The sequence below is a fragment of the Phyllobates terribilis genome, unplaced genomic scaffold (assembly GCF_046119375.1).
Source record: "Phyllobates terribilis strain yellow unplaced genomic scaffold, ASM4611937v1 Scaffold_12__6_contigs__length_324123572, whole genome shotgun sequence".
Taxonomy (NCBI): domain Eukaryota; kingdom Metazoa; phylum Chordata; class Amphibia; order Anura; family Dendrobatidae; genus Phyllobates; species Phyllobates terribilis.
Window position 1 is genome coordinate 224856802 of NW_027362772.1, and position 144179 is coordinate 225000980.

The window sequence follows — 144179 nt, forward strand, 5'->3', positions numbered from 1 at the left end:
TTTCAACTTTTTTCAATTTTAACCCTGTGGGATGTTTATTCTACCCACACACATTTGGAACTCTCCTGGGGTACCCTCACACATATTATTCCCTCATTTAGTGGATATTTTCACAAAAAAGTGAAATTTTCAAAAATCCAGAAATTTGGCTGAAAACGACTAAATATCAAGGACTCATTGGGCGAATCGCTCTGGAACTGAAATCGGAAAGCTCACTGACATTTCCCCTATCTGAAAGTCTGATAAACGCCGGAAAAATTACTAAGTACAAAAAAAAAATTTTTTTCAACTTTTTTCAATTTTAACCCTGTGGGATATATATTCTACCCACACACATTTGGAACTCTCCTGGGGTACCCTCACACATATTATTCCCTCATTTAGTGGATATTTTCACAAAAAAGTGAAATTTTCAAAAATCCAGAAAATTGGCTGAAGACGACTAAATATCAAGGACTCATTGAGCGAATCGCTCTGGAACTGAAATCGGAACGCTCACTGACATTTCCCCTATCTGAAAGTCTGATAAACGCCGGAAAAATGACAGTCCAAAAAAAAATTTTTTTCAACTTTTTTCAATTTTAACCCTGTGGGATATATATTCTACCCACACACATGTGGAACTCTCCTGGGGTACCCTCACACATATTATTCCCTCATTTAGTGGATATTTTCACAAAAAAAGTGAAATTTTCAAAAATCCAGAAAATTGGCTGAAAACGACTAAATATCAAGGACTGATTGGGCGAATCGCTCTTTAACTGAAATTGGAACGCTCACTGACATTTCCCCTATCTGAAAGTCTGATAAACGCCGGAAAAATGACTAAGTACAAAAAAAAATTTTTTTTCAACTTTTTTCAATTTTACCCACGTGGGGTATATATTCTACCCACACACATTTGGAACTCTCCTGGGGTACCCTCACACATATTATTCCCTCATTTAGTGGATATTTTCACAAAAAAGTTAAATTTTCAAAAATCCATTAAATTGGCTGAAAACGACTAAATATCAAGGACTCAGTGGGCGAATCGCTTTGGAACTGAAATCGGAACGCTCACTGACATTTCCCCTATCTGAAAGTCTGATAAAAGCTGGAAAAATTACTAAATCCAAAAAAAAAATTTTTAAACTTTTTTCAATTTTACCCCCGTGGGATATATATTCTACCCACACACATTTGGAACTCTCCTGGGGTACCCTCACACATATTATTCCCTCATTTAGTGGATATTTTCACAAAAAAGTGAAATTTTCAAAAATCCAGAAAATTGGCTGAAGACAACTAAATATCAAGGACTCATTGATCGAATCACTCTGGAACTGAAATCGGAACGCTCACTGACATTTCCCCTATCTGAAAGTCTGATAAACGCCGGAAAAATGACTAAGTACAAAAAAAAAATTTTTTTTCAACTTTTTTCAATTTTAACCCTGTGGGATATATATTCTACCCACACACATTTGGAACTCTCCTGGGGTACCTTCACACATATTATTCCCTCATTTAGTGGATATTTTCACAAAAAAGTGAAATTTTCAAAAATCCAGAAAATTGGCTGAAGACGACTAAATATCAAGGACTCATTGAGCGAATCGCTCTGGAACTGAAATCGGAACGCTCACTGACATTTCCCCTATCTGAAAGTCTGATAAACGCTGGAAAAATGACTAAGTCCAAAAAAAATTTTTTTCAACTTTTTTCAATTTTAACCCTGTGGGATATATATTCTACCCACACACATTTGGAACTCTCCTGGGGTACCCTCACACATATTATTCCCTCATTTAGTGGATATTTTCACAAAAAAGTGAAATTTTCAAAAATCCAGAAAATTGGCTGAAAACGACTAAATATGAAGGACTGATTGGGCGAACCGCTCTGGAACTGAAATCGGAGTGCTCACTGACATTTCCCTATCTGAAAGTCTGATAAACGCCGGAAAAATGACTAAGTACAAAAAAAAATTTTTTTTCAACTTTTTTCAATTTTAACCCTGTGGGATATATATTCTACCCACACACATTTGGAACTCTCCTGGGGTACCCTCACACATATTATTCCCTCATTTAGTGGATATTTTCACAAAATAGTGAAATTTTCAAAAATCCAGAAAATTGGCTGAAAACGACTAAATATCAAGGACTCATTGGTTGAATCGCTCTGGAACTGAAATCGGAACGCTCACTGACTTTTCCCCTATCTGAAAGTCTGATAAAAGCTGGAAAAATTACTAAATCCCAAAAAAAAATTTTTAAACTTTTTTCAATTTTACCCCCGTGGGATATATATTCTACCCACACACATTTGGAACTCTCCTGGGGTACCCTCACACATATTATTCCCTCATTTAGTGGATATTTTCACAAAAAAGTGAAATTTTCAAAAATCCAGAAAATTGGCTGAAAACGACTAAAGATCAAGGACTCATTGGGTGAATCGCTCTGGAACTGAAATCGGAAAGCTCACTGACATTTCCCCTATCTGAAAGTCTGATAAACGCCGGAAAAATGACTAAGTCCAAAAAAATTTTTTTTTCAACTTTTTTCAATTTTAACCCTGTGGGATATATATTCTACCCACACACATTTGGAACTCTCCTGGGGTACCCTCACACATATTATTCCCTCATTTAGTGGATATTTTCACAAAAAAGTGAAATTTTCAAAAATCCAGAAAATTGGCTGAAAACGACTAAATATCAAGGACTCATTGGGCGAATCGCTCTGGAACTGAAATCGGAAAGCTCACTGACATTTCCCCTATCTGAAAGTCTGATAAACGCCGGAAAAATGACTAAGTCCAAAAAAAATTTTTTTCAACTTTTTTCAATTTTAACCCTGTGGGATATATATTCTACCCACACAAATTTGGAACTCTCCTGGGTACCCTCACACATATTATTCCCTCATTTAGTGGATATTTTCACAAAAAAGTGAAATTTTCAAAAATCCAGAAAATTGGCTGAAGACGACTAAATATCAAGGACTCATTGAGCGAATCACTCTGGAACTGAAATCGGAACGCTCACTGACATTTCCCCTATCTGAAAGTCTGATAAACGCCGGAAAAATGACTAAGTCCAAAAAAAATTTTTTTCAACTTTTTTCAATTTTAACCCTGTGGGATATATATTCTACCCACACAAATTTGGAACTCTCCTGGGTACCCTCACACATATTATTCCCTCATTTAGTGGATATTTTCACAAAAAAGTGAAATTTTCAAAAATCCAGAAAATTGGCTGAAAACGACTAAATATCAAGGACTCATTGGGCGAATCGCTCTGGAACTGAAATCGGAAAGCTCACTGACATTTCCCCTATCTGAAAGTCTGATAAACGCCGGAAAAATGACTAAGTCCAAAAAAAAATTTTTTTCAACTTTTTTCAATTTTAACCCTGTGGGATATATATTCTACCCACACACATTTGGAACTCTCCAGGGGTACCCTCACACATATTATTCCCTCATTTAGTGGATATTTTCACAAAAAAGTTAAATTTTCAAAAATCCATTAAATTGGCTGAAAACGACTAAATATCAAGGACTCAGTGGGCGAATCGCTTTGGAACTGAAATCGGAACGCTCACTGACATTTCCTCTATCTGAAAGTCTGATAAAAGCTAGAAAAATTACTAAATCCAAAAAAAAAATTTTTAAACTTTTTTCAATTTTACCCCCGTGGGATATATATTCTACCCACACACATTTGGAACTCTCTTGGGGTACCCTCACACATATTATTCCCTCATTTAGTGAATATTTTCACAAAAAAAGTGAAATTTTCAAAAATCCAGAAAATAGGCTGAAAACGACTAAATATCAAGGACTCATTGGGCGAATCGCTCTGGAACTGAAATCGGAGAGCTCACTGACATTTCCCCTATCTGAAAGTCTGATAAACGCCGGAAAAATGTCTAAGTACAAAAAAAAATTTTTTTTCAACTTTTTTCAATTTTAACCCTGTGGGAAATATATTCTACCCAAACAAATTTGGAACTCTCCTGGGGTACCCTCACACATATTATTCCCTCATTTAGTGGATATTTTCACAAAAAAGTGAAATTTTCAAAAATCCAGAAAATTGGCTGAAAACGACTAAATATCAAGGACTCAGTGGGCGAATCGCTTTGGAACTGAAATCGGAACGCTCATTGATATTTCCCCTATCTGAAAGTCTGATAAAAGCTGGAAAAATGACTAAGTCCAAAAAAAAATTTTTTAAACTTTTTTCAATTTTACACCCGTGGGATACATATTCTACCAAACACATTTGGTACTCTCCTGGGGTACACTCACACATATTATTCCCTCATTTAGTGGATATTTTCACAAAAAAGTGAAATTTTCAAAAATCCAGAAAATTGGCTGAAAACGACTAAATATCAAGGACTCATTGGGCGAATCGCTCTGGAACTGAAATCGGAAAGCTCACTGACATTTCCCCTATCTGAAAGTCTGATAAACGCCGGAAAAATGACTAAGTACAAAACAAAAATTTCTTCAACTTTTTTCAATTTTAACCCTGTGGGATATATATTCTACCCACACACATTTGGAACTCTCCTGGGGTACCCTCACACATATTATTCCCTCATTTAGTGGATATTTTCACAAAAAAGTGAAATTTTCAAAAATCCAGAAAATTGGCTGAAAACGACTAAATATCAAGGACTCATTGGGCGAATCGCTCTGGATCTGAAATCGGAACACTCACTGACATTTCCCCTATCTGAAAGTCTGATAAACGCCGGAAAAATGTCTAAGTACAAAAAAAAAATTTTTTTCAACTTTTTTCAATTTTACCCACGTGGGGTATATATTCTACCCACACACATTTGGAACTCTCCTGGGGTACCCTCACACATATTATTCCCTCATTTAGTGGATATTTTCACAAAAAAGTTAAATTTTCAAAAATCCATTAAATTGGCTGAAAACGACTAAATATCAAGGACTCAGTGGGCTAATCGCTTTGGAACTGAAATCGGAACGCTCACTGACATTTCCCCTATCTGAAAGTCTGATAAAAGCTGGAAAAATTACTAAATCCAAAAAAAAAATTTTTTCAACTTTTTTCAATTTTAACCCTGTGGGATATATATTCTACCCACACACATTTGGAACTCTCCTGGGGTACCCTCACACATATTATTCCCTCATTTAGTGGATATTTTCACAAAAAAGTGAAATTTTCAAAAATCCAGAAAATTGGCTGAAAACGACTAAATATGAAGGACTGATTGGGCGAACCGCTCTGGAACTGAAATCGGAGTGCTCACTGACATTTCCCTATCTGAAAGTCTGATAAACGCCGGAAAAATGACTAAGTACAAAAAAAAATTTTTTTTCAACTTTTTTCAATTTTAACCCTGTGGGATATATATTCTACCCACACACATTTGGAACTCTCCTGGGGTACCCTCACACATATTATTCCCTCATTTAGTGGATATTTTCACAAAATAGTGAAATTTTCAAAAATCCAGAAAATTGGCTGAAAACGACTAAATATCAAGGACTCATTGGTTGAATCGCTCTGGAACTGAAATCGGAACGCTCACTGACTTTTCCCCTATCTGAAAGTCTGATAAAAGCTGGAAAAATTACTAAATCCCAAAAAAAAATTTTTAAACTTTTTTCAATTTTACCCCCGTGGGATATATATTCTACCCACACACATTTGGAACTCTCCTGGGGTACCCTCACACATATTATTCCCTCATTTAGTGGATATTTTCACAAAAAAGTGAAATTTTCAAAAATCCAGAAAATTGGCTGAAAACGACTAAAGATCAAGGACTCATTGGGTGAATCGCTCTGGAACTGAAATCGGAAAGCTCACTGACATTTCCCCTATCTGAAAGTCTGATAAACGCCGGAAAAATGACTAAGTCCAAAAAAATTTTTTTTTCAACTTTTTTCAATTTTAACCCTGTGGGATATATATTCTACCCACACACATTTGGAACTCTCCTGGGGTACCCTCACACATATTATTCCCTCATTTAGTGGATATTTTCACAAAAAAGTGAAATTTTCAAAAATCCAGAAAATTGGCTGAAAACGACTAAATATCAAGGACTCATTGGGCGAATCGCTCTGGAACTGAAATCGGAAAGCTCACTGACATTTCCCCTATCTGAAAGTCTGATAAACGCCGGAAAAATGACTAAGTCCAAAAAAAATTTTTTTCAACTTTTTTCAATTTTAACCCTGTGGGATATATATTCTACCCACACAAATTTGGAACTCTCCTGGGTACCCTCACACATATTATTCCCTCATTTAGTGGATATTTTCACAAAAAAGTGAAATTTTCAAAAATCCAGAAAATTGGCTGAAGACGACTAAATATCAAGGACTCATTGAGCGAATCACTCTGGAACTGAAATCGGAACGCTCACTGACATTTCCCCTATCTGAAAGTCTGATAAACGCCGGAAAAATGACTAAGTCCAAAAAAAATTTTTTTCAACTTTTTTCAATTTTAACCCTGTGGGATATATATTCTACCCACACAAATTTGGAACTCTCCTGGGTACCCTCACACATATTATTCCCTCATTTAGTGGATATTTTCACAAAAAAGTGAAATTTTCAAAAATCCAGAAAATTGGCTGAAAACGACTAAATATCAAGGACTCATTGGGCGAATCGCTCTGGAACTGAAATCGGAAAGCTCACTGACATTTCCCCTATCTGAAAGTCTGATAAACGCCGGAAAAATGACTAAGTCCAAAAAAAAATTTTTTTCAACTTTTTTCAATTTTAACCCTGTGGGATATATATTCTACCCACACACATTTGGAACTCTCCAGGGGTACCCTCACACATATTATTCCCTCATTTAGTGGATATTTTCACAAAAAAGTTAAATTTTCAAAAATCCATTAAATTGGCTGAAAACGACTAAATATCAAGGACTCAGTGGGCGAATCGCTTTGGAACTGAAATCGGAACGCTCACTGACATTTCCTCTATCTGAAAGTCTGATAAAAGCTAGAAAAATTACTAAATCCAAAAAAAAAATTTTTAAACTTTTTTCAATTTTACCCCCGTGGGATATATATTCTACCCACACACATTTGGAACTCTCTTGGGGTACCCTCACACATATTATTCCCTCATTTAGTGAATATTTTCACAAAAAAAGTGAAATTTTCAAAAATCCAGAAAATAGGCTGAAAACGACTAAATATCAAGGACTCATTGGGCGAATCGCTCTGGAACTGAAATCGGAGAGCTCACTGACATTTCCCCTATCTGAAAGTCTGATAAACGCCGGAAAAATGTCTAAGTACAAAAAAAAATTTTTTTTCAACTTTTTTCAATTTTAACCCTGTGGGAAATATATTCTACCCAAACAAATTTGGAACTCTCCTGGGGTACCCTCACACATATTATTCCCTCATTTAGTGGATATTTTCACAAAAAAGTGAAATTTTCAAAAATCCAGAAAATTGGCTGAAAACGACTAAATATCAAGGACTCAGTGGGCGAATCGCTTTGGAACTGAAATCGGAACGCTCATTGATATTTCCCCTATCTGAAAGTCTGATAAAAGCTGGAAAAATGACTAAGTCCAAAAAAAAATTTTTTAAACTTTTTTCAATTTTACACCCGTGGGATACATATTCTACCAAACACATTTGGTACTCTCCTGGGGTACACTCACACATATTATTCCCTCATTTAGTGGATATTTTCACAAAAAAGTGAAATTTTCAAAAATCCAGAAAATTGGCTGAAAACGACTAAATATCAAGGACTCATTGGGCGAATCGCTCTGGAACTGAAATCGGAAAGCTCACTGACATTTCCCCTATCTGAAAGTCTGATAAACGCCGGAAAAATGACTAAGTACAAAACAAAAATTTCTTCAACTTTTTTCAATTTTAACCCTGTGGGATATATATTCTACCCACACACATTTGGAACTCTCCTGGGGTACCCTCACACATATTATTCCCTCATTTAGTGGATATTTTCACAAAAAAGTGAAATTTTCAAAAATCCAGAAAATTGGCTGAAAACGACTAAATATCAAGGACTCATTGGGCGAATCGCTCTGGATCTGAAATCGGAACACTCACTGACATTTCCCCTATCTGAAAGTCTGATAAACGCCGGAAAAATGTCTAAGTACAAAAAAAAAATTTTTTTCAACTTTTTTCAATTTTACCCACGTGGGGTATATATTCTACCCACACACATTTGGAACTCTCCTGGGGTACCCTCACACATATTATTCCCTCATTTAGTGGATATTTTCACAAAAAAGTTAAATTTTCAAAAATCCATTAAATTGGCTGAAAACGACTAAATATCAAGGACTCAGTGGGCTAATCGCTTTGGAACTGAAATCGGAACGCTCACTGACATTTCCCCTATCTGAAAGTCTGATAAAAGCTGGAAAAATTACTAAATCCAAAAAAAAAATTTTTTCAACTTTTTTCAATTTTAACCCTGTGGGATATATATTCTATCCACACACATTTGGAACTCTCCTGGGGTACCCTCACACATATTATTCCCTCATTTAGTGGATATTTTCACAAAAAAGTGAAATTTTCAAAAATCCAGAAAATTGGCTGAAAACGACTAAATATCAAGGACTCATTGGGCGAATCGCTCTGGAACTGAAATCATAATGCTCACTGACATTTCCCCTATCTGAAAGTCTGATAAATGCCGGAAAAATGACTAGGTCAAAAAAATTTTTTTTTTCAATTTTACCCCCGTGGGATATATATTCTACCCACACACATTTGGAACTCTCCTGGGGTACCCTCACACATATTATTCCCTCATTTAGTGGATATTTTCACAAAAAAGTTAAATTTTCAAAAATCCATTAAATTTGCTGAAAATGACTAAATATCAAGGACTCAGTTGGCGAATCGCTTTGGAACTGAAATCGGAATGCTCACTGACATTTCCCCTATCTGAAAGTCTGATAAAAGCTGGAAAAATTACTAAGTCCAAAAAAAATTTTTTAAACTTTTTTCAATTTTACCCCCGTGGGATATATATTCTACCCACACACATTTGGAACTCTCCTGGGGTACCCTCACACATATTATTCCCTCATTTAGTGGATATTTTCACAAAAAAGTTAAATTTTCAAAAATCCATTAAATTGGCTGAAAACGACTAAATATCAAGGACTCAGTGGGCTAATCGCTTTGGAACTGAAATCGGAACGCTCACTGACATTTCCCCTATCTGAAAGTCTGATAAAAGCTGGAAAAATTACTAAATCCAAAAAAAAAATTTTTTCAACTTTTTTCAATTTTAACCCTGTGGGATATATATTCTACCCACACACATTTGGAACTCTCCTGGGGTACCCTCACACATATTATTCCCTCATTTAGTGGATATTTTCACAAAAAAGTGAAATTTTCAAAAATCCAGAAAATTGGCTGAAAACGACTAAATATCAAGGACTCATTGGGCGAATCGCTCTGGAACTGAAATCATAATGCTCACTGACATTTCCCCTATCTGAAAGTCTGATAAATGCCGGAAAAATGACTAAGTCAAAAAAAATTTTTTTTTCAATTTTACCCCCGTGGGATATATATTCTACCCACACACATTTGGAACTCTCCTGGGGTACCCTCACACATATTATTCCCTCATTTAGTGGATATTTTCACAAAAAAGTTAAATTTTCAAAAATCCATTAAATTTGCTGAAAATGACTAAATATCAAGGACTCAGTTGGCGAATCGCTTTGGAACTGAAATCGGAATGCTCACTGACATTTCCCCTATCTGAAAGTCTGATAAAAGCTGGAAAAATTACTAAGTCCAAAAAAAATTTTTTAAACTTTTTTCAATTTTACCCCCGTGGGATATATATTCTACCCACACACATTTGGAACTCTCCTAGGGTACCCTCACACATATTATTCCCACATTTAGTGGATATTTTCACAAAAAGTGAAATTTTCAAAAATCCATTAAATTGGCTGAAAACGACTCAATATCAAGGACTCAGTGGGCGAATCGCTTTGGAACTGAAATCGGAACGCTCATTGACATTTCCCCTATCTGAAAGTCTGATAAACGCCGGAAAAATGACTAAGTACAAAAAAAAAATTTCTTCAACTTTTTTCAATTTTAACCCTGTGGTATATATATTCTACCTACACACATTTGGAACTCTCCTGGGGTACCCTCACACATATTATTCCCTCATTTAGTGGATATTTTCACAAAAAAGTTAAATTTTCAAAAATCCATTAAATTGGCTGAAAACGACTAAATATCAAGGACTCAGTTGGCGAATCGCTTTGGAACTGAAATCGGAACGCTCACTGACATTTCCCCTATCTGAAAGTCTGATAAAAGCTGGAAAAATTACTAAGTCCAAAAAAAAATTTTTTAAACTTTTTTCAATTTTACCCCCGTGGGATATATATTCTACTCACACACATTTGGAACTCTCCTGGGGTACCCTCACACATATTATTCCCTCATTTAGTGGATATTTTCACAAAAAAGTGAAATTTTCAAAAATCCAGAAAATTGGCTGAAAACGACTAAATATCAAGGACTGATTGGGCAAATCGCTCTGGAACTGAAATCGGAACGCTCATTGACATTTCCCCTATCTGAAAGTCTGATAAACGCTGGAAAAATGAATCAGTCCAAAAAAATTTTTTTTTCAATTTTACCCCCGTTGGATTAATATTCTACCCACACACATTTGGAACTCTCCTGGGGTACCCTCACACATATTATTCCCTCATTTAGTGGATATTTTCACAAAAAAGTGAAATTTTCAAAAATCCAGAAAATTGGCTGAAAATGACTAAATATCAAAGACTCATTGGGCGAATCGCTCTGGAACTGAAATCGGAACGCTCACTGACATTTCCCCTATCTGAAAGTATGATAAACGCCGGAAAAATGACTAATTAAAAAAAAAATTTTCTTCAACTTTTTTCAATTTTAACCCTGTGGGATATATATTCTACCCACACACATTTGGAACTCTCCTGGGTTACCCTCACACATATTATTCTGTCATTTAGTGGATATTTTTTAAAAAAAGTAAAATTTTCAAAAATCCAGAAAATTGGCTGAAGACGACTAAATATCAAGGACTCATTGAGCGAATCGCTCTGGAACTGAAATCGGAACGCTCACTGACATTTCCCCTATCTGAAAGTCTGATAAACGCCGGAAAAATGACTAAGTACAAAAAAAAAATTTTTTTCAACTTTTTTCAATTTTAACCCTGTGGGATATATATTCTACCCACACACATTTGGAACTCTCCTGGGGTACCCTCACACATATTATTCCCTCATTTAGTGGATATTTTCACAAAAAAGTGAAATTTTCAAAAATCCAGAAAATTGGCTGAAAACGACTAAATATCAAGGACTGATTGGGCAAATGGCTCTGGAACTGAAATCGGAACGCTCATTGACATTTCCCCTATCTGAAAGTCTGATAAACGCTGGAAAAATGAATCAGTCCAAAAAAATTTTTTTTTCAATTTTACCCCCGTTGGATTAATATTCTACCCACACACATTTGGAACTCTCCTGGGGTACCCTCACACATATTATTCCCTCATTTAGTGGATATTTTCACAAAAAAGTGAAATTTTCAAAAATCCAGAAAATTGGCTGAAAATGACTAAATATCAAAGACTCATTGGGCGAATCGCTCTGGAACTGAAATCGGAACGCTCACTGACATTTCCCCTATCTGAAAGTATGATAAACGCCGGAAAAATGACTAATTAAAAAAAAAATTTTCTTCAACTTTTTTCAATTTTAACCCTGTGGGATATATATTCTACCCACACACATTTGGAACTCTCCTGGGTTACCCTCACACATATTATTCTGTCATTTAGTGGATATTTTTTAAAAAAAGTAAAATTTTCAAAAATCCAGAAAATTGGCTGAAGACGACTAAATATCAAGGACTCATTGAGCGAATCGCTCTGGAACTGAAATCGGAACGCTCACTGACATTTCCCCTATCTGAAAGTCTGATAAACGCCGGAAAAATGACTAAGTACAAAAAAAAAATTTTTTTCAACTTTTTTCAATTTTAACCCTGTGGGATATATATTCTACCCACACACATTTGGAACTCTCCTGGGGTACCCTCACACATATTATTCCCTCATTTAGTGGATATTTTCACAAAAAAGTTAAATTTTCAAAAATCCATTAAATTTGCTGAAAACGACTAAATATCAAGGACTCAGTTGGCGAATCGCTTTGGAATTGAAATCGGAGCGCTCACTGACATTTCCCCTATCTGAAAGTCTGATAAAAGCTAGAAAAATTACTAAGTCCAAAAAAAAATTTTTTTAACTTTTTTCAATTTTACCCCCGTGGGATATATATTCTACCCACACACATTTGGAACTCTCCTGGGGTACCCTCACACATATTATTTCCTCATTTAGTGGATATTTTCACAAAAAGTGAAATTTTCAAAAATCCATTAAATTGGCTGAAAACGACTCAATATCAAGGACTCAGTGGGCGAATCGCTTTGGAACTGAAATCGGAACGCTCATTGACATTTCCCCTATCTGAAAGTCTGATAAACGGCGGAAAAATGACTAAGTACAAAAAAAAAATTTCTTCAACTTTTTTCAATTTTAACCCTGTGGGATATATATTCTACCCACACACATTTGGAACTCTCCTGGGGTACCCTCAGACATATTATTCTGTCATTTAGTGGATATTTTTTAAAAAAAGTAAAATTTTCAAAAATCCAGAAAATTGGCTGAAAACGACTAAATATCAAGGACTCATTGGGCGAATCGCTCTGGAACTGAAATCTGAAAGCTCACTGACATTTCCCCTATCCGAAAGTCTGATAAAAGCCGGAAAAATGACTAAATACAAAAAAAAATGTTTTCAACTTTTTTCAATTTTACCCCCGTTGGATATATATTCTACCCACACACATTTGGAACTCTCTTGGGGTACCCTCACACATATTATTCCCTCATTTAGTGAATATTGTCACAAAAAAAGTGAAATTTTCAAAAATCCAGAAAATAGGCTGAAAACAACTAAATATCAAGGACTCATTGGGCGAATCGCTCTGGAACTGAAATCGGAATGCTCACTGACATTTCCCCTATTTGAAAGTCTGATAAACGCTGGAAAAATGAATAAGTCCAAAAAAATTTTTTTTTCAATTTTACCCCCGTGAGATTAATATTCTACCCACACACATTTGGAACTCTCCTGGGGTACCCTCACACATATTATTCCCTCATTTAGTGGATATTTTCACAAAAAAGTGAAATTTTCAAAAATCCAGAAAATTGGCTGAAGACGACTAAATATCAAGGACTCATTGAGCGAATCGCTCTGGAACTGAAATTGAAACGCTCACTGACATTTCCCCTATCTGAAAGTCTGATAAACGCCGGAAAAATGACTAAGTACAAAAAAAAAAAATTTTTCAACTTTTTCAATTTTAACCCTGTGGGATATATATTCTACCCACACACATTTGGAACTCTCATGGGGTACCCTCACACATATTATTCCCTCATTTAGTGGATATTTTCACAAAAAAGTGAAATTTTCAAAAATCCAGAAAATTGGCTGAAAACGACTAAATATCAAGGACTCATTGGGCGAATCGCTCTGGAACTGAAATCGGAAAGCTCACTGACATTTCCCCTATCTGAAAGTCTGATAAACGCCGGAAAAATGACTAAGTCAAAAAAAAAATTTTTTTCAACTTTTTTCTATTTTAACCCTGTGGGATATATATTCTACCCACACACATTTAGAACTCTCCTGGGGTACCGTCACACATATTATTCCCTCATTTAGTGGATATTTTCACAAAAAAGTGAAATTTTCAAAAATCCATTAAATTGGCTGAAAACGACTAAATATCAAGGACTCAGTGGGCGAATCGCTTTGGAACTGAAATCGGAACGCTCATTGACATTTCCCCTATCTGAAAGTCTGATAAAAGCTGGAAAAATGACTAAGTCCAAAAAAAATTTTTTTTAACTTTTTTCAATTTTACACCCGTGGGATACATATTCTACCCAAACACATTTGGAACTCTCCTGGGGTACACTCACACATATTATTCCCTCATTTAGTGGATATTTTCACAAAAAAGTGAAATTTTCAAAAATCCAGAAAATTGGCTGAAGACGACTAAATATCAAGGACTCATTGAGCGAATCGCTCTGGAACTGAAATCGGAACGCTCACTGACATTTCCCCTATCTGAAAGTCTGATAAACGCTGGAAAAATGACTAAGTACAAAAGAAAAATTTTTTTCAACTTATTTCAATTTTAACCCTGTGGGATATATATTCTACCCACACACATTTGGAACTCTCCTGGGGTACCCTCACACATATTATTCCCTCATTTAGTGGATATTTTCACAAAAAAGTGAAATTTTCCAAAATCCAGAAAATTGGCTAAAAACGACTAAATATCAAGGACTCATTGGGCGAATTGCTCTGGAACTGAAATCGGAAAGCTCACTGACATTTTCCCTATCTGAAAGTCTGATAAACGCCAGAAAAATGACTAAGTCCAAAAAAAAAATTTTTATAAATTTTTTCAATTTTAACCCTGTGGGATATATATTCTACCCACACACATTTGGAACTCTCCTGGGGTACCCTCACACATATTATTCCCTCATTTAGTGGATATTTTCACAAAAAAGTGAAATTTTAAAAAATTCTGAAAATTGGCTGAAAACGACTAAATATCAAGGACTCATTGGGCGAATCGCTCTGGAACTGAAATCGGAGAGCTCACTGACATTTCCCCTATCTGAAAGTCTGATAAACGCCGAAAAATGACTAAGTACAAAAAAAAAATTTTTTCAACTTTTTTCAATTTTAACCCTGTGGGAAATATATTCTACCCACACAAATTTGGAACTCTCCTGGGGTACCCTCACACATATTATTCCCTCATTTAGTGGATATTTTCACAAAAAAGTGAAATTTTCAAAAATCCAGAAAATTGGCTGAAAATGACTAAATATCAAGGACTCATTGGGTGAATCGCTCTGGAACTGAAATCTTAAGCTCACTGACATTTCCCCTATCTGAAAGTCTGATAAACGCCGGAAAAATGAGTAAGTCCAAAAAAAAATTTCTTTCAATTTTACCCCCGTGGGATATATATTCTACCCACACACATTTGGAACTCTCCTGGGGTACCCTCACACATTTTATTCCCTCATTTAGTGGATATTTTCACAAAAAAGTGAAATTTTCAAAAATCCAGAAAATTGGCTGAAAACGACTAAATATCAAGGACTCATTGGGCGAATCGCTCTGGAACTGAAATCGGAAAGCTCACTGACATTTCCCCTATCTGAAAGTCTGATAAAAGCCGGAAAAATGAGTAAGTCCAAAAAAAAATTTCTTTCAATTTTACCCCCGTGGGATATATATTCTACCCACACACATTTGGAACTTTCCTGGGGTACCCTCACACATTTTATTCCCTCATTTAGTGGATATTTTCACAAAAAAGTGAAATTTTCAAAAATCCAGAAAATTGGCTGAAAACGACTAAATATCAAGGACTCATTGGGCGAATCGCTCTGGAACTGAAATCGGAAAGCTCACTGACATTTCCCCTATCTGAAAGTCTGATAAACGCCGGAAAAATGACTAAATCCCAAAAAAAATTTTTTTCAACTTTTTTCTATTTTAACCCTGTGGGATATATATTCTACCCACACACATTTGGAACTCTCCTGGGGTACCGTCACACATATTATTCCCTCATTTAGTGGATATTTTCACAAGAAAGTTAAATTTTCAAAAATCCAGAAAATTGGCTGAAAACGACTAAATATCAAGGACTCAGTGGGTGAATCGCTTTGGAACTGAAATCGGAACGCTCATTGACATTTCCCCTATCTGAAAGTCTGATCAACGCCGGAAAAATGACTAAGTCCAAAAAAAATTTTTTTTCAACTTTTTTCAATTTTAACCCTGTGGGATATATATTCTACCCACACACATTTGGAACTCTCCTGGGGTACCCTCACACATATTATTCCCTCATTTAGTGGATATTTTCACAAAAAAGTGAAATTTTCAAAAATCCAGAAAATTGGCTGAAAACGACGAAATATCAAGGACTCATTGGGCAAATCGCTCTGGAACTGAAATCGGAAAGCTCACTGACATTTCCCCTATCTGAAAGTCTGATAAACGTCGGAAAAATGACTAAGTCCAAAAACAATTTTTTTTCAACTTTTTTCAATTTTACCCCCGTGGGATATATATTCTACCCACACACATTTGGAACTCTCCTGGGGTACCCTCACACATATTATTCCCTCATTTAATGGATATTTTCACAAAAAAGTGAAATTTTCAAAAATTCAGAAAATTGGCTGAAAACGACTAAATATCAAGGACTCAACGGGCGAATCGCTCTGGAACTGAAATTGGAACGCTCACTGACATTTCCCCTATCTGAAAGTCTGATAAACATCGGAAAAATGACTGAGTCCAAAAAAAATATTTTTTCAACTTTTTTCAATTTTACCCCCGTGGGATATGTATTCTACCCACACACATTTGGAACTCTCTTGGGGTACCCTCACACATATTATTCCCTCATTTAGTGGATATTTTCACAAAAAAAGTGAAATTTTCAAAAATCCAGAAAATTGGCTGAAAACGACTAAATATCAAGGACTGATTGGGCGAATCGCTCTGGAACTGAAATCGGAACGCTCACTGACTTTTCCCCTATCTGAAAGTCTGATAAACGCCGGAAAAATGACTAAGTCCAAAAAAAAAATTTTGTTCAACTTTTTTCAATTTTACCCACGTGGGGTATTTATTCTACCCACACACATTTGGAACTCTCCTGGGGTACCCTCACACATATTATTCCCTCATTTAGTGGATATTTTCACAAAAAGTGAAATTTTCAAAAATCCAGTAAATTAGCTGAAAACGACTAAATATCAAGGACTCAGTGGGCGAATCGCTTTGGAACTGAAATCGGAACGCTCATTGACATTTCCCCTATCTGAAAGTCTGATAAAAGCTGGAAAAATGACTAAGTCCAAAAAAAATTTTTTTTAACTTTTTTCAATTTTACACCCGTGGGATACATATTCTACCCAAACACATTTGGAACTCTCCTGGGGTACACTCACACATATTATTCCCTCATTTAGTGGATATTTTCACAAAAAAGTGAAATTTTCAAAAATCCAGAAAATTGGCTGAAGACGACTAAATATCAAGGACTCATTGAGCGAATCGCTCTGGAACTGAAATCGGAACGCTCACTGACATTTCCCCTATCTGAAAGTCTGATAAACGCTGGAAAAATGACTAAGTACAAAAGAAAAATTTTTTTCAACTTATTTCAATTTTAACCCTGTGGGATATATATTCTACCCACACACATTTGGAACTCTCCTGGGGTACCCTCACACATATTATTCCCTCATTTAGTGGATATTTTCACAAAAAAGTGAAATTTTCAAAAATCCAGAAAATTGGCTAAAAACGACTAAATATCAAGGACTCATTGGGCGAATTGCTCTGGAACTGAAATCGGAAAGCTCACTGACATTTTCCCTATCTGAAAGTCTGATAAACGCCAGAAAAATGACTAAGTCCAAAAAAAAAATTTTTATAAATTTTTTCAATTTTAACCCTGTGGGATATATATTCTACCCACACACATTTGGAACTCTCCTGGGGTACCCTCACACATATTATTCCCTCATTTAGTGGATATTTTCACAAAAAAGTGAAATTTTAGAAAATTGGCTGAAAACGACTAAATATCAAGGACTCATTGGGCGAATCGCTCTGGAACTGAAATCGGAGAGCTCACTGACATTTCCCCTATCTGAAAGTCTGATAAACGCCGAAAAATGACTAAGTACAAAAAAAAAATTTTTTCAACTTTTTTCAATTTTAACCCTGTGGGAAATATATTCTACCCACACAAATTTGGAACTCTCCTGGGGTACCCTCACACATATTATTCCCTCATTTAGTGGATATTTTCACAAAAAAGTGAAATTTTCAAAAATCCAGAAAATTGGCTGAAAATGACTAAATATCAAGGACTCATTGGGTGAATCGCTCTGGAACTGAAATCTTAAGCTCACTGACATTTCCCTATCTGAAAGTCTGATAAACGCCGGAAAAATGAGTAAGTCCAAAAAAAAATTTCTTTCAATTTTACCCCCGTGGGATATATATTCTACCCACACACATTTGGAACTCTCCTGGGGTACCCTCACACATTTTATTCCCTCATTTAGTGGATATTTTCACAAAAAAGTGAAATTTTCAAAAATCCAGAAAATTGGCTGAAAACGACTAAATATCAAGGACTCATTGGGCGAATCGCTCTGGAACTGAAATCGGAAAGCTCACTGACATTTCCCCTATCTGAAAGTCTGATAAAAGCCGGAAAAATGAGTAAGTCCAAAAAAAAATTTCTTTCAATTTTACCCACGTGGGATATATATTCTACCCACACACATTTGGAACTCTCCTGGGGTACCCTCACACATATTATTCTCTCATTTAGTGGATATTTTCACAAAAAAGTGAAATTTTCAAAAATCCAGAAAATTGGCTGAAAACGACTAAATATCAAGGACTCATTGGGCGAATCGCTCTGGAACTGAAATCGGAAAGCTCACTGACATTTCCCCTATCTGAAAGTCTGATAAACGCCGGAAAAATGACTAAGTCCAAAAAAAATTTTTTTTCAACTTTTTTCAATTTTAACCCTCTGGGATATATATTCTACCCACACACATTTGGAACTCTCCTGGGGAACCCTCACACATATTATTCCCTCATTTAGTGGATATTTTCACAAAAAAGTGAAATTTCAAAAATCCAGAAAATTGGCTGAAAACGACTAAATATCAAGGACTGATTGGGCGAATCGCTCTGGAACTGAAATCGGAATGCTCACTGACTTTTCCCCTATCTGAAAGTCTGATAAAAGCCGGAAAAATGACTAAGTACAAAAAAAAAATTTCTTCAACTTTTTTCAATTTTAACCGTGGGATATATATTCTACCAACACACATTTGGAACTCTCCTGGGGTACCCTCACACATATTATTCCATCATTTAGTGGATATTTTTTAAAAAAAGTGAAATTTTCAAAAATCCAGAAAATTGGCTGAAGACGACTAAATATCAAGGACTCATTGAGCGAATCGCTCTGGAACTGAAATCGGAACGCTCACTGACATTTCCCCTATCTGAAAGTCTGATAAACGCCGGAAAAATGACTAAGTACAAAAAAAAAATTTTTTCAACTTTTTTCAATTTTAACCCTGTGGGATATATATTCTACCCACACACATTTGGAACTCTCCTGGGGTACCCTCACACATATTATTCCCTCATTTAGTGGATATTTTCACAAAAAAAGTGAAATTTCAAAAATCCAGAAAATTGGCTGAAAACGACTAAATATCAAGCACTGATTGGGCGAATCGCTCTGGAACTGAAATCGGAATGCTCACTGACTTTTCCCCTATCTGAAAGTCTGATAAAAGCCGGAAAAATGACTAAGTCCAAAAAAAAATTTTTTTCAACTTTTTTCAATTTTAACCCTGTGGGATATATATTCTACCCACACACATTTGGAACTCTCCTGGGGTACCCTCACACATATTATTCCCTCATTTAGTGGATATTTTCACAAAAAAGTGAAATTTTCAAAAATCCAGAAAATTGGCTGAAAACGACTAAATATCAAGGACTCATTGGGCGAATCGCTCTGGAACTGAAATCGGAAAGCTCACTGACATTTCCCCTATCTGAAAGTCTGATAAACGCCGGAAAAATGAATAAGTCCAAAAAAATTTTTTTTTCAATTTTACCCCCGTAGGATTAATATTCTACCCACACACATTTGGAACTCTCCTGGGGTACCCTCACACATATTATTCCCTCATTTAGTGGATATTTTCACAAAAAAAGTGAAATTTTCAAAAATCCAGAAAATTGGCTGAAAACGACTAAATATCAAGGACTCATTGAGCGAATCGCTCTGGAACTGAAATCGGAACGCTCACTGACATTTCCCCTACCTGAAAGTCTGATAAACGCTGGAAAAATGACTAAGTACAAAAGAAAAATTTTTTTCAACTTATTTCAATTTTAACCCTGTGGGATATATATTCTACCCACACACATTTGGAACTCTCCTGGGGTACCCTCACACATATTATTCCCTCATTTAGTGGATATTTTCACAAAAAAGTGAAATTTTCAAAAATCCAGAAAATTGGCTAAAAACGACTAAATATCAAGGACTCATTGGGCGAAATGCTCTGGAACTGAAATCGGAAAGCTCACTGACATTTTCCCTATCTGAAAGTCTGATAAACGCCAGAAAAATGACTAAGTCCAAAAAAAAAATTTTTATAAATTTTTTCAATTTTAACCCTGTGGGATATATATTCTACCCACACACATTTGGAACTCTCCTGGGGTACCCTCACACATATTATTCCCTCATTTAGTGGATATTTTCACAAAAAAGTGAAATTTTAAAAAATTCTGAAAATTGGCTGAAAACGACTAAATATCAAGGACTCATTGGGCGAATCGCTCTGGAACTGAAATCGGAGAGCTCACTGACATTTCCCCTATCTGAAAGTCTGATAAACGCCGAAAAATGACTAAGTACAAAAAAAAAAATTTTTTAAACTTTTTTCAATTTTAACCCTGTGGGAAATATATTCTACCCACACAAATTTGGAACTCTCCTGGGGTACCCTCACACATATTATTCCCTCATTTAGTGGATATTTTCACAAAAAAGTGAAATTTTCAAAAATCCAGAAAATTGGCTGAAAACGACTAAATATCAAGGACTCATTGGGCGAATCGCTCTGGAACTGAAATCGGAAAGCTCACTGACATTTCCCCTATCTGAAAGTCTGATAAACGCCGGAAAAATGAGTAAGTCCAAAAAAAAATTTCTTTCAATTTTACCCCCGTGGGATATATATTCTACCCACACACATTTGGAACTCTCCTGGGGTACCCTCACACATTTTATTCCCTCATTTAGTGGATATTTTCACAAAAAAGTGAAATTTTCAAAAATCCAGAAAATTGGCTGAAAACGACTAAATATCAAGGACTCATTGGGCGAATCGCTCTGGAACTGAAATCGGAAAGCTCACTGACATTTCCCCTATCTGAAAGTCTGATAAAAGCCGGAAAAATGAGTAAGTCCAAAAAAAAATTTCTTTCAATTTTACCCCCGTGGGATATATATTCTACCCACACACATTTGGAACTCTCCTGCGGTACCCTCACACATATTATTCCCTCATTTAGTGTATATTTTCACAAAAAAAGTGAAATTTTCAAAAATCCAGAAAATTGGCTGAAAACGACTAAATATCAAGGACTGATTGGGCGAATCGCTCTGGAACTGAAATCTGAACGCTCACTGACTTTTCCCCTATCAGAAAGTCTGATAAACGCCGGAAAAATGACTAGGTCCAAAAAAAAAATTTTGTTCAACTTTTTTCAATTTTACCCACGTGGGGTATATATTCTACCCACACACATTTGGAACTCTCCTGGGGTACCCTCACACATATTATTCCCTCATTTAGTGGATATTTTCACAAAAAAGTTAAATTTTCAAAAATCCATTAAATTGTCTGAAAACGACTAAATATCAAGGACTCTGTGGGCGAATCGCTTTGGAACTGAAATCAGAACGCTCACTGACATTTCCCCTATCTGAAAGTCTGATAAAAGCTGGAAAAATTACTAAGTCCAAAAAAAAAATTTTTTTACTTTTTTCAATTTTACCCCCGTTGGATATATATTCTAACCACACACATTTGGAACTCTCTTGGGGTACCCTCACACATATTATTCCCTCATTTAGTGAATATTTTTCAAAAAAAAAGTGAAATTTTCAAAAATCCAGAAAATAGGCTGAAAACAACTAAATATCAAGGACTCATTGGGCGAATCGCTCTGGAACTGAAATCGGAACGCTCACTGACATTTCCCCTATTTGAAAGTCTGATAAACGCTGGAAAAATGAATAAGTCCAAAAAAATTTTTTTTTAAATTTTACCCCCGTTGGATTAATATTCTACCCACACACATTTGGAACTCTCCTGGGGTACCCTCACACATATTATTCCCTCATTTAGTGGATATTTTCACAAAAAAGTGAAATTTTCAAAAATCCAGAAAATTGGCAGAAAATTTACTAAATATCAAGGACTCATTGGGTGAATCGCTCTGGAACTGAAATCTTAAGCTCACTGACATTTCCCCTATCTGAAAGTCTGATAAACGCCGGAAAAATGAGTAAGTACAAAAAAAAATTTCTTTCAATTTTACCCCCGTGGTATATATATTCTACCCACACACATTTGGAACTCTCCTGGGGTACCCTCACACATATTATTCCCTCATTTAGTGGATATTTTCACAAAAAAGTGAAATTTTCAAAAATTCAGAAATTGGCTGAAAACGACTAAATATCAAAGACTCATTGGGCGAATCGCTCTGGAACTGAAATCGGAACGCTCACTGACATTTACCCTATTTGAAAGTCTGATAAACGCCGGAAAAATGTCTAAGTACAAAAAAAAATTTTTTTTCAACTTTTTTCAATTTTAACCCTGTGGGATATATATTCTACCCAAACACATTTGGAGCTCTCCTGGGGTACCCTCACACATATTATTCCCTCATTTAGTGGATATTTTCACAAAAAGTGAAATTTTCAAAAATCCATTAAATTGTCTGAAAACGACTCAATATCAAGGACTCAGTGGGCGAATCGCTTTGGAACTGAAATCGGAACGCTCATTGACATTTCCCCTATCTGAAAGTCTGATAAAAGCTGGAAAAATGACTAAGTCCAAAAAAAAATTTTTTAAACTTTTTTCAATTTTACACCCGTGGGATACATATTCTAACCAAACACATTTTTAGCTCTCCTGGGGTACCCTCACACATATTATTCCCTCATTTAGTGGATATTTTCACAAATAAGTGAAATTTTCAAAAATCCAGAAAATTGGCTGAAAACGACTAAATATCAAGGACTCATTGGGTGAATCGCTCTGGAACTGAAATCGTAATGCTCACTGACATTTCCCCTAATTGAAAGTCTGATAAACGCTGGAAAAATGAATAAGTCCAAAAAAATTTTTTTTGCAATTTTACCCCCGTGGGATTAATATTCTACCCACAAACATTTGGAACTCTCCTCGGGTACCCTCACACATATTATTCTCTCATTTAGTGGATATTTTCACAAAAAAGTGAAATTTTCAAAAATCCAGAAAATTGGCTGAAAACGACTAAATATCAAGGACTCATTGGGCGAATCGCTCTGGAACTGAAATCGGAAAGCTCACTGACATTTCCCCTATCTGAAAGTCTGATAAACGCCGGAAAAATGACTAAGTCCAAAAAAAATTTTTTTTCAACTTTTTTCAATTTTAACCCTGTGGGATATATATTCTACCCACACACATTTGGAACTCTCCTGGGGTACCCTCACACATATTATTCCCTCATTTAGTGGATATTTTCACAAAAAAGTGAAATTTTCAAAAATCCAGAAAATTGGCTGAAAACGACTAAATATCAAGGACTGATTGGGCGAATCGCTCTGGAACTGAAATCGGAATGCTCACTGACTTTTCCCCTATCTGAAAGTCTGATAAAAGCCGGAAAAATGACTAAGTACAAAAAAAAAATTTCTTCAACTTTTTTCAATTTTAACCCTGTGGGATATATATTCTACCAACACACATTTGGAACTCTCCTGGGGTACCCTCACACATATTATTCCGTCATTTAGTGGATATTTTTTAAAAAAAGTGAAATTTTCAAAAATCCAGAAAATTGGCTGAAGACGACTAAATATCAAGGACTCATTGAGCGAATCGCTCTGGAACTGAAATCGGAACGCTCACTGACATTTCCCCTATCTGAAAGTCTGATAAACGCCGGAAAAATGACTAAGTACAAAAAAAAAATTTTTTCAACTTTTTTCAATTTTAACCCTGTGGGATATATATTCTACCCACACACATTTGGAACTCTCCTGGGGTACCCTCACACATATTATTCCCTCATTTAGTGGATATTTTCACAAAAAAAGTGAAATTTCAAAAATCCAGAAAATTGGCTGAAAACGACTAAATATCAAGGACTGATTGGGCGAATCGCTCTGGAACTGAAATCGGAATGCTCACTGACTTTTCCCCTATCTGAAAGTCTGATAAAAGCCGGAAAAATGACTAAGTCCAAAAAAAAATTTTTTTCAACTTTTTTCAATTTTAACCCTGTGGGATATATATTCTACCCACACACATTTGGAACTCTCCTGGGGTACCCTCACACATATTATTCCCTCATTTAGTGGATATTTTCACAAAAAAGTGAAATTTTCAAAAATCCAGAAAATTGGCTGAAAACGACTAAATATCAAGGACTCATTGGGCGAATCGCTCTGGAACTGAAATCGGAAAGCTCACTGACATTTCCCCTATCTGAAAGTCTGATAAACGCCGGAAAAATGAATAAGTCCAAAAAAATTTTTTTTTCAATTTTACCCCCGTGGGATTAATATTCTACCCACACACATTTGGAACTCTCCTGGGGTACCCTCACACATATTATTCCCTCATTTAGTGGATATTTTCACAAAAAAGTTAAATTTTCAAAAATCCAGAAAATTGGCTGAAAACGACTAAATATCAAGGACTCATTGGGCGAATCGCTCTGGAACTGAAATCGGAAAGCTCACTGACATTTCCCCTATCTGAAAGTCTGATAAACGCCGGAAAAATGACTAAGTCCAAAAAAAATTTTTTTTCAACTTTTTTCAATTTTAACCCTGTGGGATATATATTCTACCCACACACATTTGGAACTCTCCTGGGGAACCCTCACACATATTATTCCCTCATTTAGTGGATATTTTCACAAAAAAGTGAAATTTCAAAAATCCAGAAAATTGGCTGAAAACGACTAAATATCAAGGACTGATTGGGCGAATCGCTCTGGAACTGAAATCGGAATGCTCACTGACTTTTCCCCTATCTGAAAGTCTGATAAAAGCCGGAAAAATGATTAAGTACAAAAAAAAAATTTCTTCAACTTTTTTCAATTTTAACCCTGTGGGATATATATTCTACCAACACACATTTGGAACTCTCCTGGGGTACCCTCACACATATTATTCCATCATTTAGTGGATATTTTTTAAAAAAAGTGAAATTTTCAAAAATCCAGAAAATTGGCTGAAGACGACTAAATATCAAGGACTCATTGAGCGAATCGCTCTGGAACTGAAATCGGAACGCTCACTGACATTTCCCCTATCTGAAAGTCTGATAAACGCCGGAAAAATGACTAAGTACAAAAAAAAAATTTTTTCAACTTTTTTCAATTTTAACCCTGTGGGATATATATTCTACCCACACACATTTGGAACTCTCCTGGGGTACCCTCACACATATTATTCCCTCATTTAGTGGATATTTTCACAAAAAAAGTGAAATTTCAAAAATCCAGAAAATTGGCTGAAAACGACTAAATATCAAGGACTCATTGGGCGAATCGCTCTGGAACTGAAATCGGAAAGCTCACTGACATTTCCCCTATCTGAAAGTCTGATAAACGCCGGAAAAATGAATAAGTCCAAAAAAATTTTTTTTTCAATTTTACCCCCGTGGGATTAATATTCTACCCACACACATTTGGAACTCTCCTGGGGTACCCTCACACATATTATTCCCTCATTTAGTGGATATTTTCACAAAAAAAGTGAAATTTTCAAAAATCCAGAAAATTGGCTGAAAACGACTAAATATCAAGGACTGATTGGGCGAATCGCTCTGGAACTGAAATCGAAACGCTCACTGACATTTCCACTATCTGAAAGTCTGATAAACGCCGGAAAAATGACTAAGTCCAAAAAAAAATGTTTTCAACTTTTTTCAATTTTACCCCCGTTAGATATATATTCTAACCACACACATTTGGAACTCTCTTGGGGTACCCTCACACATATTATTCCCTCATTTAGTGAATATTTTCACAAAAAAAATGAAATTTTCAAAAATCCAGAAAATAGGCTGAAAACGAATAAATATCAAGGACTCATTGGGCGAATCGCTCTGGAACTGAAATCGGAATGCTCACTGACATTTCCCCTATTTGAAAGTCTGATAAACGCTGGAAAAATGAATAAGTCCAAAAAAATTTTTTTTTCAATTTTACCCCCGTGGGATTAATATTCTACCCACACACATTTGGAACTCTCCTGGGGTACCCTCACACATATTATTCCCTCATTTAGTGGATATTTTCACAAAAAAAGTGAAATTTTCAAAAATCCAGAAAATTGGCTGAAAACGACTAAATATCAAGGACTGATTGGGCGAATCGCTCTGGAACTGAAATCGGAACGCTCACTGACATTTCCCCTATCTGAAAGTATGATAAACGCCGGAAAAATGACTAAGTACAAAAAAAAAATTTTTTTCAACTTTTTTCAATTTTAAGCCTGTGGGATATATATTCTACCCACACACATTTGGAACTCTCCTGGGGTACCCTCACACATATTATAACCTCATTTAGTGGATATTTTCACAAAAAAGTGAAATTCAAAAATCCAGAAAATTGGCTGAAAACGACTAAATATCAAGGACTCATTGGGCAAATCGCTCTGGAACTGAAATCGGAACGCTCACTGACATTTCCCCTATCTGAAAGTCTGATAAACGGCGGAAAAATGACTAAGTCCAAAATAATTTTTTTTCAACTTTTTTCAATTTTAACCCTGTGGGATATATATTCTACCCACACACATTTGGAACTCTCCTGGGGTACCCTCACACATATGAATCCATCATTTAGTGGATATTTTCAGAAAAAAAGTGAGATTTTCAAAAATCCAGAAAATTGGCTGTAAACGACTAAATATCAAGGACTCATTGGGTGAATCGCTCTGTAACTGAATTCGGAAGGCTCACTGACATTTCCCCTATCTGAAAGTCTGATAAACGCCGGAAAAATGACTAAGTCCAAAAAAAAAATTTTATTCAACTTTTTTAAATTTTACCCCCGTGGGGTATATATTCTACCCACACACATTTGGAACTCTCCTGGGGTACCCTCACACATATTATTCCCTCATTTAGTGGATATTTTCACAAAAAAGTGAAATTTTCAAAAATCCAGAAAATTGGCTAAAAACGACTAAATATCAAGGACTCATTGGGCGAATCGCTCTGGAACTGAAATCGGAACGCTCACTGACATTTCCCCTATTTGAAATTCTGATAAACGCTGGAAAAATGACTAAGTTCAAAAAAAATTTTTTTTCAATTTTACCCCCGTGGGATATGTATTCTACCCACACACATTTGGAACTCTCTTGGGGTACCCTCACACATATTATTCCCTCATTTAGTGGATATTTTCACAAAAAAAGTGAAATTTTCAAAAATCCAGAAAATTGGCTGAAAACGACTAAATATCAAGGACTGATTGGGCGAATCGCTCTGGAACTGAAATCGGAACGCTCACTGACTTTTCCCCTATCTGAAAGTCTGATAAACGCCGGAAAAATGACTAAGTCCAAAAAAAAAATTTTGTTCAACTTTTTTCAATTTTACCCACGTGGGGTATTTATTCTACCCACACACATTTGGAACTCTCCTGGGGTACCCTCACACATATTATTCCCTCATTTAGTGGATATTTTCACAAAAAGTGAAATTTTCAAAAATCCAGTAAATTGGCTGAAAACGACTAAATATCAAGGACTCAGTGGGCGAATCGCTTTGGAACTGAAATCGGAACGCTCATTGACATTTCCCCTATCTGAAAGTCTGATAAAAGCTGGAAAAATGACTAAGTCCAAAAAAAATTTTTTTTAACTTTTTTCAATTTTACACCCGTGGGATACATATTCTACCCAAACACATTTGGAACTCTCCTGGGGTACACTCACACATATTATTCCCTCATTTAGTGGATATTTTCACAAAAAAGTGAAATTTTCAAAAATCCAGAAAATTGGCTAAAAACGACTAAATATCAAGGACTCATTGGGCGAATCGCTCTGGAACTGAAATCGGAGAGCTCACTGACATTTCCCCTATCTGAAAGTCTGATAAACGCCGAAAAATGACTAAGTACAAAAAAAAAATTTTTTCAACTTTTTTCAATTTTAACCCTGTGGGAAATATATTCTACCCACACAAATTTGGAACTCTCCTGGGGTACCCTCACACATATTATGCCCTCATTTAGTGGATATTTTCACAAAAAAGTGAAATTTTCAAAAATCCAGAAAATTGGCTGAAAATGACTAAATATCAAGGACTCATTGGGTGAATCGCTCTGGAACTGAAATCTTAAGCTCACTGACATTTCCCCTATCTGAAAGTCTGATAAACGCCGGAAAAATGAGTAAGTCCAAAAAAAAATTTCTTTCAATTTTACCCCCGTGGGATATATATTCTACCCACACACATTTGGAACTCTCCTGGGGTACCCTCACACATTTTATTCCCTCATTTAGTGGATATTTTCACAAAAAAGTGAAATTTTCAAAAATCCAGAAAATTGGCTGAAAACGACTAAATATCAAGGACTCATTGGGCGAATCGCTCTGGAACTGAAATCGGAAAGCTCACTGACATTTCCCCTATCTGAAAGTCTGATAAAAGCCGGAAAAATGAGTAAGTCCAAAAAAAAATTTCTTTCAATTTTACCCCCGTGGGATATATATTCTACCCACACACATTTGGAACTCTCCTGGGGTACCCTCACAGATTTTATTCCCTCATTTAGTGGATATTTTCACAAAAAAGTGAAATTTTCAAAAATCCAGAAAATTGGCTGAAAACGACTCAATATCAAGGACTCAGTGGGCGAATCGCTTTGGAACTGAAATCGGAACGCTCATTGACATTTCCCCTATCTGAAAGTCTGATAAAAGCTGGAAAAATTACTAAGTCCAAAAAAAATTTTTTTTAACTTTTTTCAATTTTACCCCCGTGGGATATATATTCTACCCACACACATTTGGAACTCTCCTGCGGTACCCTCACACATATTATTCCCTCATTTAGTGTATATTTTCACAAAAAAAGTGAAATTTTCAAAAATCCAGAAAATTGGCTGAAAACGACTAAATATCAAGGACTGATTGGGCGAATCGCTCTGGAACTGAAATCTGAACGCTCACTGACTTTTCCCCTATCAGAAAGTCTGATAAACGCCGGAAAAATGACTAGGTCCAAAAAAAAAATTTTGTTCAACTTTTTTCAATTTTACCCACGTGGGGTACATATTCTACCCACACACATTTGGAACTCTCCTGGGGTACCCTCACACATATTATTCCCTCATTTAGTGGATATTTTCACAAAAAAGTTAAATTTTCAAAAATCCATTAAATTGGCTGAAAACGACTAAATATCAAGGACTCTGTGGGCGAATCGCTTTGGAACTGAAATCAGAACGCTCACTGACATTTCCCCTATCTGAAAGTCTGATAAAAGCTGGAAAAATTACTAAGTCCAAAAAACAAATTTTTTAACTTTTTTCAATTTTACCCCCGTTGGATATATATTCTAACCACACACATTTGGAACTCTCTTGGGGTACCCTCACACATATTATTCCCTCATTTAGTGAATATTTTTCACAAAAAAAGTGAAATTTTCAAAAATCCAGAAAATAGGCTGAAAACAACTAAATATCAAGGACTCATTGGGCGAATCGCTCTGGAACTGAAATCGGAACGCTCACTGACATTTCCCCTATTTGAAAGTCTGATAAACGCTGGAAAAATGAATAAGTCCAAAAAAATTTTTTTTTTAATTTTACCCCCGTTGGATTAATATTCTACCCACACACATTTGGAACTCTCCTGGGGTACCCTCACACATATTATTCCCTCATTTAGTGGATATTTTCACAAAAAAGTGAAATTTTCAAAAATCCAGAAAATTGGCAGAAAATGACTAAATATCAAGGACTCATTGGGTGAATCGCTCTGGAACTGAAATCTTAAGCTCACTGACATTTCCCCTATCTGAAAGTCTGATAAACGCCGGAAAAATGAGTAAGTACAAAAAAAAATTTCTTTCAATTTTACCCCCGTGGTATATATATTCTACCCACACACATTTGGAACTCTCCTGGGGTACCCTCACACATATTATTCCCTCATTTAGTGGATATTTTCACAAAAAAGTGAAATTTTCAAAAATTCAGAAATTGGCTGAAAACGACTAAATATCAAAGACTCATTGGGCGAATCGCTCTGGAACTGAAATCGGAACGCTCACTGACATTTACCCTATTTGAAAGTCTGATAAACGCCGGAAAAATGTCTAAGTACAAAAAAAAATTTTTTTTCAACTTTTTTCAATTTTAACCCTGTGGGATATATATTCTACCCAAACACATTTGGAGCTCTCCTGGGGTACCCTCACACATATTATTCCCTCATTTAGTGGATATTTTCACAAAAAGTGAAATTTTCAAAAATCCATTAAATTGTCTGAAAACGACTCAATATCAAGGACTCAGTGGGCGAATCGCTTTGGAACTGAAATCGGAACGCTCATTGACATTTCCTCTATCTGAAAGTCTGATAAAAGCTGGAAAAATGACTAAGTCCAAAAAAAAATTTTTTAAACTTTTTTCAATTTTACACCCGTGGGATACATATTCTAACCAAACACATTTGGAACTCTCCTGGGGTACACTCACACATATTATTCCCTCATTTAGTGGATATTTTCACAAAAAAGTGAAATTTTCAAAAATCCAGAAAATTGGCTGAAAATGACTAAATATCAAGGACTCATTGGGTGAATCGCTCTGGAACTTAAATCTTAAGCTCACTGACATTTCCCCTATCTGAAAGTCTGATAAACGCCGGAAAAATGAGTAAGTACAAAAAAAAATTTCTTTCAATTTTACCCCCGTGGTATATATATTCTACCCAAACACATTTGGAACTCTCCTGGGGTACCCTCACACATATTATTCCCTCATTTAGTGGATATTTTCACAAAAAAGTGAAATTTTCAAAAATTCAGAAATTGGCTGAAAACGACTAAATATCAAGGACTCATTGGGCGAATCGCTCTGGAACTGAAATCGGAACGCTCACTGACATTTACCCTATTTGAAAGTCTGATAAACGCCGGAAAAATGTCTAAGTACAAAAAAAAATTTTTTTTCAACTTTTTTCAATTTTAACCCTGTGGGATATATATTCTACCCAAACACATTTGGAGCTCTCCTGGGGTACCCTCACACATATTATTCCCTCATTTAGTGGATATTTTCACAAAAAGTGAAATTTTCAAAAATCCATTAAATTGGCTGAAAACGACTCAATATCAAGGACTCAGTGGGCGAATCGCTTTGGAACTGAAATCGGAATGCTCATTGACATTTCCCCTATCTGAAAGTCTGATAAAAGCTGGAAAAATGACTAAGTCCAAAAAAAAATTTTTTAAACTTTTTTAAATTTTACACCCGTGGGATACATATTCTAACCAAACACATTTGGAACTCTCCTGGGGTACACTCACACATATTATTCCCTCATTTAGTGGATATTTTCAGAAAAAAGTGAAATTTTCAAAAATCCAGAAAATTGGCTGAAAACGACTAAATATCAAGGACTTATTGGGCGAATCGCTCTGGAACTGAAATCGGAAAGCTCACTGACATTTCCCCTATCTGAAAGTCTGATAAACGCCGGAAAAATGACTAAGTACAAAAAAAAATTTTTTTTCAACTTTTTTCAATTTTAACCCTGTGGGATATATATTCTACCCAAACACATTTGGAGCTCTCCTGGGGTACCCTCACACATATTATTCCCTCATTTAGTGGATATTTTCACAAAAAGTGAAATTTTCAAAAATCCATTAAATTGGCTGAAAACGACTCAATATCAAGGACTCAGTGGGCGAATCGCTTTGGAACTGAAATCGGAATGCTCATTGACATTTCCCCTTTCTGAAAGTCTGATAAAAGCTGGAAAAATTACTAAGTCCCAAAAAAATTTTTTTTAACTTTTTTCAATTTTACCCCCGTGGGATATATATTCTACCCACACACATTTGGAACTCTCCTGGGATACCCTCACACATATTATTCCCTCATTTAGTGTATATTTTCACAAAAAAAGTGAAATTTTCAAAAATCCAGAAAATTGGCTGAAAACGACTAAATATCAAGGACTGATTGGGCGAATCGCTCTGGAACTGAAATCTGAACGCTCACTGACTTTTCCCCTATCAGAAAGTCTGATAAACGCCGGAAAAATTACTAGGTCCAAAAAAAAAATTTTGTTCAACTTTTTTCAATTTTACCCACGTGGGGTATATATTCTACCCACACACATTTGGAACTCTCCTGGGGTACCCTCACACATATTATTCCCTCATTTAGTGGATATTTTCACAAAAAAGTTAAATTTTCAAAAATCCATTAAATTGGCTGAAAACGACTAAATATCAAGGACTCTGTGGGCGAATCGCTTTGGAACTGAAATCGGAACGCTCACTGACATTTCCCCTATCTGAAAGTCTGATAAACGCCGGAAAAATGACTAAGTACAAAAAAAAAATTTTTTTCAACTTTTTTCAATTTTAACCCTGTGGGATATATATTCTACCCACACACATTTGGAACTCTCCTGGGGTACCCTCACACATATTATTCCCTCATTTAGTGGATATTTTCACAAATAAGTGAAATTTTCAAAAATCCAGAAAATTGGCTGAAAACGACTAAATATCAAGGACTCATTGGGTGAATCGCTCTGGAACTGAAATCGTAATGCTCACTGACATTTCCCCTAATTGAAAGTCTGATAAACGCTGGAAAAATGAATAAGTCCAAAAAAATTTTTTTTGCAATTTTACCCCCGTGGGATTAATATTCTACCCACACACATTTGGAACTCTCCTGGGGTACCCTCACACATATTATTCTCTCATTTAGTGGATATTTTCACAAAAAAGTGAAATTTTCAAAAATCCAGAAAATTGGCTGAAAACGACTAAATATCAAGGACTCATTGGGCGAATCGCTCTGGAACTGAAATCGGAAAGCTCACTGACATTTCCCCTATCTGAAAGTCTGATAAACGCCGGAAAAATGACTAAGTCCAAAAAAAATTTTTTTTCAACTTTTTTCAATTTTAACCCTGTGGGATATATATTCTACCCACACACATTTGGAACTCTCCTGGGGTACCCTCACACATATTATTCCCTCATTTAGTGGATATTTTCACAAAAAAGTTAAATTTTCAAAAATCCAGAAAATTGGCTGAAAACGACTAAATATCAAGGACTCATTGGGCGAATCGCTCTGGAACTGAAATCGGAAAGCTCACTGACATTTCCCCTATCTGAAAGTCTGATAAACGCCGGAAAAATGACTAAGTCCAAAAAAAATTTTTTTTCCACTTTTTTCAATTTTAACCCTGTGGGATATATATTCTACCAACACACATTTGGAACTCTCCTGGGGTACCCTCACACATATTATTCCGTCATTTAGTGGATATTTTTTAAAAAAAGTGAAATTTTCAAAAATCCAGAAAATTGGCTGAAGACGACTAAATATCAAGGACTCATTGAGCGAATCGCTCTGGAACTGAAATCGGAACGCTCACTGACATTTCCCCTATCTGAAAGTCTGATAAACGCCGGAAAAATGACTAAGTACAAAAAAAAAATTTTTTCAACTTTTTTCAATTTTAACCCTGTGGGATATATATTCTACCCACACACATTTGGAACTCTCCTGGGGTACCCTCACACATATTATTCCCTCATTTAGTGGATATTTTCACAAAAAAAGTGAAATTTCAAAAATCCAGAAAATTGGCTGAAAACGACTAAATATCAAGGACTGATTGGGCGAATCGCTCTGGAACTGAAATCGGAATGATCACTGACTTTTCCCCTATCTGAAAGTCTGATAAAAGCCGGAAAAATGACTAAGTCCAAAAAAAAATTTTTTTCAACTTTTTTCAATTTTAACCCTGTGGGATATATATTCTACCCACACACATTTGGAACTCTCCTGGGGTAACCTCACACATATTATTACCTCATTTACTGGATATTTTCACAAAAAAGTGAAATTTTCAAAAATCCAGAAAATTGGCTGAAAACGACTAAATATCAAGGACTCATTGGGCGAATCGCTCTGGAACTGAAATCGGAAAGCTCACTGACATTTCCCCTATCTGAAAGTCTGATAAACGCCGGAAAAATGAATAAGTCCAAAAAAATTTTTTTTTCAATTTTACCCCCGTGGGATTAATATTCTACCCACACACATTTGGAACTCTCCTGGGGTACCCTCACACATATTATTCCCTCATTTAGTGGATATTTTCACAAAAAAAGTGAAATTTTCAAAAATCCAGAAAATTGGCTGAAAACGACTAAATATCAAGGACTGATTGGGCGAATCGCTCTGGAACTGAAATCGGAACGCTCACTGACATTTCCACTATCTGAAAGTCTGATAAACGCCGGAAAAATGACTAAGTCCAAATAAAAATGTTTTCAACTTTTTTCAATTTTACCCCCGTTAGATATATATTCTAACCACACACATTTGGAACTCTCTTGGGGTACCCTCACACATATTATTCCCTCATTTAGTGAATATTTTCACAAAAAAAATGAAATTTTCAAAAATCCAGAAAATAGGCTGAAAACGAATAAATATCAAGGACTCATTGGGCGAATCGCTCTGGAACTGAAATCGGAATGCTCACTGACATTTCCCCTATTTGAAAGTCTGATAAACGCTGGAAAAATGACTAAGTCCAAAAAAAAATTTTTTAAACTTTTTTCAATTTTACCCCCGTTAGATATATATTCTAACCACACACATTTGGAACTCTCTTGGGGTACCCTCACACATATTATTCCCTCATTTAGTGAATATTTTCACAAAAAAGTGAAATTTTCAAAAATCCAGAAAATTGGCTGAAAATGACTAAATATCAAGGACTCATTGGGTGAATCGCTCTGGAACTAAAATCTTAAGCTCACTGACATTTCCCCTATCTGAAAGTCTGATAAACGCCGGAAAAATGAGTAAGTACAAAAAAAAATTTCTTTCAATTTTACCCCCGTGGTATATATATTCTACCCACACACATTTGGAACTCTCCTGGGGTACCCTCACACATATTATTCCCTCATTTAGTGGATATTTTCACAAAAAAGTGAAATTTTCAAAAATTCAGAAATTGGCTGAAAACGACTAAATATCAAGGACTCATTGGGCGAATCGCTCTGGTACTGAAATCGGAACGCTCACTGACATTTCCCCTATCTGAAAGTCTGATAAACGCCGGAAAAATGTCTAAGTACAAAAAAAATTTTTTTTTCAACTTTTTTCAATTTTAACCCTGTGGGATATATATTCTACCCAAACACATTTGGAGCTCTCCTGGGGTACCCTCACACATATTATTCCCTCATTTAGTGGATATTTTCACAAAAAGTGAAATTTTCAAAAATCCATTAAATTGGCTGAAAACGACTCAATATCAAGGACTCAGTGGGCGAATCGCTTTGGAACTGAAATCGGAACGCTCATTGACATTTCCCCTATCTGAAAGTCTGATAAAAGCTGGAAAAATGACTAAGTCCAAAAAAAAATTTTTTAAACTTTTTTAAATTTTACACCCGTGGGATACATATTCTAACCAAACACATTTGGAACTCTCCTGGGGTACACTCACACATATTATTCCCTCATTTAGTGGATATTTTCAGAAAAAAGTGAAATTTTCAAAAATCCAGAAAATTGGCTGAAAACGACTAAATATCAAGGACTTATTGGGCGAATCGCTCTGGAACTGAAATCGGAAAGCTCACTGACATTTCCCCTATCTGAAAGTCTGATAAACGCCGGAAAAATGACTAAGTACAAAAAAAAATTTTTTTTCAACTTTTTTCAATTTTAACCCTGTGGGATATATATTCTACCCAAACACATTTGGAGCTCTCCTGGGGTACCCTCACACATATTATTCCCTCATTTAGTGGATATTTTCACAAAAAGTGAAATTTTCAAAAATCCATTAAATTGGCTGAAAACGACTCAACATCAAGGACTCAGTGGGCGAATCGCTTTGGAACTGAAATCGGAATGCTCATTGACATTTCCCCTATCTGAAAGTCTGATAAAAGCTGGAAAAATTACTAAGTCCCAAAAAAATTTTTTTTAACTTTTTTCAATTTTACCCCCGTGGGATATATATTCTACCCACATACATTTGGAACTCTCCTGGGGTACCCTCACACATATTATTCCCTCATTTAGTGTATATTTTCACAAAAAAAGTGAAATTTTCAAAAATCCAGAAAATTGGCTGAAAACGACTAAATATCAAGGACTGATTGGGCGAATCGCTCTGGAACTGAAATCTGAACGCTCACTGACTTTTCCCCTATCAGAAAGTCTGATAAACGCCGGAAAAATTACTAGGTCCAAAAAAAAAATTTTGTTCAACTTTTTTCAATTTTACCCACGTGGGGTATATATTCTACCCACACACATTTGGAACTCTCCTGGGGTACCCTCACACATATTATTCCCTCATTTAGTGGATATTTTCACAAAAAAGTTAAATTTTCAAAAATCCATTAAATTGGCTGAAAACGACTAAATATCAAGGACTCTGTGGGCGAATCGCTTTGGAACTGAAATCGGAACGCTCACTGACATTTCCCCTATCTGAAAGTCTGATAAACGCCGGAAAAATGACTAAGTACAAAAAAAAAATTTTTTTCAACTTTTTTCAATTTTAACCCTGTGGGATATATATTCTACCCACACACATTTGGAACTCTCCTGGGGTACCCTCACACATATTATTCCCTCATTTAGTGGATATTTTCACAAATAAGTGAAATTTTCAAAAATCCAGAAAATTGGCTGAAAACGACTAAATATCAAGGACTCATTGGGTGAATCGCTCTGGAACTGAAATCGTAATGCTCACTGACATTTCCCCTAATTGAAAGTCTGATAAACGCTGGAAAAATGAATAAGTCCAAAAAATTTTTTTTTGCAATTTTACCCCCGTGGGATTAATATTCTACCCACACACATTTGGAACTCTCCTGGGGTACCCTCACACATATTATTCTCTCATTTAGTGGATATTTTCACAAAAAAGTGAAATTTTCAAAAATCCAGAAAATTGGCTGAAAACGACTAAATATCAAGGACTCATTGGGCGAATCGCTCTGGAACTGAAATCGGAAAGCTCACTGACATTTCCCCTATCTGAAAGTCTGATAAACGCCGGAAAAATGACTAAGTCCAAAAAAAATTTTTTTTCAACTTTTTTCAATTTTAACCCTGTGGGATATATATTCTACCCACACACATTTGGAACTCTCCTGGGGTACCCTCACACATATTATTCCCTCATTTAGTGGATATTTTCACAAAAAAGTTAAATTTTCAAAAATCCAGAAAATTGGCTGAAAACGACTAAATATCAAGGACTCATTGGGCGAATCGCTCTGGAACTGAAATCGGAAAGCTCACTAACATTTCCCCTATCTGAAAGTCTGATAAACGCCGGAAAAATGACTAAGTCCAAAAAAAATTTTTTTTCCACTTTTTTCAATTTTAACCCTGTGGGATATATATTCTACCCACACACATTTGGAACACTCCTGGGGAACCCTCACACATATTATTCCCTCATTTAGTGGATATTTTCACAAAAAAGTGAAATTTCAAAAATCCAGAAAATTGGCTGAAAACGACTAAATATCACGGACTGATTGGGCGAATCGCTCTGGAACTGAAATCGGAATGCTCACTGACTTTTCCCCTATCTGAAAGTCTGATAAAAGCCGGAAAAATGACTAAGTACAAAAAAAAAATTTCTTCAACTTTTTTCAATTTTAACCCTGTGGGATATATATTCTACCAACACACATTTGGAACTCTCCTGGGGTACCCTCACACATATTATTCCGTCATTTAGTGGATATTTTTTAAAAAAAGTGAAATTTTCAAAAATCCAGAAAATTGGCTGAAGACGACTAAATATCAAGGACTCATTGAGCGAATCGCTCTGGAACTGAAATCGGAACGCTCACTGACATTTCCCCTATCTGAAAGTCTGATAAACGCCGGAAAAATTACTAGGTCCAAAAAAAAAATTTTGTTCAACTTTTTTCAATTTTACCCACGTGGGGTATATATTCTACCCACACACATTTGGAACTCTCCTGGGGTACCCTCACACATATTATTCCCTCATTTAGTGGATATTTTCACAAAAAAGTTAAATTTTCAAAAATCCATTAAATTGGCTGAAAACGACTAAATATCAAGGACTCTGTGGGCGAATCGCTTTGGAACTGAAATCGGAACGCTCACTGACATTTCCCCTATCTGAAAGTCTGATAAACGCCGGAAAAATGACTAAGTACAAAAAAAAAATTTTTTTCAACTTTTTTCAATTTTAACCCTGTGGGATATATATTCTACCCACACACATTTGGAACTCTCCTGGGGTACCCTCACACATATTATTCCCTCATTTAGTGGATATTTTCACAAATAAGTGAAATTTTCAAAAATCCAGAAAATTGGCTGAAAACGACTAAATATCAAGGACTCATTGGGTGAATCACTCTGGAACTGAAATCGTAATGCTCACTGACATTTCCCCTAATTGAAAGTCTGATAAACGCTGGAAAAATGAATAAGTCCAAAAAATTTTTTTTTGCAATTTTACCCCCGTGGGATTAATATTCTACCCACACACATTTGGAACTCTCCTGGGGTACCCTCACACATATTATTCTCTCATTTAGTGGATATTTTCACAAAAAAGTGAAATTTTCAAAAATCCAGAAAATTGGCTGAAAACGACTAAATATCAAGGACTCATTGGGCGAATCGCTCTGGAACTGAAATCGGAAAGCTCACTGACATTTCCCCTATCTGAAAGTCTGATAAACGCCGGAAAAATGACTAAGTCCAAAAAAAATTTTTTTTCAACTTTTTTCAATTTTAACCCTGTGGGATATATATTCTACCCACACACATTTGGAACTCTCCTGGGGTACCCTCACACATATTATTCCCTCATTTAGTGGATATTTTCACAAAAAAGTTAAATTTTCAAAAATCCAGAAAATTGGCTGAAAACGACTAAATATCAAGGACTCATTGGGCGAATCGCTCTGGAACTGAAATCGGAAAGCTCACTAACATTTCCCCTATCTGAAAGTCTGATAAACGCCGGAAAAATGACTAAGTCCAAAAAAAATTTTTTTTCCACTTTTTTCAATTTTAACCCTGTGGGATATATATTCTACCCACACACATTTGGAACTCTCCTGGGGAACCCTCACACATATTATTCCCTCATTTAGTGGATATTTTCACAAAAAAGTGAAATTTCAAAAATCCAGAAAGTTGGCTGAAAACGACTAAATATCACGGACTGATTGGGCGAATCGCTCTGGAACTGAAATCGGAATGCTCACTGACTTTTCCCCTATCTGAAAGTCTGATAAAAGCCGGAAAAATGACTAAGTACAAAAAAAAAATTTCTTCAACTTTTTTCAATTTTAACCCTGTGGGATATATATTCTACCAACACACATTTGGAACTCTCCTGGGGTACCCTCACACATATTATTCCGTCATTTAGTGGATATTTTTTAAAAAAAGTGAAATTTTCAAAAATCCAGAAAATTGGCTGAAGACGACTAAATATCAAGGACTCATTGAGCGAATCGCTCTGGAACTGAAATCGGAACGCTCACTGACATTTCCCCTATCTGAAAGTCTGATAAAAGCCGGAAAAATTACTAGGTCCAAAAAAAAAATTTTGTTCAACTTTTTTCAATTTTACCCACGTGGGGTATATATTCTACCCACACACATTTGGAACTCTCCTGGGGTACCCTCACACATATTATTCCCTCATTTAGTGGATATTTTCACAAAAAAGTTAAATTTTCAAAAATCCATTAAATTGGCTGAAAACGACTAAATATCAAGGACTCTGTGGGCGAATCGCTTTGGAACTGAAATCGGAACGCTCACTGACATTTCCCCTATCTGAAAGTCTGATAAACGCCGGAAAAATGACTAAGTACAAAAAAAAAATTTTTTTCAACTTTTTTCAATTTTAACCCTGTGGGATATATATTCTACCCACACACATTTGGAACTCTCCTGGGGTACCCTCACACATATTATTCCCTCATTTAGTGGATATTTTCACAAATAAGTGACATTTTCAAAAATCCAGAAAATTGGCTGAAAACGACTAAATATCAAGGACTCATTGGGTGAATCGCTCTGGAACTGAAATCGTAATGCTCACTGACATTTCCCCTAATTGAAAGTCTGATAAACGCTGGAAAAATGAATAAGTCCAAAAAAATTTTTTTGCAATTTTACCCCCGTGGGATTAATATTCTACCCACACACATTTGGAACTCTCCTGGGGTACCCTCACACATATTATTCTCTCATTTAGTGGATATTTTCACAAAAAAGTGAAATTTTCAAAAATCCAGAAAATTGGCTGAAAACGACTAAATATCAAGGACTCATTGGGCGAATCGCTCTGGAACTGAAATCGGAAAGCTCACTGACATTTCCCCTATCTGAAAGTCTGATAAACGCCGGAAAAATGACTAAGTCCAAAAAAAATTTTTTTTCAACTTTTTTCAATTTTAACCCTGTGGGATATATATTCTACCCACACACATTTGGAACTCTCCTGGGGTACCCTCACACATATTATTACCTCATTTAGTGGATATTTTCACAAAAAAGTTAAATTTTCAAAAATCCAGAAAATTGGCTGAAAACGACTAAATATCAAGGACTCATTGGGCGAATCGCTCTGGAACTGAAATCGGAAAGCTCACTAACATTTCCCCTATCTGAAAGTCTGATAAACGCCGGAAAAATGACTAAGTCCAAAAAAAATTTTTTTTCCACTTTTTTCAATTTTAACCCTGTGGGATATATATTCTACCCACACACATTTGGAACTCTCTTGGGGTACCCTCACACATATTATTCCCTCATTTAGTGAATATTTTCACAAAAAAAATGAAATTTTCAAAAATCCAGAAAATAGGCTGAAAACGAATAAATATCAAGGACTCATTGGGCGAATCGCTCTGGAACTGAAATCGGAATGCTCACTGACATTTCCCCTATTTGAAAGTCTGATAAACGCTGGAAAAATGAATAAGTCCAAAAAAATTTTTTTTTCAATTTTACCCCCGTGGGATTAATATTCTACCCACACACATTTGGAACTCTCCTGGGGTACCCTCACACATATTATTCCCTCATTTAGTGGATATTTTCACAAAAAAAGTGAAATTTTCAAAAATCCAGAAAATTGGCTGAAAACGACTAAATATCAAGGACTGATTGGGCGAATCGCTCTGGAACTGAAATCGGAACGCTCACTGACATTTCCCCTATCTGAATGTATGATAAACGCCGGAAAAATGACTAAGTCCAAAAAAAATTTTTTTAAACTTTTTTCAATTTTACCCACGTGGGGTATATATTCTACCCACACACATTTGGAACTCTTCTGGGGTACCCTCACACATATTATTCCCTCATTTAGAGGATATTTTCACAAAAAAGTTAAATTTTCAAAAATCCATTAAATTGGCTGAAAAAGACTAAATATCAAGGACTCAGTGGGCGAATCGCTTTGGAACTGAAATCGGAACGCTCACTGACATTTCCCCTATCTGAAAGTCTGATAAAAGCTGGAAAAATTACTAAATCCAAAAAAAAATTTTTTCAACTTTTTTCAATTTTAACCCTGTGGGATATATATTCTACCCACACACATTTGGAACTCTCTTGGGGTACCCTCACACATATTATTCCCTCATTTAGTGGATATTTTCACAAAAAAGTGAAATTTTCAAAAATTCAGAAATTGGCTGAAAACGACTAAATATCAAGGACTCATTGGGCGAATCGCTCTGGAACTGAAATCGGAATGCTTACTGACATTTCCCCTATCTGAAAGTCTGATAAACGCCGGAAAAATGTCTAACTACAAAAAAAAAATTTTTTTCAACTTTTTTCAATTTTAACCCTGTGGGATATATATTCTACCCACACACATTTGGAACTCTCCTGGGGTACCCTCACACATATTATTCCCTCATTTAGTGGATATTTTCACAAAAAAAGTGAAATTTCAAAAATCCAGAAAATTGGCTGAAAACGACTAAATATCAAGGACTGATTGGGCGAATCGCTCTGGAACTGAAATCGGAACGCTCACTGCCTTTTCCCCTATCTGAAAGTCTGATAAACGCTGGAAAAATTACTAAGTCCAAAAAAAAATTTTGTTCAACTTTTTTCAATTTTACCCACGTGGGGTATATATTCTACCCACACACATTTGGAACTCTTCTGGGGTACCCTCACACATATTATTCCCTCATTTAGTGGATATTTTCACAAAAAAGTGAAATTTTCAAAAATCCAGAAAATTGGCTGAAAACGACTAAATATCAAGGACTCATTGGGCGAATCGCTCTGGAACTGAAATCGGAAAGCTCACTGACATTTCCCCTATCTGAAAGTCTGATAAACGCCGGAAAAATTACTAAGTCCAAAAAAAAATTTTTTTCAACTTTTTTCAATTTTAACCCCGTGGGATATATATTCTACCCACACACATTTGGAACTCTCCTGGGGTACCCTCACACATATTATTCCCTCATTTAGTGGATATTTTCACAAAAAAGTGAAATTTTCAAAAATTCAGAAATTGGCTGAAAACGACTAAATATCAAGGACTCATTGGGCGAATCGCTCTGGAACTGAAATCGAAATGCTTACTGACATTTCCCCTATCTGAAAGTCTGATAAACGCCGGAAAAATGTCTAACTACAAAAAAAAATTTTTTTTCAACTTTTTTCAATTTTAACCCTGTGGGATATATATTCTACCCAAACACATTTGGAACTCTCCTGGGGTACCCTCACACATATTATTCCCTCATTTAGTGGATATTTTCACAAAAAAGTTACATTTTCAAAAATCCATTAAAATGGCTGAAAACGACTAAATATCAAGGACTCAGTGGGCGAATTGCTTTGGAACTGAAATCGGAACGCTCATTGACATTTCCCCTATCTGAAAGTCTGATAAAAGCTGGAAAAATGACTAAGTCCAAAAAAAATTTTTTACAACTTTTTTCAATTTTAACCCTGTGGGATATATATTCTACCCACACACATTTGGAACTCTCCTGGGGTACCCTCACACATATTTTTCCCTCATTTAGTGGATATTTTCACAAAAAAGTGAAATTTTCAATAATCCCGAAAATTGGCTGAAAACGACTAAATATCAAGGACTCATTGGGCGAATCGCTCTGGAACTGAAATCGGAACGCTCACTGCCTTTTCCCCTATCTGAAAGTCTGATAAACGCCGGAAAAATGACTAAGTCCAAAAAAAAAATTTTGTTCAACTTTTTTCAATTTTACCCACGCGGGGTATATATTCTACCCACACACATTTGGAACTCTTCTGGGGTACCCTCACACATATTATTCCCTCATTTAGAGGATATTTTCACAAAAAAGTTAAATTTTCAAAAATCCATTAAATTGGCTGAAAAAGACTAAATATCAAGGACTCAGTGGGCGAATCGCTTTGGAACTGAAATCGGAACGCTCACTGACATTTCCCCTATCTGAAAGTCTGATAAAAGCTGGAAAAATTACTAAATCCAAAAAAAAAATTTTGTTCAACTTTTTTCAATTTTACCCACGTGGGGTATATATTCTACCCACACACATTTGGAACTCTTCTGGGGTACCCTCACACATATTATTCCCTCATTTAGAGGATATTTTCACAAAAAAGTTAAATTTTCAAAAATCCATTAAATTGGCTGAAAAAGACTAAATATCAAGGACTCAGTGGGCGAATCGCTTTGGAACTGAAATCGGAACGCTCACTGACATTTCACCTATCTGAAAGTCTGATAAAAGCTGGAAAAATTACTAAATCCAAAAAAAAAATTTTTAAACTTTTTTCAATTTTACCCCCGTGGGACATATATTCTACCCACACACATTTGGAACTCTCCTGGGGTACCCTCACACATATTATTCCCTCATTTAGTGGATATTTTCACAAAAAAGTGAAATTTTCAAAAATCCATTAAATTGGCTGAAAACGACTAAATATCAAGGACTCAGTGGGCGAATTGCTTTGGAACTGAAATCGGAACGCTCATTGACATTTCCCCTATCTGAAAGTCTGATAAAAGCTGGAAAAATGACTAAGTCCAAAAAAAATTTTTTTCTACTTTTTTCAATTTTAACCCTGTGGGATATATATTCTACCCACACACATTTGGAACTCTCCTGGGGTACCCTCACACATATTATTCCCTCATTTAGTGGATATTTTCACAAAAAAGTGAAATTTTCAAAAATCCAGAAAATTGGCTGAAAACGACTAAATATCAAGGACTCATTGGGCGAATCGCTCTGGAACTGAAATCGGAAAGCTCACTGACATTTCCCCTATCTGAAAGTCTGATAAACGCCGGAAAAATTACTAAGTCCAAAAAAAAATTTTTTTCAACTTTTTTCAATTTTAACCCCGTGGGATATATATTCTACCCACACACATTTGGAACTCTCATGGGGTACCCTCACACATATTATTCCCTCATTTAGTGGATATTTTCACAAAAAAGTGAAATTTTCAAAAATTCAGAAATTGGCTGAAAACGACTAAATATCAAGGACTCATTGGGCGAATCGCTCTGGAACTGAAATCGGAATGCTTACTGACATTTCCCCTATCTGAAAGTCTGATAAACGCCGGAAAAATGTCTAACTACAAAAAAAAATTTTTTTTCAACTTTTTTCAATTTTAACCCTGTGGGATATATATTCTACCCAAACACATTTGGAACTCTCCTGGGGTACCCTCACACATATTATTCCCTCATTTAGTGGATATTTTCACAAAAAAGTTACATTTTCAAAAATCCATTAAAATGGCTGAAAACGACTAAATATCAAGGACTCAGTGGGCGAATTGCTTTGGAACTGAAATCGGAACGCTCATTGACATTTCCCCTATCTGAAAGTCTGATAAAAGCTGGAAAAATGACTAAGTCCAAAAAAAATTTTTTTCAACTTTTTTCAATTTTAACCCTGTGGGATATATATTCTACCCACACACATTTGGAACTCTCCTGGGGTACCCTCACACATATTATTCCCTCATTTAGTGGATATTTTCACAAAAAAGTGAAATTTTCAATAATCCCGAAAATTGGCTGAAAACGACTAAATATCAAGGACTCATTGGGCGAATCGCTCTGGAACTGAAATCGGAACGCTCACTGCCTTTTCCCCTATCTGAAAGTCTGATAAACGCCGGAAAAATGACTAAGTCCAAAAAAAAAATTTTGTTCAACTTTTTTCAATTTTACCCACGTGGGGTATATATTCTACCCACACACATTTGGAACTCTTCTGGGGTACCCTCACACATATTATTCCCTCATTTAGAGGATATTTTCACAAAAAAGTTAAATTTTCAAAAATCCATTAAATTGGCTGAAAAAGACTAAATATCAAGGACTCATTGGGCGAATCGCTTTGGAACTGAAATCGGAACGCTCACTGACATTTCCCCTATCTGAAAGTCTGATAAAAGCTGGAAAAATTACTAAATCCAAAAAAAAAATTTTGTTCAACTTTTTTCAATTTTACCCACGTGGGGTATATATTCTACCCACACACATTTGGAACTCTTCTGGGGTACCCTCACACATATTATTCCCTCATTTAGAGGATATTTTCACAAAAAAGTTAAATTTTCAAAAATCCATTAAATTGGCTGAAAAAGACTAAATATCAAGGACTCAGTGGGCGAATCGCTTTGGAACTGAAATCGGAACGCTCACTGACATTTCACCTATCTGAAAGTCTGATAAAAGCTGGAAAAATTACTAAATCCAAAAAAAAAATTTTTAAACTTTTTTCAATTTTACCCCCGTGGGACATATATTCTACCCACACACATTTGGAACTCTCCTGGGGTACCCTCACACATATTATTCCCTCATTTAGTGGATATTTTCACAAAAAAGTGAAATTTTCAAAAATCCATTAAATTGGCTGAAAACGACTAAATATCAAGGACTCAGTGGGCGAATTGCTTTGGAACTGAAATCGGAACGCTCATTGACATTTCCCCTATCTGAAAGTCTGATAAAAGCTGGAAAAATGACTAAGTCCAAAAAAAATTTTTTTCAACTTTTTTCAATTTTAACCCTGTGGGATATATATTCTACCCACACACATTTGGAACTCTCCTGGGGTACCCTCACACATATTATTCCCTCATTTAGTGGATATTTTCACAAAAAAGTGAAATTTTCAAAAATCCAGAAAATTGGCTGAAAACGACTAAATATCAAGGACTCATTGGGCGAATCGCTCTGGAACTGAAATCGGAAAGCTCACTGACATTTCCCCTATCTGAAAGTCTGATAAACGCCGGAAAAATTACTAAGTCCAAAAAAAAATTTTTTTCAACTTTTTTCAATTTTAACCCCGTGGGATATATATTCTACCCACACACATTTGGAACTCTTCTGGGGTACCCTCACACATATTATTCCCTCATTTAGTGGATATTTTCACAAAAAAGTGAAATTTTCAAAAATCCAGAAAATTGGCTGAAAACGACTAAATATCAAGGACTCATTGGGCGAATCGCTCTGGAACTGAAATCGGAAAGCTCACTGACATTTCCCCTATCTGAAAGTCTGATAAACGCCGGAAAAATGACTAAGTCCAAAAAAAAAATTTTGTTCAACTTTTTTCAATTTTACCCACGTGGGGTATATATTCTACCCACACACATTTGGAACTCTTCTGGGGTACCCTCACACATATTATTCCCTCATTTAGTGGATATTTTCACAAAAAAGTGACATTTTCAAAAATCCAGAAAATTGGCTGAAGACGACTAAATATCAAGGACTCATTGAGCGAATCGCTCTGGAACTGAAATCAGAACGCTCACTGACATTTCCCCTATCTGAAAGTCTGATAAACGCCGGAAAAATGACTAAGTACAAAAAAAATTTTTTTTCAACTTTTTTCAATTTTAACCCTGTGGGATATATATTCTACCCACACACATTTGGAACTCTCCTGGGGTACCCTCACACGTATTATTCCCTCATTTAGTGGATATTTTCACAAAAAAGTGAAATTTTCAAAAATCCAGAAAATTGGCTGACAAGGACTAAATATCAAGGACTCATTGTCGAATCGCTCTGGAACTGAAATCGGAAAGCTCACTGACATTTCCCCCTATCTGAAAGTCTGATAAACGCCGGAAAAATGACTAAGTCCAAAAAAAAATTTTTTTCAACTTTTTTCAATTTTAACCCTGTGGGATATTTATTCTACCCACACACATTTGGAACTCTCCTGGGGTACCCTCACACATATTATTCCCTCATTTAGTGGATATTTTCACAAAAAAAGTGAAATTTTCAAAAATCCAGAAAATTGTCTGAAAACGACTAAATATCAAGGACTGATTGGGCGAATCGCTCTGGAACTGAAATCGGAACGCTCACTGCCTTTTCCCCTATCTGAAAGTCTGATAAACGCTGGAAAAATTACTAAGTCCAAAAAAAAATTTTGTTCACCTTTTTTCAATTTTACCCACGTGGGGTATATATTCTACCCACACACATTTGGAACTCTTCTGGGGTACCCTCACACATATTATTCCCTCATTTAGTGGATATTTTCACAAAAAAGTGAAATTTTCAAAAATCCAGAAAATTGGCTGAAAACGACTAAATATCAAGGACTCATTGGGCGAATCGCTCTGGAACTGAAATCGGAAAGCTCACTGACATTTCCCCTATCTGAAAGTCTGATAAACGCTGGAAAAATTACTAAGTCCAAAAAAAAATTTTTTTCAACTTTTTTCAATTTTAACCCCGTGGGATATATATTCTACCCACACACATTTGGAACTCTCCTGGGGTACCCTCACACATATTATTCCCTCATTTAGTGGATATTTTCACAAAAAAGTGAAATTTTCAAAAATCCAGAAAATTGGCTGAAAACGACTAAATATCAAGGACTCATTGGGCGAATCGCTCTGGAACTGAAATCGGAAAGCTCACTGACCTTTCCCCTATCTGAAAGTCTGATAAACGCCGGAAAAATTACTAAGTCCAAAAAAAAATTTTTTTCAACTTTTTTCAATTTTAACCCCGTGGGATATATATTCTACCCACACACATTTGGAACTCTCTTGGGGTACCCTCACACATATTATTCCCTCATTTAGTGGATATTTTCACAAATAAGTGAAATTTTCAAAAATTCAGAAATTGCCTGAAAACGACTAAATATCAAGGACTCATTGGGCGAATCGCTCTGGAACTGAAATCGGAATGCTTACTGACATTTCCCCTATCTGAAAGTCTGATAAACGCCGGAAAAATGTCTAACTACAAAAAAAAATTTTTTTTCAACTTTTTTCAATTTTAACCCTGTGGGATATATATTCTACCCAAACACATTTGGAACTCTCCTGGGGTACCCTCACACATATTATTCCCTCATTTAGTGGATATTTTCACAAAAAAGTTACATTTTCAAAAATCCATTAAATTGGCTGAAAACGACTAAATATCAAGGACTCAGTGGGCGAATTGCTTTGGAACTGAAATCGGAACGCTCATTGACATTTCCCCTATCTGAAAGTCTGATAAAAGCTGGAAAAATGACTAAGTCCAAAAAAATTTTTTAAACTTTTTTCAATTTTACACCCGTGGGATACATATTCTACCCAAACACATTTGGAACTCTCCTGGGGTACACTCACACATATTATTCCCTCATTTAGTGGATATTTTCACAAAAAAAAGTGAAATTTTCAAAAATCCAGAAAATTGGCTGAAAACGACTAAATATCAAGGACTCATTGGGCGAATCGCTCTGGAACTGAAATCGGAAAGCTCACTGACATTTCCCCTATCTGAAAGTCTGATAAACGCCGGAAAAATTACTAAGTCCAAAAAAAAATTTTTTTCAACTTTTTTCAATTTTAACCCCGTGGGATATATATTCTAGCCACACACATTTGGAACTCTCCTGGGGTACCCTCACACATATTATTCCCTCATTTAGTGGATATTTTCACAAAAAAGTGAAATTTTCAAAAATCCAGAAAATTGGCTGAAAACGACTAAATATCAAGGACTCATTGGGCGAATCGCTCTGGAACTGAAATCGGAAAGCTCACTGACATTTCCCCTATCTGAAAGTCTGATAAACGCCGGAAAAATGACTAAGTCCAAAAAAAATTTTTTTCAACTTTTTTCAATTTTAACCCTGTGGGATATATATTCTACCCACACACATTTGGAACTCTCTTGGGGTACCCTCACACATATTATTCCCTTATTTAGTGGATATTTTCACAAAAAAGTGAAATTTTCAAAAATTCAGAAATTGGCTGAAAACGACTAAATATCAAGGACTCATTGGGCGAATCGCTCTGGAACTGAAATCGGAATGCTTACTGACATTTCCCCTATCTGAAAGTCTGATAAACTCCGGAAAAATGTCTAACTACAAAAAAAAATTTTTTTTCAACTTTTTTCAATTTTAACCCTGTGGGATATATATTCTACTCAAACACATTTGGAACTCTCCTGGGGTACCCTCACACATATTATTCCCTCATTTAGTGGATATTTTCACAAAAAGTGAAATTTTCAAAAATCCATTAAATTGGCTGAAAACGACTAAATATCAAGGACTCATTGGGCGAATCGCTCTGGAACTGAAATCGGAAAGCTCACTGACATTTCCCCTATCTGAAAGTCTGATAAACGCCGGAAAAATGACTAAGTCAAAAAAAATTTTTTTTCAACTTTTTTCAATTTTAACCCTGTGGGATATATTTTCTACCCACACACATTTGGAACTCTCCTGGGGTACCCTCACACATATTATTCCCTCATTTAGTGGATATTTTCACAAAAAAGTGAAATTTTCAAAAATCCATTAAATTGGCTGAAAACGACTAAATATCAAGGACTCAGTGGGCGAATCACTTTGGAACTGAAATCGGAACGCTCACTGACAATTCCCCTATCTGAAAGTCTGATAAAAGCTGGAAAAATTACTAAATCCAAAAAAAAAATTTTTAAACTTTTTTCAATTTTACCCCCGTGGGATATATATTCTACCCACACACAATTGGAACTCTCCTGGGGTACCCTCACACATATTATTCCCTCATTTAGTGGATATTTTCACAAAAAAGTGAAATTTTCAAAAATCCAGAAAATTGGCTGAAGACGACTAAATATCAAGGACTCATTGAGCGAATCGCTCTGGAACTGAAATCGGAACGCTCACTGACATTTCCCCTATCTGAAAGTCTGATAAACGCCGGAAAAATGACTAAGTACAAAAAAAAAATATTTTTCAACTTTTTTCAATTTTAACCCTGTGGGATATATATTCTACCCACACACATTTGGAACTCTCCTGGGGTACCCTCACACATATTATTCCCTCATTTAGTGGATATTTTCACAAAAAAGTGAAATTTTCAAAAATCCATTAAATTGGCTGAAAACGACTAAATATCAAGGACTCAGTGGGCGAATTGCTTTGGAACTGAAATCGGAACGCTCATTGACATTTCCCCTATCTGAAAGTCTGATAAAAGCTGGAAAAATGACTAAGTCCAAAAAAAATTTTTTTCAACTTTTTTCAATTTTAACCCTGTGGGATATATATTCTACCCACACACATTTGGAACTCTCCTGGGGTACCCTCACACATATTATTTCCTCATTTAGTGGATATTTTCACAAAAAAGTGAAATTTTCAAAAATCCAGAAAATTGGCTGAAAACGACTAAATATCAAGGACTCATTGGGCGAATCGCTCTGGAACTGAAATCGGAAAGCTCACTGACACTTCCCCTATCTGAAAGTCTGATAAACGCCGGAAAAATTACTAAGTCCAAAAAAAAATTTTTTTCAACTTTTTTCAATTTTAACCCCGTGGGATATATATTCTACCCACACACATTTGGAACTCTTCTGGGGTACCCTCACACATATTATTCCCTCATTTAGTGGATATTTTCACAAAAAAGTGAAATTTTCAAAAATCCAGAAAATTGGCTGAAAACGACTAAATATCAAGGACTCATTGGGCGAATCGCTCTGGAACTGAAATCGGAAAGCTCACTGACATTTCCCCTATCTGAAAGTCTGATAAACGCCGGAAAAATGACTAAGTCCAAAAAAAAAATTTTGTTCAACTTTTTTCAATTTTACCCACGTGGGGTATATATTCTACCCACACACATTTGGAACTCTTCTGGGGTACCCTCACACATATTATTCCCTCATTTAGTGGATATTTTCACAAAAAAGTGACATTTTCAAAAATCCAGAAAATTGGCTGAAGACGACTAAATATCAAGGACTCATTGAGCGAATCGCTCTGGAACTGAAATCAGAACGCTCACTGACATTTCCCCTATCTGAAAGTCTGATAAACGCCGGAAAAATGACTAAGTACAAAAAAAAATTTTTTTCAACTTTTTTCAATTTTAACCCTGTGGGATATATATTCTACCCACACACATTTGGAACTCTCCTGGGGTACCCTCACACGTATTATTCCCTCATTTAGTGGATATTTTCACAAAAAAGTGAAATTTTCAAAAATCCAGAAAATTGGCTGACAAGGACTAAATATCAAGGACTCATTGTCGAATCGCTCTGGAACTGAAATCGGAAAGCTCACTGACATTTCCCCCTATCTGAAAGTCTGATAAACGCCGGAAAAATGACTATTTCCAAAAAAAAATTTTTTTCAACTTTTTTCAATTTTAACCCTGTGGGATATTTATTCTACCCACACACATTTGGAACTCTCCTGGGGTACCCTCACACATATTATTCCCTCATTTAGTGGATATTTTCACAAAAAAAGTGAAATTTTCAAAAATCCAGAAAATTGTCTGAAAACGACTAAATATCAAGGACTGATTGGGCGAATCGCTCTGGAACTGAAATCGGAACGCTCACTGCCTTTTCCCCTATCTGAAAGTCTGATAAACGCTGGAAAAATTACTAAGTCCAAAAAAAAATTTTGTTCACCTTTTTTCAATTTTACCCACGTGGGGTATATATTCTACCCACACACATTTGGAACTCTTCTGGGGTACCCTCACACATATTATTCCCTCATTTAGTGGATATTTTCACAAAAAAGTGAAATTTTCAAAAATCCAGAAAATTGGCTGAAAACGACTAAATATCAAGGACTCATTGGGCGAATCGCTCTGGAACTGAAATCGGAAAGCTCACTGACATTTCCCCTATCTGAAAGTCTGATAAACGCTGGAAAAATTACTAAGTCCAAAAAAAAATTTTTTTCAACTTTTTTCAATTTTAACCCCGTGGGATATATATTCTACCCACACACATTTGGAACTCTCCTGGGGTACCCTCACACATATTATTCCCTCATTTAGTGGATGTTTTCACAAAAAAGTGAAATTTTCAAAAATCCAGAAAATTGGCTGAAAACGACTAAATATCAAGGACTCATTGGGCGAATCGCTCTGGAACTGAAATCGGAAAGCTCACTGACCTTTCCCCTATCTGAAAGTCTGATAAACGCCGGAAAAATTACTAAGTCCAAAAAAAAATTTTTTTCAACTTTTTTCAATTTTAACCCCGTGGGATATATATTCTACCCACACACATTTGGAACTCTCTTGGGGTACCCTCACACATATTATTCCCTCATTTAGTGGATATTTTCACAAATAAGTGAAATTTTCAAAAATTCAGAAATTGCCTGAAAACGACTAAATATCAAGGACTCATTGGGCGAATCGCTCTGGAACTGAAATCGGAATGCTTACTGACATTTCCCCTATCTGAAAGTCTGATAAACGCCGGAAAAATGTCTAACTACAAAAAAAAATTTTTTTTCAACTTTTTTCAATTTTAACCCTGTGGGATATATATTCTACCCAAACACATTTGGAACTCTCCTGGGGTACCCTCACACATATTATTCCCTCATTTAGTGGATATTTTCACAAAAAAGTTACATTTTCAAAAATCCATTAAATTGGCTGAAAACGACTAAATATCAAGGACTCAGTGGGCGAATTGCTTTGGAACTGAAATCGGAACGCTCATTGACATTTCCCCTATCTGAAAGTCTGATAAAAGCTGGAAAAATGACTAAGTCCAAAAAAATTTTTTAAACTTTTTTCAATTTTACACCCGTGGGATACATATTCTACCCAAACACATTTGGAACTCTCCTGGGGTACACTCACACATATTATTCCCTCATTTAGTGGATATTTTCACAAAAAAAAGTGAAATTTTCAAAAATCCAGAAAATTGGCTGAAAACGACTAAATATCAAGGACTCATTGGGCGAATCGCTCTGGAACTGAAATCGGAAAGCTCACTGACATTTCCCCTATCTGAAAGTCTGATAAACGCCGGAAAAATTACTAAGTCCAAAAAAAAATTTTTTTCAACTTTTTTCAATTTTAACCCCGTGGGATATATATTCTAGCCACACACATTTGGAACTCTCCTGGGGTACCCTCACACATATTATTCCCTCATTTAGTGGATATTTTCACAAAAAAGTGAAATTTTCAAAAATCCAGAAAATTGGCTGAAAACGACTAAATATCAAGGACTCATTGGGCGAATCGCTCTGGAACTGAAATCGGAAAGCTCACTGACATTTCCCCTGTCTGATAAACGCCGGAAAAATGACTAAGTCCAAAAAAAATTTTTTTCAACTTTTTTCAATTTTAACCCTGTGGGATATATATTCTACCCACACACATTTGGAACTCTCTTGGGGTACCCTCACACATATTATTCCCTTATTTAGTGGATATTTTCACAAAAAAGTGAAATTTTCAAAAATTCAGAAATTGGCTGAAAACGACTAAATATCAAGGACTCATTGGGCGAATCGCTCTGGAACTGAAATCGGAATGCTTACTGACATTTCCCCTATCTGAAAGTCTGATAAACTCCGGAAAAATGTCTAACTACAAAAAAAAATTTTTTTTCAACTTTTTTCAATTTTAACCCTGTGGGATATATATTCTACTCAAACACATTTGGAACTCTCCTGGGGTACCCTCACACATATTATTCCCTCATTTAGTGGATATTTTCACAAAAAGTGAAATTTTCAAAAATCCATTAAATTGGCTGAAAACGACTAAATATCAAGGACTCATTGGGCGAATCGCTCTGGAACTGAAATCGGAAAGCTCACTGACATTTCCCCTATCTGAAAGTCTGATAAACGCGGGAAAAATGACTAAGTCAAAAAAAATTTTTTTTCAACTTTTTTCAATTTTAACCCTGTGGGATATATTTTCTACCCACACACATTTGGAACTCTCCTGGGGTACCCTCACACATATTATTCCCTCATTTAGTGGATATTTTCACAAAAAAGTGAAATTTTCAAAAATCCATTAAATTGGCTGAAAACGACTAAATATCAAGGACTCAGTGGGCGAATCACTTTGGAACTGAAATCGGAACGCTCACTGACATTTCCCCTATCTGAAAGTCTGATAAAAGCTGGAAAAATTACTAAATCCAAAAAAAAAATTTTTAAACTTTTTTCAATTTTACCCCCGTGGGATATATATTCTACCCACACACAATTGGAACTCTCCTGGGGTACCCTCACACATATTATTCCCTCATTTAGTGGATATTTTCACAAAAAAGTGAAATTTTCAAAAATCCAGAAAATTGGCTGAAGACGACTAAATATCAAGGACTCATTGAGCGAATCGCTCTGGAACTGAAATCGGAACGCTCACTGACATTTCCCCTATCTGAAAGTCTGATAAACGCCGGAAAAATGACTAAGTACAAAAAAAAAATATTTTTCAACTTTTTTCAATTTTAACCCTGTGGGATATATATTCTACCCACAAACATTTGGAACTCTCCTGGGGTACCCTCACACATATTATTCCCTCATTTAGTGGATATTTTCACAAAAAAGTGAAATTTTCAAAAATCCAGAAAATTGGCTGAAAACGACTAAATATCAAGGACTCATTGGGCGAATCGCTCTGGAACTGAAATCGGAAAGCTCACTGACATTTCCCCTATCTGAAAGTCTGATAAACGCCGGAAAAATTACTAAGTCCAAAAAAAAATTTTTTTCAACTTTTTTCAATTTTAACCCCGTGGGATATATATTCTACCCACACACATTTGGAACTCTCCTGGGGTACCCTCACACATATTATTCCCTCATTTAGTGGATATTTTCACAAAAAAGTGAAATTTTCAAAAATCCAGAAAATTGGCTGAAAAGGACTAAATATCAAGGACTCATTGTCGAATCGCTCTGGAACTGAAATCGGAAAGCTCACTGACATTTCCCCTATCTGAAAGTCTGATAAACGCCGGAAAAATGACTAAGTCCAAAAAAAAATTTTTTTCAACTTTTTTCAATTTTAACCCTGTGGGATATTTATTCTACCCACACACATTTGGAACTCTCCTGGGGTACCCTCACACATATTATTCCCTTATTTAGTGGATATTTTCACAAAAAAAGTGAAATTTTCAAAAATCCAGAAAATTGTCTGAAAACGACTAAATATCAAGGACTGATTGGGCGAATCGCTCTGGAACTGAAATCGGAATGCTCACTGCCTTTTCCCCTATCTGAAAGTCTGATAAACGCCGGAAAAATTACTAAGTCCAAAAAAAAATTTTTTTCAACTTTTTTCAATTTTAGCCCCGTGGGATATATATTCTACCCACACACATTTGGAACTCTCTTGGTGTACCCTCACACATATTATTCCCTCATTTAGTGGATATTTTCACAAATAAGTGAAATTTTCAAAAATTCAGAAATTGGCTGAAAACGACTAAATATCAAGGACTCATTGGGCGAATCGCTCTGGAACTGAAATCGGAATGCTTACTGACATTTCCCCTATCTGAAAGTCTGATAAACGCCGGAAAAATGTCTAACTACAAAAAAAAATTTTTTTTCAACTTTTTTCAATTTTAACCCTGTGGGATATATATTCTACCCAAACACATTTGGAACTCTCCTGGGGTACCCTCACACATATTATTCCCTCATTTAGTGGATATTTTCACAAAAAAGTTACATTTTCAAAAATCCATTAAATTGGCTGAAAACGACTAAATATCAAGGACTCAGTGGGCGAATTGCTTTGGAACTGAAATCGGAACGCTCATTGACATTTCCCCTATCTGAAAGTCTGATAAAAGCTGGAAAAATGACTAAGTCCAAAAAAAAATTTTTAAACTTTTTTCAATTTTACACCCGTGGGATACATATTCTACCCAAACACATTTGGAACTCTCCTGGGGTACACTCACACATATTATTCCCTCATTTAGTGGATATTTTCACAAAAAAGTGAAATTTTCAAAAATCCAGAAAATTGGCTGAAAACGACTAAATATCAAGGACTCATTGGGCGAATCGCTCTGGAACTGAAATCGGAAAGCTCACTGACATTTCCCCTATCTGAAAGTCTGATAAAATCCGGAAAAATTACTAAGTCCAAAAAAAAATTTTTTTCAACTTTTTTCAATTTTAACCCCGTGGGATATATATTCTAGCCACACACATTTGGAACTCTCCTGGGGTACCCTCACACATATTATTCCCTCATTTAGTGGATATTTTCACAAAAAAGTGAAATTTTCAAAAATCCAGAAAATTGGCTGAAAACGACTAAATATCAAGGACTCATTGGGCGAATCGCTCTGGAACTGAAATCGGAAAGCTCACTGACATTTCCCCTATCTGAAAGTCTGATAAACGCCGGAAAAATGACTAAGTCCAAAAAAAATTTTTTTCAACTTTTTTCAATTTTAACCCTGTGGGATATATATTCTACCCACACACATTTGGAACTCTCTTGGGGTACCCTCACACATATTATTCCCTTATTTAGTGGATATTTTCACAACAAAGTGAAATTTTCAAAAATTCAGAAATTGGCTGAAAACGACTAAATATCAAGGACTCATTGGGCGAATCGCTCTGGAACTGAAATCGGAATGCTTACTGACATTTCCCCTATCTGAAAGTCTGATAAACGCCGGGAAAATGTCTAACTACAAAAAAAAATTTTTTTTCAACTTTTTTCAATTTTAACCCTGTGGGATATATATTCTACTCAAACACATTTGGAACTCTAATGGGGTACCCTCACACATATTATTCCCTCATTTAGTGGATATTTTCACAAAAAGTGAAATTTTCAAAAATCCATTAAATTGGCTGAAAACGACTAAATATCAAGGACTCATTGGGCGAATCGCTCTGGAACTGAAATCGGAAAGCTCACTGACATTTCCCCTATCTGAAAGTCTGATAAACGCCGGAAAAATGACTAAGTCAAAAAAAAATTTTTTTCAACTTTTTTCAATTTTAACCCTGTGGGATATTTTCTACCCACACACATTTGGAACTCTCCTGGGGTACCCTCACACATATTATTCCCTCATTTAGTGGATATTTTCACAAAAAAGTGAAATTTTCAAAAATCCATTAAATTGGCTGAAAACGACTAAATATCAAGGACTCAGTGGGCGAATCACTTTGGAACTGAAATCGGAACGCTCACTGACATTTCCCCTATCTGAAAGTCTGATAAACGCCGGAAAAATGACTAAGTACAAAAAAAAATATTTTTCAACTTTTTTCAATTTTAACCCTGTGGGATATATATTCTACCCACACACATTTGGAACTCTCCTGGGGTACCCTCACACATATTATTCCCTCATTTAGTGGATATTTTCACAAAAAAGTGAAATTTTCAAAAATCCAGAAAATTGGCTGAAAACGACTAAATATCAAGGACTCATTGGGCGAATCGCTCTGGAACTGAAATCGGAAAGCTCACTGACATTTCCCCTATCTGAAAGTCTGATAAACGCCGGAAAAATTACTAAGTCCAAAAAAAAATTTTTTTCAACTTTTTTCAATTTTAACCCCGTGGGATATATATTCTACCCACACACATTTGGAACTCTCCTGGGGTACCCTCACACATATTATTCCCTCATTTAGTGGATATTTTCACAAAAAAGTGAAATTTTCAAAAATCCAGAAAATTGGCTGAAAACGACTAAATATCAAGGACTCATTGGGCGAATCGCTCTGGAACTGAAATCGGAAAGCTCACTGACCTTTCCCCTATCTGAAAGTCTGATAAACGCCGGAAAAATTACTAAGTCCAAAAAAAAATTTTTTTCAACTTTTTTCAATTTTAACCCCGTGGGATATATATTCTACCCACACACATTTGGAACTCTCTTGGGGTACCCTCACACATATTATTCCCTCATTTAGTGGATATTTTCACAAATAAGTGAAATTTTCAAAAATTCAGAAATTGCCTGAAAACGACTAAATATCAAGGACTCATTGGGCGAATCGCTCTGGAACTGAAATCGGAATGCTTACTGACATTTCCCCTATCTGAAAGTCTGATAAACGCCGGAAAAATGTCTAACTACAAAAAAAAATTTTTTTTCAACTTTTTTCAATTTTAACCCTGTGGGATATATATTCTACCCAAACACATTTGGAACTCTCCTGGGGTACCCTCACACATATTATTCCCTCATTTAGTGGATATTTTCACAAAAAAGTTACATTTTCAAAAATCCATTAAATTGGCTGAAAACGACTAAATATCAAGGACTCAGTGGGCGAATTGCTTTGGAACTGAAATCGGAACGCTCATTGACATTTCCCCTATCTGAAAGTCTGATAAAAGCTGGAAAAATGACTAAGTCCAAAAAAATTTTTTAAACTTTTTTCAATTTTACACCCGTGGGATACATATTCTACCCAAACACATTTGGAACTCTCCTGGGGTACACTCACACATATTATTCCCTCATTTAGTGGATATTTTCACAAAAAAAAGTGAAATTTTCAAAAATCCAGAAAATTGGCTGAAAACGACTAAATATCAAGGACTCATTGGGCGAATCGCTCTGGAACTGAAATCGGAAAGCTCACTGACATTTCCCCTATCTGAAAGTCTGATAAACGCCGGAAAAATTACTAAGTCCAAAAAAAAATTTTTTTCAACTTTTTTCAATTTTAACCCCGTGGGATATATATTCTAGCCACACACATTTGGAACTCTCCTGGGGTACCCTCACACATATTATTCCCTCATTTAGTGGATATTTTCACAAAAAAGTGAAATTTTCAAAAATCCAGAAAATTGGCTGAAAACGACTAAATATCAAGGACTCATTGGGCGAATCGCTCTGGAACTGAAATCGGAAAGCTCACTGACATTTCCCCTATCTGAAAGTCTGATAAACGCCGGAAAAATGACTAAGTCCAAAAAAAATTTTTTTCAACTTTTTTCAATTTTAACCCTGTGGGATATATATTCTACCCACACACATTTGGAACTCTCTTGGGGTACCCTCACACATATTATTCCCTTATTTAGTGGATATTTTCACAAAAAAGTGAAATTTTCAAAAATTCAGAAATTGGCTGAAAACGACTAAATATCAAGGACTCATTGGGCGAATCGCTCTGGAACTGAAATCGGAATGCTTACTGACATTTCCCCTATCTGAAAGTCTGATAAACTCCGGAAAAATGTCTAACTACAAAAAAAAATTTTTTTTCAACTTTTTTCAATTTTAACCCTGTGGGATATATATTCTACTCAAACACATTTGGAACTCTCCTGGGGTACCCTCACACATATTATTCCCTCATTTAGTGGATATTTTCACAAAAAGTGAAATTTTCAAAAATCCATTAAATTGGCTGAAAACGACTAAATATCAAGGACTCATTGGGCGAATCGCTCTGGAACTGAAATCGGAAAGCTCACTGACATTTCCCCTATCTGAAAGTCTGATAAACGCCGGAAAAATGACTAAGTCAAAAAAAATTTTTTTTCAACTTTTTTCAATTTTAACCCTGTGGGATATATTTTCTACCCACACACATTTGGAACTCTCCTGGGGTACCCTCACACATATTATTCCCTCATTTAGTGGATATTTTCACAAAAAAGTGAAATTTTCAAAAATCCATTAAATTGGCTGAAAACGACTAAATATCAAGGACTCAGTGGGCGAATCACTTTGGAACTGAAATCGGAACGCTCACTGACATTTCCCCTATCTGAAAGTCTGATAAAAGCTGGAAAAATTACTAAATCCAAAAAAAAAATTTTTAAACTTTTTTCAATTTTACCCCCGTGGGATATATATTCTACCCACACACAATTGGAACTCTCCTGGGGTACCCTCACACATATTATTCCCTCATTTAGTGGATATTTTCACAAAAAAGTGAAATTTTCAAAAATCCAGAAAATTGGCTGAAGACGACTAAATATCAAGGACTCATTGAGCGAATCGCTCTGGAACTGAAATCGGAACGCTCACTGACATTTCCCCTATCTGAAAGTCTGATAAACGCCGGAAAAATGACTAAGTACAAAAAAAAAATATTTTTCAACTTTTTTCAATTTTAACCCTGTGGGATATATATTCTACCCACACACATTTGGAACTCTCCTGGGGTACCCTCACACATATTATTCCCTCATTTAGTGGATATTTTCACAAAAAAGTGAAATTTTCAAAAATCCAGAAAATTGGCTGAAAACGACTAAATATCAAGGACTCATTGGGCGAATCGCTCTGGAACTGAAATCGGAAAGCTCACTGACATTTCCCCTATCTGAAAGTCTGATAAACGCCGGAAAAATTACTAAGTCCAAAAAAAAATTTTTTTCAACTTTTTTCAATTTTAACCCCGTGGGATATATATTCTACCCACACACATTTGGAACTCTCCTGGGGTACCCTCACACATATTATTCCCTCATTTAGTGGATATTTTCACAAAAAAGTGAAATTTTCAAAAATCCAGAAAATTGGCTGAAAAGGACTAAATATCAAGGACTCATTGTCGAATCGCTCTGGAACTGAAATCGGAAAGCTCACTGACATTTCCCCTATCTGAAAGTCTGATAAACGCCGGAAAAATGACTAAGTCCAAAAAAAAATTTTTTTCAACTTTTTTCAATTTTAACCCTGTGGGATATTTATTCTACCCACACACATTTGGAACTCTCCTGGGGTACCCTCACACATATTATTCCCTTATTTAGTGGATATTTTCACAAAAAAAGTGAAATTTTCAAAAATCCAGAAAATTGTCTGAAAACGACTAAATATCAAGGACTGATTGGGCGAATCGCTCTGGAACTGAAATCGGAATGCTCACTGCCTTTTCCCCTATCTGAAAGTCTGATAAACGCCGGAAAAATTACTAAGTCCAAAAAAAAATTTTTTTCAACTTTTTTCAATTTTAGCCCCGTGGGATATATATTCTACCCACACACATTTGGAACTCTCTTGGTGTACCCTCACACATATTATTCCCTCATTTAGTGGATATTTTCACAAATAAGTGAAATTTTCAAAAATTCAGAAATTGGCTGAAAACGACTAAATATCAAGGACTCATTGGGCGAATCGCTCTGGAACTGAAATCGGAATGCTTACTGACATTTCCCCTATCTGAAAGTCTGATAAACGCCGGAAAAATGTCTAACTACAAAAAAAAATTTTTTTTCAACTTTTTTCAATTTTAACCCTGTGGGATATATATTCTACCCAAACACATTTGGAACTCTCCTGGGGTACCCTCACACATATTATTCCCTCATTTAGTGGATATTTTCACAAAAAAGTTACATTTTCAAAAATCCATTAAATTGGCTGAAAACGACTAAATATCAAGGACTCAGTGGGCGAATTGCTTTGGAACTGAAATCGGAACGCTCATTGACATTTCCCCTATCTGAAAGTCTGATAAAAGCTGGAAAAATGACTAAGTCCAAAAAAAAATTTTTAAACTTTTTTCAATTTTACACCCGTGGGATACATATTCTACCCAAACACATTTGGAACTCTCCTGGGGTACACTCACACATATTATTCCCTCATTTAGTGGATATTTTCACAAAAAAGTGAAATTTTCAAAAATCCAGAAAATTGGCTGAAAACGACTAAATATCAAGGACTCATTGGGCGAATCGCTCTGGAACTGAAATCGGAAAGCTCACTGACATTTCCCCTATCTGAAAGTCTGATAAAATCCGGAAAAATTACTAAGTCCAAAAAAAAATTTTTTTCAACTTTTTTCAATTTTAACCCCGTGGGATATATATTCTAGCCACACACATTTGGAACTCTCCTGGGGTACCCTCACACATATTATTCCCTCATTTAGTGGATATTTTCACAAAAAAGTGAAATTTTCAAAAATCCAGAAAATTGGCTGAAAACGACTAAATATCAAGGACTCATTGGGCGAATCGCTCTGGAACTGAAATCGGAAAGCTCACTGACATTTCCCCTATCTGAAAGTCTGATAAACGCCGGAAAAATGACTAAGTCCAAAAAAAATTTTTTTCAACTTTTTTCAATTTTAACCCTGTGGGATATATATTCTACCCACACACATTTGGAACTCTCTTGGGGTACCCTCACACATATTATTCCCTTATTTAGTGGATATTTTCACAACAAAGTGAAATTTTCAAAAATTCAGAAATTGGCTGAAAACGACTAAATATCAAGGACTCATTGGGCGAATCGCTCTGGAACTGAAATCGGAATGCTTACTGACATTTCCCCTATCTGAAAGTCTGATAAACGCCGGGAAAATGTCTAACTACAAAAAAAAATTTTTTTTCAACTTTTTTCAATTTTAACCCTGTGGGATATATATTCTACTCAAACACATTTGGAACTCTAATGGGGTACCCTCACACATATTATTCCCTCATTTAGTGGATATTTTCACAAAAAGTGAAATTTTCAAAAATCCATTAAATTGGCTGAAAACGACTAAATATCAAGGACTCATTGGGCGAATCGCTCTGGAACTGAAATCGGAAAGCTCACTGACATTTCCCCTATCTGAAAGTCTGATAAACGCCGGAAAAATGACTAAGTCAAAAAAAAATTTTTTTCAACTTTTTTCAATTTTAACCCTGTGGGATATTTTCTACCCACACACATTTGGAACTCTCCTGGGGTACCCTCACACATATTATTCCCTCATTTAGTGGATATTTTCACAAAAAAGTGAAATTTTCAAAAATCCATTAAATTGGCTGAAAACGACTAAATATCAAGGACTCAGTGGGCGAATCACTTTGGAACTGAAATCGGAACGCTCACTGACATTTCCCCTATCTGAAAGTCTGATAAACGCCGGAAAAATGACTAAGTACAAAAAAAAATATTTTTCAACTTTTTTCAATTTTAACCCTGTGGGATATATATTCTACCCACACACATTTGGAACTCTCCTGGGGTACCCTCACACATATTATTCCCTCATTTAGTGGATATTTTCACAAAAAAGTGAAATTTTCAAAAATCCAGAAAATTGGCTGAAAACGACTAAATATCAAGGACTCATTGGGCGAATCGCTCTGGAACTGAAATCGGAAAGCTCACTGACATTTCCCCTATCTGAAAGTCTGATAAACGCCGGAAAAATTACTAAGTCCAAAAAAAAATTTTTTTCAACTTTTTTCAATTTTAACCCCGTGGGATATATATTCTACCCACACACATTTGGAACTCTCCTGGGGTACCCTCACACATATTATTCCCTCATTTAGTGGATATTTTCACAAAAAAGTGAAATTTTCAAAAATCCAGAAAATTGGCTGAAAACGACTAAATATCAAGGACTCATTGGGCGAATCGCTCTGGAACTGAAATCGGAAAGCTCACTGACCTTTCCCCTATCTGAAAGTCTGATAAACGCCGGAAAAATTACTAAGTCCAAAAAAATTTTTTTTTCAACTTTTTTCAATTTTAACCCCGTGGGATATATATTCTAGCCACACACATTTGGAACTCTCCTGGGGTACCCTCACACATATTATTCCCTCATTTAGTGGATATTTTCACAAAAAAGTGAAATTTTCAAAAATCCAGAAAATTGGCTGAAAACGACTAAATATCAAGGACTCATTGGGCGAATCGCTCTGGAACTGAAATCGGAAAGCTCACTGACATTTCCCCTATCTGAAAGTCTGATAAACGCCGGAAAAATGTCTAACTCCAAAAAAAAATTTTTTTCAACTTTTTTCAATTTTAACCCCGTGGGATATATATTCTACCCACACACATTTGGAACTCTCCTGGGGTACCCTCACACATATTATTCCCTCATTTAGTGGATATTTTCACAAAAAAGTTAAATTTTCAAAAATCCATTAAATTGGCTGAAAACGACTAAATATCAAGGACTCAGTGGGCGAATCACTTTGGAACTGAAATCGGAGAGCTCACTGACATTTCCCCTATCTGAAAGTCTGATAAACGCCGGAAAAATTACTAAGTCCAAAAAAAAATTTTTTTCAACTTTTTTCAATTTTAACCCCGTGGGATATATATTCTACCCACACACATTTGGAACTCTCCTGGGGTACCCTCACACATATTAATCCCTCATTTAGTGGATATTTTCACAAAAAAGTGAAATTTTCAAAAATCCAGAAAATTGGCTGAAAACGACTAAATATCAAGGACTCATTGGGCGAATCGCTCTGGAACTGAAATCGGAAAGCTCACTGACATTTCCACTATCTGAAAGTCTGATAAACGCCGGAAAAATGACTAAGTCCAACAAAAATTTTTTTCAACTTTTTTCAATTTTAACCCTGTGGGATATATATTCTACCCACACACATTTGGAACTCTCTTGGGGTACCCTCACACATATTATTCCCTCATTTAGTGGATATTTTCACAAAAAAAGTGAAATTTTCAAAAATCCAGAAAATTGGCTGAAAACGTCTAAATATCAAGGACTGATTGGGCGAATCGCTCTTTAACTGAAATCGGAACGCTCACTGACATTTCCCCTATCTGAAAGTCTGATAAACGCCGGAAAAATTACTAAGTCCAAAAAAAAATTTTTTTCAACTTTTTTCAATTTTAACCCCGTGGGATATATATTCTACCCACACACATTTGGAACTCTCCTGGGGTACCCTCACACATATTATTCCCTCATTTAGTGGATATTTTCACAAAAAAGTGAAATTTTCAAAAATCCAGAAAATTGGCTGAAAAGGACTAAATATCAAGGACTCATTGTCGAATCGCTCTGGAACTGAAATCGGAAAGCTCACTGACATTTCCCCTATCTGAAAGTCTGATAAACGCCGGAAAAATGACTAAGTCCAAAAAAAAATTTTTTTCAACTTTTTTCAATTTTAACCCTGTGGGATATTTATTCTACCCACACACATTTGGAACTCTCCTGGGGTACCCTCACACATATTATTCCCTTATTTAGTGGATATTTTCACAAAAAAAGTGAAATTTTCAAAAATCCAGAAAATTGTCTGAAAACGACTAAATATCAAGGACTGATTGGGCGAATCGCTCTGGAACTGAAATCGGAATGCTCACTGCCTTTTCCCCTATCTGAAAGTCTGATAAACGCCGGAAAAATTACTAAGTCCAAAAAAAAATTTTTTTCAACTTTTTTCAATTTTAGCCCCGTGGGATATATATTCTACCCACACACATTTGGAACTCTCTTGGTGTACCCTCACACATATTATTCCCTCATTTAGTGGATATTTTCACAAATAAGTGAAATTTTCAAAAATTCAGAAATTGGCTGAAAACGACTAAATATCAAGGACTCATTGGGCGAATCGCTCTGGAACTGAAATCGGAATGCTTACTGACATTTCCCCTATCTGAAAGTCTGATAAATGCCGGAAAAATGTCTAACTACAAAAAAAAATTTTTTTTCAACTTTTTTCAATTTTAACCCTGTGGGATATATATTCTACCCAAACACATTTGGAACTCTCCTGGGGTACCCTCACACATATTATTCCCTCATTTAGTGGATATTTTCACAAAAAAGTTACATTTTCAAAAATCCATTAAATTGGCTGAAAACGACTAAATATCAAGGACTCAGTGGGCGAATTGCTTTGGAACTGAAATCGGAACGCTCATTGACATTTCCCCTATCTGAAAGTCTGATAAAAGCTGGAAAAATGACTAAGTCCAAAAAAAAATTTTTTTCAACTTTTTTCAATTTTAACCCCGTGGGATATATATTCTAGCCACACACATTTGGAACTCTCCTGGGGTACCCTCACACATATTATTCCCTCATTTAGTGGATATTTTCACAAAAAAGTGAAATTTTCAAAAATCCAGAAAATTGGCTGAAAACGACTAAATATCAAGGACTCATTGGGCGAATCGCTCTGGAACTGAAATCGGAAAGCTCACTGACATTTCCCCTATCTGAAAGTCTGATAAACGCCGGAAAAATGACTAAGTCCAAAAAAAATTTTTTTCAACTTTTTTCAATTTTAACCCTGTGGGATATATATTCTACCCACACACATTTGGAACTCTCTTGGGGTACCCTCACACATATTATTCCCTTATTTAGTGGATATTTTCACAACAAAGTGAAATTTTCAAAAATTCAGAAATTGGCTGAAAACGACTAAATATCAAGGACTCATTGGGCGAATCGCTCTGGAACTGAAATCGGAATGCTTACTGACATTTCCCCTATCTGAAAGTCTGATAAACGCCGGGAAAATGTCTAACTACAAAAAAAAATTTTTTTTCAACTTTTTTCAATTTTAACCCTGTGGGATATATATTCTACTCAAACACATTTGGAACTCTAATGGGGTACCCTCACACATATTATTCCCTCATTTAGTGGATATTTTCACAAAAAGTGAAATTTTCAAAAATCCATTAAATTGGCTGAAAACGACTAAATATCAAGGACTCATTGGGCGAATCGCTCTGGAACTGAAATCGGAAAGCTCACTGACATTTCCCCTATCTGAAAGTCTGATAAACGCCGGAAAAATGACTAAGTCAAAAAAAAATTTTTTTCAACTTTTTTCAATTTTAACCCTGTGGGATATTTTCTACCCACACACATTTGGAACTCTCCTGGGGTACCCTCACACATATTATTCCCTCATTTAGTGGATATTTTCACAAAAAAGTGAAATTTTCAAAAATCCATTAAATTGGCTGAAAACGACTAAATATCAAGGACTCAGTGGGCGAATCACTTTGGAACTGAAATCGGAACGCTCACTGACATTTCCCCTATCTGAAAGTCTGATAAACGCCGGAAAAATGACTAAGTACAAAAAAAAATATTTTTCAACTTTTTTCAATTTTAACCCTGTGGGATATATATTCTACCCACACACATTTGGAACTCTCCTGGGGTACCCTCACACATATTATTCCCTCATTTAGTGGATATTTTCACAAAAAAGTGAAATTTTCAAAAATCCAGAAAATTGGCTGAAAACGACTAAATATCAAGGACTCATTGGGCGAATCGCTCTGGAACTGAAATCGGAAAGCTCACTGACATTTCCCCTATCTGAAAGTCTGATAAACGCCGGAAAAATTACTAAGTCCAAAAAAAAATTTTTTTCAACTTTTTTCAATTTTAACCCCGTGGGATATATATTCTACCCACACACATTTGGAACTCTCCTGGGGTACCCTCACACATATTATTCCCTCATTTAGTGGATATTTTCACAAAAAAGTGAAATTTTCAAAAATCCAGAAAATTGGCTGAAAACGACTAAATATCAAGGACTCATTGGGCGAATCGCTCTGGAACTGAAATCGGAAAGCTCACTGACCTTTCCCCTATCTGAAAGTCTGATAAACGCCGGAAAAATTACTAAGTCCAAAAAAATTTTTTTTTCAACTTTTTTCAATTTTAACCCCGTGGGATATATATTCTAGCCACACACATTTGGAACTCTCCTGGGGTACCCTCACACATATTATTCCCTCATTTAGTGGATATTTTCACAAAAAAGTGAAATTTTCAAAAATCCAGAAAATTGGCTGAAAACGACTAAATATCAAGGACTCATTGGGCGAATCGCTCTGGAACTGAAATCGGAAAGCTCACTGACATTTCCCCTATCTGAAAGTCTGATAAACGCCGGAAAAATGTCTAACTCCAAAAAAAAATTTTTTTCAACTTTTTTCAATTTTAACCCCGTGGGATATATATTCTACCCACACACATTTGGAACTCTCCTGGGGTACCCTCACACATATTATTCCCTCATTTAGTGGATATTTTCACAAAAAAGTTAAATTTTCAAAAATCCATTAAATTGGCTGAAAACGACTAAATATCAAGGACTCAGTGGGCGAATCACTTTGGAACTGAAATCGGAGAGCTCACTGACATTTCCCCTATCTGAAAGTCTGATAAACGCCGGAAAAATTACTAAGTCCAAAAAAAAATTTTTTTCAACTTTTTTCAATTTTAACCCCGTGGGATATATATTCTACCCACACACATTTGGAACTCTCCTGGGGTACCCTCACACATATTAATCCCTCATTTAGTGGATATTTTCACAAAAAAGTGAAATTTTCAAAAATCCAGAAAATTGGCTGAAAACGACTAAATATCAAGGACTCATTGGGCGAATCGCTCTGGAACTGAAATCGGAAAGCTCACTGACATTTCCACTATCTGAAAGTCTGATAAACGCCGGAAAAATGACTAAGTCCAACAAAAATTTTTTTCAACTTTTTTCAATTTTAACCCTGTGGGATATATATTCTACCCACACACATTTGGAACTCTCTTGGGGTACCCTCACACATATTATTCCCTCATTTAGTGGATATTTTCACAAAAAAAGTGAAATTTTCAAAAATCCAGAAAATTGGCTGAAAACGTCTAAATATCAAGGACTGATTGGGCGAATCGCTCTTTAACTGAAATCGGAACGCTCACTGACATTTCCCCTATCTGAAAGTCTGATAAACGCCGGAAAAATGACTAAGTACAAAAAAAATTTTTTTTTCAACTTTTTTCAATTTTAACCCTGTGGGATATATATTCTAGCCACACACATTTGGAACTCTCCTGGGGTACCCTCACACATATTATTCCCTCATTTAGTGGATATTTTCACAAAAAAGTGAAATTTTCAAAAATCCAGAAAATTGTCTGAAAACGACTAAATATCAAGGACTCATTGGGCGAATCGCTCTTTAACTGAAATCGGAACGCTCACTGACATTTCCCCTATCTGAAAGTCTGATAAACGCCGGAAAAATGACTAAGTACAAAAAAAAAAATTTTTTCAACTTTTTTCAATTTTAACCTTGTGGGATATATATTCCAGCCACACACATTTGGAACTCTCCTGGGGTACCCTCACACATATTATTCCCTCATTTAGTGGATATTTTCACAAAAAAAGTGAAATTTTCAAAAATCCAGAAAATTGGCTGAAAACGACTAAATATCAAGGACTCATTGGTCGAATCGCTCTGGAACTGAAATCGGAAAGCTCACTGACATTTCCCCTATCTGAAAGTCTGATAAATGCCGGAAAAATGACTAATTCCAAAAAAAAATGTTTTCAACTTTTTTCAATTTTACCCACGTGGGGTATATATTCTACCCACACACATTTGGAACTCTCCTGGGGTACCCTCACACATATTATTCCCTCATTTAGTGGATATTTTCACAAAAAAGTTAAATTTTCAAAAATCCATTAAATTGGCTGAAAACGACTAAATATCAAGGACTCATTGGGCGAATCACTCTGGAACTGAAATCGGAAAGCTCACTGACATTTCCCCTATCTGAAAGTCTGATAAAAGCTGGAAAAATTACTAAATCCAAAAAAAAAATTTTTAAACTTTTTTCAATTTTACCCCCGTGGGATATATATTCTACCCACACACATTTGGAACTCTCCTGGGGTACCCTCACACATATTATTCCCTAATTTAGTGGATATTTTCACAAAAAAGTGAAATTTTCAAAAATCCAGAAAATTGGCTGAAGACGACTAAATATCAAGGACTCATTGAGCGAATCGCTCTGGAACTGAAATCGGAACGCTCACTGACATTTCCCCTATCTGAAAGTCTGATAAACGCCGGAAAAATGAGTAAGTCCAAAAAAAATTTTTTTCAACTTTTTTCAATTTTAACCCTGTGGGATATAAATTCTACCCACACACATTTGGAACTCTGCTGGGGTACCCTCACACATATTATTCCCTCATTTAGTGGATATTTTCACAAAAAAGTGAAATTTTCAAAAATCCAGAAAATTGGCTGAAAACGACTAAACATCAAGGACTGATTGGGCGAATCGCTCTGGAACTGAAATCGGAATGCTCACTGACATTTCCCCTATCTGAAAGTCTGATAAACGCCGGAAAAATGACTAAGTACAAAAAAAAATTTTTTTTCAACTTTTTTCAATTTTAACCCTGTGGGATATATATTCTACCCACACACATTTGGAACTCTCCTGGGGTACCCTCACACATATTATTCCCTCATTTAGTGGATATTTTCACAAAAAAGTGAAATTTTCAAAAATCCAGAAAACTGGCTGAAAACGACTAAATATCAAGGACTGATTGGGCAAATCGCTCTGGAACTGAAATCCGAATGCTCACTGACATTTCCCCTATCTGAAAGTCTGATAAACGACGGAAAAATGACTAAGTACAAAAAAAAATTTTTTTTCAACTTTTTTCAATTTTAACCCTGTGGGATATATATTCTACCCACACACATTTGGAACTCTCCTGGGGTACCCTCACACATATTATTCCCTCATTTAGTGGACATTTTCACAAAAAAGTGAAATTTTCAAAAATCCAGAAAATTGGCTGAAAACGACTAAATATCAAGGACTCATTGGGCGAATCGCTCTGGAACTGAAATCGGAAAGCTCACTGACATTTCCCCTATCTGAAAGTCTGATAAACGCCGGAAAAAATGACTAAGTCCAAAAAAAATTTTTTTTCAACTTTTTTCAATTTTAACCCTGTGGGATATATATTCTACCCACACACATTTGGAACTCTCCTGGGGTACCCTCACACATATTATTCCCTCATTTAGTGGATATTTTCACAAAAAAGTGAAATTTTCAAAAATCCAGAAAATTGGCTGAAAACGACTAAATATCAAGGACTCATTGGGCGAATCGCTCTGGAACTGAAATCGGAAAGCTCACTGACATTTCCCCTATCTGAAAGTCTGATAAACGCCGGAAAAATGACTAAGAACAAAAAAAAAATTTTTTTCAACTTTTTTCAATTTTAACCCTGTGGGATATATATTCTACCCACACACATTTGGAACTCTCCTGGGGTACACATATTATTCCCTCATTTAGTGGATATTTTCACAAAAAAAGTGAAATTTTCAAAAATCCAGAAAATTGGCTGAAAACGACTAAATATCAAGGACTGATTGGGCGAATCGCTCTGGAACTGAAATCGGAACGCTCACTGACTTTTCCCCTATCTGAAAGTCTGATAAACGCCGGAAAAATGACTAAGTCCAAAAAAAAAATTTTGTTCAACTTTTTTCAATTTTACCCACGTGGGGTATATATTCTACCCACACACATTTGGAACTCTCCTGGGGTACCCTCACACATATTATTCCCTCATTTAGTGGATATTTTCACAAAAAAGTGAAATTTTCAAAAATCCAGAAAATTGGCTGAAAACGACTAAATATCAAGGACTCATTGGTCGAATCGCTCTGGAACTGAAATCGGAAAGCTCACTGACATTTCCCCTATCTGAAAGTCTGATAAATGCCGGAAAAATGAATAATTCCAAAAAATAATGTTTTCAACTTTTTTCAATTTTACCCATGTGGGGTATATATTCTACCCACACACATTTGGAACTCTCCTGGGGTACCCTCACACATATTATTCCCTCATTTAGTGGATATTTTCACAAAAAAAGTTAAATTTTCAAAAATCCATTAAATTGGCTGAAAACGACTAAATATCAAGGACTCAGTGGGCGAATTGCTTTGGAACTGAAATCGGAACGCTCATTGACATTTCCCCTATCTGAAAGTCTGATAAAAGCTGGAAAAATGACTAAGTCCAAAAAAAAATTTTTAAACTTTTTTCAATTTTACACCCGTGGGATACATATTCTACCCAAACACATTTGGAACTCTCCTGGGGTACACTCACACATATTATTCCCTCATTTAGTGGATATTTTCACAAAAAAGTGAAATTTTCAAAAATCCAGAAAATTGGTTGAAAACGACTAAATATCAAGGACTCATTGGGCGAATCGCTCTGGAACTGAAATCGGAAAGCTCACTGACATTTCCCCTATCTGAAAGTCTGATAAACGCCGGAAAAATGACTAAGTACAAAAAAAAAATTTCTTCAACTTTTTTCAATTTTAACCCTGTGGGATATATATTCTACCCACACACATTTGGAACTCTCCTGGGGTACCCTCACACATATTATTCCCTCATTTAGTGGATATTTTCACAAAAAAGTGAAATTTTCAAAAATTCAGAAATTGGCTGAAAACGACTAAATATCAAGGACTCATTGGGCGAATCGCTCTGGAACTGAAATCGGAACGCTTACTGACATTTCCCCTATCTGAAAGTCTGATAAACGCCGGAAAAATGTCTAAGTACAAAAAAAAAATTTTTTTCAACTTTTTTCAATTTTAACCCTGTGGGATATATATTCTACCCAAACACATTTGGAACTCTCCTGGGGTACCCTCACACATATTATTCCCTCATTTAGTGGATATTTTCACAAAAAGTGAAATTTTCAAAAATCCATTAAATTGGCTGAAAACGACTAAATATCAAGGACTCATTGGGCGAATCGCTCTGGAACTGAAATCGGAAAGCTCACTGACATTTCCCCTATCTGAAAGTCTGATAAACGCCGGAAAAATGACTAAGTCAAAAAAAAATTTTTTTCAACTTTTTTCAATTTTAACCCTGTGGGATATATTTTCTACCCACACACATTTGGAACTCTCCTGGGGTACCCTCACATATATTATTCCGTCATTTAGTGGATATTTTCACAAAAAAGTGAAATTTTCAAAAATCCAGAAAATTGGCTGAAAACGACTAAATATCAAGGACTCATTGGGCGAATCGCTCTGGAACTGAAATCGGAAAGCTCACTGACATTTCCCCTATCTGAAAGTCTGATAAACGCCGGAAAAATGACTAAGTCCAAAAAAAATTTTTTTCAACTTTTTTCAATTTTAACCCTGTGGGATATATATTCTAGCCACACACATTTGGAACTCTCCTGGGGTACCCTCACACATATTATTCCCTCATTTAGTGGATATTTTCACAAAAAAGTGAAATTTTCAATAATCCCGAAAATTGGCTGAAAACGACTAAATATCAAGGACTCATTGGGCGAATCGCTCTGGAACTGAAATCGGAAAGCTCACTGACATTTCCCCTATCTGAAAGTCTGACAAACGCCGGAAAAATGACTAAGTACAAAAAAAAATTTTTTTTCAACTTTTTTCAATTTTAACCCTGTGGGATATATATTCTACCCACACACATTTTGAACTCTCCTGGGGTACCGTCACACATATTATTCCCTCATTTAGTGGATATTTTCACAAAAAAGTGAAATTTTCAAAAATCCAGAAAATTGGCTGAAAACGACTAAATAGCAAGGACTGATTGGGCGAATCGCTCTTTAACTGAAATCGGAACGCTCACTGACATTTCCCCTATTTGAAAGTCTGATAAACGCCGGAAAAATGACTAAGTACAAAAAAAAAAATTTTTTCAACTTTTTTCAATTTTAACCCTGTGGGATATATATTCTACCCACACACATTTGGAACTCTCCTGGGGTACCCTCACACATATTATTCCCTCATTTAGTGGATATTTTCACAAAAAAGTGAAATTTTCAAAAATCCAGAAAATTGGCTGAAAACGACTAAATATCAAGGACTCATTGGGCGAATCGCTCTGGAACTGAAATCGGAAAGCTCACTGACATTTCCCCTATCTGAAAGTCTGATAAACGCCGGAAAAATGACTAAGTCCAAAAAAATTTTTTGTCAACTTTTTTCAATTTTAACCCTGTGGGATATATATTCTACCCACACACATTTGGAACTCTCCTGGGGTACCCTCACACATATTATTCCCTCATTTAGTGGATATTTTCACAAAAAAGAGAAATTTTCAAAAATCCAGAAAATTGGCTGAAAACGACTAAATATCAAGGACTCATTGGGCGAATCGCTCTGGAACTGAAATCGGAAAGCTCACTGACATTTCCCCTATCTGAAAGTCTGATAAACGCCGGAAAAATGACTAAGTCAAAAAAAATTTTTTTTCAACTTTTTTCAATTTTAACCCTGTGGGATATATTTTCTACCCACACACATTTGGAACTCTCCTGGGGTACCCTCACATATATTATTCCGTCATTTAGTGGATATTTTCACAAAAAAGTGAAATTTTCAAAAATCCAGAAAATTGGCTGAAAACGACTAAATATCAAGGACTCATTGGGCGAATCGCTCTTTAACTGAAATCGGAACGCTCACTGACATTTCCCCTATCTGAAAGTCTGATAATCGCCGGAAAAATGACTAAGTACAAAAAAAAAATTTTTTTCAACTTTTTTCAATTTTAACCCTGTGGGATATATATTCTACCCACACACATTTGGAACTCTCCTGGGGTACCCTCACACATATTATTCCCTCATTTAGTGGATATTTTCACAAAAAAGTGAAATTTTCAATAATCCCGAAAATTGGCTGAAAACGACTAAATATCAAGGACTCATTGGGCGAATCGCTCTGGAACTGAAATCGGAAAGCTCACTGACATTTCCCCTATCTGAAAGTCTGACAAACGCCGGAAAAATGACTAAGTACAAAAAAAAATTTTTTTTCAACTTTTTTCAATTTTAACCCTGTGGGATATATATTCTACCCACACACATTTGGAACTCTCCTGGGGTACCCTCACACATATTATTCCCTCATTTAGTGGATATTTTCACAAAAAAGTGAAATTTTCAAAAATCCAGAAAATTGGCTGAAAACGACTAAATATCAAGGACTGATTGGGCGAATCGCTCTTTAACTGAAATCGGAACGCTCACTGACATTTCCCCTATCTGAAAGTCTGATAAATGCCGGAAAAATGACTAATTCCAAAAAAATATGTTTTCAACTTTTTTCAATTTTACCCATGTGGGGTATATATTCTACCCACACACATTTGGAACTCCCCTGGGGTACCCTCACACATATTATTCCCTCATTTAGTGGATATTTTCACAAAAAAGTTAAATTTTCAAAAATCCATTAAATTGGCTGAAAACGACTAAATATCAAGGACTCAGTGGGCGAATTGCTTTGGAACTGAAATCGGAACGCTCATTGACATTTCCCCTATCTGAAAGTCTGATAAAAGCTGGAAAAATGACTAAGTCCAAAAAAATATTTTTAAACTTTTTTCAATTTTACACCCGTGGGATACATATTCTACCCAAACACATTTGGAACTCTCCTGGGGTACACTCACACATATTATTCCCTCATTTAGTGGATATTTTCACAAAAAAGTGAAATTTTCAAAAATCCAGAAAATTGGCTGAAAACGACTAAATATCAAGGCCTCATTGGGCGAATCGCTCTGGAACTGAAATCGGAAAGCTCACTGACATTTCCCCTATCTGAAAGTCTGATAAACGCCGGAAAAATGACTAAGTACAAAAAAAAAATTTCTTCAACTTTTTTCAATTTTAACCCTGTGGGATATATATTCTACCCACACACATTTGGAACTCTCCTGCGGTACCCTCACACATATTATTCCCTCATTTAGTGGATATTTTCACAAAAAAGTGAAATTTTCAAAAATCCAGAAAATTGGCTGAAAACGACTAAATATCAAGGACTCATTGGGCGAATCGCTCTGGAACTGAAATCAGAAAGCTCACTGACATTTCCCCTATCTGAAAGTCTGATAAACGCCGGAAAAATGAGTAAGTCCAAAAAAAAAATTTTTTTCAACTTTTTTCAATTTTAACCCTGTGGGATATATTTTCTACCCACACACATTTGGAACTCTCCTGGGGTACCCTCACACATATTATCCCCTCATTTAGTGGATGTTTTCACAAAAAAGTGAAATTTTCAAGAATCCAGAAAATTGGCTGAAAACGACTAAATATGAAGGACTGATTGGGCGAATCGCTCTGGAACTGAAATCGGAATGCTCACTGACATTTCCCCTATCTGAAAGTCTGATCAACGCCGGAAAAATGACTAAGTACAAAAAAAATTTTTTTTCAACTTTTTTCAATTTTAACCCTGTGGGATATATATTCTACCCACACACATTTGGAACTCTCCTGGGGTACCCTCACACATATTATTCCCTCATTTAGTGGATATTTTCACAAAAAAGTGAAATTTTCAAAAATCCAGAAAATTGGCTGAAAACGACTAAATATCAAGGACTCATTGGTCGAATCGCTCTGGAACTGAAATCGGAAAGCTCACTGACATTTCCCCTATCTGAAAGTCTGATAAATGCCGGAAAAATGACTAATTCCAAAAAAATATGTTTTCAACTTTTTTCAATTTTACCCATGTGGGGTATATATTCTACCCACACACATTTGGAACTCTCCTGGGGTACCCTCACACATATTATTCCCTCATTTAGTGGATATTTTCACAAAAAAGTTAAATTTTCAAAAATCCATTAAATTGGCTGAAAACGACTAAATATCAAGGACTCAGTGGGCGAATTGCTTTGGAACTGAAATCGGAACGCTCATTGACATTTCCCCTATCTGAAAGTCTGATAAAAGCTGGAAAAATGACTAAGTCCAAAAAAAAATTTTTAAACTTTTTTCAATTTTACACCCGTGGGATACATATTCTACCCAAACACATTTGGAACTCTCCTGGGGTACACTCACACATATTATTTCCTCATTTAGTGGATATTTTCACAAAAAGTGAAATTTTCAAAAATCCATTAAATTGGCTGAAAACGACTAAATATCAAGGACTCATTGGGCGAATCGCTCTGGAACTGAAATCGGAAAGCTCACTGACATTTCCCTTATCTGAAAGTCTGATAAACGCCGGAAAAATGACTAAGTCCAAAAAAAATTTTTTTTCAACTTTTTTCAATTTTAACCCTGTGGGATATATATTCTACCCACACACATTTGGAACTCTCCTGGGGTACCCTCACACATATTATTCCCTCATTTAGTGGATATTTTCACAAAAAAGTGAAATTTTCAAAAATCCAGAAAATTGATATCAAGGACTCATTGGGCGAATCGCTCTGGAACTGAAATCGGAATGCTCACTGACATTTCCCCTATCTGAAAGTCTGATAAACGACGGAAAAATGACTAAGTACAAAAAAAAATTTTTTTTCAACTTTTTTCAATTTTAACCCTGTGGGATATATATTCTACCCACACACATTTGGAACTCTCCTGGGGTACCCTCACACATATTATTCCCTCATTTAGTGGATATTTTCACAAAAAAAGTGAAATTTTCAAAAATCCAGAAAATTGGCTGAAAACGACTAAATATCAAGGACTCATTGGGCGAATCGCTCTGGAACTGAAATCGGAAAGCTCACTGACATTTCCCCTATCTGAAAATCTGATAAACGCCGGAAAAATGACTAAGTCCAAAAAAATTTTTTTTCAACTTTTTTCAATTTTAACCCTGTGGGATATATATTCTACCCACACACATTTGGAACTCTCCTGGGGTACCCTCACACATATTATTCCCTCATTTAGTGGATATTTTCACAAAAAAGTGAAATTTTCAAAAATTCAGAAATTGGCTGAAAACGACTAAATATCAAGGACTCATTGGGCGAATCGCTCTGGAACTGAAATCGGAACGCTTACTGACATTTCCCCTATCTGAAAGTCTGATAAACGCCGGAAAAATGTCTAAGTACAAAAAAAAAAATTTTTTCAACTTTTTTCAATTTTAACCCTGTGGGATATATATTCTACCCAAACACATTTGGAACTCTCCTGGGGTACCCTCACACATATTATTTCCTCATTTAGTGGATATTTTCACAAAAAGTGAAATTTTCAAAAATCCATTAAATTGGCTGAAAACGACTAAATATCAAGGACTCATTGGGCGAATCGCTCTGGAACTGAAATCGGAAAGCTCACTGACATTTCCCTTATCTGAAAGTCTGATAAACGCCGGAATTATGACTAAGTCCAAAAAAAAATTATTTTCAACTTTTTTCAATTTTAACCCTGTGGGATATATATTCTACCCACACACATTTGGAACTCTCCTGGGGTACCCTCACACATATTATTCCCTCATTTAGTGGATATTTTCACAAAAAGGTGAAATTTTCAAAAATTCAGAAAATTGACTGAAAACGCCAAAATATCAAGGACTCATCCGGCGAATCTCTCTGGAACTGAAATAGGAATGCTCACTGACATTTCCCCTATCTGAAAGTATGATAAATGCCGGAAAAATGACTAATTCCCAAAAAAATTTTTTTTTAACTTTTTTCAATTTTACCTCCGTTGGATATATATTTTATCCACACACATTTGGAACTCTCCTGGTGTACCCTCACACATATTATTCCCTCATTTAGTGGATATTTTCACAAAAAAGTGAAATTTTCAAAAATCAAAAATATTGGCTGAAAACGACTAAATATCAAGGACTCATTGGGCGAATCGCTCTGGAACTGAAATCGGAACGCTCACTGACATTTGCCCTATCTGAAAGTCTGATAAAAGCTGGAAAAATGACTAAGTCCAAAAAAATATTTTTAAACTTTTTTCAATTTTACACCCGTGGGATACATATTCTACCCAAACACATTTGGAACTCTCCTGGGGTACACTCACACATATTATTCCCTCATTTAGTGGATATTTTCACAAAAAAGTGAAATTTTCAAAAATCCAGAAAATTGGCTGAAAACGACTAAATATCAAGGCCTCATTGGGCGAATCGCTCTGGAACTGAAATCGGAAAGCTCACTGACATTTCCCCTATCTGAAAGTCTGATAAACGCCGGAAAAATGACTAAGTACAAAAAAAAAATTTCTTCAACTTTTTTCAATTTTAACCCTGTGGGATATATATTCTACCCACACACATTTGGAACTCTCCTGGGGTACCCTCACACATATTATTCCCTCATTTAGTGGATATTTTCACAAAAAAGTGAAATTTTCAAAAATCCAGAAAATTGGCTGAAAACGACTAAATATCAAGGACTCATTGGGCAAATCGCTCTGGAACTGAAATCAGAAAGCTCACTGACATTTCCCCTATCTGAAAGTCTGATAAACGCCGGAAAAATGACTAAGTCCAAAAAAAAAATTTTTTTCAACTTTTTTCAATTTTAACCCTGTGGGATATATTTTCTACCCACACACATTTGGAACTCTCCTGGGGTACCCTCACACATATTATCCCCTCATTTAGTGGATGTTTTCACAAAAAAGTGAAATTTTCAAGAATCCAGAAAATTGGCTGAAAACGACTAAATATGAAGGACTGATTGGGCGAATCGCTCTGGAACTGAAATCGGAATGCTCACTGACATTTCCCCTATCTGAAAGTCTGATCAACGCCGGAAAAATGACTAAGTATAAAAAAAATTTTTTTTCAACTTTTTTCAATTTTAACCCTGTGGGATATATATTCTACCCACACACATTTGGAACTCTCCTGGGGTACCCTCACACATATTATTCCCTCATTTAGTGGATATTTTCACAAAAAAGTGAAATTTTCAAAAATCCAGAAAATTGGCTGAAGACGACTAAAAATCAAGGACTCATTGAGCGAATCACTCTGGAACTGAAATCGGAACGCTCACTGACTTTTCCCCTATCTGAAAGTCTGATAAACGCCGGAAAAATGACTAAGTCCAAAAAAAAAATTTTGTTCAACTTTTTTCAATTTTACCCACGTGGGGTATATATTCTACCCACACACATTTGGAACTCTCCTGGGGTACCCTCACACATATTATTCCCTCATTTAGTGGATATTTTCACAAAAAAGTGAAATTTTCAAAAATCCAGAAAATTGGCTGAAAACGACTAAATATCAAGGACTCATTGGTCGAATCGCTCTGGAACTGAAATCGGAAAGCTCACTGACATTTCCCCTATCTGAAAGTCTGATAAATGCCGGAAAAATGACTAATTCCAAAAAAATATGTTTTCAACTTTTTTCAATTTTACCCATGTGGGGTATATATTCTACCCACACACATTTGGAACTCTCCTGGGGTACCCTCACACATATTATTCCCTCATTTAGTGGATATTTTCACAAAAAAGTTAAATTTTCAAAAATCCATTAAATTGGCTGAAAACGACTAAATATCAAGGACTCAGTGGGCGAATCGCTCTGGAACTGAAATCGGAAAGCTCACTGACATTTCCCCTATCTGAAAGTCTGATAAACGCCGGAAAAATGACTAAGTACAAAAAAAAAATTTCTTCAACTTTTTTCAATTTTAACCCTGTGGGATATATATTCTACCCACACACATTTGAAACTCTCCTGGGGTACCCTCACACATATTATTCCCTCATTTAGTGGATATTTTCACAAAAAAGTGAAATTTTCAAAAATCCAGAAAATTGGCTGAAAACGACTAAATATCAAGGACTCATTGGGCGAATCGCTCTGGAACTGAAATCGGAAAGCTCACTGACATTTCCCCTATCTGAAAGTCTGATAAACGCCGGAAAAATGACTAAGTCCAAAAAAAAATTTTTTTCAACTTTTTTCAATTTTAACCCTGTGGGATATATATTCTACCCACACACATTTGGAACTCTCCTGGGGTACCCTCACACATATTATTCCCTCATTTAGTGGATATTTTCACAAAAAAGTGAAATTTTCAAAAATCCAGAAAATTGGCTGAAAACGACTAAATATCAAGGACTCATTGGGCGAATCGCTCTGGAACTGAAATCGGAATGCTCATTGACATTTCCCCTATCTGAAAGTCTGATAAACGACGGAAAAATGACTAAGTACAAAAAAAAAATTTTTTTCAACTTTTTTCAATTTTAACCCTGTGGGATACATATTCTACCCAAACACATTTGGAACTCTCCTGGGGTACACTCACACATATTATTCCCTCATTTAGTGGATATTTTCACAAAAAAGTGAAATTTTCAAAAATCCAGAAAATTGGCTGAAAACGACTAAATATCAAGGACTCATTGGGCGAATCGCTCTGGAACTGAAATCGGAAAGCTCACTGACATTTCTCCTATCTGAAAGTCTGATAAACGCCGGAAAAATGACTAAGTCCAAAAAAAAATTATTTTCAACTTTTTTCAATTTTAACCCTGTGGGATATATATTCTACCCACACACATTTGGAACTCTACTGGGGTACCCTCACACATATTATTCCCTCATTTAGTGGATATTTTCACAAAAAAGTGAAATTTTCAAAAATCCAGAAAATTGGCTGAAAACGACTAAATATCAAGGACTCATTGGGCGAATCGCTCTGGAACTGAAATCGGAATGCTCACTGACATTTCCCCTATCTGAAAGTCTGATAAACGACGGAAAAATGACTAAGTACAAAAAAAAAATTTTTTTCAACTTTTTTCAATTTTAACCCTGTGGGATATATATTCTACCCACACACATTTGGAACTCTCCTGGGGTACCCTCACACATATTATTCCCTCATTTAATGGATATTTTCACAAAAAAGTGAAATTTTCAAAAATCCAGAAAATTGGCTGAAAACGACTAAATATCAAGGACTCATTGGGCGAATCGCTCTGGAACTGAAATCGGAAAGCTCACTGACATTTCCCCTATCTGAAAGTCTGATAAACGCCGGAAAAATGACTAAGTCCAAAAAAAAATTTTTTTCAACTTTTTTCAATTTTAACCCTGTGGGATATATATTCTACCCACACACATTTGGAACTCTCCTGGGGTACCCTCACACATATTATTCCCTCATTTAGTGGATATTTTCACAAAAAAGTGAAATTTTCAAGAATCCAGAAAATTGGCTGAAAACGACTAAATATGAAGGACTGATTGGGCGAATCGCTCTGGAACTGAAATCGGAATGCTCACTGACATTTCCCCTATCTGAAAGTCTGATAAACGCCGGAAAAATGACTAAGTCCAAAAAAAAAATTTTGTTCAACTTTTTTCAATTTTACCCACGTGGGGTATATATTCTACCCCCACACATTTGGAACTCTCCTGGGGTACCCTCACACATATTATTCCCTCATTTAGTGGATATTTTCACAAAAAAGTGAAATTTTCAAAAATCCAGAAAATTGGCTGAAAACGACTAAATATCAAGGACTCATTGGTCGAATCGCTCTGGAACTGAAATCGGAAAGCTCACTGACATTTCCCCTATCTGAAAGTCTGATAAATGCCGGAAAAATGACTAATTCCAAAAAAATATGTTTTCAACTTTTTTCAATTTTACCCATGTGGGGTATATATTCTACCCACACACATTTGGAACTCTCCTGGGGTACCCTCACACATATTATTCCCTCATTTAGTGGATATTTTCACAAAAAAGTTAAATTTTCAAAAATCCATTAAATTGGATGAAAACGACTAAATATCAAGGACTCAGTGGGCGAATCGCTCTGGAACTGAAATCGGAAAGCTCACTGACATTTCCCCTATCTGAAAGTCTGATAAACGCCGGAAAAATGACTAAGTACAAAAAAAAATTTCTTCAACTTTTTTCAATTTTAACCCTGTGGGATATATATTCTACCCACACACATTTGGAACTCTCCTGGGGTACCCTCACACATATTATTCCCTCATTTAGTGGATATTTTCACAAAAAAGTGAAATTTTCAAAAATTCAGAAATTGGCTGAAAACGACTAAATATCAAGGACTCATTGGGCGAATCGCTCTGGAACTGAAATCGGAACGCTTACTGACATTTCCCCTATCTGAAAGTCTGATAAACGCCAGAAAAATGACTAAGAACAAAAAAAATTTTTTTTTCAACTTTTTTCAATTTTAACCCTGTGGGATATATATTCTACCCACACACATTTGGAACTCTCCTGGGGTACCCTCACACATATTATTCCCTCATTAAGTGGATATTTTCACAAAAAAGTTAAATTTTCAAAAATCCATTAAATTGGCTGAAAACGACTAAATATCAAGGACTCATTGGGCGAATCGCTCTGGAACTGAAATCGGAAAGCTCACTGACATTTCCCCTATCTGAAAGTCTGATAAAAGCTGGAAAAATTTCTAAATCCAAAAAAAAAATTTTTAAACTTTTTTCAATTTTACCCCCGTGGGATATATATTCTACCCACACACATTTGGAACTCTCCTGGGGTACCCTCACACATATTATTCCCTAATTTAGTGGATATTTTCACAAAAAAGTGAAATTTTCAAAAATCCAGAAAATTGGCTGAAGACGACTAAATATCAAGGACTCATTGAGCGAATCGCTCTGGAACTGAAATCGGAACGCTCACTGACATTTCCCCTATCTGAAAGTCTGATAAACGCCGGAAAAATGACTAAGTACAAAAAAAAAATTTTTTTCAACTTTTTTCAATTTTAACCCTGTGGGATATATATTCTACCCACACACATTTGGAACTCTCCTGGGGTACCCTCACACATATTATTCCCTCATTTAGTGGATATTTTCACAAAAAAGTGAAATTTTCAAAAATCCAGAAAATTGGCTGAAAACGACTAAATATCAAGGACTCATGGGGCGAATCGCTCTGGAACTGAAATCGGAAAGCTCACTGACATTTCCCCTATCTGAAAGTCTGATAAACGCCGGAAAAATGACTAAGTCCAAAAAAAAATTTTTTTCAACTTTTTTCAATTTTAACCCTGTGGGATATATATTCTACCCACACACATTTGGAACTCTCCTGGGGTACCCTCACACATATTATTCCCTCATTTAGTGGATATTTTCACAAAAAAGTGAAATTTTCAAGAATCCAGAAAATTGGCTGAAAACGACTAAATATGAAGGACTGATTGGGCGAATCGCTCTGGAACTGAAATCGGAATGCTCACTGACATTTCCCCTATCTGAAAGTCTGATAAACGCCGGAAAAATGACTAAGTCCAAAAAAAAAATTTTGTTCAACTTTTTTCAATTTTACCCACGTGGGGTATATATTCTACCCCCACACATTTGGAACTCTCCTGGGGTACCCTCACACATATTATTCCCTCATTTAGTGGATATTTTCACAAAAAAGTGAAATTTTCAAAAATCCAGAAAATTGGCTGAAAACGACTAAATATCAAGGACTCATTGGTCGAATCGCTCTGGAACTGAAATCGGAAAGCTCACTGACATTTCCCCTATCTGAAAGTCTGATAAATGCCGGAAAAATGACTAATTCCAAAAAAATATGTTTTCAACTTTTTTCAATTTTACCCATGTGGGGTATATATTCTACCCACACACATTTGGAACTCTCCTGGGGTACCCTCACACATATTATTCCCTCATTTAGTGGATATTTTCACAAAAAAGTTAAATTTTCAAAAATCCATTAAATTGGATGAAAACGACTAAATATCAAGGACTCAGTGGGCGAATCGCTCTGGAACTGAAATCGGAAAGCTCACTGACATTTCCCCTATCTGAAAGTCTGATAAACGCCGGAAAAATGACTAAGTACAAAAAAAAAATTTCTTCAACTTTTTTCAATTTTAACCCTGTGGGATATATATTCTACCCACACACATTTGGAACTCTCCTGGGGTACCCTCACACATATTATTCCCTCATTTAGTGGATATTTTCACAAAAAAGTGAAATTTTCAAAAATCCAGAAAATTGGCTGAAAACGACTAAATATCAAGGACTCATTGGGCGAATCGCTCTGGAACTGAAATCGGAAAGCTCACTGACATTTCCCCTATCTAAAAGTCTGATAAACGCCGGAAAAATGACTAAGTCCAAAAAAAAATTTTTTTCAACTTTTTTCAATTTTAACCCTGTGGGATATATATTCTACCCACACACATTTGGAACTCTCCTGGGGTACCCTCACACATATTATTCCCTCATTTAGTGGATATTTTCACAAAAAAGTGAAATTTTCAAAAATCCAGAAAATTGGCTGAAAACGACTAAATATCAAGGACTCAATGGGCGAATCGCTCTGGAACTGAAATCGGAAGGCTCACTAACATTTCCCCTATCTGAAAGTCTGATAAACGCCGGAAAAATGACTAAGTCCAAAAAAAATTTTTTTCAACTTTTTTCAATTTTAACCCTGTGGGATATATATTCTACCCACACACATTTGGAACTCTCCTGGGGTACCCTCACACATATTATTCCCTCATTTAGTGGATATTTTCACAAAAAAGTGAAATTTTCAAAAATCCAGAAAATTGGCTGAAAACGACTAAATATCAAGGACTGATTGGGCAAATCGCTCTGGAACTGAAATCGGAATGCTCACTGACATTTCCCCTATCTGAAAGTCTGATAAACGCCGGAAAAATGACTAAGTACAAAAAAAAATTTTTTTTCAACTTTTTTCAATTTTAACCCTGTGGGATATATATTCTACCCACACACATTTGGAACTCTCCTGGGGTACCCTCACACATATTATTCCCTCATTTAGTGGATATTTTCACAAAAAAGTGAAATTTTCAAAAATCCAGAAAATTGGCTGAAAACGACTAAATATCAAGGACTCATTGGGCGAATCGCTCTGGAACTGAAATCGGAAAGCTCACTGACATTTCCCCTATCTGAAAGTCTGATAAACGCCGGAAAAATGACTAAGTCCAAAAAAATTTTTTTTCAACTTTTTTCAATTTTAACCCTGTGGGATATATATTCTACCCACACACATTTGGAACTCTCCTGGGGTACCCTCACACATATTATTCCCTCATTTAGTGGATATTTTCACAAAAAAGTGAAATTTTCAAAAATCCAGAAAATTGGCTGAAAACGACTAAATATCAAGGACTCAATGGGCGAATCGCTCTGGAACTGAAATCAGAAGGCTCACTAACATTTCCCCTATCTGAAAGTCTGATAAACGCCGGAAAAATGACTAAGTCCAAAAAAAATTTTTTTCAACTTTTTTCAATTTTAACCCTGTGGGATATATATTCTACCCACACACATTTGGAACTCTCCTGGGGTACCCTCACACATATTATTCCCTCATTTAGTGGATATTTTCACAAAAAAGTGAAATTTTCAAAAATCCAGAAAATTGGCTGAAAACGACTAAATATCAAGGACTGATTGGGCAAATCGCTCTGGAACTGAAATCGGAATGCTCACTGACATTTCCCCTATCTGAAAGTCTGATAAACGCCGGAAAAATGACTAAGTACAAAAAAAAATTTTTTTTCAACTTTTTTCAATTTTAACCCTGTGAGATATATATTCTACCCACACACATTTGGAACTCTCCTGGGGTACCCTCACACATATTATTCCCTCATTTAGTGGATATTTTCACAAAAAAGTGAAATTTTCAAAAATCCAGAAAATTGGCTGAAAACGACTAAATATCAAGGACTCATTGGGCGAATCGCTCTGGAACTGAAATCGGAAAGCTCACTGACATTTCCCCTATCTGAAAGTCTGATAAACGCCGGAAAAATGACTAAGTCCAAAAAAAAAATTTTGTTCAACTTTTTTCAATTTTACCCACGTGGGGTATATATTCTACCCCCACACATTTGGAACTCTCCTGGGGTACCCTCACACATATTATTCCCTCATTTAGTGGATATTTTCACAAAAAAGTGAAATTTTCAAAAATCCAGAAAATTGGCTGAAAACGACTAAATATCAAGGACTCATTGGTCGAATCGCTCTGGAACTGAAATCGGAAAGCTCACTGACATTTCCCCTATCTGAAAGTCTGATAAATGCCGGAAAAATGACTAATTCCAAAAAAATATGTTTTCAACTTTTTTCAATTTTACCCATGTGGGGTATATATTCTACCCACACACATTTGGAACTCTCCTGGGGTACCCTCACACATATTATTCCCTCATTTAGTGGATATTTTCACAAAAAAGTTAAATTTTCAAAAATCCATTAAATTGGATGAAAACGACTAAATATCAAGGACTCAGTGGGCGAATCGCTCTGGAACTGAAATCGGAAAGCTCACTGACATTTCCCCTATCTGAAAGTCTGATAAACGCCGGAAAAATGACTAAGTACAAAAAAAAAATTTCTTCAACTTTTTTCAATTTTAACCCTGTGGGATATATATTCTACCCACACACATTTGGAACTCTCCTGGGGTACCCTCACACATATTATTCCCTCATTTAGTGGATATTTTCACAAAAAAGTGAAATTTTCAAAAATCCAGAAAATTGGCTGAAAACGACTAAATATCAAGGACTCATTGGGCGAATCGCTCTGGAACTGAAATCGGAAAGCTCACTGACATTTCCCCTATCTAAAAGTCTGATAAACGCCGGAAAAATGACTAAGTCCAAAAAAAAATTTTTTTCAACTTTTTTCAATTTTAACCCTGTGGGATATATATTCTACCCACACACATTTGGAACTCTCCTGGGGTACCCTCACACATATTATTCCCTCATTTAGTGGATATTTTCACAAAAAAGTGAAATTTTCAAAAATCCAGAAAATTGGCTGAAAACGACTAAATATCAAGGACTCAATGGGCGAATCGCTCTGGAACTGAAATCGGAAGGCTCACTAACATTTCCCCTATCTGAAAGTCTGATAAACGCCGGAAAAATGACTAAGTCCAAAAAAAATTTTTTTCAACTTTTTTCAATTTTAACCCTGTGGGATATATATTCTACCCACACACATTTGGAACTCTCCTGGGGTACCCTCACACATATTATTCCCTCATTTAGTGGATATTTTCACAAAAAAGTGAAATTTTCAAAAATCCAGAAAATTGGCTGAAAACGACTAAATATCAAGGACTGATTGGGCAAATCGCTCTGGAACTGAAATCGGAATGCTCACTGACATTTCCCCTATCTGAAAGTCTGATAAACGCCGGAAAAATGACTAAGTACAAAAAAAAATTTTTTTTCAACTTTTTTCAATTTTAACCCTGTGGGATATATATTCTACCCACACACATTTGGAACTCTCCTGGGGTACCCTCACACATATTATTCCCTCATTTAGTGGATATTTTCACAAAAAAGTGAAATTTTCAAAAATCCAGAAAATTGGCTGAAAACGACTAAATATCAAGGACTCATTGGGCGAATCGCTCTGGAACTGAAATCGGAAAGCTCACTGACATTTCCCCTATCTGAAAGTCTGATAAACGCCGGAAAAATGACTAAGTCCAAAAAAATTTTTTTTCAACTTTTTTCAATTTTAACCCTGTGGGATATATATTCTACCCACACACATTTGGAACTCTCCTGGGGTACCCTCACACATATTATTCCCTCATTTAGTGGATATTTTCACAAAAAAGTGAAATTTTCAAAAATCCAGAAAATTGGCTGAAAACGACTAAATATCAAGGACTCAATGGGCGAATCGCTCTGGAACTGAAATCGGAAGGCTCACTAACATTTCCCCTATCTGAAAGTCTGATAAACGCCGGAAAAATGACTAAGTCCAAAAAAAATTTTTTTCAACTTTTTTCAATTTTAACCCTGTGGGATATATATTCTACCCACACACATTTGGAACTCTCCTGGGGTACCCTCACACATATTATTCCCTCATTTAGTGGATATTTTCACAAAAAAGTGAAATTTTCAAAAATCCAGAAAATTGGCTGAAAACGACTAAATATCAAGGACTGATTGGGCAAATCGCTCTGGAACTGAAATCGGAATGCTCACTGACATTTCCCCTATCTGAAAGTCTGATAAACGCCGGAAAAATGACTAAGTACAAAAAAAAATTTTTTTTCAACTTTTTTCAATTTTAACCCTGTGAGATATATATTCTACCCACACACATTTGGAACTCTCCTGGGGTACCCTCACACATATTATTCCCTCATTTAGTGGATATTTTCACAAAAAAGTGAAATTTTCAAAAATCCAGAAAATTGGCTGAAAACGACTAAATATCAAGGACTCATTGGGCGAATCGCTCTGGAACTGAAATCGGAAAGCTCACTGACATTTCCCCTATCTGAAAGTCTGATAAACGCCGGAAAAATGACTAAGTCCAAAAAAATTTTTTTTCAACTTTTTTCAATTTTAACCCTGTGGGATATATATTCTACCCACACACATTTGGAACTCTCCTGGGGTACCCTCACACATATTATTCCCTCATTTAGTGGATATTTTCACAAAAAAGTGAAATTTTCAAAAATCCAGAAAATTGGCTGAAAACGACTAAATATCAAGGACTCAATGGGCGAATCGCTCTGGAACTGAAATCGGAAGGCTCACTAACATTTCCCCTATCTGAAAGTCTGATAAACGCCGGAAAAATGACTAAGTCCAAAAAAAATTTTTTTCAACTTTTTTCAATTTTAACCCTGTGGGATATATATTCTACCCACACACATTTGGAACTCTCCTGGGGTACCCTCACACATATTATTCCCTCATTTAGTGGATATTTTCACAAAAAAGTGAAATTTTCAAAAATCCAGAAAATTGGCTGAAAACGACTAAATATCAAGGACTCATTGGGCGAATCGCTCTGGAACTGAAATCGGAAAGCTCACTGACATTTCCCCTATCTGAAAGTCTGATAAACGCCGGAAAAATGACTAAGTCCAAAAAAATTTTTTTTCAACTTTTTTCAATTTTAACCCTGTGGGATATATATTCTACCCACACACATTTGGAACTCTCCTGGGGTACCCTCACACATATTATTCCCTCATTTAGTGGATATTTTCACAAAAAAGTGAAATTTTCAAAAATCCAGAATATTGGCTGAAAACGACTAAATATCAAGGACTCATTGGGCGAATCGCTCTGGAACTGAAATCGAAAAGCTCACTGACATTTCCCCTATCTGAAAGTCTGATAAACGCCGGAAAAATGACTAAGTCCAAAAAAAAATTTTTTTCAACTTTTTTCAATTTTAACCCTGTGGGATATATATTCTACCCACACACATTTGGAACTTTCCTGGGGTACCCTCACACATATTATTCCCTCATTTAGTGGATATTTTCACAAAAAAGTGAAATTTTCAAAAATCCAGAAAATTGGCTGAAAACAACTAAATATCAAGGACTCATTGGGCGAATCGCTCTGGAACTGAAATCGGAAAGCTCACTGACATTTCCCCTATCTGAAAGTCTGATAAACGCCAGAAAAATGACTAAGAACAAAAAAAATTTTTTTTTAAACTTTTTTCAATTTTAACCCTGTGGGATATATATTCTACCCACACACATTTGGAACTCTCCTGGGGTACCCTCACACATATTATTCCCTCATTTAGTGGATATTTTCACAAAAAAGTGAAATTTTCAAAAATCCAGAAAATTGGCTGAAAACGACTAAATATCAAGGACTCATTGGGCGAATCGCTCTGGAACTGAAATCGGAAAGCTCACTGACATTTCCCCTATCTGAAAGTCTGATAAACGCCGGAAAAATGACTAAGTCCAAAAAATTTTTTTTTCAACTTTTTTCAATTTTAACCCTGTGGGATATATATTCTACCCACACACATTGGGAACTCTCCTGGGGTACCCTCACACATATTATTCCCTCATTAAGTGGATATTTTCACAAAAAAGTTAAATTTTCAAAAATCCATTAAATTGGCTGAAAACGACTAAATATCAAGGACTCATTGGGCGAATCGCTCTGGAACTGAAATCGGAAAGCTCACTGACATTTCCCCTATCTGAAAGTCTGATAAAAGCTGGAAAAATTTCTAAATCCAAAAAAAAATTTTTTAAACTTTTTTCAATTTTACCCCCGTGGGATATATATTCTACCCACACACATTTGGAACTCTCCTGGGGTACCCTCACACATATTATTCCCTAATTTAGTGGATATTTTCACAAAAAAGTGAAATTTTCAAAAATCCAGAAAATTGGCTGAAGACGACTAAATATCAAGGACTCATTGAGCGAATCGCTCTGGAACTGAAATCGGAACGCTCACTGACATTTCCCCTATCTGAAAGTCTGATAAACGCCGGAAAAATGACTAAGTACAAAAAAAATTTTTTTTTCAACTTTTTTCAATTTTAACCCTGTGGGATATATATTCTACCCACATACATTTGGAACTCTCCTGGGGTACCCTCACACATATTATTCCCTCATTTAGTGGATATTTTCACAAAAAAGTGAAATTTTCAAAAATCCAGAAAATTGGCTGAAAACGACTAAATATCAAGGACTCATTGGGCGAATCGCTCTGGAACTGAAATCGGAAAGCTCACTGACATTTCCCCTATCTAAAAGTCTGATAAACGCCGGAAAAATGACTAAGTCCAAAAAAAAATTTTTTTCAACTTTTTTCAATTTTAACCCTGTGGGATATATATTCTACCCACACACATTTGGAACTCTCCTGGGGTACCCTCACACATATTATTCCCTCATTTAGTGGATATTTTCACAAAAAAGTGAAATTTTCAAAAATCCAGAAAATTGGCTGAAAACGACTAAATATCAAGGACTCATTGGGCGAATCGCTCTGGAACTGAAATCGGAAAGCTCACTGACATTTCCCCTATCTGAAAGTCTGATAAACGCCGGAAAAATGACTAAGTCCAAAAAAAATTTTTTTCAACTTTTTTCAATTTTAACCCTGTGGGATATATATTCTACCCACACACATTTGGAACTCTCCTGGGGTACCCTCACACATATTATTCCCTCATTTAGTGGATATTTTCACAAAAAAGTGAAATTTTCAAAAATCCAGAAAATTGGCTGAAAACGACTAAATATCAAGGACTCAATGGGCGAATCGCTCTGGAACTGAAATCGGAAAGCTCACTAACATTTCCCCTATCTGAAAGTCTGATAAACGCCGGAAAAATGACTAAGTCCAAAAAAAATTTTTTCAACTTTTTTCAATTTTAACCCTGTGGGATATATATTCTACCCACACACATTTGGAACTCTCCTGGGGTACCCTCACACATATTATTCCCTCATTTAGTGGATATTTTCACAAAAAAGTGAAATTTTCAAAAATCCAGAAAATTGGCTGAAAACGACTAAATATCAAGGACTGATTGGGCAAATCGCTCTGGAACTGAAATCGGAATGCTCACTGACATTTCCCCTATCTGAAAGTCTGATAAACGCCGGAAAAATGACTAAGTACAAAAAAAAATTTTTTTTCAACTTTTTTCAATTTTAACCCTGTGGGATATATATTCTACCCACACACATTTGGAACTCTCCTGGGGTACCCTCACACATATTATTCCCTCATTTAGTGGATATTTTCACAAAAAAGTTAAATTTTCAAAAATCCATTAAATTGGCTGAAAACGACTAAATATCAAGGACTCAGTGGGCGAATCGCTTTGGAACTGAAATCGGAACGCTCACTGACATTTCCCCTATCTGAAAGTCTGATAAAAGCTGGAAAAATTACTAAATCCAAAAAAAATATTTTTAAACTTTTTTCAATTTTACCCCCGTGGGATATATATTCTACCCACACACATTTGGAACTCTCCTGGGGTACCATCACACATATTATTCCCTCATTTAGTGGATATTTTCACAAAAAAGTGAAATTTTCAAAAATCCAGAAAATTGGCTGAAGACGACTAAATATCAAGGACTCATTGAGCGAATCGCTCTGGAACTGAAATCGGAACGCTCACTGACATTTCCCCTATCTGAAAGTCTGATAAACGCCGGAAAAATGACTAAGTCCAAAATAAATTTTTTTCAACTTTTTTCAATTTTAACCCTGTGGGATATATATTCTACCCACACACATTTGGAACTCTCCTGGGGTACCATCACACATATTATTCCCTCATTTAGTGGATATTTTCACAAAAAAGTGAAATTTTCAAAAATCCAGAAAATTGGCTGAAAACGACTAAATATCAAGGACTCAGTGGGCGAATCGCTTTGGAACTGAAATCGGAACGCTCACTGACATTTCCCCTATCTGAAAGTCTGATAAAAGCTGGAAAAATTACTAAATCCAAAAAAAAAATTTTTAAACTTTTTTCACTTTTACCCCCGTGGGATTTGCATTCTACCCACACACATTTGGAACTCTCCTGGGGTACCCTCACACATATTATTCCCTCATTTAGTGGATATTTTCACAAAAAAGTGAAATTTTCAAAAATCCAGAAAATTGGCTGAAGACGACTAAATATCGAGGACTCATTGAGCGAATCGCTCTGGAACTGAAATCGGAACGCTCACTGACATTTCCCCTATCTGAAAGTCTGATAAACGCCGGAAAAATGACTAAGTCCAAAAAAAATTTTTTTCAACTTTTTTCAATTTTAACCCTGTGGGATATATATTCTACCCACACACATTTGGAACTCTCCTGGGGTACCCTCACACATATTATTCCCTCATTTAGTGGATATTTTCACAAAAAAGTGAAATTTTCAAAAATCCAGAAAATTGGCTGAAGACGACTAAATATCAAGGACTCATTGAGCGAATCGCTCTGGAACTGAAATCGGAACGCTCACTGACATTTCCCCTATCTGAAAGTCTGATAAACGCCGGAAAAATGACTAAGTCCAAAAAAAATTTTTTTCAACTTTTTTCAATTTTAACCCTGTGGGATATATATTCTACCCACACACATTTGGAACTCTCCTGGGGTACCCTCACACATATTATTCCCTCATTTAGTGGATATTTTCACAAAAAAGTGACATTTTCAAAAATCCAGAAAATTGGCTGAAAACGACTAAATATCAAGGACTGATTGGGCGAATCGCTCTGGAACTGAAATCGGAATGCTCACTGACATTTCCTCTATCTGAAAGTCTGATAAACGCCGGAAAAATGACTAAGTACAAAAAAAAAATTTTTTTCAACTTCTTTCAATTTTAACCCTGTGGGATATATATTCTACCCACACACATTTGGAACTCTCCTGGGGTACCCTCACACATATTATTCCCTCATTTAGTGGATATTTTCACAAAAAAGTGAAATTTTCAAAAATCCAGAAAATTGGCTGAAAACGACTAAATATCAAGGACTCCTTGGGTGAATCGCTCTGGAACTGAAATCGGAAAGCTCACTGACATTTCCCCTATCTGAAAGTCTGATAAACGCCGGAAAAATGACTAAGTCCAAAAAAAATTTTTTTCAACTTTTTTCAATTTTAACCCTGTGGGATATATATTCTACCCACACACATTTGGAACTCTCCTGGGGTACCCTCACACATATTATTCCTTCATTTAGTGGATATTTTCACAAAAAAGTGAAATTTTCAAAAATCCAGAAAATTGGCTGAAAACGACTAAATATCAAGGACTCCTTGGGCGAATCGCTCTGGAACTGAAATCGGAAAGCTCACTGACATTTCCCCTATCTGAAAGTCTGATAAACGCCAGAAAAATGACTAAGTCCAAAAAAAATCTTTTCAACTTTTTTCAATTTTAACCCTGTGGGATATATATTCTACCCACACACATTTGGAACTCTCCTGGGGTACCCTCACACATATTATTCCCTCATTTAGTGGATATTTTCACAAAAAAGTGAAATTTTCAAAAATCCAGAAAATTGGCTGAAGACGACTAAATATCAAGGACTCATTGAGCGAATCGCTCTGGAACTGAAATCGGAACGCTCACTGACATTTCCCCTATCTGAAAGTCTGATAAACGCCGGAAAAATGACTAAGTCCAAAAAAAATTTTTTTCAACTTTTTTCAATTTTAACCCTGTGGGATATATATTCTACCCACACACATTTGGAACTCTCCTGGGGTACCCTCACACATATTATTCCCTCATTTAGTGGATATTTTCACAAAAAAGTTAAATTTTCAAAAATCCAGACAATTGGCTGAAAACGACTAAATATCAAGGACTCATTGGGCGAATCGCTCTGGAACTGAAATCGGAAAGCTCACTGACATTTCCCCTATCTGAAAGTCTGATAAACGCCGGAAAAATGACTAAGTCCCAAAAAAATTTTTTTCAACTCTTTTCAATTTTAACCCTGTGGGATATATATTCTACCCACACACATTTGGAACTCTCCTGGGGTACCCTTACACATATTATTCCCTCATTTAGTGGATATTTTCACAAAAAAGTGAAATTTTCAAAAATCCAGAAAATTGGCTGAAAACGACTAAATATCAAGGACTCATTGGGCGAATCGCTCTGGAACTGAAATCGGAAAGCTCACTGACTTTTCCCCTATCTGAAAGTCTGATAAATGCCGGAAAAATGACTAAGTCCAAAAAAAAAATTTTGTTCAACTTTTTTCAATTTTACCCACGTGGGATATATATTCTACCCACACACATTTGGAACTCTCCTGGCGTACCCTCACACATATTATTCCCTCATTTAGTGGATATTTTCACAAAAAAGTGAAATTTTCAAAAATCCAGAAAATTGCCTGAAGACGACTAAATATCAAGGACTCATTGAGCGAATCGCTCTGGAACTGAAATCGGAACGCTCACTGACATTTCCCCTATCTGAAAGTCTGATAAACGCCGGAAAAATGACTAAGTCCAAAAAAAAAATTTTTTAAACTTTTTTCAATTTTAACCCTGTGGGATATATATTCTACCCACACACATTTGGAACTCTCCTGGGGTACCCTCACACATATTATTCCCTCATTTAGTGGATATTTTCACAAAAAAGTGAAATTTTCAAAAATCCAGAAAATTGGCTGAAAACGACTAAATATCAAGGACTCATTGGGCGAATCGCTCTGGAACTGAAATCGGAAAGCTCACTGACATTTCCCCTATCTGAAAGTCTGATAAACGCCGGAAAAATGACTAAGTCCAAAAAAAATTTTTTTCAACTTTTTTCAATTTTAACCCTGTGGGATATATATTCTACCCACACACATTTGGAACTCTCCTGGGGTACCCTCACACATATTATTCCCTCATTTAGTGGATATTTTCACAAAAAAGTGAAATTTTCAAAAATCCAGAAAATTGGCTGAAAACGACTAAATATCAAGGACTCATTGGGCGAATCGCTCTGGAACTGAAATCGGAAAGCTCACTGACATTTCCCCTATCTGAAAGTCTGATAAACGCCGGAAAAATGACTAAGTACAAAAAAAAAAATTTTTTCAACTTTTTTCAATTTTAACCCTGTGGGATATATATTCTACCCACACACATTTGGAACTCGCCTGGGGTACCCTCACACATATTATTCCCTCATTTAGTGGATATTTTCACAAAAAAGTTAAATTTTCAAAAATCCATTAAATTGGCTGAAAACGACTAAATATCAAGGACTCAGTGGGCGAATCGCTTTGGAACTGAAATCGGAACGCTCACTGACATTTCCCCTATCTGAAAGTCTGATAAAAGCTGGAAAAATTACTAAATCCAAAAAAAAAATTTTTAAACTTTTTTCAATTTTACCCCCATGGGATATACATTCTACCCACACACATTTGGAACTCTCCTGGGGTACCCTCACACATATTATTCCCTCATTTAGTGGATATTTTCACAAAAAAGTGAAATTTTCAAAAATCCAGAAAATTGGCTGAAGACGACTAAATATCAAGGACTCATTGAGCGAATCGCTTTGGAACTGAAATCGGAACGCTCACTGACATTTCCCCTATCTGAAAGTCTGATAAACGCCGGAAAAATGACTAAGTCCAAAAAAAAATTTTTTCAACTTTTTTCAATTTTAACCCTGTGGGATATATATTCTACCCACACACATTTGGAACTCTCCTGGGGTACCCTCACACATATTATTCCCTCATTTAGTGGATATTTTCACAAAAAAGTGAAATTTTCAAAAATCCAGAAAATTTGCTGAAAACGACTAAATATCAAGGACTCATTGGGCGAATCGCTCTGGAACTGAAATCGGAAAGCTCACTGACATTTCCCCTATCTAAAAGTCTGATAAACGCCGGAAAAATGACTAAGTCCAAAAAAAATTTTTTTCAACTTTTTTCAATTTTAACCCTGTGGGATATATATTCTACCCACACACATTTGGAACTCTCCTGGGGTACCCTCACACATATTATTCCCTCATTTAGTGGATATTTTCACAAAAAAGTGAAATTTTCAAGAATCCAGAAAATTGGCTGAAAACGACTAAATATGAAGGACTGATTGGGCGAATCGCTCTGGAACTGAAATCGGAATGCTCACTGACATTTCCCCTATCTGAAAGTCTGATAAACGCCGGAAAAATTACTAAGTCCAAAAAAAATTTTTTCAACTTTTTTCAATTTTAACCCTGTGGGATATATATTCTACCCACACACATTTGGAACTCTCCTGGGGTACCCTCACACATATTATTCCCTCATTTAGTGGATATTTTCACAAAAAAGTGAAATTTTCAAAAATCCAGAAAATTGGCTGAAGACGACTAAATATCAAGGACTCATTGAGCGAATCGCTCTGGAACTGAAATCGGAACGCTCACTGACATTTCCCCTATCTGAAAGTCTGATAAACGCCGGAAAAATGACTAAGTCCAAAAAAAATTTTTTTCAACTTTTTTCAATTTTAACCCTGTGGGATATATATTCTACCCACACACATTTGGAACTCTCCTGGGGTACCCTCACACATATTATTCCCTCATTTAGTGGATATTTTCACAAAAAAGTTAAATTTTCAAAAATCCAGACAATTGGCTGAAAACGACTAAATATCAAGGACTCATTGGGCGAATCGCTCTGGAACTGAAATCGGAAAGCTCACTGACATTTCCCCTATCTGAAAGTCTGATAAACGCCGGAAAAATGACTAAGTACAAAAAAAAAAATTTTTTCAACTTTTTTCAATTTTAACCCTGTGGGATATATATTCTACCCACACACATTTGGAACTCGCCTGGGGTACCCTCACACATATTATTCCCTCATTTAGTGGATATTTTCACAAAAAAGTTAAATTTTCAAAAATCCATTAAATTGGCTGAAAACGACTAAATATCAAGGACTCAGTGGGCGAATCGCTTTGGAACTGAAATCGGAACGCTCACTGACATTTCCCCTATCTGAAAGTCTGATAAAAGCTGGAAAAATTACTAAATCCAAAAAAAAAATTTTTAAACTTTTTTCAATTTTACCCCCATGGGATATACATTCTACCCACACACATTTGGAACTCTCCTGGGGTACCCTCACACATATTATTCCCTCATTTAGTGGATATTTTCACAAAAAAGTGAAATTTTCAAAAATCCAGAAAATTGGCTGAAAACGACTAAATATCAAGGACTCCTTGGGCGAATCGCTCTGGAACTGAAATCGGAAAGCTCACTGACATTTCCCCTATCTGAAAGTCTGATAAGCGCCGGAAAAATGACTAAGTCCAAAAAAAATTTTTTCAACTTTTTTCAATTTTAACCCTGTGGGATATATATTCTACCCACACACATTTGGAACTCTCCTGGGGTACCCTCACACATATTATTCCCTCATTTAGTGGATATTTTCACAAAAAAGTGAAATTTTCAAAAATCCAGAAAATTGGCTGAAGACGACTAAATATCAAGGACTCATTGAGCGAATCGCTCTGGAACTGAAATCGGAACGCTCACTGACATTTCCCCTATCTGAAAGTCTGATAAACGCCGGAAAAATGACTAAGTCCAAAAAAAATTTTTTTCAACTTTTTTCAATTTTAACCCTGTGGGATATATATTCTACCCACACACATTTGGAACTCTCCTGGGGTACCCTCACACATATTATTCCCTCATTTAGTGGATATTTTCACAAAAAAGTTAAATTTTCAAAAATCCAGACAATTGGCTGAAAACGACTAAATATCAAGGACTCATTGGGCGAATCGCTCTGGAACTGAAATCGGAAAGCTCACTGACATTTCCCCTATCTGAAAGTCTGATAAACGCCGGAAAAATGACTAAGTCCCAAAAAAATTTTTTTCAACTCTTTTCAATTTTAACCCTGTGGGATATATATTCTACCCACACACATTTGGAACTCTCCTGGGGTACCCTTACACATATTATTCCCTCATTTAGTGGATATTTTCACAAAAAAGTGAAATTTTCAAAAATCCAGAAAATTGGCTGAAAACGACTAAATATCAAGGACTCATTGGGCGAATCGCTCTGGAACTGAAATCGGAAAGCTCACTGACATTTCCCCTATCTGAAAGTCTGATAAACGCCGGAAAAATGACTAAGTACAAAAAAAAAAATTTTTTCAACTTTTTTCAATTTTAACCCTGTGGGATATATATTCTACCCACACACATTTGGAACTCGCCTGGGGTACCCTCACACATATTATTCCCTCATTTAGTGGATATCTTCACAAAAAAGTTAAATTTTCAAAAATCCATTAAATTGGCTGAAAACGACTAAATATCAAGGACTCAGTGGGCGAATCGCTTTGGAACTGAAATCGGAACGCTCACTGACATTTCCCCTATCTGAAAGTCTGATAAAAGCTGGAAAAATTACTAAATCCAAAAAAAAAATTTTTAAACTTTTTTCAATTTTACCCCCATGGGATATACATTCTACCCACACACATTTGGAACTCTCCTGGGGTACCCTCACACATATTATTCCCTCATTTAGTGGATATTTTCACAAAAAAGTGAAATTTTCAAAAATCCAGAAAATTGGCTGAAGACGACTAAATATCAAGGACTCATTGAGCGAATCGCTTTGGAACTGAAATCGGAACGCTCACTGACATTTCCCCTATCTGAAAGTCTGATAAACGCCGGAAAAATGACTAAGTCCAAAAAAAATTTTTTTCAACTTTTTTCAATTTTAACCCTGTGGGATATATATTCTACCCACACACATTTGGAACTCTCCTGGGGTACCCTCACACATATTATTCCCTCATTTAGTGGATATTTTCACAAAAAAGTGAAATTTTCAAAAATCCAGAAAATTGGCTGAAGACGACTAAATATCAAGGACTCATTGAGCGAATCGCTCTGGAACTGAAATCGGAACGCTCACTGACATTTCCCCTATCTGAAAGTCTGATAAACGCCGGAAAAATGACTAAGTCCAAAAAAAATTTTTTTCAACTTTTTTCAATTTTAACCCTGTGGGATATATATTCTACCCACACACATTTGGAACTCTCCTGGGGTACCCTTACACATATTATTCCCTCATTTAGTGGATATTTTCACAAAAAAGTGAAATTTTCAATAATCCCGAAAATTGGCTGAAAACGACTAAATATCAAGGACTCATTGGGCGAATCGCTCTGGAACTGAAATCGGAAAGCTCACTGACTTTTCCCCTATCTGAAAGTCTGATAAATGCCGGAAAAATGACTAAGTCCAAAAAAAAAATTTTGTTCAACTTTTTTCAATTTTACCCACGTGGGATATATATTCTACCCACACACATTTGGAACTCTCCTGGCGTACCCTCACACATATTATTCCCTCATTTAGTGGATATTTTCACAAAAAAGTGAAATTTTCAAAAATCCAGAAAATTGGCTGAAGACGACTAAATATCAAGGACTCATTGAGCGAATCGCTCTGGAACTGAAATCGGAACGCTCACTGACATTTCCCCTATCTGAAAGTCTGATAAACGCCGGAAAAATGACTAAGTCCAAAAAAAAATTTTTTTAACTTTTTTCAATTTTAACCCTGTGGGATATATATTCTACCCACACACATTTGGAACTCTCCTGGGGTACCCTCACACATATTATTCCCTCATTTAGTGGATATTTTCACAAAAAAGTGAAATTTTCAAAAATCCAGAAAATTGGCTGAAAATGACTAAATATCAAGGACTCATTGGGCGAATCGCTCTGGAACTGAAATCGGAAAGCTCACTGACATTTCCCCTATCTGAAAGTCTGATAAACGCCGGAAAAATGACTAAGTACAAAAAAAAAAATTTTTTCAACTTTTTTCAATTTTAACCCTGTGGGATATATATTCTACCCACACACATTTGGAACTCGCCTGGGGTACCCTCACACATATTATTCCCTCATTTAGTGGATATTTTCACAAAAAAGTTAAATTTTCAAAAATCCATTAAATTGGCTGAAAACGACTAAATATCAAGGACTCAGTGGGCGAATCGCTTTGGAACTGAAATCGGAACGCTCACTGACATTTCCCCTATCTGAAAGTCTGATAAAAGCTGGAAAAATTACTAAATCCAAAAAAAAAATTTTTAAACTTTTTTCAATTTTACCCCCATGGGATATACATTCTACCCACACACATTTGGAACTCTCCTGGGGTACCCTCACACATATTATTCCCTCATTTAGTGGATATTTTCACAAAAAAGTGAAATTTTCAAAAATCCAGAAAATTGGCTGAAGACGACTAAATATCAAGGACTCATTGAGCGAATCGCTTTGGAACTGAAATCGGAACGCTCACTGACATTTCCCCTATCTGAAAGTCTGATAAACGCCGGAAAAATGACTAAGTCCAAAAAAAAATTTTTTCAACTTTTTTCAATTTTAACCCTGTGGGATATATATTCTACCCACACACATTTGGAACTCTCCTGGGGTACCCTCACACATATTATTCCCTCATTTAGTGGATATTTTCACAAAAAAGTGAAATTTTCAAAAATCCAGAAAATTTGCTGAAAACGACTAAATATCAAGGACTCATTGGGCGAATCGCTCTGGAACTGAAATCGGAAAGCTCACTGACATTTCCCCTATCTGAAAGTCTGATAAACGCCGGAAAAATGACTAAGTCCAAAAAAAAATTTTTTTCAACTTTTTTCAATTTTAACCCTGTGGGATATATATTCTACCCACACACATTTGGAACTCTCCTGGGGTACCCTCACACATATTATTCCCTCATTTAGTGGATATTTTCACAAAAAAGTGAAGTTTTCAAAAATCCAGAAAATTGGCTGAAAACGACTAAATATCAAGGACTGATTGGGCGAATCGCTCTGGAACTGAAACCGGAATGCTCACTGTCTTTTCCCCTATCTGAAAGTCTGATAAACGCCGGAAAAATGACTAAGTCCAAAAAAAAAATTTTGTTCAACTTTTTTCAATTTTACCCACGTGGGGTATATATTCTACCCACACACATTTGGAACTCTCCTGGGGTACCCTCACACATATTATTCCCTCATTTAGTGGATATTTTCACAAAAAAGTTAAATTTTCAAAAATCCATTAAATTGGCTGAAAACGACTAAATATCAAGGACTCAGTGGGCGAATCGCTTTGGAACTGAAATCGGAACGCTCACTGACATTTCCCCTATCTGAAAGTCTGATAAAAGCTGGAAAAATGACTAAATCCAAAAAAAAAATTTTTAAACTTTTTTCAATTTTACCCCCGTGAGATATATATTCTACCCACACACATTTGGAACTCTCCTGGGGTACCCTCACACATATTATTCCCTCATTTAGTGGATATTTTCACAAAAAAGTGACATTTTCAAAAATCCAGAAAATTGGCTGAAAACGACTAAATATCAAGGACTGATTGGGCGAATCGCTCTGGAACTCAAATCGGAATGCTCACTGACATTTCCCCTATCTGAAAGTCTGATAAACGCCGGAAAAATGACTAAGTACAAAAAAAAATTTTTTTTCAACTTTTTTCAATTTTAACCCTGTGGGATATATATTCTACCCACACACATTTGGAACTCTCCTGGGGTACCCTCACACATATTATTCCCTCATTTAGTGGATATTTTCACAAAAAAGTGAAATTTTCAAAAATCCAGAAAATTGGCTGAAAACGACTAAATATCAAGGACTCATTGGGCGAATCGCTCTGGAACTGAAATCGGAAAGCTCACTGACATTTCCCCTATCTGAAAGTCTGATAAACGCCGGAAAAATGACTAAGTCCAAAAAAAAAATGTTTTCAACTTTTTTCAGTTTTAACCCTGTGGGATATATATTCTACCCACACACATTTGGAACTCTCCTGGGGTACCCTCACACATATTATTCCCTCATTTAGTGGATATTTTCACAAAAAAGTGAAATTTTCAAAAATCCAGAAAATTGGCTGAAGACGACTAAATATCAAGGACTCATTGAGCGAATCGCTCTGGAACTGAAATCGGAACGCTCACTGACATTTCCCCTATCTGAAAGTCTGATAAACGCCGGAAAAATGGCTAAGTACAAAAAAAAAATTTTGTTCAACTTTTTTCAATTTTACCCACGTGGGATATATATTCTACCCACACACATTTGGAACTCTCCTGGGGTACCCTCACACATATTATTCCCTCATTTAGTGGATATTTTCACAAAAAAGTGAAATTTTCAAAAATCCAGAAAATTGGCTGAAGACGACTAAATATCAAGGACTCATTGAGCGAATCGCTCTGGAACTGAAATCGGAACGCTCACTGACATTTCCCCTATCTGAAAGTCTGATAAACGCCGGAAAAATGACTAAGTCCAAAAAAAAAATTTTTTAAACTTTTTTCAATTTTAACCCTGTGGGATATATATTCTACCCACACACATTTGGAACTCTCCTGGGGTACCCTCACACATATTATTCCCTCATTTAGTGGATATTTTCACAAAAAAGTGAAATTTTCAAAAATCCAGAAAATTGGCTGAAAACGACTAAATATCAAGGACTCATTGGGCGAATCGCTCTGGAACTGAAATCGGAAAGCTCACTGACATTTCCCCTATCTGAAAGTCTGATAAACGCCGGAAAAATGACTAAGTCCAAAAAAAATTTTTTTCAACTTTTTTCAATTTTAACCCTGTGGGATATATATTCTACCCACACACATTTGGAACTATCCTGGGGTACCCTCACACATATTATTCCCTCATTTAGTGGATATTTTCACAAAAAAGTGAAATTTTCAAAAATCCAGAAAATTGGCTGAAAACGACTAAATATCAAGGACTCATTGGGCGAATCGCTCTGGAACTGAAATCGGAAAGCTCACTGACATTTCCCCTATCTGAAAGTCTGATAAACGCCGGAAAAATGACTAAGTACAAAAAAAAAAATTTTTTCAACTTTTTTCAATTTTAACCCTGTGGGATATATATTCTACCCACGCACATTTGGAACTCGCCTGGGGTACCCTCACACATATTATTCCCTCATTTAGTGGATATTTTCACGAAAAAGTTAAATTTTCAAAAATCCATTAAATTGGCTGAAAACGACTAAATATCAAGGACTCAGTGGGCGAATCGCTTTGGAACTGAAATCGGAACGCTCACTGACATTTCCCCTATCTGAAAGTCTGATAAAAGCTGGAAAAATTACTAAATCCAAAAAAAAAATTTTTAAACTTTTTTCAATTTTACCCCCATGGGATATACATTCTACCCACACACATTTGGAACTCTCCTGGGGTACCCTCACACATATTATTCCCTCATTTAGTGGATATTTTCACAAAAAAGTGAAATTTTCAAAAATCCAGAAAATTGGCTGAAGACGACTAAATATCATTGACTCATTGAGCGAATCGCTTTGGAACTGAAATCGGAACGCTCACTGACATTTCCCCTATCTGAAAGTCTGATAAACGCCGGAAAAATGACTAAGTCCAAAAAAAAATTTTTTCAACTTTTTTCAATTTTAACCCTGTGGGATATATATTCTACCCACACACATTTGGAACTCTCCTGGGGTACCCTCACACATATTATTCCCTCATTTAGTGGATATTTTCACAAAAAAGTGAAATTTTCAAAAATCCAGAAAATTTGCTGAAAACGACTAAATATCAAGGACTCATTGGGCGAATCGCTCTGGAACTGAAATCGGAAAGCTCACTGACATTTCCCCTATCTGAAAGTCTGATAAACGCCGGAAAAATGACTAAGTCCAAAAAAATTTTTTCAACTTTTTTCAATTTTAACCCTGTGGGATATATATTCTACCCACACACATTTGGAACTCTCCTGGGGTACCCTCACACATATTATTCCCTCATTTAGTGGATATTTTCACAAAAAAGTGAAATTTTCAAAAATCCAGAAAATTGGCTGAAGACGACTAAATATCAAGGACTCATTGAGCGAATCGCTCTGGAACTGAAATCGGAACGCTCACTGACATTTCCCCTATCTGAAAGTCTGATAAACGCCGGAAAAATGGCTAAGTACAAAAAAAAAATTTTGTTCAACTTTTTTCAATTTTACCCACGTGGGATATATATTCTACCCACACACATTTGGAACTCTCCTGGGGTACCCTCACACATATTATTCCCTCATTTAGTGGATATTTTCACAAAAAAGTGAAATTTTCAAAAATCCAGAAAATTGGCTGAAGACGACTAAATATCAAGGACTCATTGAGCGAATCGCTCTGGAACTGAAATCGGAACGCTCACTGACATTTCCCCTATCTGAAAGTCTGATAAACGCCGGAAAAATGACTAAGTCCAAAAAAAAAATTTTTTAAACTTTTTTCAATTTTAACCCTGTGGGATATATATTCTACCCACACACATTTGGAACTCTCCTGGGGTACCCTCACACATATTATTCCCTCATTTAGTGGATATTTTCACAAAAAAGTGAAATTTTCAAAAATCCAGAAAATTGGCTGAAAACGACTAAATATCAAGGACTCATTGGGCGAATCGCTCTGGAACTGAAATCGGAAAGCTCACTGACATTTCCCCTATCTGAAAGTCTGATAAACGCCGGAAAAATGACTAAGTCCAAAAAAAATTTTTTTCAACTTTTTTCAATTTTAACCCTGTGGGATATATATTCTACCCACACACATTTGGAACTATCCTGGGGTACCCTCACACATATTATTCCCTCATTTAGTGGATATTTTCACAAAAAAGTGAAATTTTCAAAAATCCAGAAAATTGGCTGAAAACGACTAAATATCAAGGACTCATTGGGCGAATCGCTCTGGAACTGAAATCGGAAAGCTCACTGACATTTCCCCTATCTGAAAGTCTGATAAACGCCGGAAAAATGACTAAGTACAAAAAAAAAATTTTTTTCAACTTTTTTCAATTTTAACCCTGTGGGATATATATTCTACCCACGCACATTTGGAACTCGCCTGGGGTACCCTCACACATATTATTCCCTCATTTAGTGGATATTTTCACAAAAAAGTTAAATTTTCAAAAATCCATTAAATTGGCTGAAAACGACTAAATATCAAGGACTCAGTGGGCGAATCGCTTTGGAACTGAAATCGGAACGCTCACTGACATTTCCCCTATCTGAAAGTCTGATAAAAGCTGGAAAAATTACTAAATCCAAAAAAAAAATTTTTAAACTTTTTTCAATTTTACCCCCATGGGATATACATTCTACCCACACACATTTGGAACTCTCCTGGGGTACCCTCACACATATTATTCCCTCATTTAGTGGATATTTTCACAAAAAAGTGAAATTTTCAAAAATCCAGAAAATTGGCTGAAGACGACTAAATATCATTGACTCATTGAGCGAATCGCTTTGGAACTGAAATCGGAACGCTCACTGACATTTCCCCTATCTGAAAGTCTGATAAACGCCGGAAAAATGACTAAGTCCAAAAAAAAATTTTTTCAACTTTTTTCAATTTTAACCCTGTGGGATATATATTCTACCCACACACATTTGGAACTCTCCTGGGGTACCCTCACACATATTATTCCCTCATTTAGTGGATATTTTCACAAAAAAGTGAAATTTTCAAAAATCCAGAAAATTTGCTGAAAACGACTAAATATCAAGGACTCATTGGGCGAATCGCTCTGGAACTGAAATCGGAAAGCTCACTGACATTTCCCCTATCTGAAAGTCTGATAAACGCCGGAAAAATGACTAAGTCCAAAAAAATTTTTTCAACTTTTTTCAATTTTAACCCTGTGGGATATATATTCTACCCACACACATTTGGAACTCTCCTGGGGTACCCTCACACATATTATTCCCTCATTTAGTGGATATTTTCACAAAAAAGTGAAATTTTCAAAAATCCAGAAAATTGGCTGAAGACGACTAAATATCAAGGACTCATTGAGCGAATCGCTCTGGAACTGAAATCGGAACGCTCACTGACATTTCCCCTATCTGAAAGTCTGATAAACGCCGGAAAAATGGCTAAGTACAAAAAAAAAATTTTGTTCAACTTTTTTCAATTTTACCCACGTGGGATATATATTCTACCCACACACATTTGGAACTCTCCTGGGGTACCCTCACACATATTATTCCCTCATTTAGTGGATATTTTCACAAAAAAGTGAAATTTTCAAAAATCCAGAAAATTGGCTGAAGACGACTAAATATCAAGGACTCATTGAGCGAATCGCTCTGGAACTGAAATCGGAACGCTCACTGACATTTCCCCTATCTGAAAGTCTGATAAACGCCGGAAAAATGACTAAGTACAAAAAAAAAAATTTTTTCAACTTTTTTCAATTTTAACCCTGTGGGATATATATTCTACCCACGCACATTTGGAACTCGCCTGGGGTACCCTCACACATATTATTCCCTCATTTAGTGGATATTTTCACAAAAAAGTTAAATTTTCAAAAATCCATTAAATTGGCTGAAAACGACTAAATATCAAGGACTCAGTGGGCGAATCGCTTTGGAACTGAAATCGGAACGCTCACTGACATTTCCCCTATCTGAAAGTCTGATAAAAGCTGGAAAAATTACTAAATCCAAAAAAAAAATTTTTAAACTTTTTTCAATTTTACCCCCATGGGATATACATTCTACCCACACACATTTGGAACTCTCCTGGGGTACCCTCACACATATTATTCCCTCATTTAGTGGATATTTTCACAAAAAAGTGAAATTTTCAAAAATCCAGAAAATTGGCTGAAGACGACTAAATATCATTGACTCATTGAGCGAATCGCTTTGGAACTGAAATCGGAACGCTCACTGACATTTCCCCTATCTGAAAGTCTGATAAACGCCGGAAAAATGACTAAGTCCAAAAAAAAATTTTTTCAACTTTTTTCAATTTTAACCCTGTGGGATATATATTCTACCCACACACATTTGGAACTCTCCTGGGGTACCCTCACACATATTATTCCCTCATTTAGTGGATATTTTCACAAAAAAGTGAAATTTTCAAAAATCCAGAAAATTTGCTGAAAACGACTAAATATCAAGGACTCATTGGGCGAATCGCTCTGGAACTGAAATCGGAAAGCTCACTGACATTTCCCCTATCTGAAAGTCTGATAAACGCCGGAAAAATGACTAAGTCCAAAAAAATTTTTTCAACTTTTTTCAATTTTAACCCTGTGGGATATATATTCTACCCACACACATTTGGAACTCTCCTGGGGTACCCTCACACATATTATTCCCTCATTTAGTGGATATTTTCACAAAAAAGTGAAATTTTCAAAAATCCAGAAAATTGGCTGAAAACAACTAAATATCAAGGACTCATTGGGCGAATCGCTCTGGAACTGAAATCGGAAAGCTCACTGACATTTCCCCTATCTGAAAGTCTGATAAACGCCGGAAAAATGACTAAGTCCCAAAAAAAATTTTTTTCAACTTTTTTCAATTTTAACCCTGTGGGATATATATTCTACCCACACACATTTGGAGCTCTCCTGGGGTACCCTCACACATATTATTCCCTCATTTAGTGGATATTTTCACAAAAAAGTGAAGTTTTCAAAAATCCAGAAAATTGGCTGAAAACGACTAAATATCAAGGACTGATTGGGCGAATCGCTCTGGAACTGAAACCGGAACGCTCACTGACTTTTCCCCTATCTGAAAGTCTGATAAACGCCGGAAAAATGACTAAGTCCAAAAAAAAAATTTTGTTCAACTTTTTTCAATTTTACCCACGTGGGGTATATATTCTACCCACACACATTTGGAACTCTCCTGGGGTACCCTCACACATATTATTCCCTCATTTAGTGGATATTTTCACAAAAAAGTTAAATTTTCAAAAATCCATTAAATTGGCTGAAAACGACTAAATATCAAGGACTCAGTGGGCGAATCGCTTTGGAACTGAAATCGGAACGCTCACTGACATTTCCCCTATCTGAAAGTCTGATAAAAGCTGGAAAAATGACTAAATCCCAAAAAAAAATTTTTAAACTTTTTTCAATTTTACCCCCGTGGGATATATATTCTACCCACACACATTTGGAACTCTCCTGGGGTACCCTCACACATATTATTCCCTCATTTAGTGGATATTTTCACAAAAAAGTGACATTTTCAAAAATCCAGAAAATTGGCTGAAAACGACTAAATATCAAGGACTGATTGGGCGAATCGCTCTGGAACTGAAATCGGAATGCTCACTGACATTTCCCCTATCTGAAAGTCTGATAAACGCCGGAAAAATGACTAAGTACAAAAAAAAATTTTTTTTCAACTTTTTTCAATTTTAACCCTGTGGGATATATATTCTACCCACACACATTTGGAACTCTCCTGGGGTACCCTCACACATATTATTCCCTCATTTAGTGGATATTTTCACAAAAAAGTGAAATTTTCAAAAATCCAGAAAATTGGCTGAAAACAACTAAATATCAAGGACTCATTGGGCGAATCGCTCTGGAACTGAAATCGGAAAGCTCACTGACATTTCCCCTATCTGAAAGTCTGATAAACGCCGGAAAAATGACTAAGTCCCAAAAAAAATTTTTTTCAACTTTTTTCAATTTTAACCCTGTGGGATATATATTCTACCCACACACATTTGGAGCTCTCCTGGGGTACCCTCACACATATTATTCCCTCATTTAGTGGATATTTTCACAAAAAAGTGAAGTTTTCAAAAATCCAGAAAATTGGCTGAAAACGACTAAATATCAAGGACTGATTGGGCGAATCGCTCTGGAACTGAAACCGGAACGCTCACTGACTTTTCCCCTATCTGAAAGTCTGATAAACGCCGGAAAAATGACTAAGTCCAAAAAAAAAATTTTGTTCAACTTTTTTCAATTTTACCCACGTGGGGTATATATTCTACCCACACACATTTGGAACTCTCCTGGGGTACCCTCACACATATTATTCCCTCATTTAGTGGATATTTTCACAAAAAAGTTAAATTTTCAAAAATCCATTAAATTGGCTGAAAACGACTAAATATCAAGGACTCAGTGGGCGAATCGCTTTGGAACTGAAATCGGAACGCTCACTGACATTTCCCCTATCTGAAAGTCTGATAAAAGCTGGAAAAATGACTAAATCCCAAAAAAAAATTTTTAAACTTTTTTCAATTTTACCCCCGTGGGATATATATTCTACCCACACACATTTGGAACTCTCCTGGGGTACCCTCACACATATTATTCCCTCATTTAGTGGATATTTTCACAAAAAAGTGACATTTTCAAAAATCCAGAAAATTGGCTGAAAACGACTAAATATCAAGGACTGATTGGGCGAATCGCTCTGGAACTGAAATCGGAATGCTCACTGACATTTCCCCTATCTGAAAGTCTGATAAACGCCGGAAAAATGACTAAGTACAAAAAAAAATTTTTTTTCAACTTTTTTCAATTTTAACCCTGTGGGATATATATTCTACCCACACACATTTGGAACTCTCCTGGGGTACCCTCACACATATTATTCCCTCATTTAGTGGATATTTTCACAAAAAAGTGAAATTTTCAAAAATCCAGAAAATTGGCTGAAAACGACTAAATATCAAGGACTCATTGAGCGAATCGCTCTGGAACTGAAATCGGAAAGCTCACTGACATTTCCCCTATCTGAAAGTCTGATAAACGCCGGAAAAATGACTAAGTCCAAAAAAAATTTTTTTTCAACTTTTTTCAATTTTAATCCTGTGGGATATATATTCTACCCACACACATTTGGAACTCTCCTGGGGTACCCTCACACATATTATTCCCTCATTTAGTGGATATTTTCACAAAAAAGTGAAATTTTCAAAAATCCAGAAAATTGGCTGAAAACGACTAAATATCAAGGACTCATTGGGCGAATCGCTCTGGAACTGAAATCGGAAAGCTCACTGACATTTCCCCTATCTGAAAGTCTGATAAACGCCGGAAAAATGACTAAGTCCAAAAAAAAATTTTTTTCAACTTTTTTCAATTTTAACCATGTGGGATATATATTCTACCCACACACATTTGGAACTCTCCTGGGGTACCCTCACACATATTATTCCCTCATTTAGTGGATATTTTCACAAAAAAGTGAAATTTTCAAAAATCCAGAAAATTGGCTGAAAACGACTAAATATCAAGGACTCATTGGGCGAATCGCTCTGGAACTGAAATTGGAAAGCTCACTGACATTTCCCCTATCTGAAAGTCTGATAAACGCCGGAAAAATGACTAAGTCCAAAAAAAAAATTTTGTTCAACTTTTTTCAATTTTACCCACGTGGCGTATATATTCTACCCACACACATTTGGAACTCTCCTGGGGTACCCTAACACATATTATTCCCTCATTTAGTGGATATTTTCACAAAAAAGTTAAATTTTCAAAAATCCATTAAATTGGCTGAAAACGACTAAATATCAAGGACTCAGTGGGCGAATCGCTTTGGAACTGAAATCGGAACGCTCACTGACATTTCCCCTATCTGAAAGTCTGATAAAAGCTGGAAAAATTACTAAATCCCAAAAAAAATTTTTTTAACTTTTTTCAATTTTACCCCCGTGGGATATATATTCTACCCACACACATTTGGAACTCTCCTGGGGTCCCCTCACACATATTATTCCCTCATTTAGTGGATATTTTCACAAAAAAGTGAAATTTTCAAAAATCCAGAAAATTGGCTGAAAACGACTAAATATCAAGGACTCATTGGGCGAATCGCTCTGGAACTGAAATCGGAACGCTCACTGACATTTCCCCTATCTGAAAGTCTGATAAACGCCGGAAAAATGACTAAGTCCAAAAAAAATTTTTTTCAACTATTTTCAATTTTAACCCTGTGGGATATATATTCTACCCACACACATTTGGAACTCTCCTGGGGTACCCTCACACATATTATTCCCTCATTTAGTGGATATTTTCACAAAAAAGTGACATTTTCAAAAATCCAGAAAATTGGCTGAAAACGACTAAATATCAAGGACTCATTGGGCGAATCGCTCTGGAACTGAAATCGGAACGCTCACTGACATTTCCCCTATCTGAAAGTCTGATAAACGCCGGAAAAATGACTAAGTCCAAAAAAAATTTTTTTCAACTTTTTTCAATTTTAACCCTGTGGGATATATATTCTACCCACACACATTTGGAACTCTCCTGGGGTACCCTCACATATATTATTCCCTCATTTAGTGGATATTTTCACAAAAAAGTTAAATTTTCAAAAATCCATTAAATTGGCTGAAAACGACTAAATATCAAGGACTCAGTGGGCGAATCGCTTTGGAACTGAAATCGGAACGCTCACTGACATTTCCCCTATCTGAAAGTCTGATAAAAGCTGGAAAAATTACTAAATCCCAAAAAAATTTTTTTTAACTTTTTTCAATTTTACCCCCGTGGGATATATATTCTACCCACACACATTTGGAACTCTCCTGGGGTACCCTCACACATATTATTCCCTCATTTAGTGGATATTTTCACAAAAAAGTGAAATTTTCAAAAATCCAGAAAATTGGCTGAAAACGACTAAATATCAAGGACTCATTGGGCGAATCGCTCTGGAACTGAAATCGGAAAGCTCACTGACATTTCCCCTATCTGAAAGTCTGATAAATGCCGGAAAAATGACTAAGTCCAAAAAAAATTTTTTTCAACTTTTTTCAATTTTAACCCTGTGGGATATATATTCTACCCACACACATTTGGAACTCTCCTGGGGTACCCTCACACTTATTATTCCCTCATTTAGTGGATATTTTCACAAAAAAGTGACATTTTCAAAAATCCAGAAAATTGGCTGAAAACAACTAAATATCAAGGACTCATTGGGCGAATCGCTCTGGAACTGAAATCGGAATGCTCACTGACATTTGCCCTAACTGAAAGTCTGATAAACGCAGGAAAAATGACTAAGTCCCAAAAAAAATTTTTTTCAACTTTTTTCAATTTTACCCCCGTGGGATATATATTCTACCCACACACATTTGGAACTCTCCTGGGGTACCCTCACACTTATTATTCCCTCATTTAGTGGATATTTTCACAAAAAAGTGAAATTTTCAAAAATCCAGAAAATTGGCTGAAAACGACTAAATATCAAGGACTCATTGGGCGAATCGCTCTGGAACTGAAATCAGAATGCTCACTGACATTTGCCCTATCTGAAAGTCTGATAAACGCAGGAAAAATGACTAAGTCCAAAAAATAAAGTTTTTCAACTTGTTTCAAATTATCCCCCGTGGGAAATATATTCTACCGACACACATTTCGAACTCTCCTGGGGTACCCTCACATATATTATTCCCTCATTTAGTGGATATTTTCACAAAAAAGAGAAATTTTCAAAAATCCAGAAAATTGGCAGGAAACGATTAAATATCAAGGACTCATTGGGCGAATCGCTCTGGAACTGAAATCGGAACGCTCACTGACATTTGCCCTATTTGAAAGTCTGTTCAATGCCGAAAAAATGACTAAGTCCAAACAAAAATTTTTTTCAACTTTTTTCAATTTTAACCCTGTGGGATATATATTCTACCCACACACATTTGGAACTCTCCTGGGGTACCCTCACATATATTATTCCCTCATTTAGTGGATATTTTCACAAAAAAGTGAAATTTTCAAAACTCCAGAAAATTGGCTGAAAACGACTAAATATCAAGGACTCATTGGGCGAATCGCTCTGGAACTGAAATCGGAAAGCTCACTGACATTTCCCCTATCTGAAAGTCTGATAAATGCCGGAAAAATGACTAAGTCCAAAAAAAATTTTTTCAACTTTTTTCAATTTTAACCCTGTGGGATATATATTCTACCCACACACATTTGGAACTCTCCTGGGGTACCCTCACACATATTATTCCCTCATTTAGTGGATATTTTCACAAAAAAGTGAAATTTTCAAAAATCCAGAAAATTGGCTGAAAACGACTAAATATCAAGGACTGATTGGGCAAATCGCTCTGGAACTGAAATCGGAATGCTCACTGACATTTCCCCTATCTGAAAGTCTGATAAACGCCGGAAAAATGACTAAGTCCAAAAAAAAATTTTTTTCAACTTTTTTCAATTTTAACCCTGTGGGATATATATTCTACCCACACACATTTGGAACTCTCCTGGGGTACCCTCACACATATTATTCCCTCATTTAGTGGATATTTTCACAAAAAAAGTGAAATTTTCAAAAATCCAGAAAATTGGCTGAAAACGACTAAATATCAAGGACTGATTGGGCGAATCGCTCTGGAACTGAAATCGGAACGCTCACTGACCTTTCCCCTATCTGAAAGTCTGATAAACGCAGGAAAAATGACTAAGTCCAAAAAATAAAGTTTTTCAACTTGTTTCAAATTATCCCCCGTGGGATATATATTCTACCGACACACATTTGGAACTCTCCTGGGGTACCCTCACATATATTATTCCCTCATTTAGTGGATATTTTCACAAAAAAGAGAAATTTTCAAAAATCCAGAAAATTGGCAGGAAACGATTAAATATCAAGGACTCATTGGGCGAATCGCTCTGGAACTGAAATCGGAACGCTCACTGACATTTGATCTATTTGAAAGTCTGATCAATGCCGAAAAAATGACTAAGTCCAAACAAAAATTTTTTTCAACTTTTTTCAATTTTAACCCTGTGGGATATATATTCTACCCACACACATTTGGAACTCTCCTGGGGTACCCTCACACATATTATTCCCTCATTTAGTGGATATTTTCACAAAAAAGTGAAATTTTCAAAACTCCAGAAAATTGGCTGAAAACGACTAAATATCAAGGACTCATTGGGCGAATCGCTCTGGAACTGAAATCGGAAAGCTCACTGACATTTCCCCTATCTGAAAGTCTGATAAATGCCGGAAAAATGACTAAGTCCAAAAAAAATTTTTTCAACTTTTTTCAATTTTAACCCTGTGGGATATATATTCTACCCACACACATTTGGAACTCTCCTGGGGTACCCTCACACATATTATTCCCTCATTTAGTGGATATTTTCACAAAAAAGTGAAATTTTCAAAAATCCAGAAAATTGGCTGAAAACGACTAAATATCAAGGACTGATTGGGCAAATCGCTCTGGAACTGAAATCGGAATGCTCACTGACATTTCCCCTATCTGAAAGTCTGATAAACGCCGGAAAAATGACTAAGTCCAAAAAAAAATTTTTTTCAACTTTTTTCAATTTTAACCCTGTGGGATATATATTCTACCCACACACATTTGGAACTCTCCTGGGGTACCCTCACACATATTATTCCCTCATTTAGTGGATATTTTCACAAAAAAAGTGAAATTTTCAAAAATCCAGAAAATTGGCTGAAAACGACTAAATATCAAGGACTGATTGGGCGAATCGCTCTGGAACTGAAATCGGAACGCTCACTGACCTTTCCCCTATCTGAAAGTCTGATAAACGCCGGAAAAATGACTAAGTCCAAAAAAAAAATTTTGTTCAACTTTTTTCAATTTTACCCACGTGGGGTATATATTCTACCCAGACGCATTTGGAACTCTCCTGGGGTACCCTCACACATATTATTCCCTCATTTAGTGGATATTTTCACAAAAAAGTGAAATTTTCAAAAATCCAGAAAATTGGCTGAAAACGACTAAATATCAAGGACTCAGTGGGCGAATCGCTTTGGAACTGAAATCGGAACGCTCACTGACATTTCCCCTATCTGAAAGCCTGATAAAAGCTGGAAAAATTACTAAATCCAAAAACAAAATTTTTAAACTTTTTTCAATTTTACCCCCGTGGGATATATATTCTACCCACACACATTTGGAACTCTCCTGGGGTACCCTCACACATATTATTCCCTCATTTAGTGGATATTTTCACAAAAAAGTGAAATTTTCAAAAATCCAGAAAATTTGCTGAAAACGACTAAATATGAAGGACTGATTGGGCGAATCGCTCTGGAACTGAAATCGGAATGCTTACTGACATTTCCCCTATCTGAAAGTCTGATAAACCCCGGAAAAATGAATAAGTACAAAAAAAAATTTTTTTTCAACTTTTTTCAATTTTAACCCTGTGGGATATATATTCTACCCACACACATTTGGAACTCTCCTGGGGTACCCTCACACATATTATTCCCTCATTTAGTGGATATTTTCACAAAAAAGTGAAATTTTCAAAAATCCAGAAAATTGGCTGAAAACGACTAAATATCAAGTACTCATTGGGCGAATCACTCTGGAACTGAAATCGGAAAGCTCACTGACATTTCCCCTATCTGAAAGTCTGATAAAAGCTGGAAAAATTACTAAATCCAAAAAAAATTTTTTTTAACTTTTTTCAATTTTACCCCCGTGGGATATATATTCTACCCACACACATTTGGAACTCTCCTGGGGTACCCTCACACATATTATTCCCTCATTTAGTGGATATTTTCACAAAAAAGTGAAATTTTCAAAAATCCAGAAAATTGGCTGAAAACGACTAAATATCAAGGACTCATTGGGCGAATCGCTCTGGAACTGAAATCGGAAAGCTCACTGACATTTCCCCTATCTGAAAGTCTGATAAATGCCGGAAAAATGACTAAGTCCAAAAAAAATTTTTTTCAACTTTTTTCAATTTTAACCCTGTGGGATATATATTCTACCCACACACATTTGGAACTCTCCTGGGGTACCCTCACACTTATTATTCCCTCATTTAGTGGATATTTTCACAAAAAAGTGACATTTTCAAAAATCCAGAAAATTGGCTGAAAACAACTAAATATCAAGGACTCATTGGGCGAATCGCTCTGGAACTGAAATCGGAATGCTCACTGACATTTGCCCTAACTGAAAGTCTGATAAACGCAGGAAAAATGACTAAGTCCCAAAAAAAATTTTTTTCAACTTTTTTCAATTTTACCCCCGTGGGATATATATTCTACCCACACACATTTGGAACTCTCCTGGGGTACCCTCACACTTATTATTCCCTCATTTAGTGGATATTTTCACAAAAAAGTGAAATTTTCAAAAATCCAGAAAATTGGCTGAAAACGACTAAATATCAAGGACTCATTGGGCGAATCGCTCTGGAACTGAAATCAGAATGCTCACTGACATTTGCCCTATCTGAAAGTCTGATAAACGCAGGAAAAATGACTAAGTCCAAAAAATAAAGTTTTTCAACTTGTTTCAAATTATCCCCCGTGGGATATATATTCTACCGACACACATTTGGAACTCTCCTGGGGTACCCTCACATATATTATTCCCTCATTTAGTGGATATTTTCACAAAAAAGAGAAATTTTCAAAAATCCAGAAAATTGGCAGGAAACGATTAAATATCAAGGACTCATTGGGCGAATCGCTCTGGAACTGAAATCGGAACGCTCACTGACATTTGCCCTATTTGAAAGTCTGATCAATGCCGAAAAAATGACTAAGTCCAAACAAAAATTTTTTTCAACTTTTTTCAATTTTAACCCTGTGGGATATATATTCTACCCACACACATTTGGAACTCTCCTGGGGTACCCTCACATATATTATTCCCTCATTTAGTGGATATTTTCACAAAAAAGTGAAATTTTCAAAACTCCAGAAAATTGGCTGAAAACGACTAAATATCAAGGACTCATTGGGCGAATCGCTCTGGAACTGAAATCGGAAAGCTCACTGACATTTCCCCTATCTGAAAGTCTGATAAATGCCGGAAAAATGACTAAGTCCAAAAAAAATTTTTTCAACTTTTTTCAATTTTAACCCTGTGGGATATATATTCTACCCACACACATTTGGAACTCTCCTGGGGTACCCTCACACATATTATTCCCTCATTTAGTGGATATTTTCACAAAAAAGTGAAATTTTCAAAAATCCAGAAAATTGGCTGAAAACGACTAAATATCAAGGACTGATTGGGCAAATCGCTCTGGAACTGAAATCGGAATGCTCACTGACATTTCCCCTATCTGAAAGTCTGATAAACGCCGGAAAAATGACTAAGTCCAAAAAAAAATTTTTTTCAACTTTTTTCAATTTTAACCCTGTGGGATATATATTCTACCCACACACATTTGGAACTCTCCTGGGGTACCCTCACACATATTATTCCCTCATTTAGTGGATATTTTCACAAAAAAAGTGAAATTTTCAAAAATCCAGAAAATTGGCTGAAAACGACTAAATATCAAGGACTGATTGGGCGAATCGCTCTGGAACTGAAATCGGAACGCTCACTGACCTTTCCCCTATCTGAAAGTCTGATAAACGCAGGAAAAATGACTAAGTCCAAAAAATAAAGTTTTTCAACTTGTTTCAAATTATCCCCCGTGGGATATATATTCTACCGACACACATTTGGAACTCTCCTGGGGTACCCTCACATATATTATTCCCTCATTTAGTGGATATTTTCACAAAAAAGAGAAATTTTCAAAAATCCAGAAAATTGGCAGGAAACGATTAAATATCAAGGACTCATTGGGCGAATCGCTCTGGAACTGAAATCGGAACGCTCACTGACATTTGCCCTATTTGAAAGTCTGATCAATGCCGAAAAAATGACTAAGTCCAAACAAAAATTTTTTTCAACTTTTTTCAATTTTAACCCTGTGGGATATATATTCTACCCACACACATTTGGAACTCTCCTGGGGTACCCTCACACATATTATTCCCTCATTTAGTGGATATTTTCACAAAAAAGTGAAATTTTCAAAACTCCAGAAAATTGGCTGAAAACGACTAAATATCAAGGACTCATTGGGCGAATCGCTCTGGAACTGAAATCGGAAAGCTCACTGACATTTCCCCTATCTGAAAGTCTGATAAATGCCGGAAAAATGACTAAGTCCAAAAAAAATTTTTTCAACTTTTTTCAATTTTAACCCTGTGGGATATATATTCTACCCACACACATTTGGAACTCTCCTGGGGTACCCTCACACATATTATTCCCTCATTTAGTGGATATTTTCACAAAAAAGTGAAATTTTCAAAAATCCAGAAAATTGGCTGAAAACGACTAAATATCAAGGACTGATTGGGCAAATCGCTCTGGAACTGAAATCGGAATGCTCACTGACATTTCCCCTATCTGAAAGTCTGATAAACGCCGGAAAAATGACTAAGTCCAAAAAAAAATTTTTTTCAACTTTTTTCAATTTTAACCCTGTGGGATATATATTCTACCCACACACATTTGGAACTCTCCTGGGGTACCCTCACACATATTATTCCCTCATTTAGTGGATATTTTCACAAAAAAAGTGAAATTTTCAAAAATCCAGAAAATTGGCTGAAAACGACTAAATATCAAGGACTGATTGGGCAAATTGCTCTGGAACTGAAATCGGAATGCTCACTGACATTTCCCCTATCTGAAAGTCTGATAAACGCCGGAAAAATGACTAAGTCCAAAAAAAAAATTTTGTTCAACTTTTTTCAATTTTACCCACGTGGGGTATATATTCTACCCAGACGCATTTGGAACTCTCCTGGGGTACCCTCACACATATTATTCCCTCATTTAGTGGATATTTTCACAAAAAAGTGAAATTTTCAAAAATCCAGAAAATTGGCTGAAAACGACTAAATATCAAGGACTCAGTGGGCGAATCGCTTTGGAACTGAAATCGGAACGCTCACTGACATTTCCCCTATCTGAAAGCCTGATAAAAGCTGGAAAAATTACTAAATCCAAAAACAAAATTTTTAAACTTTTTTCAATTTTACCCCCGTGGGATATATATTCTACCCACACACATTTGGAACTCTCCTGGGGTACCCTCACACATATTATTCCCTCATTTAGTGGATATTTTCACAAAAAAGTGAAATTTTCAAAAATCCAGAAAATTTGCTGAAAACGACTAAATATGAAGGACTGATTGGGCGAATCGCTCTGGAACTGAAATCGGAATGCTTACTGACATTTCCCCTATCTGAAAGTCTGATAAACCCCGGAAAAATGAATAAGTACAAAAAAAAATTTTTTTTCAACTTTTTTCAATTTTAACCCTGTGGGATATATATTCTACCCACACACATTTGGAACTCTCCTGGGGTACCCTCACACATATTATTCCCTCATTTAGTGGATATTTTCACAAAAAAGTGAAATTTTCAAAAATCCAGAAAATTGGCTGAAAACGACTAAATATCAAGGACTCATTGGGCGAATCACTCTGGAACTGAAATCGGAAAGCTCACTGACATTTCCCCTATCTGAAAGTCTGATAAACGCCGGAAAAATGACTAAGTCCAAAAAAAAATTTTTTTCAACTTTTTTCAATTTTAACCCTGTGGGATGTATATTCTACCCACACACATTTGGAACTCTCCTGGGGTACCCTCACACATATTATTCCCTCATTTAGTGGATATTTTCACAAAAAAGTGAAATTTTCAAAAATCCAGAAAATTGGCTGAAAACGACTAAATATCAAGGACTCATTGGGCGAATCGCTCTGGAACTGAAATCGGAAAGCTCACTGACATTTCCCCTATCTGAAAGTCTGATAAACGCCGGAAAAATGACTAAGTACAAAAAAAAAATTTTTTTCAACTTTTTTCAATTTTAACCCTGTGGGATATATATTCTACCCACACACATTTGGAACTCTCCTGGGGTACCCTCACTCGTATTATTCCCTCATTTAGTGGATATTTTCACAAAAAAGTGAAATTTTCAAAAATCCAGAAAATTTGCTGAAAACGACTAAATATCAAGGACTCATTGGGCGAATCGCTCTGGAACTGAAATCGGAAAGCTCACTGACATTTCTCCTATCTGAAAGTCTGATAAACGCCGGAAAAATGACTAAGTCCAAAAAAAATTTTTTTCAACTTTTTTCAATTTTAACCCTGTGGGATATATATTCTACCCACACACATTTGGAACTCTCCTGGGGTACCCTCACACATATTATTCCCTCATTTAGTGGATATTTTCACAAAAAAGTAAAATTTTCAAAAATCCAGAAAATTGGCTGAAAACGACTAAATATCAAGGACTCAGTGGGCGAATCGCTTTGGAACTGAAATCGGAACGCTCACTGACATTTCCCCTATCTGAAAGTCTGATAAAAGCTGGAAAAATTACTAAATCCCAAAAAAAAAATTTTAAACTTTTTTCAATTTTACCCCCGTGGGATATATATTCTACCCACACACATTTGGAACTCTCCTGGGGTACCCTCACACATATTATTCCCTCATTTAGTGGATATTTTCACAAAAAAGTGAAATTTTCAAAAATCCAGAAAATTGGCTGAAAACGACTAAATATCAAGGACTCATTGGGCGAATCGCTCTGGAACTGAAATCGGAAAGCTCACTGACATTTCCCCTATCTGAAAGTCTGATAAACGCCGGAAAAATGACTAAGTCCAAAAAAAAATTTTTTTCAACTTTTTTCAATTTTAACCCTGTGGGATATATATTCTACCCACACACATTTGGAACTCTCCTGGGGTACCCTCACACATATTATTCCCTCATTTAGTGGATATTTTCACAAAAAAGTGAAATTTTCAAAAATCCAGAAAATTGGCTGAAAACGACTAAATATCAAGGACTCATTGGGCGAATCGCTCTGGAACTGAAATCGGAAAGCTCACTGACATTTCTCCTATCTGAAAGTCTGATAAACGCCGGAAAAATGACTAAGTCCAAAAAAAATTTTTTTCAACTTTTTTCAATTTTAACCCTGTGGGATATATATTCTACCCACACACATTTGGAACTCTCCTGGGGTACCCTCACACATATTATTCCCTCATTTAGTTGATATTGTCACAAAAAAGTGAAATTTTCAAAAATCCAGAAAATTATCTGAAAACGACTAAATATCAAGGACTCATTAGGCGAATCGCTCTGGAACTGAAATCAGAAAGCTCACTGACATTTCCCCTATCTGAAAGTCTGATAAACGCCGGAAAAATGACTAAGTCCCAAAACAATTTTTTTTCAACTTTTTTCAATTTTAACCCTGTGGGATATATATTCTACGCACACACATTTGGAACTCTCCTGGGGTACCCTCACACATATTATTCCCTCATTTAGTGGATATTTTCACAAAAAAGTGAAATTTTCAAAAATCCAGAAAATTGGCTGAAAACGACTAAATATCAAGGACTCATTGGGCGAATCGCTCTGGAACTGAAATCGGAAAGCTCACTGACATTTCTCCTATCTGAATGTCTGATAAACGCCGGAAAAATGACTAAGTCCAAAAAAAATTTTTTTCAACTTTTTTCAATTTTAACCCTGTGGGATATATATTCTACCCACACACTTTTGGAACTCTCCTGGGGTACCCTCACACATATTATTCCCTCATTTAGTGGATATTTTCACAAAAAAGTGAAATTTTCAAAAATCCAGAAAATTGGCTGAAAACGACTAAATATCAAGGACTGATTGGGCGAATCGCTCTTTAACTGAAATCGGAACGCTCACTGACATTTCCCCTATCTGAAAGTCTGATAAACGCCGGAAAAATGGCTAAGTACAAAAAAAAAATTTTTTTCAACTTTTTTCAATTTTAACCCTGTGGGATATATATTCTACCCACACACATTTGGAACTCTCCTGGGGTACCCTCACACATATTATTCCCTCATTTAGTGGATGTTTTCACAAAAAATGAAATTTTCAAAAATCCAGAAAATTGGCTGAAAACGACTAAATATCAAGGACTCATTGGGCGAATCGCTCTGGAACTGAAATCGGAAAGCTCACTGACATTTCCCCTATCCGAAAGTCTGATAAACGCCGGAAAAATGACTAAGTCCCAAAAAAATTTTTTTTCAACTTTTTTCAATTTTAACCCTGTGGGATATATATTCTACGCACACACATTTGGAACTCTCCTGGGGTACCCTCACACATATTATTCCCTCATTTAATGGATATTTTCACAAAAAAGTGAAATTTTCAAAAATCCAGAAAATTGGCTGAAAACGACTAAATATCAAGGACTCATTGGGCGAATCGCTCTGGAACTGAAATCGGAAAGCTCACTGACATTTCTCCTATCTGAAAGTCTGATAAACGCCGGAAAAATGACTAAGTCCAAAAAAAAATTTTTTCAACTTTTTTCAATTTTAACCCTGTGGGATATATATTCTACCCACACACATTTGGAACTCTCCTGGGGTACCCTCACACATATTATTCCCTCATTTAGTGGATATTTTCACAAAAAAGTTAAATTTTCAAAAATCCAGAAAATTGGCTGAAAACGACTAAATATCAAGGACTGATTGGGCGAATCGCTCTTTAACTGAAATCGGAACGCTCACTGACATTTCCCCTATCTGAAAGTCTGATAAACGCCGGAAAAATGGCTAAGTACAAAAAAAAAATTTTTTTCAACTTTTTTCAATTTTAACCCTGTGGGATATATATTCTACCCACACACATTTGGAACTCTCCTGGGGTACCCTCACACATATTATTCCCTCATTTAGTGGATGTTTTCACAAAAAATGAAATTTTCAAAAATCCAGAAAATTGGCTGAAAACGACTAAATATCAAGGACTCATTGGGCGAATCGCTCTGGAACTGAAATCGGAAAGCTCACTGACATTTCCCCTATCCGAAAGTCTGATAAACGCCGGAAAAATGACTAAGTCCCAAAAAAATTTTTTTTCAACTTTTTTCAATTTTAACCCTGTGGGATATATATTCTACGCACACACATTTGGAACTCTCCTGGGGTACCCTCACACATATTATTCCCTCATTTAATGGATATTTTCACAAAAAAGTGAAATTTTCAAAAATCCAGAAAATTGGCTGAAAACGACTAAATATCAAGGACTCATTGGGCGAATCGCTCTGGAACTGAAATCGGAAAGCTCACTGACATTTCTCCTATCTGAAAGTCTGATAAACGCCGGAAAAATGACTAAGTCCAAAAAAAAATTTTTTCAACTTTTTTCAATTTTAACCCTGTGGGATATATATTCTACCCACACACATTTGGAACTCTCCTGGGGTACCCTCACACATATTATTCCCTCATTTAGTGGATATTTTCACAAAAAAGTTAAATTTTCAAAAATCCAGAAAATTGGCTGAAAACGACTAAATATCAAGGACTCAGTGGGCGAATCGCTTTGGAACTGAAATCGGAACGCTCACTGACATTTCCCCTATCTGAAAGTCTGATAAAAGCTGGAAAAATTACTAAATCCAAAAAAAAAATTTTTAAACTTTTTTCAATTTTACCCCCGTGGGATATATATTCTACCCACACACATTTGGAACTCTCCTGGGGTACCCTCACACATATTATTCCCTCATTTAGTTGATATTGTCACAAAAAAGTGAAATTTTCAAAAATCCAGAAAATTGGCTGAAAACGACTAAATATCAAGGACTCAGTGGGCGAATCGCTCTGGAACTGAAATCGGAAAGCTCACTGACATTTCCCCTATCTGAAAGTCTGATAAACGCCGGAAAAATGACTAAGTCCAAAAAAAAATTTTTAAAACTTTTTTCAATTTTAACCCTGTGGGATATATATTCTACCCACACACATTTGGAAATCTCCTGGGGTACCCTCACACATATTATTCCCTCATTTAGTGGATATTTTCACAAAAAAGTTAAATTTTCAAAAATCCAGAAAATTGGCTGAAAACGACTAAATATCATGGACTTAGTGGGCGAATCGCTTTGGAACTGAAATCGGAACGCTCACTGACATTTCCCCTATCTGAAAGTCTGATAAAAGCTGGAAAAATTACTAAATCCCCAAAAAAAATTTTTTTCAACTTTTTTCAATTTTAACCCTGTGGGATATATATTCTACCCACACACATTTGGAACTCTCCTGGGGTACCCTCACACATATTATTCCCTCATTTAGTTGATATTGTCACAAAAAAGTGAAATTTTCAAAAATCCAGAAAATTATCTGAAAACGACTAAATATCAAGGACTCATTAGGCGAATCGCTCTGGAACTGAAATCAGAAAGCTCACTGACATTTCCCCTATCTGAAAGTCTGATAAACGCCGGAAAAATGACTAAGTCCAAAAAAATTTTTTTTTAACTTTTTTCAATTTTAACCCTGTGGGATATATATTCTACCCACACACATTTGGAAATCTCCTGGGGTACCCTCACACATATTATTCCCTCATTTAGTGGATATTTTCACAAAAAAGTTAAATTTTCAAAAATCCAGAAAATTGGCTGAAAACGACTAAATATCAAGGACTCAGTGGGCGAATCGCTTTGGAACTGAAATCGGAACGCTCACTGACATTTCCCCTATCTGAAAGTCTGATAAAAGCTGGAAAAATTACTAAATCCCCAAAAAAAAATTTTAAACTTTTTTCAATTTTACCCCCGTGGGATATATATTCTACCCACACACATTTGGAACTCTCCTGGGGTACCCTCACACATATTATTCCCTCATTTAGTGGATATTTTCACAAAAAAGTGAAATTTTCAAAAATCCAGAAAATTGGCTGAAAACGACTAAATATCAAGGACTCATTGGGCAAATCGCTCTGGAACTGAAATCGGAAAGCTCACTGACATTTCCCCTATCTGAAAGTCTGATAAACGCCGGAAAAATGACTAAGTCCCAAAAAAATTTTTTTTCAACTTTTTTCAATTTTAACCCTGTGGGATATATATTCTACGCACACACATTTGGAGCTCTCCTGGGGTACCCTCACACATATTATTCCCTCATTTAGTGGATATTTTCACAAAAAAGTGAAATTTTCAAAAATCCAGAAAATTGGCTGAAAACGACTAAATATCAAGGACTCATTGGGCGAATCGCTCTGGAACTGAAATCGGAAAGCTCACTGACATTTCTCCTATCTGAATGTCTGATAAACGCCGGAAAAATGACTAAGTCCAAAAAAAATTTTTTTCAACTTTTTTCAATTTTAACCCTGTGGGATATATATTCTACCCACACGCTTTTGGAACTCTCCTGGGGTACCCTCACACATATTATTCCCTCATTTAGTGGATATTTTCACAAAAAAGTGAAATTTTCAAAAATCCAGAAAATTGGCTGAAAACGACTAAATATCAAGGACTGATTGGGCGAATCGCTCTTTAACTGAAATCGGAACGCTCACTGACATTTCCCCTATCTGAAAGTCTGATAAACGCCGGAAAAATGGCTAAGTACAAAAAAAAAATTTTTTTCAACTTTTTTCAATTTTAACCCTGTGGGATATATATTCTACCCACACACATTTGGAACTCTCCTGGGGTACCCTCACACATATTATTCCCTCATTTAGTGGATGTTTTCACAAAAAATGAAATTTTCAAAAATCCAGAAAATTGGCTGAAAACGACTAAATATCAAGGACTCATTGGGCGAATCGCTCTGGAACTGAAATCGGAAAGCTCACTGACATTTCTCCTATCTGAAAGTCTGATAAACGCCGGAAAAATGACTAAGTCCAAAAAAAAATTTTTTCAACTTTTTTCAATTTTAACCCTGTGGGATATATATTCTACCCACACACATTTGGAACTCTCCTGGGGTACCCTCACACATATTATTCCCTCATTTAGTGGATATTTTCACAAAAAAGTTAAATTTTCAAAAATCCAGAAAATTGGCTGAAAACGACTAAATATCAAGGACTCAGTGGGCGAATCGCTTTGGAACTGAAATCGGAACGCTCACTGACATTTCCCCTATCTGAAAGTCTGATAAAAGCTGGAAAAATTACTAAATCCAAAAAAAAAATTTTTAAACTTTTTTCAATTTTACCCCCGTGGGATATATATTCTACCCACACACATTTGGAACTCTCCTGGGGTACCCTCACACATATTATTCCCTCATTTAGTTGATATTGTCACAAAAAAGTGAAATTTTCAAAAATCCAGAAAATTGGCTGAAAACGACTAAATATCAAGGACTCAGTGGGCGAATCGCTCTGGAACTGAAATCGGAAAGCTCACTGACATTTCCCCTATCTGAAAGTCTGATAAACGCCGGAAAAATGACTAAGTCCAAAAAAAAATTTTTAAAACTTTTTTCAATTTTAACCCTGTTGGATATATATTCTACCCACACACATTTGGAAATCTCCTGGGGTACCCTCACACATATTATTCCCTCATTTAGTGGATATTTTCACAAAAAAGTTAAATTTTCAAAAATCCAGAAAATTGGCTGAAAACGACTAAATATCATGGACTTAGTGGGCGAATCGCTTTGGAACTGAAATCGGAACGCTCACTGACATTTCCCCTATCTGAAAGTCTGATAAAAGCTGGAAAAATTACTAAATCCCCAAAAAAAATTTTTTTCAACTTTTTTCAATTTTAACCCTGTGGGATATATATTCTACCCACACACATTTGGAACTCTGCTGGGGTACCCTCACACATATTATTCCCTCATTTAGTTGATATTGTCACAAAAAAGTGAAATTTTCAAAAATCCAGAAAATTATCTGAAAACGACTAAATATCAAGGACTCATTAGGCGAATCGCTCTGGAACTGAAATCAGAAAGCTCACTGACATTTCCCCTATCTGAAAGTCTGATAAACGCCGGAAAAATGACTAAGTCCAAAAAAATTTTTTTTAAACTTTTTTCAATTTTAACCCTGTGGGATATATATTCTACCCACACACATTTGGAAATCTCCTGGGGTACCCTCACAAATATTATTCCCTCATTTAGTGGATATTTTCACAAAAAAGTTAAATTTTCAAAAATCCAGAAAATTGGCTGAAAACGACTAAATATCAAGGACTCAGTGGGCGAATCGCTTTGGAACTGAAATCGGAACGCTCACTGACATTTCCCCTATCTGAAAGTCTGATAAAAGCTGGAAAAATTACTAAATCCCCAAAAAAAAATTTTAAACTTTTTTCAATTTTACCCCCGTGGGATATATATTCTACCCACACACATTTGGAACTCTCCTGGGGTACCCTCACACATATTATTCCCTCATTTAGTGGATATTTTCACAAAAAAGTGAAATTTTCAAAAATCCAGAAAATTGGCTGAAAACGACTAAATATCAAGGACTCATTGGGCAAATCGCTCTGGAACTGAAATCGGAAAGCTCACTGACATTTCCCCTATCTGAAAGTCTGATAAACGCCGGAAAAATGACTAAGTCCAAAAAAAAAATTTTTTCAACTTTTTTCAATTTTAACCCTGTGGGATATATATTCTACCCACACACATTTGGAACTCTCCTGGGGTACCCTCACACATATTATTCCCTCATTTAGTGGATATTTTCACAAAAAATGAAATTTTCAAAAATCCAGAAAATTGGCTGAAAACGACTAAATATCAAGGACTCATTGGGCGAATCGCTCTGGAACTGAAATCGGAAAGCTCACTGACATTTCTCCTATCTGAATGTCTGATAAACGCCGGAAAAATGACTAAGTCCAAAAAAAATTTTTTTCAACTTTTTTCAATTTTAACCCTGTGGGATATATATTCTACCCACACACTTTTGGAACTCTCCTGGGGTACCCTCACACATATTATTCCCTCATTTAGTGGATATTTTCACAAAAAAGTGAAATTTTCAAAAATCCAGAAAATTGGCTGAAAACGACTAAATATCAAGGACTGATTGGGCGAATCGCTCTTTAACTGAAATCGGAACGCTCACTGACATTTCCCCTATCTGAAAGTCTGATAAACGCCGGAAAAATGGCTAAGTACAAAAAAAAAATTTTTTTCAACTTTTTTCAATTTTAACCCTGTGGGATATATATTCTACCCACACACATTTGGAACTCTCCTGGGGTACCCTCACACATATTATTCCCTCATTTAGTGGATATTTTCACAAAAAAGTGAAATTTTCAAAAATCCAGAAAATTGGCTGAAAACGACTAAATATCAAGGACTGATTGGGCGAATCGCTCTGGAACTGAAATCGGAATGCTCACTGACTTTTCCCCTATCTGAAAGTCTGATAAACGCCGGAAAAATGACTAAGTCCAAAAAAAAAATTTTGTTCAACTTTTTTCAATTTTACCCACGTGGGGTATATATTCTACCCACACACATTTGGAACTCTCCTGGGGTACCCTCACACATATTATTCCCTCATTTAGTGGATATTTTCACAAAAAAGTTAAATTTTCAAAAATCCATTAAATTGGCTGAAAACGACTAAATATCAAGGACTCAGTGGGCGAATCGCTTTGGAACTGAAATCGGAACGCTCACTGACATTTCCCCTATCTGAAAGTCTGAGAAAAGCTGGAAAAATTACTAAATCCAAAAAAAAAATTTTTAAACTTTTTTCAATTTTACCCCCGTGGGATAAATATTCTACACACACACATTTGGAACTCTCCTGGGGTACCCTCACACATATTATTCCCTCATTTAGTGGATATTTTCACAAAAAAGTGAAATTTTCAAAAATCCAGAAAATTGGCTGAAGACGACTAAATATCAAGGACTCATTGAGCGAATCACTCTGGAACTGAAATCGGAACGCTCACTGACATTTCCCCTATCTGAAAGTCTGATAAACGCCGGAAAAATGACTAAGTCCAAAAAAAATTTTTTTTCAACTTTTTTCAATTTTAACCCTGTGGGATATATATTCTACCCACACACATTTGGAACTCTCCTGGGGTACCCTCACACATATTATTCCCTCATTTAGTGGATATTTCCACAAAAAATGAAATTTTCAAAAATCCAGAAAATTGGCTGAAAACGACTAAATATCAAGGACTCATTGGGCAAATCGCTCTGGAACTGAAATCGGAAAGCTCACTGACATTTCCCCTATCTGAAAGTCTGATAAACGCCGGAAAAGTGACTAAGTCCCAAAAAAAATTTTTTTCAACTTTTTTCAATTTTAACCCTGTGGGATATATATTCTACGCACACACATTTGGAACTCTCCTGGGGTACCCTCACACATATTATTCCCTCATTTAGTGGATATTTTCACAAAAAAGTGAAATTTTCAAAAATCCAGAAAATTGGCTGAAAACGACTAAATATCAAGGACTCATTGGGCAAATCGCTCTGGAACTGAAATCGGAAAGCTCACTGACATTTCCCCTATCTGAAAGTCTGATAAACGCCGGAAAAATGACTAAGTCCAAAAAAAATTTTTTTCAACTTTTTTCAATTTTAACCCTGTGGGATATATATTCTACCCACACACTTTTGGAACTCTCCTGGGGTACCCTCACACATATTATTCCCTCATTTAGTGGATATTTTCACAAAAAAGTGAAATTTTCAAAAATCCAGAAAATTGGCTGAAAACGACTAAATATCAAGGACTGATTGGGCGAATCGCTCTTTAACTGAAATCGGAACGCTCACTGACATTTCCCCTATCTGAAAGTCTGATAAACGCCGGAAAAATGGCTAAGTACAAAAAAAAAATTTTTTCAACTTTTTTCAATTTTAACCCTGTGGGATATATATTCTACCCACACACATTTGGAACTCTCCTGGGGTACCCTCACACATATTATTCCCTCATTTAGTGGATATTTTCACAAAAAAGTGAAATTTTCAAAAATCCAGAAAATTGGCTGAAAACGACTAAATATCAAGGACTGATTGGGCGAATCGCTCTGGAACTGAAATCGGAATGCTCACTGACTTTTCCCCTATTTGAAAGTCTGATAAACGCCGGAAAAATGACTAAGTCCAAAAAAAAAATTTTGTTCAACTTTTTTCAATTTTACCCACGTGGGGTATATATTCTACCCACACACATTTGGAACTCTCCTGGGGTACCCTCACACATATTATTCCCTCATTTAGTGGATATTTTCACAAAAAAGTTAAATTTTCAAAAATCCATTAAATTGGCTGAAAACGACTAAATATCAAGGACTCAGTGGGCGAATCGCTTTGGAACTGAAATCGGAACGCTCACTGACATTTCCCCTATCTGAAAGTCTGAGAAAAGCTGGAAAAATTACTAAATCCAAAAAAAAAATTTTTAAACTTTTTTCAATTTTACCCCCGTGGGATAAATATTCTACACACACACATTTGGAACTCTCCTGGGGTACCCTCACACATATTATTCCCTCATTTAGTGGATATTTTCACAAAAAAGTGAAATTTTCAAAAATCCAGAAAATTGGCTGAAGACGACTAAATATCAAGGACTCATTGAGCGAATCACTCTGGAACTGAAATCGGAACGCTCACTGACATTTCCCCTATCTGAAAGTCTGATAAACGCCGGAAAAATGACTAAGTCCAAAAAAAATTTTTTTTCAACTTTTTTCAATTTTAACCCTGTGGGATATATATTCTACCCACACACATTTGGAACTCTCCTGGGGTACCCTCACACATATTATTCCCTCATTTAGTGGATATTTCCACAAAAAATGAAATTTTCAAAAATCCAGAAAATTGGCTGAAAACGACTAAATATCAAGGACTCATTGGGCAAATCGCTCTGGAACTGAAATCGGAAAGCTCACTGACATTTCCCCTATCTGAAAGTCTGATAAACGCCGGAAAAGTGACTAAGTCCCAAAAAAAATTTTTTTCAACTTTTTTCAATTTTAACCCTGTGGGATATATATTCTACGCACACACATTTGGAACTCTCCTGGGGTACCCTCACACATATTATTCCCTCATTTAGTGGATATTTTCACAAAAAAGTGAAATTTTCAAAAATCCAGAAAATTGGCTGAAAACGACTAAATATCAAGGACTCATTGGGCAAATCGCTCTGGAACTGAAATCGGAAAGCTCACTGACATTTCCCCTATCTGAAAGTCTGATAAACGCCGGAAAAATGACTAAGTCCCAAAAAAATTTTTTTTCAACTTTTTTCAATTTTAACCCTGTGGGATATATATTCTACGCACACACATTTGGAACTCTCCTGGGGTACCCTCACACATATTATTCCCTCATTTAGTGGATATTTTCACAAAAAAGTGAAATTTTCAAAAATCCAGAAAATTGGCTGAAAACGACTAAATATCAAGGACTGATTGGGCGAATCGCTCTTTAACTGAAATCGGAACGCTCACTGACATTTCCCCTATCTGAAAGTCTGATAAACGCCGGAAAAATGACTAAGTCCAAAAAAAAATTTGTTTTCAACTTTTTTCAATTTTACCCACGTGGGGTATATATTCTACCCACACACATTTGGAACTCTCCTGGGGTACCCTCACACATATTATTCCCTCATTTAGTGGATATTTTCACAAAAAAGTTAAATTTTCAAAAATCCATTAAATTGGCTGAAAACGACTAAATATCAAGGACTAAGTGGGCGAATCGCTTTGGAACTGAAATCGGAACGCTCACTGACATTTCCCCTATCTGAAAGTCTGATAAAAGCTGGAAAAATTACTAAATCCAAAAAAAAAATTTTTAAACTTTTTTCAATTTTACCCCCGTGGGATATATGTTCTACCCACACACATTTGGAACTCTCCTGGGGTACCCTCACACATATTATTCCCTCATTTAGTGGATATTTTCACAAAAAAGTGAAATTTTCAAAAATCCAGAAAATTGGCTGAAGACAACTAAATATCAAGGACTCATTGAGCGAATCACTCTGGAACTGAAATCGGAACACTCACTGACATTTCCCCTATCTGAAAGTCTGATAAACGCCGGAAAAATGACTAAGTCCAAAAAAAAAATTTTGTTCAACTTTTTTCAATTTTACCCACGTGGGGTATATATTCTACCCACACACATTTGGAACTCTCCTGGGGTACCCTCACACATATTATTCCCTCATTTAGTGGATATTTTCACAAAAAAGTTAAATTTTCAAAAATCCATTAAATTGGCTGAAAACGACTAAATATCAAGGACTCAGTGGTCGAATCGCTTTGGAACTGAAATCGGAACGCTCACTGACATTTCCCCTATCTGAAAGTCTGATAAAAGCTGGAAAAATTACTAAATCCAAAAAAAAAATTTTTAAACTTTTTTCAATTTTACCCCCGTGGGATATATATTCTACCCACACACATTTGGAACTCTCCTGGGGTACCCTCACACATATTATTCCCTCATTTAGTGGATATTTTCACAAAAAAGTGAAATTTTCAAAAATCCAGAAAATTGGCTGAAAACGACTAAATATCAAGGACTCATTGGGCGAATCGCTCTGGAACTGAAATCGGAAAGCTCACTGACATTTCCCCTAACTGAAAGTCTGATAAACGCTGGAAAAATGACTAAGTCCAAAAAAAAATTTTTTCAACTTTTTTCAATTTTAACCCTGTGGGATATATATTCTACCCACACACATTTGGAACTCTCCTGGGGTACCCTCACACATATTATTCCCTCATTTAGTGGATATTTTCACAAAAAAGTGAAATTTTCAAAAATCCAGAAAATTGGCTGAAAACGACTAAATATCAAGGACTGATTGGGCGAATCGCTCTGGAACTGAAATCGGAAAGCTCACTGACATTTCTCCTATCTGAATGTCTGATAAACGCCGGAAAAATGACTAAGTCCAAAAAAATTTTTTTTCAACTTTTTTCAATTTTAACCCTGTGGGATATATATTCTACCCACACACTTTTGGAACTCTCCTGGGGTACCCTCACACATATTATTCCCTCATTTAGTGGATATTTTCACAAAAAAGTGAAATTTTCAAATATCCAGAAAATTGGCTGAAAACGACTAAATATCAAGGACTGATTGGGCGAATCGCTCTTTAACTGAAATCGAAACGCTCACTGACATTTCCCCTATCTGAAAGTCTGATAAACGCCGGAAAAATGGCTAAGTACAAAAAAAAAATTTTTTTCAACTTTTTTCAATTTTAACCCTGTGGGATATATATTCTACCCACACACATTTGGAACTCTCCTGGGGTACCCTCACACATATTATTCCCTCATTTAGTGGATATTTTCACAAAAAAGTGAAATTTTCAAAAATCCAGAAAATTGGCTGAAAACGACTAAATATCAAGGACTGATTGGGCGAATCGCTCTTTAACTGAAATCGGAACGCTCACTGACATTTCCCCTATCTGAAAGTCTGATAAACGCCGGAAAAATGACTAAGTCCAAAAAAATTTTTTTTCAACTTTTTTCAATTTTAACCCTGTGGGATATATATTCTACCCACACACATTTGGAACTCTCCTGGGGTACCCTCACACATATTATTCCCTCATTTAGTGGATATTTTCACAAAAAATGAAATTTTCAAAAATCCAGAAAATTGGCTGAAAACGACTAAATATCAAGGACTCATTGGGCAAATCGCTCTGGAACTGAAATCGGAAAGCTCACTGACATTTCCCCTATCTGAAAGTCTGATAAACGCCGGAAAAATGACTAAGTCCCAAAAAAATTTTTTTTCAACTTTTTTCAATTTTAACCCTGTGGGATATATATTCTACGCACACACATTTGGAACTCTCCTGGGGTACCCTCACACATATTATTCCCTCATTTAGTGGATAATTTTACAAAAAAGTGAAATTTTCAAAAATCCAGAAAATTGGCTGAAAACGACTAAATATCAAGGACTCATTGGGCGAATCGCTCTTTAACTGAAATCGGAACGCTCACTGACATTTCCCCTATCTGAACGTCTGATAAACGCCGGAAAAATGGCTAAGTACAAAAAAAAAATTTTTTTCAACTTTTTTCAATTTTAACCCTGTGGGATATATATTCTACCCACACACATTTGGAACTCTCCTGGGGTAACCTCACACATATTATTCCCTCATTTAGTGGATATTTTCACAAAAAAGTGAAATTTTCAAAAATCCAGAAAATTGGCTGAAAACGACTAAATATCAAGGACTGATTGGGCGAATCGCTCTGGAACTGAAATCGGAAAGCTCACTGACATTTCTCCTATCTGAATGTCTGATAAACGCCGGAAAAATGACTAAGTCCAAAAAAATTTTTTTTCAACTTTTTTCAATTTTAACCCTGTGGGATATATATTCTACCCACACACTTTTGGAACTCTCCTGGGGTACCCTCACACATATTATTCCCTCATTTAGTGGATATTTTCACAAAAAAGTGAAATTTTCAAATATCCAGAAAATTGGCTGAAAACGACTAAATATCAAGGACTGATTGGGCGAATCGCTCTTTAACTGAAATCGAAACGCTCACTGACATTTCCCCTATCTGAAAGTCTGATAAACGCCGGAAAAATGGCTAAGTACAAAAAAAAAATTTTTTTCAACTTTTTTCAATTTTAACCCTGTGGGATATATATTCTACCCACACACATTTGGAACTCTCCTGGGGTACCCTCACACATATTATTCCCTCATTTAGTGGATATTTTCACAAAAAAGTGAAATTTTCAAAAATCCAGAAAATTGGCTGAAAACGACTAAATATCAAGGACTGATTGGGCGAATCGCTCTTTAACTGAAATCGGAACGCTCACTGACATTTCCCCTATCTGAAAGTCTGATAAACGCCGGAAAAATGACTAAGTCCAAAAAAATTTTTTTTCAACTTTTTTCAATTTTAACCCTGTGGGATATATATTCTACCCACACACATTTGGAACTCTCCTGGGGTACCCTCACACATATTATTCCCTCATTTAGTGGATATTTTCACAAAAAATGAAATTTTCAAAAATCCAGAAAATTGGCTGAAAACGACTAAATATCAAGGACTCATTGGGCAAATCGCTCTGGAACTGAAATCGGAAAGCTCACTGACATTTCCCCTATCTGAAAGTCTGATAAACGCCGGAAAAATGACTAAGTCCCAAAAAAATTTTTTTTCAACTTTTTTCAATTTTAACCCTGTGGGATATATATTCTACGCACACACATTTGGAACTCTCCTGGGGTACCCTCACACATATTATTCCCTCATTTAGTGGATAATTTTACAAAAAAGTGAAATTTTCAAAAATCCAGAAAATTGGCTGAAAACGACTAAATATCAAGGACTCATTGGGCGAATCGCTCTTTAACTGAAATCGGAACGCTCACTGACATTTCCCCTATCTGAACGTCTGATAAACGCCGGAAAAATGGCTAAGTACAAAAAAAAAATTTTTTTCAACTTTTTTCAATTTTAACCCTGTGGGATATATATTCTACCCACACACATTTGGAACTCTCCTGGGGTACCCTCACACATATTATTCCCTCATTTAGTGGATATTTTCACAAAAAAGTGAAATTTTCAAAAATCCAGAAAATTGGCTGAAAACGACTAAATATCAAGGACTGATTGGGCGAATCGCTCTTTAACTGAAATCGGAACGCTCACTGACATTTCCCCTATCTGAAAGTCTGATAAACGCCGGAAAAATGGCTAAGTACAAAAAAAAATTTTTTTCAACTTTTTTCAATTTTAACCCTGTGGGATATATATTCTACCCACACACATTTGGAACTCTCCTGGGGTACCCTCACACATATTATTCCCTCATTTAGTGGATATTTTCACAAAAAAGTGAAATTTTCAAAAATCCAGAAAATTGGCTGAAAACGACTAAATATCAAGGACTGATTGGGCGAATCGCTCTTTAACTGAAATCGGAACGCTCACTGACATTTCCCCTATCTGAAAGTCTGATAAACGCCGGAAAAATGACTAAGTCCAAAAAAAAATTTGTTTTCAACTTTTTTCAATTTTACCCACGTGGGGTATATATTCTACCCACACACATTTGGAACTCTCCTGGGGTACCCTCACACATATTATTCCCTCATTTAGTGGATATTTTCACAAAAAAGTTAAATTTTCAAAAATCCATTAAATTGGCTGAAAACGACTAAATATCAAGGACTAAGTGGGCGAATCGCTTTGGAACTGAAATCGGAACGCTCACTGACATTTCCCCTATCTGAAAGTCTGATAAAAGCTGGAAAAATTACTAAATCCAAAAAAAAAATTTTTAAACTTTTTTCAATTTTACCCCCGTGGGATATATATTCTACCCACACACATTTGGAACTCTCCTGGGGTACCCTCACACATATTATTCCCTCATTTAGTGGATATTTTCACAAAAAAGTGAAATTTTCAAAAATCCAGAAAATTGGCTGAAGACAACTAAATATCAAGGACTCATTGAGCGAATCACTCTGGAACTGAAATCGGAACACTCACTGACATTTCCCCTATCTGAAAGTCTGATAAACGCCGGAAAAATGACTAAGTCCAAAAAAAAAATTTTGTTCAACTTTTTTCAATTTTACCCACGTGGGGTATATATTCTACCCACACACATTTGGAACTCTCCTGGGGTACCCTCACACATATTATTCCCTCATTTAGTGGATATTTTCACAAAAAAGTTAAATTTTCAAAAATCCATTAAATTGGCTGAAAACGACTAAATATCAAGGACTCAGTGGTCGAATCGCTTTGGAACTGAAATCGGAACGCTCACTGACATTTCCCCTATCTGAAAGTCTGATAAAAGCTGGAAAAATTACTAAATCCAAAAAAAAAATTTTTAAACTTTTTTCAATTTTACCCCCGTGGGATATATATTCTACCCACACACATTTGGAACTCTCCTGGGGTACCCTCACACATATTATTCCCTCATTTAGTGGATATTTTCACAAAAAAGTGAAATTTTCAAAAATCCAGAAAATTGGCTGAAAACTACTAAATATCAAGGACTCATTGGGCGAATCGCTCTGGAACTGAAATCGGAAAGCTCACTGACATTTCCCCTATCGGAAAGTCTGATAAACGCCGGAAAAATGACTAAGTCCAAAAAAAAATTTTTTTCAACTTTTTTCAATTTTAACCCTGTGGGATATATATTCTACCCACACACATTTGGAACTCTCCTGGGGTACCCTCACACATATTATTCCCTCATTTAGTGGATATTTTCACAAAAAAGTGAAATTTTCAAAAATCCAGAAAATTGGCTGAAAACGACTAAATATCAAGGACTCATTGGGCGAATCGCTCTGGAACTGAAATCGGAAAGCTCACTGACATTTCCCCTAACTGAAAGTCTGATAAACGCCGGAAAAATGACTAAGTCCAAAAAAAATTTTTTTCAACTTTTTTCAATTTTAACCCTGTGGGATATATATTCTACCCACACACATGTGGAACTCTCCTGGGGTACCCTCACACATATTATTCCCTCATTTAGTGGATATTTTCACAAAAAAAGTGAAATTTTCAAAAATCCAGAAAATTGGCTGAAAACGACTAAATATCAAGGACTGATTGGGCGAATCGCTCTTTAACTGAAATTGGAACGCTCACTGACATTTCCCCTATCTGAAAGTCTGATAAACGCCGGAAAAATGACTAAGTACAAAAAAAAAAATTTTTTCAACTTTTTTCAATTTTAACCCTGTGGGATATATATTCTACCCACACACACTTGGAACTCTCCTGGGGTACCCTCACACATATTATTCCCTCATTTAGTGGATATTTTCACAAAAAAGTGAAATTTTCAAAAATCCAGAAAATTGGCTGAAAACGACTAAATATCAAGGACTGATTGGGCGAATCGCTCTGGAACTGAAATTGGAATGCTCACTGACTTTTCCCCTATCTGAAAGTCTGATAAACGCCGGAAAAATGACTAAGTCCAAAAAAAAAATTTTGTTCAACTTTTTTCAATTTTACCCACGTGGGGTATATATTCTACCCACACACATTTGGAACTCTCCTGGGGTACCCTCACACATATTATTCCCTCATTTAGTGGATATTTTCACAAAAAAGTTAAATTTTCAAAAATCCATTAAATTGGCTGAAAACGACTAAATATCAAGGACTCAGTGGGCGAATCGCTTTGGAACTGAAATCGGAACGCTCACTGACATTTCCCCTATCTGAAAGTCTGATAAAAGCTAGAAAAATTACTAAATGCAAAAAAAAAATTTTTAAACTTTTTTCAATTTTACCCCCGTGGGATATATATTCTACCCACACACATTTGGAACTCTCCTGGGGTACCCTCACACATATTATTCCCTCATTTAGTGGATATTTTCACAAAAAAGTGAAATTTTCAAAAATCCAGAAAATTGGCTGAAGACGACTAAATATCAAGGACTCATTGAGCGAATCACTCTGGAACTGAAATCGGAATGCTCACTGACATTTCCCCTATCTGAAAGTCTGATAAACGCCGGAAAAATGACTAAGTCCAAAAAAAATTTTTTTTCAACTTTTTTCAATTTTAACCCTGTGGGATATATATTCTACCCACACACATTTGGAACTCTCCTGGGGTACCTTCACACATATTATTCCCTCATTTAGTGGATATTTTCACAAAAAAGTGAAATTTTCAAAAATCCAGAAAATTGGCTGAAGACGACTAAATATCAAGGACTCATTGAGCGAATCGCTCTGGAACTGAAATCGGAACGCTCACTGACATTTCCCCTATCTGAAAGTCTGATAAAAGCTGGAAAAATTACTAAATCCCCCAAAAAAATTTTTTTCAACTTTTTTCAATTTTAACCCTGTAGGATATATATTCTACCCACACACATTTGGAACTCGCCTGGGGTACCCTCACACATATTATTCCCTCATTTAGTGGATATTTTCACAAAAAAGTGAAATTTTCAAAAATCCAGAAAATTGGCTGAAAACGACTAAATATCAAGGACTGATTGGGCGAATCGCTCTTTAACTGAAATCGGAACGCTCACTGACATTTCCCCTATCTGAAAGTCTGATAAACGCCGGAAAAATGGCTAAGTACAAAAAAAAAATTTTTTTCAACTTTTTTCAATTTTAACCCTGTGGGATATATATTCTACCCACACACATTTGGAACTCTCCTGGGGTACCCTCACACATATTATTCCCTCATTTAGTGGATATTTTCACAAAAAAGTTAAATTTTCAAAAATCCATTAAATTGGCTGAAAACGACTAAATATCAAGGACTGATTGGGCGAATCGCTCTGGAACTGAAATCGGAACGCTCACTGACATTTCCCCTATCTGAAAGTCTGATAAAAGCTGGAAAAATTACTAAATCCCAAAAAAAAATTTTTAAACTTTTTTCAATTTTACCCCCGTGGGATATATATTCTACCCACACACATTTGGAACTCTCCTGGGGTACCCTCACACATATTATTCCCTCATTTAGTGGATATTTTCACAAAAAAGTGAAATTTTCAAAAATCCAGAAAATTGGCTGAAAACTACTAAATATCAAGGACTCATTGGGCGAATCGCTCTGGAACTGAAATCGGAAAGCTCACTGACATTTCCCCTATCGGAAAGTCTGATAAACGCCGGAAAAATGACTAAGTCCAAAAAAAAATTTTTTTCAACTTTTTTCAATTTTAACCCTGTGGGATATATATTCTACCCACACACATTTGGAACTCTCCTGGGGTACCCTCACACATATTATTCCCTCATTTAGTGGATATTTTCACAAAAAAGTGAAATTTTCAAAAATCCAGAAAATTGGCTGAAAACGACTAAATATCAAGGACTCATTGGGCGAATCGCTCTGGAACTGAAATCGGAAAGCTCACTGACATTTCCCCTAACTGAAAGTCTGATAAACGCCGGAAAAATGACTAAGTCCAAAAAAAATTTTTTTCAACTTTTTTCAATTTTAACCCTGTGGGATATATATTCTACCCACACACATGTGGAACTCTCCTGGGGTACCCTCACACATATTATTCCCTCATTTAGTGGATATTTTCACAAAAAAAGTGAAATTTTCAAAAATCCAGAAAATTGGCTGAAAACGACTAAATATCAAGGACTGATTGGGCGAATCGCTCTTTAACTGAAATTGGAACGCTCACTGACATTTCCCCTATCTGAAAGTCTGATAAACGCCGGAAAAATGACTAAGTACAAAAAAAAAAATTTTTTCAACTTTTTTCAATTTTAACCCTGTGGGATATATATTCTACCCACACACACTTGGAACTCTCCTGGGGTACCCTCACACATATTATTCCCTCATTTAGTGGATATTTTCACAAAAAAGTGAAATTTTCAAAAATCCAGAAAATTGGCTGAAAACGACTAAATATCAAGGACTGATTGGGCGAATCGCTCTGGAACTGAAATTGGAATGCTCACTGACTTTTCCCCTATCTGAAAGTCTGATAAACGCCGGAAAAATGACTAAGTCCAAAAAAAAAATTTTGTTCAACTTTTTTCAATTTTACCCACGTGGGGTATATATTCTACCCACACACATTTGGAACTCTCCTGGGGTACCCTCACACATATTATTCCCTCATTTAGTGGATATTTTCACAAAAAAGTTAAATTTTCAAAAATCCATTAAATTGGCTGAAAACGACTAAATATCAAGGACTCAGTGGGCGAATCGCTTTGGAACTGAAATCGGAACGCTCACTGACATTTCCCCTATCTGAAAGTCTGATAAAAGCTAGAAAAATTACTAAATGCAAAAAAAAAATTTTTAAACTTTTTTCAATTTTACCCCCGTGGGATATATATTCTACCCACACACATTTGGAACTCTCCTGGGGTACCCTCACACATATTATTCCCTCATTTAGTGGATATTTTCACAAAAAAGTGAAATTTTCAAAAATCCAGAAAATTGGCTGAAGACGACTAAATATCAAGGACTCATTGAGCGAATCACTCTGGAACTGAAATCGGAATGCTCACTGACATTTCCCCTATCTGAAAGTCTGATAAACGCCGGAAAAATGACTAAGTCCAAAAAAAATTTTTTTTCAACTTTTTTCAATTTTAACCCTGTGGGATATATATTCTACCCACACACATTTGGAACTCTCCTGGGGTACCTTCACACATATTATTCCCTCATTTAGTGGATATTTTCACAAAAAAGTGAAATTTTCAAAAATCCAGAAAATTGGCTGAAGACGACTAAATATCAAGGACTCATTGAGCGAATCGCTCTGGAACTGAAATCGGAACGCTCACTGACATTTCCCCTATCTGAAAGTCTGATAAAAGCTGGAAAAATTACTAAATCCCCAAAAAAAATTTTTTTCAACTTTTTTCAATTTTAACCCTGTAGGATATATATTCTACCCACACACATTTGGAACTCGCCTGGGGTACCCTCACACATATTATTCCCTCATTTAGTGGATATTTTCACAAAAAAGTGAAATTTTCAAAAATCCAGAAAATTGGCTGAAAACGACTAAATATCAAGGACTGATTGGGCGAATCGCTCTTTAACTGAAATCGGAACGCTCACTGACATTTCCCCTATCTGAAAGTCTGATAAACGCCGGAAAAATGGCTAAGTACAAAAAAAAAATTTTTTTCAACTTTTTTCAATTTTAACCCTGTGGGATATATATTCTACCCACACACATTTGGAACTCTCCTGGGGTACCCTCACACATATTATTCCCTCATTTAGTGGATATTTTCACAAAAAAGTTAAATTTTCAAAAATCCATTAAATTGGCTGAAAACGACTAAATATCAAGGACTGATTGGGCGAATCGCTCTGGAACTGAAATCGGAACGCTCACTGACATTTCCCCTATCTGAAAGTCTGATAAAAGCTGGAAAAATTACTAAATCCCAAAAAAAAATTTTTAAACTTTTTTCAATTTTACCCCCGTGGGATATATATTCTACCCACACACATTTGGAACTCTCCTGGGGTACCCTCACACATATTATTCCCTCATTTAGTGGATATTTTCACAAAAAAGTGAAATTTTCAAAAATCCAGAAAATTGGCTGAAAACGACTAAATATCAAGGACTCATTGGGCGAATCGCTCTGGAACTGAAATCGGAAAGCTCACTGACATTTCCCCTAACTGAAAGTCTGATAAACGCCGGAAAAATGACTAAGTCCAAAAAAAATTTTTTTCAACTTTTTTCAATTTTAACCCTGTGGGATATATATTCTACCCACACACATGTGGAACTCTCCTGGGGTACCCTCACACATATTATTCCCTCATTTAGTGGATATTTTCACAAAAAAAGTGAAATTTTCAAAAATCCAGAAAATTGGCTGAAAACGACTAAATATCAAGGACTGATTGGGCGAATCGCTCTTTAACTGAAATTGGAACGCTCACTGACATTTCCCCTATCTGAGAGTCTGATAAACGCCGGAAAAATGACTAAGTACAAAAAAAAAAATTTTTTCAACTTTTTTCAATTTTAACCCTGTGGGATATATATTCTACCCACACACACTTGGAACTCTCCTGGGGTACCCTCACACATATTATTCCCTCATTTAGTGGATATTTTCACAAAAAAGTGAAATTTTCAAAAATCCAGAAAATTGGCTGAAAACGACTAAATATCAAGGACTGATTGGGCGAATCGCTCTGGAACTGAAATTGGAATGCTCACTGACTTTTCCCCTATCTGAAAGTCTGATAAACGCCGGAAAAATGACTAAGTCCAAAAAAAAAATTTTGTTCAACTTTTTTCAATTTTACCCACGTGGGGTATATATTCTACCCACACACATTTGGAACTCTCCTGGGGTACCCTCACACATATTATTCCCTCATTTAGTGGATATTTTCACAAAAAAGTTAAATTTTCAAAAATCCATTAAATTGGCTGAAAACGACTAAATATCAAGGACTCAGTGGGCGAATCGCTTTGGAACTGAAATCGGAACGCTCACTGACATTTCCCCTATCTGAAAGTCTGATAAAAGCTAGAAAAA